This window comes from Lynx canadensis, chromosome E1, assembly GCF_007474595.2.
Source record: "Lynx canadensis isolate LIC74 chromosome E1, mLynCan4.pri.v2, whole genome shotgun sequence".
NCBI classification, from domain to species: Eukaryota; Metazoa; Chordata; class Mammalia; order Carnivora; family Felidae; genus Lynx; species Lynx canadensis.
The window spans coordinates 53720077-53858005 of NC_044316.2; the positions used below are offsets into that span (position 1 = coordinate 53720077).

At 56.1% G+C, this 137929-nt stretch overlaps 5 protein-coding genes and 1 non-coding gene across 11 annotated transcripts; 4 read left to right on the plus strand and 2 right to left on the minus strand.

Moving 5' to 3' along the window:
• The first annotated feature begins 7641 nt into the window (after positions 1-7641).
• Positions 7642-34052, plus strand: DNAI2 (dynein axonemal intermediate chain 2). Its single transcript, XM_030296837.1, has 13 exons — positions 7642-7699; positions 13118-13311; positions 15291-15452; positions 16403-16524; positions 19516-19658; positions 20624-20737; positions 23968-24107; positions 25207-25329; positions 27352-27575; positions 30504-30639; positions 31163-31309; positions 32004-32228; positions 33887-34052. Exons 2-13 carry the CDS (start codon positions 13129-13131, stop codon positions 33971-33973), a joined length of 1806 nt encoding a protein of 601 aa, XP_030152697.1. The 5' UTR covers positions 7642-7699; positions 13118-13128; the 3' UTR covers positions 33974-34052.
• A 3343-nt stretch (positions 34053-37395) lies between these two features.
• TRNAR-UCG lies at positions 37396-37480 on the minus strand. The gene has a single exon. It is a non-coding gene; the product is annotated as a tRNA-Arg (tRNA).
• A 3082-nt stretch (positions 37481-40562) lies between these two features.
• Positions 40563-66384, plus strand: KIF19 (kinesin family member 19). Its single transcript, XM_030296636.1, has 20 exons — positions 40563-40649; positions 42327-42407; positions 53266-53376; positions 54016-54103; positions 54390-54526; positions 55806-55931; positions 56279-56473; positions 57681-57827; positions 59032-59154; positions 60581-60746; positions 61468-61642; positions 61777-61975; positions 62591-62861; positions 62959-63080; positions 63557-63690; positions 63932-64037; positions 64192-64288; positions 64780-65174; positions 65359-65518; positions 65755-66384. The coding sequence occupies exons 1-20, from the start codon at positions 40611-40613 to the stop codon at positions 65883-65885; spliced, it is 3003 nt and encodes a 1000-aa protein (XP_030152496.1). The 5' UTR covers positions 40563-40610; the 3' UTR covers positions 65886-66384.
• Positions 66385-67130: 746 nt separating this feature from the next.
• Positions 67131-71470, minus strand: BTBD17 (BTB domain containing 17). Its single transcript, XM_030296638.1, has 3 exons — positions 71350-71470; positions 69611-69887; positions 67131-68266 (listed from the first exon to the last, which is right to left on the minus strand). Exons 1-3 carry the CDS (start codon positions 71432-71434, stop codon positions 67192-67194), a joined length of 1437 nt encoding a protein of 478 aa, XP_030152498.1. The 5' UTR covers positions 71435-71470; the 3' UTR covers positions 67131-67191.
• A 1623-nt stretch (positions 71471-73093) lies between these two features.
• GPR142 (G protein-coupled receptor 142) lies at positions 73094-79665 on the plus strand. Its single transcript, XM_030296639.2, is given in 4 exon segments — positions 73094-73135; positions 76386-76536; positions 77385-77543; positions 78442-79665. Coding segments are annotated over 4 exon segments (1224 nt in total). The 3' UTR covers positions 79314-79665.
• Positions 79666-114343: 34678 nt separating this feature from the next.
• On the plus strand, positions 114344-136422 carry GPRC5C (G protein-coupled receptor class C group 5 member C). 6 transcript variants are annotated; one of them, XR_003964741.1, is made up of 6 exons: positions 119844-120654; positions 126890-127972; positions 130779-130873; positions 133389-133538; positions 134090-134178; positions 135468-135514. XR_003964741.1 is itself a non-coding variant. In XM_030296110.1 (5 exons), the coding sequence occupies exons 2-5, from the start codon at positions 126922-126924 to the stop codon at positions 135498-135500; spliced, it is 1329 nt and encodes a 442-aa protein (XP_030151970.1). In that variant the 5' UTR covers positions 114344-114415; positions 126890-126921; the 3' UTR covers positions 135501-136422. The 6 variants fall into 6 exon arrangements, 5 of the variants coding, with proteins under 5 accessions (XP_030151970.1, XP_030151971.1, XP_030151969.1 ...); XM_030296110.1 differs by lacking the exons at positions 119844-120654; positions 134090-134178 and adding an exon at positions 114344-114415 and having other exon boundaries at positions 135468-136422; XM_030296111.1 differs by lacking the exons at positions 119844-120654; positions 134090-134178 and adding an exon at positions 119290-119316 and having other exon boundaries at positions 135468-136422.
• The last annotated feature ends 1507 nt before the right edge of the window (positions 136423-137929 follow it).

A 137929-nucleotide genomic window follows, 5' to 3' on the forward strand; every position in this document is an offset into this window, starting at 1 on the left:
TGTCACAGGACCTCTCGTGTGGCCTCCAGCTACTCTTCAGGACCAAGGACAGGCCTTGTTTCCCCCACCCCAGTCTTTCTCCCAAGTTCCCCCTGAAGGTCAGTGCTCTTAATGTTGCTAGTAATAAGTAGTGGCATTTATTGAGCACCTGCAGTGTACTGAGGACTGTCCCAGATAGTTCTGTGAATTGTTAATTAAACACGATCCCTCTGGGCTGGGGCACTGAGATGCTCTGTACCCTTCATAGGGCAGACTCCGGCTCTCTGCCCGTGGCCCTGTGCTGCTGTTGACCCTTGTGTTCGGCAGCTAGGCTCCCAGAAGTGACTGCTTTGCAAGGAGCTTCCTGAAGGGAGTAGATTATGCATCCTTTGGGAGCACTTGAGGTGTGATACAGAGGGCTGTGTACCACAGAACATGCCAGACTCAGAACTCTGCATCCCTCAAACCTGAGCATCAGGACTAGGGCATTTCTCAAATGAGAATGTTTCCCCCACCCCGTGTAGAGTTACCTTTCTCCCTCGTCTCAGGAAACCAAGAGCACTGGGGAAAAGGCTTGAAGCAGTGGAGAAACCAATCTGATTTCTTTTAAATGTTTCTTTAGTTTTGAGAGAGAGAGAAGCACACAAGAGCGAGCACGGGAGGGGCAGAGAAAGGGGGAGACAGAGGATCCCAAGTAGCCTCTGTGCTGCCCGCGCAGAGCCCAATGCGGGGCTCGATCCCACGGACCTTGAGATCCTGACCTGAGCTGAAATCAAAAGTCAGACGCTCAACCGACTGAGCCACCCAGGCGCCCCCGCCCCCCATCTGATTCTTTCTTTAAAGGTAACTGCAGTTCAATGCTCAGATGAGATTCACTTTGGGGGCTTTCGTTGTCTCTGGGAGCTGCAGAGAGACCCGCGCTGCAGGCAGGGGCCTGCATGAAGTGGGAAGGAGGCCACGTGGGGATGCACAGCTGAGGGTGGTGTGGGTCCCCACGTGTGTCACCCGCTAACCCCCGCATTCCTGCCTTGGCCTGCACCAATCTCTCACCAAGGGAAAGGGGTGGGGTGAGAGGGCCTCGGTGCCCAGCATGCCCGTGTTCTGCCTGCCTGGCCCACCAGCGCAGCCTTTAGCGTTTCTAAACACCTCTGAACAGCACTGACCCCAGACCCAGGAACCTGCTCCCAGAGAGGAAGTAATGAACATCCGGCCCTCTGTAAGGGGAGCCTCTGCCGGGAACAGGTGTGCGTTTGAGTCTGTCGTTCAGGGCCAACTCCCCCGTGTGGAGCGGCGACCGCGTGGTCCTTTCTCCAAAGCTGACTCCTCTCCAGGAGCCCTGAACTGTGCTGTGCCGTGCTGTCGCCCCCTCTAACGTTTCGGGGTCTCGTGTCTCAAAGAACTGGGGGCAATATCACTGCCTCTGGGCTCTACAGTGTTGGGGGAGCCGTCAGCATTCAAGAGGCCTCGGGTGCCCCCTGACGGATGTACCCAGGTCAGGAGAACTTACTTTCCTTTCTTCTCCCTTTCAAATTTCAATTTCCCTCCTTCAAAAATGCATGGATTGCTTATCACAGGAGCCAGCAAACTACCTCCCGTGAGCTTAGTCTGACCTGTTGCCATGTATGGCCTCTGTGAGCGCAGTTTTTGTATTTTTTAATGGTTTTTTTTTTTTAAATCAAATACTTGCAACTGATTTTGACAGTAGAGAATACTAATCCTGAGTCTCAGTGAAACAAGGTGTTGTCCCCCCTCCAGAGAATTTCGTTCTCGTCAACAGTCCTGTCCTACAAAAAAAAAGTATACTCAGCATAATATTTTGAATTTCGCTAATCAACAACGGGGATGTTTTTCTCTTGTCGTATAAGTATCTACGAAATGTCTTTGGTTTTTCTCCTTAACCTGCAGCCTAAAATATTTACTCTCTCTTAAAGTAGTTTGCAGGTTGCTCGCCCCTGGCCTAAGCACATCACCTTCTCTAAATCCTGGGACTACAGAAGTCTCTAAGGCAATCGTGGCCTTGACTTCATAGAGTTTACAAATAGACAAGGCTTCCTGACTCCTAGATGGTGCCTCTTCTCTGTTCTCACATGTAGAAAGGGCTAGGGAGTTCCGTGGGGTCTCTTTTATAAGGGCAGGAATCCCATTTACGACAGTTCCACCTTCCTCATGACTAATCACTTCCCAAAGGCCTCACCTCTGAATACCATCACACTGAGCATTAGGATGTCAACATATAAATTCAGGGAGGACATAACCATTCCAACCATAGCAGGGGTGTATGGGAACTCTTTGTACCACCTTTACAACTTTTCTGTAAATCAAAACTGACAGTGGACAATCTGAAAAGGAAATTTAAAAAATAATTATGTTTACAATAGTATCCCCCCCAAAAGCCCTTAAGAATTAGCCAAAGAAATGAAAGTCTTGTATAATGAAATCTATAAAACATTGCCGAAAAAAATTAAAGGAATAAATAAATGGAAAGACATGCCATGTTCACAGATTGGAAAACAATATTGTTGAGATGTCAATACTACCCAAAGTGATCTACAGACTCAACAAAACCCCTATTGAAAAATGACATTTTTTTTTTGCAGAAATAGAAAAACCCATCCTAAAAATCCATATGGAATCTCCTCAAGCCCCAAATAGGCAAAAGATCTTGAAAAAGAACACAGCTGAAGGACTCACACTTCTGATTTCAAAACTTACTGCAAAACCACAATAATTAAGAGAGAGTAATGCTAGCATGATGTCAGACATAGAGACCAACAGAGTAAAACAGAGTCCAGAAATTAACTCTCACATGTGTGGTCAAATGATTTTCAATAAGGTCAAGGTCAAGGTAATTCAATGGGGGAGAGGACAATCTTTTCAACAAAAGGTGCTGGAAAAACTGGATATCTGGGTCACCTGGGTCGTTCAGTTGGTTGAGCAACCAACTCTTGATTTCGGCTCAGGTCATGATCTCACAGTTTACGAGATCAAGCCCCACATTGGGCTCTGTGCACTGAGGGCACCCAGCCTATTTGGGATTCTCTCTCTCTCTCTCTCTCTCTCTCTCTCTCTCTCCCTTCCTCTGTTCTCTCTCTCTCTTTCAAAATAAATAAATAAACTTAAAAAGAAAAAACTGGATATCTACATGGAAAAGAATTAGGTTGGTCTCTTAACCAAAAAGCAAATACAGCAAAAATTAGCTAAAAATGGATCAAAGACCTCAAAATAAGACCTAAAGTTATAAAACTCTTAGAAGAAAGCATAAGGTAAAAACCTCACAACGTCAGATTTGGTAGTGATTTCTGGAGCATGACCCTAAAGGCACGGACAATGAAAGAAAAAATAGACAAGTTGGATTCATGAAAAAAAAATTTTTAAATTTTTTTGTAATGTTCATTTATTTTTGAGAGAGAGAGTGCAAGCAGGGGAGGGGCAGAGAGAAGAGGGAGACACAGAACCTGAAGCAGGCTCCAGGCTCTGAGCTGTCAGCACAGACCCGGATGGGGGGTTGAAGTCACAAACCGTAAGATCATGACCTGAGCTGAAGTCAGACATTTAACCGACTGAGCCACCCAGGTGCCCCTAATTCATGAAAAAGTTTTAATTGGAGGCATCAGAAGACACTATCAACAGAGCAAAAAGGCAACCCATAAAATGGGGGAAAATATTTGCAGATCACGTACCTGATAAGGGATTAATATCCAAAATATATAAAGAGCTCCTACAATAACAAAATAAAACCTGATTCAAAACTGGACAAAGGACTTGTGTAGACATTTCTCCAAAGAAGACACACAAACAGCCAAGAAGCACATGAAAACATGCTCCCCATCACTAATCGCTGGGGAAATGCAAAGCAAAGCTATGGTAAAGTCCTGCCTCCCATCCATTAGGATGGCGACTATCAAGAAACAGGAAGGAACAACTGTTGGAAAGGACGTGGAGAAACCGGAACCCTTGTGCTCTATCAATGGGAATGCAAAATGGCACAGCTGTTGTAGAAAACAGTACGGTGGCTCTTGGAAAAATTAATAAATTCTATTAAGCAGATAAAGTTGCCATAGAATCCAGCAATTCTCCTTCCCAAAGATTTGAAAGCACCGTTTCTTTTTAAGATTTTATTTTATTTTTTAATATTTATTTATCTTTGAGAGACAGAGAGAGAGAGACAGAGCACGAGCAGGGGAGGGGCATTAAGATTTTATTTTTAAGTAATCTCTACACCTCACGTGGGGCTCAAACTCACAACCCCGAGACCAAGAATCACAAGCTCCACCGACTCAGCCAGGCAGGCACCCCAAAGCACACTTTTGAAGAGAGGTTTGTGCATCCACGTTCACAACACCATTATTCAGAGTAGTAAAAAGCGGAAGCAATCCTAGCGTCCATCTGTGGATATAAACAAAATGCAATGCATACATGCAATGGAATATCATTCAGTCTTTAAAAAGGAAGAAAATTCTTAAAAAAAATTTTTTTTAATGTTTATTTATTTTTGAGACAGAGAGAGACAGAGCATGAGTGGGGGAGGGTCAGAGAGAGGGAGACACAGAATCTGAAACAGGCTCCAGGCTCTGAGCTGTCAGCACAGAGCCCGACGTGGGGCTCGAACTCACTGACCGTGAGATCATGACCTGAGCAGAAGTCGGTCGCTTAACCGACTGAGCCACCCAGGTGCCCCTAAAAAAATTTTTTTTAATGTTTATTTATTTTTGAGAGAGAGACAGAGTGTGAGCGAGGGAGGAGCAGAGAGAGAGAGGGAGACACAGAATCTGAAGCAGGCTCCAGGCTCCGAGCTGTCAGCACAGAGCCCGACGCGGGGCTCGAACTCCCGAACCTGAGATCATGACCTGAGTTGAAGTCGGACGCTTACAGACTGAGCCGCCCAGGCACCCTGAAAATTCTTTTTTTTTTTTTTTAAGTTTATGTATTTATTTTGAGAGAGAGCACGAGTGAGGGAGAGGCAGAGAGAGAGAAAGAGAGAATTCCAAGCAGGCTCTGCGCTGTCAGCCCAATGCAGGGTTCGATCTCAAACTGTAAGATCATGACCTGAGCTGAAGTCAGATGCCTGACTGAGCCACTCAGGCACCCCAAAAGGAAGAGAATTCTGACACCGGCTACAACCTGGCTGAACCTTGAAGACATTATGCTGAATGAAATAAGCCAATCACAAAAAGACGTGTGATTCCACTTCTGAGGTGCTGAGAGTAGTCAAAATCATAGGGACGGAAGGTAGGACTGTTGGGTGGCAGGAGGTGGGGGAGGGGGAAATGGGGAGTTAGGGTTTCATGGCTACAGAGTTTCAGTTATGCAAGATGAAAAAGTTCTGGAGATGGTCGGTGGCCCAACGTTGTAAGTGCACTTAATGCTGCTGAACTGAACTCTTAAATATGGTTAAGGTGATACGTTTTGTGTTCTGCGTATTTTACCATGATAGAAAAAAATCGGAAAAAGAACAGGTGGGGGAAGACGGCAGTGCAATGGATCGTGGTCTGGTCTGGGGGGGGGGACGTGGGGGGGCGCCTTCAGCCAAGGATTCCAGGAGTCCATTGCCCTGTGATTGGGCAGAGATCAGAGAGAATTGAAAATTGTTTTTAACGGGATCCCTGTGCAAACTCCTAATGATACGACCTCATGCTGGCTTTCCCGGCCGGCGCGGCTGAGACAGACCTGCCAAGGGGTGACGGCCGTTGTGCCAGAGAACAGAGGTGCCCAAGGCTGTTGGAAGCACTGGAGGCCTTCTGAGTGCAGGGAAGGATGGGGGGAGGGAACCTGTAATAAATCACTGCGATCCCAAGAGAAAGGTGGCTGCAGGTACGCTGCTCCCACTTCCCCACCCAGGGAATAATGTGTGCACAGAGGGTCTCCTCTTTCCAGGGCTGGGGGTGGGGGAGGGGGAGGAGGATGCCTATGTTTCCAGCCCCAACCAGCCAGTGCTCCATTGTGCAGCCGCTCTGTTTCTTCTGGACGTTTTGTCTGCGTCTGATTTGCCTCCGAGCACACAAAGCCAGTTCGGTGGGGCTTTTAGACACTCCTGCACCCAGCCACCAACACCCTCAGCGCCCACCCCGAGGAAACCCTTTGCTTAGAGACGCTGGTGGGAGCAAGGGCCGGGGGGAGGGGAGGGGGGGCTGGTGGCAGCCGTCACTGTGGGGCTTGTTAGTATGTTTGGGCAAAGTGCCATCGTGCTGGGAATTCTGTTGCACCTGCCCAGTTAAAGGCAGGTGACTAGTGGCGAAGACACACTATGGAGAAGTTGGGGAGCCAGAGTCGGGGACATTTGCTTTCTTCCTGTAATCTGACAGCTCCAAAAACCCACAGGGAGCTGTCCAGATGCTTCAGCCTTCCTCTCAGGACACCCCACAAACTGGCCCCAGCTGGCCTTTGCAAATTCCTCTCTGATTTTCTCCCCTACAGGGACTGTCAACTCCTGCCACAATGATGCGTCAACCTCCCCCAAGTGTCTTTCTTCCATCACAAATGCCCCTCCCTTGCATACACCATGCCCTCCCCCCAATCTGGAATGCTCTCCCCACGCCTTCCCCTGCGACTTACCACCATTTGTCAAGACCAGTTCCAACCCCAAATCCCACTTTGGGGGCTGACACATCCCCTGTCTACCCCCGTCCGGATCTCCAGCACCCATCCCTAAACTTGGTTAGCCTGATTCCCCGAGATGGGAAGTCCAGAGCTGACAGCCATGGGCACTCTGCTGTGTTGTCTCAGTTGTGTCTCCCGGTTCTGTCACAGTCCACCCCAGGAGTCTCGGGGCGCCTGGGTGGCTCAGTTGGTTGAGCGTCCAACTTCAGCTCAGGTCACAATCTCACAGTTCTTGAGTTTGACCCCCACACAGGCTGTCTGCTGTTATCTCCCCTGTCGCCCCCCGCCCCTCCCCCGCTCGTGCACCCTCTCTCTCTTTCAAAAATAAACAAACATTAAAAAAAATTTTTTTAAAGAAGGTTGAGTCTTAGTAACTCTCCCAAGGTCATATGATCAGTAAACGGCCCAGCTAGGATTCAAACCCACGTGAGCTAGCCCCCCCCCCCACCCATACTCCCTCCCCGTTTACATTATCTAGCTTCATTGCCTTAACCCCGGGAGAAACTTCATCGTATTCATTCATGCATTCCGTGGACACTTACTGCCTGTTTACAACCAGCAGCTAAGCTGTGGAAACACCCCGCCCCACTTTCCGGGGCTTGGTTATTGCACGAGGTGCCCGGGATAGGGTAGCACAGGGGCGACTGGGGGGGTTTAATTCCCAGTGAGTGGTTGAGGGACCCCGACGGAAGGGACAGGAAGACAACCTGCCAGGCGACAGGGAAGTAAGTAGCAGAGGCCGGCATCACCCACCAGGGCGCATGACTTCCGAGGCGCTGTCTACAATAGTTTGCATCGTCTCAGGATCTTGCCCGGTGCGTTTTTTGTAGACTTGGATAAGCACCTTCGCAGAGATGACACAAACGTCTATTCTTGCCAGTGTTTGATCGGCTTGGTTAATTTTTCTCCCGACTCTGGAGACTTCCACAAGAGGGAGTGCTTCCGACGCAGCGGGATGGGCAGTCACGTGCTCTGGGGAGCCCTCCGCCCCCGCGTCCAGGCCCAGCTGGGGGTTGCTAGGCAACGGGTAAACGCCGTACCTCGGAGCCGTTGGAGAAGCCCGGTGGCGGGGGCTCAGGTGCTTCCCCTGCGGCCAGACGGCGACGCGAGCGAGCTGACGAGGGTAAGGGCGCGGGCCGGGAGGAGGCCGAGGCTGAGGAGGAGAGGAGAGTGAAGCAGGGAGCCCCCGAGGGTAATAATCAGCGACAGTGCCAGAAACTCTCCGTGGGGGCAGCCTCCTGGGACAGCTCTGCCGGAGGGTGGGGGGCCAGGTGTCCGCGCCCCATTCGTCCCGGCTGCCCTCAGTCCTCGCGACTCACCGGACCATGCAGGTTCTGGTCACCTTGCCTCCTACACCCCCTGCTCCCAGTCGGTCTGGCCCTGATCCCCGGGGTCTCTTGGAGGGAGGGAGACCTCTAAAGGGTTCACAGCTGGCTGGTGGGAAAGTAGAGTCTGGGCTGAACTGGTGGGAGGTGAGCTTTCTCATAAGAAAGGAGGGAAGGGAATTCAAAATTACTGAGCACAGGCTAGGCAGCAGGTCCCCTAAAATGCATGATTTTATTTACTCCCCAACCTGAGGGGGACATTTTTTTTTTAGTTTATTTTTATTTTGAGAGAGAGAAAACGAGCAGGGGAGGGGCAGAGAGAGAGAGGGAGACAGAATCCCAAGCAGGCCCCGTGCTGTCAGCACAGAGCTGGATGCAGGGTTCGAGTCCACAAACCGTGAGATCACGACCTGAGCCGAAATCAAGAGTCGGATGCTTTTAAAGGACTGGATCACCCAGGCGCCCCTTATGCCCATTGGGATACCACGTTCAAGGTCACACGCTTAGTTTCACCTTCCTGCAACGTGTTCGAAGTTGATCACGCTCTCTTGAACCACAGAAGTGCATTCTCGGGCGTTCAGACCCTGTGATTCCCCCTCTCACCTCTAGCTCTGCTTTGTTTTTCCAATCAGAAAAGGAAGAGGAGGGGAGAGAGAGTTCTAGGAGAGACATGCTCACAGTGGGAGTGTTGGGCTCCTTCTTGCACCAGGCACTGGGGATGACGATAGATGAAAAGACCACAGTCTGCCCTCAAGGAGACAGTGTTGTAGTGGGGAGAGCAGGTTACCACCAACACAGCACCCTTCGGTTCTGGGGACCTCCTCCCACCTCTGCCTGTCCTCCCCCTCCACCTGGAGCTCACCCCAGGTGGACCCCAGTGTGCCTAGCATTGCCCTGGTGGGATGCCCTGGTGAGGGAGGGCAGGGTGGATTCCTAGCGAGGTCTGTCTCATTTGAAGGACCCCGTATTCCAGAAGGTGCACAAGGACATAAGAAAGAGGGAAGGAAGCTCTCCACCTGTGTTCCTCTGCCCAGCCAGGGGCACATAGAGGCCACATAGAGGCCACATAGAGGCCATCAGTCCCAGGCACAAAGACTAAGGGCTGCCCCAGGGACCACAAGGAAGGGGAAAATGTTCTCGCGTCTATACCACGTGGAGTCCAGCGCGGAGGGAAGGCCAGCCACCTTCCTCTTGCCTCTACACTAAGCTCCCAAATGGAGCCCCTCCGCCCCGCGGCTCCCTCAGCCCCACCCAAGCTTGGAAAACACACTTTCTCTTAAGTCGAGGGAAGTTCTTTCCAGGAATCACGGTGCGCCTTATCATTACGCGAGAGGAGTTTTTGTTAACTGCTGGAGGTCCCAGTCTGACCGTCCTGGCACGCGGGAGACGGTTGCAGTTTTGATGTTCACGCCAGCACATCCCCAGCCAGACGTGTTCTTATGTTTGGGACTCGCTGCAGAGTCCCGCTTGCCCCTGGGTCTCTAGGTTCCCACGGGTGGGGGACCCCCCTCCCCAAACTCCCAAAGAGCAGCAGTACTGCCCCCGCCTCCCTTGGAAGCCCCCCCTGCCATCCCCCCCCCCCAGGCAGACAACTCTGCAGCCGGCGGCCTCTGCCTCCCAGGGCGGGGAGAGACCTCCTGAGACCCCCGCTCTGACCTCGCTATTCATCTTCGGGCCCTGCCGGCTTGGGAGAAAGAGCTCACTCTGGGTCCCTGAATGAGCTGTCTTCCCGTCACCGGGCCAGCCTTTAAATGTCCCCTCTGTCTGCCACCAGATAGAAAACAATGCCTCCGTTCTCGCCCCTGGCTTGGCCTTGGGAGGAACCAAGGAGGAAAGCGAAGCTGTTTCACATATGATCTGGGCTAAAGAGGCTATTTTTGCGCCCCTAGAGTTTCCTCACGTTCTTAAGCCTCCTTGTGTCCCCAGAGAACTGGCTTTTGCAGCAAGTGTCTTTTACCAGAAGGAGAGACAGGCAGCCCGTCGTCACTGTGGGGGCCCAGGAGCAGCGCTGTGGCCCCTCCGCAGGGCGCTGGTGAAGGCGAGAACTGACCGTCGTCTTCACAAGGCCCTACCCTTGCCCATGTAGAATGGACACACTGGGGCAACTTCTGCCACTTGTGTTTCTGTTCCCATCCTCTGCTGTCCGAGCCATGGCCTCTACCTTTCCCGGGTTACAAGAGAGTTTCCAGACCAGGAGAAAGAGCAGGAGATCCTGTTTCCTGTGAGGCTGACTCAGGTCAAGCAGTTCTGGGGCTGGAAGCAGGCTGGGATGACGCTGCCTTCGAGGAACATCGTACGTGGATGCAAAGGGGCCTAGGATAACCCTCACTCCCTCACTCCTACCCCAGCGGCTCCAAGGCCCAAGGCCACTCCAAGCAAGTGCTTCTGGGCTGTCACAATAACTCTTGGCCTTGCATCTCAGGCGCCAGTGGCCATGGCCCACTGGTCTGGCACCTTGCAGCCTTGGAGGTAAGAGGAGGCAGCTTAGACACACGTCTGGTCGTAACATTCACCCAGATTGTGAAAAGCACAAATTGCCAGGCCCCCCCCCCCGCCAGACATACAGTCCACATTTGCAAGAGGGGCCTGGGAACCTCCGTAGTTTGAATGAACATCCCAGGTTTGGAGCATGCTGGCTGAGAAATTAAGAACCCTCACTTTAAATCGGTGCTCCTCAACCTTGGCTGTACGCTAGGATTCATTCACCCAGGAGTTTAACACCTACTGCCGAGAGATTCTGATTTCGTTTGTCTGCAGTTTAACCTGAGGGTTGTGATTTTGTAAAGCCCTCTGGGAGTTTCTGTGTAGCCAAGGCTAAGAATCACTCTGCCGTAGAGCCAGACGTGTCTGGGCCCCAGCTCTGCCTCAACTTAAGACCCACCACCTTTGACAAGGTGTTTGAACTCTCTGGGTATTGTTTCTTCATATGTAGAATGAGAATTGTGAGTTTGGGGGGTTGTGGGGAGCATGCAATGAGGGAACCTCTAAACTGAAGTCCACGGCGCCCGGGACCCCGCAAGTCTCTGTGTATCCTGGATGCAAGTCCTTTATCAGACCCAATACGCCGATATTTTCTCCAAGTCTGTGGCTTGTCTTTTCGTTTTCTTGATGTTATCTTTTGAGGTGCAGAGCTTTTAATTCAAAAGAAGTCCAATCTATCATTGTTTTTGCTTTTATGGACCATATTTCTGGTGCCATCTCTAAAGAATCTGCCCTATCAGCGTCACGGAGATTTCCCTCTACGTTTCTCTCCTTAGTTTTCGCTCTTACGCTGGTGCCTGAGATCCATTTTGCGTTAATTTGTGTGTGTGGCATGAGGTAGGGGGTCCACGGTCATTCTTTCGCGTGGGAACATCCGGTTGGCCCAGCACCATTTGTTGAAGAGACCGTCATTTCTCTGATAAGGTGCCTTAGTGCCTTTTTCAAAAGTCAGTTGGCCATAAGTATCAAAGTCTATTTCTAAACTCTCAATGCCATTCAATCGATACATATGTCTATTCTGATGCCAGTACCACGCTTTCTTGATTATTCAGCTTTGAGTGAATGTTTGCCAAATGAGTAGGTGAAATAAGGGAAACTATGAGAACAAATGTAAAGCATGAAGTCTGGCATTCACAAAACCTATGCATGCCTAGAAAAGTCTATGCAATTCGGGGCGCCTGGGTGGCTCAGTCGGTTAAGCATCTGACTTTAGCTCAGGTCATGATCTCGCAGTTCGTGGGTTCGAGCCCCACGTCGGGCTCTGTGCTGACAGCTCAGAGCCTGGAGCCTGCTTCGGATTCAGTCTCCCTCTCTCTGCCCCTCCCCGGCTCTCACTCTGTCTCTCTCTCTCTCTCTCTCTCTCTCTCACACACACACACACAAATAAACATCAAAAAAAATTTTTTAAAGAGAAGTCTATGTAATTAGTTTTTTTAAAGTTTATTTATTTTGAGAGAGAGAGAGAGCACAAGCCAGAGAGGGGCAGAGAGAGTGGCCTAGCCATGGTCAAGCAGCTGGCAAGTGGCAGGGCCAGAACTTGAAGTCAGTGCCCAGCCCAGCCCGCTTCCAGTTCCACACTGTGCCCTGCCCAACCAGTCTTTCAAAGGCCCACTATTCTGCCTGTGGAGGAAGTGGTCTGGCAGTCTCTCCCCTTCTCAGGCAGACTCCCAGCCCCATCGCGGTCAGAGTGATGTAGAGGGGAGTCTCCGGAAGGGCCCCCCAGGAGCGGTGAAGGGTAGCGCCCAGTAACCTAGAACTCTGGGAAGGGGTGGGTGGCCTTTTGGACAATCGGGTGGTTGGGTGGGAGAGTTTCCAGAGAGGCCTGGGGCTCTTCGATGTGTGTGCTGTAGGGTCAGACCCAGGGCGTGGCCGGAGATTTAGTTCAACATAATCACCATGAGTGTTTCTCCCTGCCTCCCAGTAAACATGTTAGCTCGGTAAAAACTGCATCATTTGGTGAGTAAGAGCTTTGGAGTCAGGCAGAGCAGCTGAACCGCTTACTAACTACGTATGTGGCCCTGGGCAAGACACCCAGGGTATCGCTAAGTATGAGATTCCTGAAAGGTAGAATGGTGATTTTATTGTCTACCTCAAAGGGCAGTTGCAAGAACTGAACACGATAATGCTTATCAGGTACTCGGTACTCAATAAATGATCTTTTATTATTTAAGTTTATTTGTGTATTATGAGAGAGAGAGAGCATGAGCAAGGACGGGTCAGAGAGGAGAGACAAGATCCCAAGCAGCCTCCATACCATCAGCACACGGCCCCATGCGGGGCTTGAACTCACGAACCGTGAGATCATGACCTGGGCAGAGATCAAGAGTCGGATGCTTAACCGACTGTGCCACCCAGGCGCCCTTCCGTAAATGATTTTTTAAGTTTATTTATTTTGAGAGAGAGTGCACCCAGTAGGGGCAGAGAGAAAAGGAGAGAGAGAAAATCCTAAGCAGTCTCCGCACTGTCGGCACGGAGCCCGATGCGGGGCTTGAACTCACAAAACTGTGAGATCATGACCAGCTCAAATCAAGAGTCGGATGCTCAACCGAATGAGCCACCCGAGCGCCCCAATAAATGATTTTTTAAAAGTGCAGACGCAGCTTCTGAACAAATCTCCTAGGACCCTTCCCCCCAACCAGACTAGGAACCTGGAAGCCGCCCCCGGTGAGGCCCGGGGGGACAGGGAAGCAGCCAGGTGGGGCCCCTTCCCTCACACCCTTCCTCTGCCCCTGTAGCAGCCGGGACCATGGAGATCGTGTACGTGTATGTCAAGAAGCGAAGCGAGTTCGGGAAGCAATGCAACTTCTCCGACCGCCAGGCCGAGCTGAACATCAACATCCCGCCCAACCCGGAGCTGGCCGAGCAGTTCGTGGAGCGGAACCCCGTGGATACGGGCATCCAGTGCTCCACCAGCATGTCAGAACATGAGGTGGGTCCCTGGCCCCGGGGCCTGGGCCAGCGAAGGTGGGGTCTGGCAGGGTGGCCAGTCAGGGTGGTCAGTGGGACTGGGTGGCTCCATCTGGGTGACTGGAAGCCAGTTAGAATGGCCCAGGGCGGATGCTGGAAGTATGAGGACAGAGACACCCCCACGACCCACCACGGTGCCTGGGGCGGGAAAAGACCCAGCACCAGCCACTCCCTGGGCCAGGTGAATGGGAATCAAGATGTTCTCTCTCCCATGGGCTCTGGTCTCACCTCTAAGTCATCTTAGGCATGTGGTACAGCTGGGAGAGGTATCCTGAGGGGGCAAGGATTCAGATCGGCAGGCGCCTGCCCAGCTGGTGGAAAGGAAAGGGTGCCGTGGAAAGTTCCGGTCAGAGGGGCTGGTGATGTGATGAGAGAACTGGGCGTCACACTGCAGTCGGAGCTCCCTGCCTGTCTAGAGCCCGCGATCTGCCTTGGACTATGCCAGGCACTGCGGAGACAAAACTAGTTTGGAGGAGAGAAGAACCCGCTTTGTCATGTCCAAATCATCTGGGTGAAAATCACACTTGATTCGGCCAAAACACGTTGCGGGAGGTTCCAATAACTCACGGTTCAAACACACTGAGTCTCTTGCTCTCCCAGGGCTAATTGCTGTCACGGGGACCGGGGCGATTTTGTCCACAGCGTGGCTGACTCAACAGGATGGCCACCGCGAAGGCCACACGCGCTGGGGTCTCTTGCCACATCTCCATCCCGGGACGACTTAGAGCTTTCGTGAGCTCTGGCTTAGAAAGGAAAAGGGGGGGGGGTGACCGCTTAATGGCTTTGGGGGCTCCACTTAGGGTGATGAAAAAGTTATGGAACTAGACAGTGTTGGTGGTCGCCTAACAGTATGAATTGTCCTTCATGCCACAGAATCATACATTTTTAAATGGTTAAAATTGGGGGGCACCTGGGTGGCTCTGTCGGTTAAGCGTCCGACTTCGGCTCAGGTCATGATCTCACAGCTCGTGAGTTCAAGCCCCACGTCGGGCTCTGTGCTGACAGCTCAGAGCCTGGAGCCTGCTTGGGATTCTGTGTCTCCCTCTCTCTCTGCCCCTCCTCTGCTCATGCTCTGTCTCTGTCTCAAAAATAAATAAACATTAAAAAAAAATTTTAATGGTTAAAATGGGAGGTTTTATATTGTATGTCTTTTACCACAATCTTTTATTTTATTTATTTTAATTTTTTTAACGTTTATTTATTTTTGAGATAGAGAGAGAGACAGAGCATGAACAGGGGAGGAGCAGAAAGAGAGGGAGACACAGAATCCGAAGCAGGCTCCAGGCTCTGAGATGTCGGCACAGAGCCCGACGCGGGGCTTGAACTCACGGACCGGACCGCGAGGTCATGACCTGAGCCGAAGTCGGACGCTGAACCGACTGAGCCACCCAGGCGCCCCTACCACAATCTTTTAAATGGGGGAACAAATGGAAAGGAAGCAAAGTGGCAAGTTTAAGGGGTAAAAGTCCATCTGCACATACTGTCCTCCCTACTACCGAGAACGGGCAAAGTAATCCCCAACTTTTCATCATTTCCGTGTTTCGAATCCTATGACATTGCACATGGTAAGGCAGAGCGGGACTAATCACTTCTTTTTCTTTGGGATCGCACAGAATGGCCCACGGGGGTGGGGGTGGGGGGCTCCTCTGGTGCATTAGGGTTTCGATAAAAGTCAGAACTGGATTTTCCACGGCCAGAGGCATCAGCTTCGAAGCTGCTAGCTCCATAGGGTGGCACTTCCGTGGCTACCCGGGACCCCCCCGAGGACCACAAAGTTCCTCGCCGGAACCTGAAAGTGGCTTTGGCCAGGGGCACCTCGCTGATCCCTCCCTGTGTGCTCAGGGCCCATGAGCAGGCGGCCCCAGGATCCTGGTTTGCGGACATGGCCTAACGTTTACACCCGGGGCAGGCAGATATCTTCTCACCTGGGGCTTTGTGTAGGTCAACACGGAGCGGTTTGAGATGGAGTCCCGGGGGATTAACCACGTGGAGGGGGGCTGGCCCAAGGATGTGAACCCCCTGGAGCTGGAGCAGACGATCCGGTTCCGGAAGAAGGTGGAGAAGGACGAGAACTACATCAACGCCATCACGCAGCTTGGCTCGGTAAGGCTTGCATCACTGCGGTGCCCCACCTGCCTGGCCCCGGGGTTCCGCTCCTGCCGCTACCCGGACGAACATCGCTGGGTACCTTAAGGAACCTTCTGTCTGGGGGCAGGCAGACCAGTCCACAACAACAGACCAGAGGGGAAGATGGGAAGGTACCAGGGCTGAACAGGCTTGAGGAGGAGTCTGACAGGTGCTCCCCTTGAGCAAGAAGGACTCCAAAGAACCCCACCCAGGAGCTGCGTGCCAGCAGGGATCATTCATTCATTCGGCACATTTGGACTGAGCCTGTAGTCTCCGCCAGGCACAGGAGAGATGGCAAAAAATAAAATTCACATGCACCCTGCCCCAAAGAGTTTATCATAATCCATTGGAGGTCAGAGACAAATACAGAGATATCACCGTGTAATGTAGAAAGACATGCTATGAGGGATGACTCTTGCCATTTTGCTCCGTAAAGAGGGAGATTCAATTTCCCGCTGAAGGGATCAGGGAAGGCTTCCTGGAAGAGGAGACACCTGAGCTTGAGGTTTTTCCTTGGTGGACATCTGGAAAAATGGAGAGGGCCTTCTGGGTGGCGGAAGCAGAAGATTGGTGCTGTATATGGAGCGATTACCAGTTCTGTGCGACTGGAGGCGTGTTTCTTCACCTTTTTTTCATTGTTGTCCCCCAACGAGTCTTTTCATGTTTTTCCTAACTGCCTCCCCCATGAAATTTTAATACCATTGGCATATTTCTTTATGTGCTATATGTATATCTGTGCTTTGTGCATGAAAAGTAATATTTCACCCTCCAAGACCAACTTTCCCTTGGAAGCAATGCTGCCCCCACTGAAAATGCAACGGGCTGGAAGGTTGGGAAAGACCGTTAGATATTTCTTGCCATCTCAGCCTGGTCAGGCTGCAGGTACCTCTCTTTCCTGCTAAGAACTCCTGATGTTTTCTCCTCAGATCATGGAGCACTGCATCAAGCAGAATAATGCCATTGACATCTACCAGGAGTATTTTGATGACGAGGATGCGGTGGAGGTGACAGATGAGGCCCCTTCAGCTAAAACCATCAATGTTTTAAGGTACCTCCCTAGCTAGGCAGGTGTCGGGACGCTCTCTGCCACCCCTGTGGCTGTGTGCTTCCCAAGGTCACTCTTTGCCGATCACTCCATGCCGTGGGTGCAATGCCCTCTGTGCTCTGAGCTTTGTAGGGAGCAGAGCAACAGAGCACCCAGCAACCAACTGGTCCCCACCCTGGGGGCGGGTCTGGTTGATGGAAAGAGAGGACAGAGTCCAGGGAAAGACTAAGCGAATTTGCAAAGCCGTGTGCAAGCCGGGTTGAGTCACGCAGGGCACAATGAGTCCAAAGTATGGACCATCAGTGACCCAGCAGCACTGTGGGCACACAGGACCCTCATCCCACACTCGTGGGAGTGTACCTGGTGATGACCTCCAAGGACAGAAGCTTGACAACAGGACTCGATCCCACAGATACATGTGTGTGAAGTCACCGTGTGTGTGGACGCTCACTGCAGCAGAAGGCACTCTAGCCAGAGGCTGGAACCAAGCTAAGCCCATCGGTAGGGGAGTGCTTCTAGCAATTCTGACACGCCTACCCGGGGGATAGCACGCACATGTCAGGATGAAGGAGGCAGCATGCTGGGGAGTGTTTCCAAGATTTACTTTGTGAAGCAAAACAAGCAAGGTGCAGAACAGCGTGTAGCGTAGCACTATTTTTTTTTGTTTGTTTGTTTAAAATACGTTTATATACCTGTGATTTTGGAAGGGACTAGTCTCAAATGCCAACTCTGGGGGGATTCCTTTTGCTACCATGGCTCACTGAGGGTCCTGGGAAGTACTTGACCCAGTCCCAGCACAACTAGGAAGGACTCTTTTGTGATCCAGGGCTGAGTTGTGGTGTGCAGAGTAGGAGCAAGCACTTCTGGGAGAGGGGCCAGGGGGGAGGGGCGAGGGCTGTCCTCCCTGCTGCCCCAGCCCTACTGGGGTCTGACCTCACATATGGATACCTTAGCAGGATGATGGATTAGAAATCATCTCACAGGGGTGCCTGGGTGGCTCGGTCGGTTAAGCGTCTCTTGATTTCAGCTCAGGTCATGATCTCATGGTGGTGAGATCTGGCCCAACGTTGGGCTCTGTGCTGAGCCTGGAGCCTGCTTGGGATTCTCTCTCCCCCTCTCTCTGCCCCTCCCCTGCGTGTGTGCATGTGCTCTCTCAAAATAAATAAACACTTAAAAAAGAAAAAGAAATTATCCCATTCAACCTGTATGTTTGACAGATGAGGGGACTGACTTCAGGGAGGGGCGGGTGCCCAGGGCACACGGGAGGGGGAAGGGGTGACCCAACCAAGGACGGAACTAAGGTCTCCTGGATCCCAGCCTTCTAACCGTGCTCCTGGGGAGGAGTGAAGTGGAGAAATCACAGGGCAAGAAGGTTATCTTGCTTTCCACTTTCCTTCATCCCTTCTGATTACTTCATGGGCAAAGTCTCAGTTTGGGCCATTAAGTGCTTAATTCTTTTTTACTTCTTGCTCATTCTCCTTCCTCCCCTCTTTTTTTGAAGTAAGAGTTGATGTTTCAGAGCAGTTTTAGGCCCACAGCGAAACTGATCAGAAAGTACAGAGAGTTCCCACACGCCCCCTCCGCCCCCAGCCCACACAGCCTTCCTGACCATCAACACCCTGCCCCAGGGTGGGGCCTTTGTCACCATCAGGAACCAGCATTCTGGTACTGTCTTAGTACCATAACTTGGGTAGCTTATAATCAACAGAAGCTTACTGCTCACAGTTCTGGAGGCTGGAAGTCCCAGATCAAGGTGGTTCGGTTCTGTGTCTGGTGAAGACCAACTTCCTGGTTTATAGGCGGCCATTTTTTCACTGCCGGAAGTCACATGGCAGAAGGGGTGAGAGGGCTCTCTGGAGCCCCTTTATCGAGGACTAATCACTTCCCACAGCCACCCCCCTAACACCATCACATTGGACATTAGGTTTCAACATATGAATCTGGGGGACACAACAGTCAACCTGTGGCACCCCAAAGTCCATTGTTTCCATTAGGGCTCACTCTTTGTGTTGCATACTCTGTGGGGTGTTTTTTTTTAATTTTTTCAATATTTGTTTATTTTTGAGACAGAGAGAGAAACAGAGCACAGCCGGGGAGGGACAGAGAGAGAGGGAGACATAGAATCTGAAGTAGGCTCCGTGCTGTCAACCCAGAGCCGACGCGGGGCTCGAACCCACGAACCGTGAGATCATGACCTGAGCCAAAGTCGAACGCTTAACCGACTGAGCCACTCAGGCGCCCCACTCAGTCGGTTTTGCATCATATAGAATAGTTTCACTGCTCTAAAATCCCATGTTCCTTTTAGTCATCCCTCCCTACCCCCAAGCCCTTGGCTAATGCTTGATCTTTTTACTGTCTCCACGCCTTTTCCAGAATGTCACATAGTTGGAATCATACAGTATGTAGCCTTTTACCGACTGGTTGCCTTCACTTAGTGACGTGCATTATGTTTCCACTGTGTCTTTTCATGGCTTGATAGCTTGTTTCTTTTTAATGCTGAATAATATTCCCCTGTCTGGATGGACCACAGCTTATCTATCCATCCACCTCCTGAAAGATGGCTTCGTTGGTTCCAAGTCTGGGCAGCTATGAACAAAGCTGCTGGAAACATTCACCTGCAATGTTTTGTTAGACAAAAGTTGTCAACTCTTTTGGGCAAATACCAAGGAGGAGGATTGCTGGATTCTCCTCTTCCCCTTTCGTTGTAATAGCAATGGGAAATCAGGCCTCAGGCTCAAAACTTTCAGCAAGTGGAAATATCGGACTGGAATTTGATATTTTGTTCCCACTGGTTTAGTTTTTATTATTACCTTCTATTTATGGCTGGTGAGATCCGGGTTTGGATTAAGGGCTCTTCTAAACTTTGTTCTTAAAAATAAATTTCTCCGAGTGAATGTGATTGCTTAAATACGTTTGAATTTTTTAGACATATAACTGAGTAAATAAGAGGTGTGGGGAGCCTTCCATGCCAGTGTTCTGCCCTCTCCTGTAAAGGGATCCCCAGGAAATCAAGCGGTCAGCCACGCACCTCTCCTGGCACCCTGATGGCAACAGAAAGTTGGCAGTGGCATATTCTTGCTTGAATTTTCAACGTGCGCCCGAGGGCATGAGCCATGAATCGTACATCTGGGACCTGGGTGAGAAGCAGAAGGGTCCGGGGGTCCAGGAAAACTGAGGGGGCAGGGCAGAGGCCAGCAAAGCACAAGAGTGGAAGGTAGAAGCCACAGGCAGGGGACTCTCACAGGGCCGGTCCCTTCTAGGGAGGGACCAGGGGCCCCAGGAAGCTGCCCATCCCTTCCTTGTCTGCGTTCAGGAGCAGCCAAACCAGAGCCATATTAGAAGCAGGAAACTCCCTTCATTTCCAGATCCTTGATCAGGGCATTCAAGACCAAACCCCATGGAATCCCAGTCCCAGACTCCACAGACTCAGATAGAGTCCCCAGCGGACTGAGAAGGGGACTCACCTCTGTCCCACTTTCCTGGCATTGGTCCTTAATTCATGGCCAGTAGGGGCAATGCGTCCACTTGGGAGCAGGGACCGTTGTTGACAGAAGCACTCACTCTAAGGGCACGAGCCTTGTCAGGTGGCCAGCGATGGTGGACGATACACTTTAGGACATCCCGTCACTGTGGCCATTGTGAAAATAAACGTTAGCCGTTATTAGTAGGTGTGAGTGCCAAGCTCAGAACTGAGCACATTATGCTTTTGAACAGCCCTAGGGGGCAGGGGGGGGGGGGTGGACTCCTTCATTAGCCCCACTATACAGACAAAGAAACTGGTTTGGAGAAGTCAGGGAGAGTTGGATTTATGGAAAAACCTTGGGGTCAAAACCCGGTTTCCTACCGAATCTCCAAAATGGGTGCGCGTGCACACGCACACACACACGCTGCTGATTACCAAAAATAAAACCACTAAAAGAGCCCCTAGGGCCAAGAGTGCCAGATTCTGGCCCCCAGGACCTAGAGGTTGCAGCCTGGAGAAAGACAGGAGGGACTTCCAGACATCCCCCTACCATCACCCATCTCAGGAAGGGTTAAACTGTTTGACCCCGTTCTTTTCTTTCCAGACTTGGCGGGATCAATTTGTTTGTTTGTTTCATAGAAAATCCCAACAAGCCTGAAATCGTCCTGAAACCATCATCACCTCTTGTCACCTTGGAGTACAACCCCAAAGATTCCCACGTGCTTCTGGGAGGCTGCTACAACGGGCAGCTGGGTAAGGAGGGACCCAGGTGCTTAACCGGGAGCAAGCCCAGCCCCCCGCTACTGTCTGCCAGGGCCCAAGTACCTGGCCGGGCTTCCCAGGGAGCACTGAGTGAGGTGGGGACTTCCCACAGAAGATGAACTCCAGACATCTGGGTAGTCAGGCTTTGCTGATAGCTCAGCAGTGTCTCCAATTGTAACAGTTCAAGTAAGTCTAAGACCAGTTCAGAATAACAAGTTTTAAGAAAACTACAGGTCAAGGGACGCCTGGGTGGCTCAGTCGGTTAAGGGTCCGACTTCAGCTCAGGTCATGATTTTGTGACCGACTTCAGCTCAGGTCACAAGTTTGTGATTTCAAGCCCCGCATCGGGCTCTGTGCTGACAGTTCGGAGCCTGGAGCTTGCTTCCGATTCTGTGTCTCCCTCTCTCTCTGCCCCTCCCCCACTCATGCTCTGTCTTTGTCTCTCTCAAAAATAAACATTAAAAAAATTAAAAAAAAAAAGAGATCCTGATGTAATAAGAAAAGAATGAAAAAAAACCCACAATGATTTAAAGTCTTTGTCTAGTAAGTCCAACAGCTGGGCTCCCTTGGAGACAGTCTCTATTTATTGCCTTTTTTCCTGTGTATAGGCCACACTTCCTCATTTCGTTGTATATCTTGTAACTTTTTTGTTGAAAATTTCTCTCTTTACACAATATAAAGTGACAGTTTTGGAAATCAGGTACTTGTACCACTGTAGGCTTTGTGTTCGTTGCTATTTGCTGCTGTTTGTTTCTTCAGTGAATTGTCTGATCTAATTCTGTGAAGTCTGCATTCTATCATGCGTGCCCGCCATGCTCTCTGCTTGGTTAGCTTAGTGGCGGGACAGAGATTTCCTCAAGCACCTGCAGGCAACCAGTGTTTGCCAAGTGCCTCTGTGTGCTTGTTTGAGCATGGCCGCGACACTCCGCGGGGCAGCTGCCGGCCCCACCCGTGCCTCTGCACAAAGCCTCAGGGTCAGCAGAGGTGACAGCTTAGGGCCTCCTCAGTTCTTTCCTGAGCGAGTGCACAGCTCTGGGCATGCACACAGCCCTACCCGGGCATGTGGCCTTCCAGATCTCCAGGCAAATGGTGGAGCTTTTCAAAGCCCCAGTGGACATCCCAATGGACACCTTGTTCTCCAAGCCTGTCCTTTTTTTTTTTTTTAGTTTACTTATTTGTTTTGAAAGAGAGAGAGTGAGTACAGGGGAGGGGCAGAGAGAGAGGGAGAATCCCAAGCAGGCTCCACATTGCCAGTACGGAGCTTGACACAGGGCTCAAACCCACGAACCGTAAGATCATGACCTGAGCTGAAGCTAAGAGTCAGACGCTCAACCAACCAGCCACCCAGGTGCCCCTCCGGGCTTGCCTTTTAAGCCTTTTGGATAGTTTGCTGTTACCTACCACTTCAGGAAACTGCAAAGTTAATCAATTGCCTACAATTATTATTTTCAACAGTTGCCTCTTTTTTTCCCACGGAGCAAGCTCTAAGTCAGGTTAAATACAGATAACTTGCAGGGGGTGGGGAGGGACATGGTCATCCAGGGATCCACCAGACAGTTCATAGAGTCACCGTTCTTTGGTTGGAAGACTGTGAATGAACCTCAGCCGGATTACCCCTCCTGCTGCTGTGAGGCAGCTGGTTCTCGCCGGGAAGGCAGAATGTTATTTTTCAAGGCTACCGTGGGACTCAGAGAGTGTGGGGTCTTAACTAGGGCAAGTTAAAAACACCACAAAACTCAGTGTCCTTACTGACGTTCAGCCACATTGGCCCCCAAGCAGTGGACGCTCAGCCTAACTGCATCCCAGGCCTGACTTGACCTTGGGCATGAAAAGAGCCCCCTCCCATCTTACCCTCACATGTTGTTTTATTTACCTTTATTCCTCCCAGAGTAGGAGCTGGATGGCTGGGAAACTTCTTAGACACTCTTCTGAAGCCTCTGACCACCCTCTCAGACCTGCCATCTCCTCCCTGGGAATAGATGTGGGCTCCCACACATCTCCCTGCCAAATTACCTGGGTGCCAGGGCTCTAGAAGACTGGAGCCGAGCCACTGTGCCATGATTTATTCAGGAGGCTTGCCTCGCTCATTATTCATAACCCCTTTCAGGGTTCTTCGTGCCAGCTCAGAGCAGCTGGGGCTCCGCGGCTGTGCCACCTTTGAGAGGGGCTGCCAGGGGGCCCACCCCCGAGTGCTGCTCTGTCCCTAGCCGAGCAAACTTGGCCAAGAAAGCTCATCTCTGGGCCAGTCTTGTCCAGGGGCAAAGATCTCGGACTTGGAGTCCATAAATCAAAACTTATGGATTGAGTTATTTTGTTGCTCTCTTTCAAAACTAGCTTCTCCGGGGCGCCTGGGTGGCTCAGTTGGTTAAGCATCCAACTCTTGATTTTGGCTCAGGTCATGATCTCACAGTTGTGAGTTTGAGCCCTGCATCGGGCTCTGCACTGACAGTGCAGAGCCTGCTTGGGATTCTTTCTCCCCATCTCTGTCTGCTCCTCCCCTGCTCTCTCTCTCTCTCTCCCCACCCCCAAATAAAAAATCTGCCAGGACAAAAACGAGAGAAGCTTCAAGGCTTTCTTGGTAAAGCAGAAGAAGTGAAGCCCTTGTAACGGATCTGAATAAAGGGTCTGTGATCTGCATTCCCATCCAGGGCAGCCAAAGTGCAGAGGGTAAAAGGGAGTTTATGTAGCAGAAGAGATTTGCTGCAGTGTTTTTACCTTTTACTTTTTACTTTTTACTTTCAGGAACCTTTCTTTGGGGGTGGAGACACTCTTCTCTCTGGCCGCCCCCCCCCCAACTGCCATCCCAGGCTTCTCCTCAGTCTGTGATCCTTCTCACTCCTTCCAAGAAGCTCCCCCTGACCACCCTCATGTGTTCCCCACCAGGAAAATCACAGCAGGTCCCCTCAGGGACAGGGATGGTCGTATTTCCAGTGGCTTCCCGAGGTAGTGTGGTGCTCAACACATGGTAGGAACTCAATGGAATGAGTGAAGCTTGCACTCTGGGAGTCTTTCCATAGAGATTGTGTGAGAACTTCAGGGGTTGGGAGGAAACTCAGGCAGATTAGGACCGAGCCCTGCTTCTGAAAAAAAAAAAAGAAAACAAAAAAAAAACTACATACCTGCCAAACCAAGAGAAGCAGCATCCCTCCATCCCCTGCTTCCTGCGCAGAGGAAGAAGCCTGGGCTTCCGTTCACCTTGCCCTCACTCTTCTCCCTGCCAGCCTGTTGGGACACCCGGAAGGGCAGCCTGGTGGCGGAGCTGTCCACTATTGAGTTCAGCCATCGAGACCCCGTGTACGGCAGCATCTGGCTACAGTCGAAGACGGGCACTGAGTGCTTCTCAGCATCCACGGACGGGCAGGTAGCCAGCCGGCCACAGTGTGGGGAGCAGTGATACTTCCCCAGTTCCCCTCCAGAAGCCCCTTGGGGAGCGTTTCCTTTTGCATTTTATTTTTAAATTGAAGAGTAGGTAATACATACACATGGAACAAAGTCCAGAAGGCAAAAAGGGCAGACGGGGAAATGCCTTCCTCCCACCTCTGCCCACAAACCTCCCGGCCCCCCTCCCTGTAGGCACCCACCTTCATCTGTTTCTCATGGCCGCCTTCAGGGACTGCCGCTGGAGACAGAAGCAAATACATCTGTCTTCCTCACTCTTTCTGCACACCTCGTGCATTGGTCTGCACTTGATGTTTTTCATTTAGTGTATTTTGAAGATGATGTCATATTTCACAAAGCACTGCCTCGTGCCTGTTAGGAACTGCATTAGGTATGCCAAAATTTATTTCAGTGGATTTTAATGTCATGATTGTGTAGCAGAGTGTGTTTGTATCTAAGTTTTTGCACACATGTGAAGATACATCTCCAATGTACAGTGGGACTTCTTGATCAAAGCATATGGGCATTTATAATGTTTCTATATATTACCATATTGTGGGAGGCTTTAAGAATTCAGATTCCAGGGGGCACCTGGGTGGCTGTCTGTTAAGCATCTGACTCTTAATTTCGGCTCAGGTCATGATCTCACAGTTCATGGGGTTGAGCCCCTGCATCTGACTCCACTATGACAATGCAGAACCTGCTTGAGATTCTCTCTCTCCCTCTCTCTGTGCCCCTCCCCCACTCCCCCACTCTCTCCCTCTTTCAAAATAAGTAAATTAAAAAAAAAAAAAAGATTTCAGATTCCAGAGCCCACGTCTGGCAATTTTGAGGCAGTAGGTCTGGGGTGAGGCCCCAGCATCTGGATTTTATGAAGCTTGCCCATGACCCTGATGAGCCGCCAGGTTTGGGACTATGGGGCCAGAGCAGTGGTTCTCCAAGTGTGTTTGTCCTAAGGATCGCTGGTCATCTCTAACACACACCCCTTTGGCCCCAGTGATTGGCCCCAGGAAGGTAGGGAAGGCAAAAGCTAGGAGAATCAAGGGACTTCCGGTCTCAAAGTTGCCCCGCCCTCCCATTAGGTCATGTGGTGGGATATCCGAAAGATGAGCAAGCCCACCGAGGTGGTGATCCTGGACATTGCCAGAAAGGAGCAGTTGGAGAATGCCTTGGGGGCTATCTCCCTGGAGTTCGAGTCTACTTTGGTGAGTGTTCCCGGCTCTCCCTTCCCGGACTTCCAATGCTGGGGCAGCCAGAGCCGGGTGGAGCCAGCGTCTACCACGTGCACCCAACAGCGGCATGGAGCGCCCTCCCTCCTGTGGTTGTCGGGCTTGTGTGTGGTCTTTCCAGGAACTTTCCAGCAGGGGGCAGCAGAGCTTCTCGAGGAAGGAAGCCAGTCCTCATTCACACAAAGTCACTGCTTGGGTAGCAGCTGTGCTGAACAGAAGGCAAGCTTTCGCAGAGGACAGGATTCCAGAAGGTCCGCATTCTGTAGGAAGAGCCCCGCCCAGGACCAACATGGAGAGCCCAGGCCCTGCCCCTGCCTAGTGTGGGTCGCTTCACAGTCTGAGGGGAAGGAAGAGGTGTTGGAGAGGGAAATGAGGTCAGAAGAGGCTCCTTGGAAAACCAGAGCACAGGCACAATTAGAGCATCTAGCAATGGGAAGGAATGGTAAAGAAAGATCAAAGTTGAGCAGTAACACGAAGGTGTCAAAGGATGGAAGCTTCTAGAAGCAGCAAATGAGGATTCCCACCAAAGCAAGAAAACAACTTTCCCAGATGACTCTTGGCTTGGGCTTGTTCCTGGCTTATGTGTCACCGAAGCCCAGGTCTGGCTCCCCCTTGAGATCATCTCTTGTTTGTTTTCAGGTCATGTGACATCATTCCCAGGCTCTTGGGAGCTGGAGATGCTCTGGCCTCACCCCTGCCCTGGGAGCCCTCACCCAAGGCTGGGGAAGGAACGCTAGGGAAGTCAGGTGGAAGACAATTTAACTGACCCCCAACGCTGGGCATGAGAGTCAGTGTGGGGCGGATGCAGAAAAGCATTCTGTCCTGAAATCAGGGACTTCTAGAGCAAGTGCCTGATGTAATGACAATACCACCAGTAGTCCCCCAGCTCTCCCATGCCTGTCACTGAGCACACTCTGTGTGCTGGATACTTGTAACTCCCTCCAGTGATGAGCTTGCGTAATCGCCCACGACCGTCTTGTACCATAATGTTATTGTCCCTCCTTTCCAGACAAACAAATGAGCCTTAGTGTGGTAAATCATACGCTCTAGGACACGGTGCAACTGGGGCTCAAACCCAGGGCTCTGACTCAAGGTCCAGGCTCACCATTCCAACCCCACCAAGAAGTCCAAGGGTGGAGGCATGGCAGGCCATCTGGATCTGGGTACTTCTCTCCATCACTAGCTTGCAGGAGCCTTGTGTTTTACTTCATTACTCGCTTTTCTGGGCCTTTCGAGCTGTGTCTCTTCACATTCCATTTCTCCTCTCCTGGCCCCTCTACTTTCCATCTCTACTCTTCTGGTATTCATCCTTCCGTGACTGGTTTATTTCATTGAGCATCATGTCCTCAAGGTTCACCCACATTGTTGTGTGTGTCCGAATGTTCTTCCTTTTTAAAGCTGTGAATTTCCTTCCTTTTTATTCCACTGTAGGTATAGACCACATTTTGTCAATCCATCCATGTCACTTGGGTTGGGACACTCGAGTTGCTTTTTACCTCTTAGCTGCTGTGAATAAAGGTGGGATGAATATGGGTATGCAGTATAGCCCAGTTTCTCAGAAAGTAACTGAAGGCTGGGGAAGGGGACTTTTTAGACTCCTGTTTTACATTATTCATTCAATCATTCACGTTTTCCATAAACAGACATTCGGGATCTTTATGGCAAAATGCCTAGTGGACACAATGATGCTACGTGAAGAGGTGTGTATCACGTAGCTGCTGATGAGTTTCTCCAAGGTCTAGAAGAGTCGAGAGGGCTTCATTAAACATGGCGCCCTTGAGCAGGTTCTAACAGAGGATGGGGTCTGATGAAGCCAGGAAGGGCAAGGCCAGCTCCTTAGGAGGGGCTGGGCAACAGCCTGAGCATAAGCTTACACGAAGGTCCCTTCCAGCACCTTTAGACGCATCCAATCTGACTCCAGAAGGCTGCTAACCATGACAATAAACCCTGAGTTGACGTTTCATAGAACCTTTCACTCCTGTGTCACCCCTTCCACAGCCAACCAAGTTCATGGTGGGCACCGAGCAGGGCATTGTCATCTCCTGCAACCGCAAGGCCAAAACGTCAGCTGAGAAGATTGTGTGCACCTTCTCAGGCCACCATGGCCCCATCTATGCCCTCCAGAGAAATCCATTCTACCCTAAGAACTTCCTGACTGTGGGCGACTGGACCGCCCGCATCTGGTCAGAAGACAGCCGGGAGTCGTCCATCATGTGGACCAAGTAAGAGGGAGGTTGGGGCTGGAGGGGAATGTAGGAGGGTGGGAGGGACAGAGGGAGCCAGCCCAGGAGTGCCCTGAGCCTCTACGTGTCCACCCAGAACACCCCTCCATGCACTCCTGGGAAGATTTATTAAAAAAAAAAAAATATATATATATATATATATATATGCACACACATACATATTCAACCATTTTGTTGAGGTGTCATTGACACAGAAAAGGCTGTACATCCTTAATGCCTACAGCTCTGTGAGTTTGGGGCTAAGTTACACCTGTGAAACCATCACCACCATCAAAGCCATAAACATGTCCCATCACCTCTCTCCTACCTCCTTGATTGTAATTATTCTTGTGGTGGGGGGGCAGGGGTCACTTTACTTGAGATCTACTCTCTTAGCAAATTTTACTATTTGGTCTAGTATCGTTAGCTAGAGGCACTATGTTGCATGCTAGATCTCCAGAACTGACCTATGTTGCATAAATGAAAGTTTGTACCCTTCGACCATCACCTTCCCGTTTCCCCCCCTTGCCCCCGCCCCAGCCCCTGGCAACCACTGTTCCAGTCTCTGCTGCTGTGAGTTTGACTTTTTTTTTTAGATTACGCATATACGTGAGATCACGCAGGCTTTCTGTGTCTGGCTTACTTCGCTTAGCAGAATGTCCTCCTGGTCCATCCACGTTGTTGCAAATGAAAGGATTTCCTTTTTTAAGGCTGAAAAATATTTCGTTGAATATATACCCCATTTGCTTTATTTGCTCATCTGCTGATGGACGTTTAGGTTGTTTCCATATCTTGGCTGTCGTCAATAACGCTGCAGTGCGCATGAGGGTGCAGATATCTCTTTGAGATTCTGGTTTTAGTTCCTCTGGATAAAGACCCAGAAATGGCATGACTGGACCAGATGGTAGTTCTAGTTTTAATTTTTTGAGGATCCTCCTTACTGTTTCCCACAGTGGCTGCACCAGCTTACAATCCCACCAACAGTGCACAATGGCTCGCTTTTCTCCACATCCTCGCCAACATTTATTATCTTTTGTCTTTTTAAGAATAGCCGCTCTAGGGGCACCTGGGTGGCTCAGTTGGTTGAGCCTCCTACTTTGGCTCGGGTCATGATCTCAATGGTTCGTGAGTTCGAGCCCCATGTCTGGCTCTCTGCTGTCAGAGCCTGCTTCAGATTCTCTGTCTCCTTCTGTCTTCTTTACCCCCGCTTGCACTCTCTTTCTCTCTCTCAAAAATAAAATAAACATAAAAAAAAAAAGAATAGCCACTCTAACAGGTGTGAGAACCTATCTCCTTGGGTTCTTGATTTGCGTTTCCCTGACGCTGAGTGATGTTGAGCACTTTTTCATGTACCTGTTGGTCATTGGTAGGTTTTCTTTGGAGAAACACCTGTTCAAGTCCATTGCCCATTTAAAAAAAAATTTTTAATGCCTATTTATTTTTGAGAGAGCAACAGTGTGAGCCAGGGAGGGTCGGAGAGAGAGAGAGAGGGAGACACAGAATCCGAAACAGGCTCCGGGCTCTGAACTGCCAGCATAGATTTTTTTTTTATTTTTTTAATGTTTTTTATTTATTTTTGAGACAGAGAGAGACAGAGCATGAACAGGGGAGGGGCAGAGAGAGAGGGAGACACAGAATCCAAAGGAGGCTCCAGGCTCCGAGCCGTCAGCACAGAGCCCGACTCGGGGCTCGAACTCACGAACTGTGAGATCTTGACCTGAGCCGAAGTCGGTCACTTAACCGACTGAGCCACCCAGGCGCCCCTTAAAAAATTTTTTAATCCTTCTTTATTTTTGAGAAAGAGACAGTGTGAGCCTGGGAGGGACAGAGAAAGAGAGGGAGTCGATCACCCATTTTTTAATCGGGTTATTTGTTTTCTCACTATTGAGTTTTTTGGAATGAATCCCTTATATACTTTGTATATCTTGGATACTAACCCTTCATCACACATATGATTTGCAAATATTTTCTCCCATCCCATGGGTTGCTTTTTCTTTTGTCTTCTTTTTGTATTTTTTTTGCTTTTTCAGTTTTTGACTTTGCTGTGCAGAAGCTTTTGATGTCAATGTACCCCGCTTGTTCATTTTTGCTTTTTCTCTTGTGTTTCTGGCATTATGTCTACAAAACGGCCACCAAAACCAAGGTCAAGGAGCTTTTCCCATAAAATTTCCAGGAATTTTATGTTTCGGGTCTTATGTTTAAGTCTTTCATCCATTTCAAGTTGACTTTCGTATATGGTATAAGGGTCCAATTTCATTCCTCACCACAGAAGTCTTCGAAAATCTAGATCCCCCACCGAGTAGGAAGCATAACATTCTTCTAATGTCGATATTAGGAACTTCTAATATTCTTCCTCTGGGCATATTCTTGGGGCATATGCTTCCTTGGGCATATTCTTCCTCTGACTCCTTTCTGTGAGTCCCATTGCTGGGAGACTGGGCCCAGATCCAGCAACATGTGCCTGTCCCCTGGAGTTAGCTGTAGAGAAACTCTAGTGGCTCAGCCCCTGGGAAGGACCAGAGCCTTTAAAGTGCATATTATTAGGGCGCCTGGGTGGCTCAGTCGGTTGAGCATCCGACTTCAGCTCAGGTCATGACCTTGTGGTTCGTGAGTTCAGGCCCCGTGTCGGGCTGTGTGCTGACAGCCTGGAGCCTGCTTCCGATTCTGTGTCTCACTCCCCCTCCCCCTCTCTCACTCTCTTTCAAAAGTAAATTAACATTAAAAAAATTTTTTTAAATAAAGTGCATACTGCCCACGGCTGGTGGGCGAGGCTGGCATGGCTAGAAGTCAGACACAAGGAAGAACTTCCTGCCCAGCGACGAGACCCTAGAGCCCAGGGGGCCTTGATGAGCAGAGCGGCGGCTCAGCAGCCTCTCTGTGCCTCCCGACCACAGTGGGCCTTGACTGCTGGCACCCGGCTCCCCACAGGTACCACATGGCTTACCTCACCGATGGCGCCTGGAGCCCAGTGAGGCCGGCGGTTTTCTTCACCACCAGAATGGACGGGACCCTGGACATCTGGGACTTCGTGTTCAAGCAGTGTGACCCTGCCCTCAGCCTCAAGGTCACGTGTATCCCACTCCCCATGCATCCAGGCCCTTGGGCCCTGGTGGCCCAGCAGAATTACCTGGGGGAAATTGAGAAAGAAAAGAAAAGCGGAAAGCCTGGCCTCTCCTCCCACCAGACCTATTCCTTCGGCAGCCCCGGCATGGGCTCCTGGCAGCTGACCCTTCCAGCCTACGCTCAGGCCACATCGGCATAGCTACACCCGAACCCCGCTGGCGTGGGCCATGGAAGGGCGTGGCGTTTGGGAAGCTGCAGGATGGACGTGGGCTGGACTGAAGGGGTGAGGCGTGGCGGGTGGGGTCAGGTGTGGCGGAAGGTGAGGCCGGAGGGGGGCAAAGGGTCTTGACGGCCGATCTCAGAGCGTGAACTTCTGAACTTCGTCTTGTGAGTCAGGGGAGTCCCCGAGGGTATTCGAACACGGAGCCGGGCCAAGCGCCCCTCTCCCCAGGGGCCGGGGACTCAAGACAAGCTGCTTGGCTCCTCTCTCCAACCCAACCGCATCTGCCTGGCCCCTCCGACAGGTGTGCGACGAGGCCCTCTTCTGCCTCCGGGTGCAGGACAACGGATGCTTCATCGCCTGTGGCTCCCAGTTGGGGACGACCACGCTGCTGGAGGTCTCGAATGGGCTGTGCACCCTCCAGAAGAATGAGAAGAACACGGCTTCTTTGGTAAGTGCCCGGCGCTGACCCCGGCCCCGTGGCAGAGCAGGCCAGGCAGAGAGAGAGAAACGCATGGGCCTTTGGGGAGGTGGCGTGGGGTCCCGAAATGAGCGCATAAGTGGGGTCAGGAGTGTCTGACTCAGCCCTGGCTTCGCCACTCGGGAGCCAAGCCGGCCTGGGCAAGTCCTGTCACCTCCGCAGGCTTCAGCTTCCCCGCTGCCCGAGTGGTTTGACTAGGTCAGTTTGTTTGGTCCCAGAGGTCACCAAGCAGGGGGCTAGGGGGGCTGGGAGGCTGAGAGCCATCGTGACGCCCCCCCACCCCACCCCAGCACTGTGGGCACACCGTGGCACTGAACCCCCCAGTGCCGAGGCCCTGGGCGAGCCCCCCGGCTCTGCCCAAGGTTGTGGGCCCACCACCGAGCGGGTGCTCCCCTGGCCCAGGGCCCCACGGTGCACGGCTGTGTGGCTGTTCTGTTCCACGTCTTCTCCGTTCTGGGGACCTCTCAGGACTGGGTGACGTGGTGGCTCTGCTCCTGCCTCCTGATCTCGATGTCCAGCCCTCCTTTCTTGCCCTTGGCGCTGAGAACAGGCCCCTGCCTTGTGCTGTGAGTGAAGCAAGAGCGCTAAACCTGGCCCCGTGCTGGGAGCCGGCCGCCGGCTGCCACCCTCTCCCCACGGGCCTCCCTGTCCCCGTGTACCCCAGATATTTGAGCGGGAGACCCGGCGGGAGAAGATTCTGGAGGCGAGGCACCGGGAGATGCGGCTGAAGGAGAAAGGCAAGGCGGAAGGCAGGGATGACTCCCTGAGAGAGGAGGAGCCCACCTTCCACCTGGAGGAGCTGGTCACCAAGGCCGAGGATGAGTTCTTCAACATCATCTACTCGGAGCTGAAGAAGAAAGAGACGGAAGCCATGAAGAAGACAAAGCCTGTAGGGTCCCGAACGGGGGCTCGGGTGGCCCGGGTGGGAGCCCTGGCGCCTGGGTTCCGCCTGCTCGCTGCCCTCCTGGGTGACCTTGGGCAAGTGGCCTCAGCAGATGGACCTTAACTTGTCCATCTGGCCAATGGGAGCAATTACTCCCTTCCTCCTGAGAAATCCTGAGTCTCCACGTGGACTGTAGGCTGCTTGAGGGCAGGGGCCACGCTCCACGCTTCTTGTGGCCCTCCTCCCCGCCGACACGGCCGGCACTGGGACACACGCGTGGCCACTGCCACAAAGACCCGGGGCTGCATGAGCTGGCAGCTCAGAGTGAGCCCTGAGGCCCAGGGAGGGGGGTTGGGCTGGGAGGTCCGAGGCACGGAGGCCGCCTGCTGACCCCACCTGGTGTCGCGGGGGTATGGTTTGTGCGGAGCTCACCCATCCGTGCTCTGCTCACCCATCCGTGCTCTCTGGCTCTAGAGCACTTTCTAGGGGTATCGCCTGGGCCGGTCGCTTCACTTCTTGGCTCCTTCATTTGCATCTGGAAAAGAAGGAGGTTGAGCTATAAAGGGGGTGCCCGGTCACCTTCCGGGCCCTCTTCTGTACCCAGGGATAGAGGAAGAAGAAGGCATTGTTGGCGTGGGTCATGGCCTTCAGGGGCCTCCAGATGAGAGGCCAAGGGTGGCAAAGAACACCACAGCGGGGGACCTACCCCGGGAGCAAGGGCGTCAACACGATTCAAGGGCGTGGGCTGGGGCGGAATGAAAACGTAAGTGCAGGGCACCTGCCCGCAAAGCCAGGCCCGCTGGCCTCCTGGGTGCCCACCTCGCAGACAGGCTGGCGGAAGACGGGCGAGCACGCGGACGGGGTGACTGGTTCCATCCCAAGACCTCTTCCCCCTCTGCCTCCCCCCTCTGGAGCCGGCCACAGGCTGTGACATTTGCCCCTCGTGTTGCATTTGGAAGCACCTGGATAGGAGGGGCCTTGTTCTCACACCATCGTCGGTGTGGCAAGGTGGGGCAGAGACCTCCCTCCGCTTACGGCAGAGACGGGACTGGAGTCCCAGCTTCCCAACCCCCCCACCCTTGCCCTCCAGAAGGCAGTGCTGGTAGTGGCCACCTCCCACAGCGCAGTGCACCTGACAGACACCCGGCCTGGGGCTGCAAGTCCCGAAAAGCACTCCTTCCCGCTGCTTGAACACTCCAGGCGGAGAAGCTGGGCCTCAGGAGGGAGTAAGGTGCACAGAACAACCCGCTTAGCCTTAGTTTTCTGCAGTTGGCCAGAACCTCTGGGGTCAGAGCTGAGAAAGCAGTGCTGAGCCCTTACACCTGTATCTCTAACCTGGGCCACAGCCCTGAGAGGAATCGTGTCCACTTAACGGGCGAGGGGACCAGGGAGACTCAGGAGGAGCGTTAGCCCGAGGTCACCCAGGCAGCAAAGTGACCGAAGCAGGACTTGGACCCCAGCCTGCGAGATGCCCGAGGCCGTGCCCGCCGTCCACGCTCGCTGGCTCGCTCTGAGCACCCACTAGGGCCTCAAGGCCACAGAGCCAGAAGCACAGTCTCCTGGGCCTCCACCAGTTGGCTGGTTTGGGCCTCAGGGGATCAACTTCCCAGGGTGCAGGGCGGGCCCGGCCCCACCAACGGTTCTGCACTGTCTTTCTTTGGCAGAAACAGCCGGGTCTGGAGGCAGATGAAGAGGTGGAAGGAGAGGACCTTGGTGAGGAAGAAGGAGACGGTGCCCAGGCTCCCACCTAGAAGGGGCAGGCCAGCCTTGCCCGCGGCCCCTCTCGCGCCGCACCTCCGTCTCCCATCCCCTGGCACCGCCTTGGCTTTGCACGTGGGCGCTGAGCTCAGGAGGGAGGGAGGGAGGGCTGGGGGAGCAGAGGGGTCCTGACCCGACCCGACGCCCCACCGAGTGCTGGCCCCCACTACTCACTGAGCCCAGTCCCAGGGGACCTCTTGGAGGGAGGGAAGGGACAGGGCTCGTGCCCGAGCTGGGTACCCGTCCTCTCAGCCGCCCGAGCACACCCCGACGGGCTCCACACTGCCTTTCAGCCTGGCCCTGCCTCTTCCCGTGGGTTCTGCTTCCCCGGGGTTTTTCCCGGCAGTCATTTTCCCTCAAAGCTTGCAGAGCCCCCGACGGGCTGGCCTCAGCCTCAGAAAGACCTGTGGGCGGGGAGAGGGGCTTCTCCTCCCTTCCTGACCCTCCCCTCCACACACAGCTCGGAAGGGCGGTCTGTCCACTTCTAACATGTCTCTGAGCACCGCCCCCCCCCCAACTCTGAGGGCAGATGGACGAATGAGTTTGCTCCTTCCTGTACGCCTGTGAGCTTTCTACTGGCTTAATTCTTAGATTAAATTAACGATAATGGTGCTATAACAGTGCTTATTGGATACCTGTGCCGAGCGCTTTCCGTGTTAGCCTCGTCCAATTCTTTTTATAAAATCCCTAGAAGGGTCTGCACTCTGATGACCCTTACTCTGCAGAGGAACAGCCTGATTCTGGGGTAAGCGTGGGGACTTGGCCGGGTCACAGAGCTAGCGCAGGGCAGAGCAGGGACAGGAATCCGGGCGGCTCAGTCCCCACCCTGCACAGCCATCGATGGTAAGCCAGGCACTTGCAGGGCCCACTGGGGGCTCCAGGAAAGGCAGTGCTCTGGAACCTTTAGGGACCATTGCCGGAAACGTCTGTAGGCAAGAGGGCACCTGCGAAGTCCCTCGACCACCGTTCCTTCTGTGCGTGTTGGATGGTCCTAACAGGGACCCAAAGTCCCCTTTTAAAAATTGCCTGTGTTAAGAATTTTATCGGGGCGGGGAGGGCGCCTGGGTGGCTCAGTCGGTTAGGCGTCCGACTTCGGCTCAGGTCATGATCTCACGGTTTGTGGGTTCGAGCCCCACGTCGGGCTCTGTGCTGACAGCTCAGAGCCTGGAGCCTGCTTTGGATTCTGTGTCTCCCTCTCTCTCTCTCTCTCTGTCCTCCTCTGATTTGTGCTCTGTCTCTCTCTCTCTCTCTCTCAAAAAAAAAAAAAAAGAAAAGAAAATTAAGAAAAAAGAAAAGAAAAGAATCTTATTGGGGAGGGGCCAGCTATCCTTTGTGACTAAAGGAAAAACATGAAGTTGCCACTGTGGCTAGACTGATAAAATAATCATCGAGGAACATATTTATTGGTGCTTGACCTGCACAAGAGCCCCAGAGGGAGTGCTGTCCCCATCCTCGATCCCCAAGTCACTGATGTGCCACAAGAGACGGAGAGAGAGGGAGGGATGCCTGAGTCCCAGGAAGTGGGGTGAGCCGGCCATGTTTCTGCTCCTTGCCCAGCACTGACCTCTGAGCAGAGGGTCCCCACACATCACGTGCCTCGTTCTGTACAGTCCTGTGATAGGTGCCTCTCTGTGTGGGGACATGGGGAGCCCCGGAGCTGTCTGTAGAGCAGTGGTTTCAGCTGGGGGAGATTTTTCTCCCAATGAGACATTGGGCAATGTCTGGGCACATTTTGGATTGACGTGAGTGGTTGGGGGTGCTCCTGGCATCCAGAGGGTAGACGCCAGGCATGCTTCCCAACATCCTACAGTGCACAGGACAGGCCTCACGGCAAAGAGCGGTCCAGCCCAAATGTCAATAGTGCCGAGTTTGAGAAAAAAAAAAACCTATACAAATGAAATGCCCCAGGAGGAAGTCACAGCTCCCTGTTGCATCAATCCCCGGGCACACTGACGGACCTCTTGATGAGTGACTGGGACCATCAGTTCCAAGGGAGAACATTCTTTTGCTCTAGTAGGATTTGGGCCTTTGACGTGGGCTTGCAAAGGTCTGCTGGGACCTGCTGTGGGTACAGAGAGCGCCCCCAGGCAGGGATGGGGAGTGGGCGTGGCAGAGGGGAGGAGGGCTCCCGACATCGCTGTGGGCAAAGGGCAGTGAGAGTCCCGTGGATGTGATGCCCAGCACTGCCCGGCCTTACAGCCATGACCTTCACCTCCTCATAAACCAGCCTCCTCTGTTGTTCAGTCTCTAACAAGTGGAGCAAAACAAAACCACGAAGCATCACTGGAAAACCAGAAGCTGCTGCAAAAACCGACCCCGCCGTGGGCGCAGAATGTGAAATGTAGATAGCGGGGCCTGGGTACAGGAATACATCTGAGCAGGGTCCAAAAGTGGCAGAAGCAGCGGCTGGACCCCAGGGACCACAGGACAGGTCCCCCCGTCAGCGCACACCTGTAGGAGAATGTCGTTCCCCCGGTTCTGTTCTGTCCAGCTGACTTGACTGATCGCTTCATCGGCCACTTGCTGATGAAACTTCAGCCTGTGGCTACAACAGCCCAGGGGGGTCACCGTCCCACATTCTCTTCTGGCTACTGTGGGGTACTGTCGGCCCCCTGGCCCTTTGTTAGAGGCCCCAGGGCCAGACCACCACCCCTTTAGCTCTGGGAGCCAGAGACCCAGGAGCCAGCACCTCTGAGTGCTAAGGGCCTGCGGGATGGAAACGGAACGATGGACAGAGGCCGTGTTTTATGGCGCTTCCGGGAAGGCGGGGCGGGCTGGGCTCTGAAGTGTGCACTCAGCTCAGGCACTTGCCCTGAGCTCAGCCCCGTGCCAGCCACTGACCACAGAGCAGTGTGCAAGCCGGACACGGACTGTGCTGTCCTGGAGCTTGCACGCTAATGGGAGAGACAAGAGCTGACAAATGCACACAGAATGACAGTTGCACAAAGTGACATCTTACGGGAAGTACAGGGGGCTCGGAGAGGGGTCTTAGCGGGAAGGGCTTCTGAAGAGGAAAATCTTCCGTGGATGTCCTGTTTCCTAGTGGCTCATTCATTTCCACGCACCGCCCCCCCCCCCAAGCTATAAGTAGCCACATCCCCGCACAAGCAGGGGCGGACTTCGGTCCCGCGGGCCCTAGAGTGTCACAGGGCTTCAGAAAGCGCTCGGGGCCCATGGAAGCCAGTGGATTCCACCTGCAGACGGGTTTGGAGAGAGGTGGAGAATGTCACCTATCTCTGATAGAAATTAGCATGGAAATCATGGAAACAATGGTCACTGATGACATCAGCACTCAGGAGAGCAGCAGCGGCCTGTTTATTCTATTTATTTTTTAAATTTTTTAGTGTTTATTTTTGAGAGAGAGAGGGAGACACAGAATCCGAGGCAGGCTCCAGGCTCTGAGCTGTCAGCACAGAGCCCGACGCGGGGCTCGAACCCACGAACCGCGAGGTCGTGACCTGAGCCGAAGTCAGACGCTTAACCGACTGAGCCAGCCAGGCGCCCCGGCAGCGGGGCTTTTTAAAAGGGAGCTTTTGCGCACTGGAAGCTCCAAGTATGTGAATGAAGATCTCAAGAGCTCAGAAAAGCCAGAAAAGGGGGAAAGGACACGTAAGATGAGTTTTGAAGAAGCCATCTATCTGTGTGTGCTAGCCAGACAAGCGGAGGATAGACCTCCAGGACAGGCAGGCCGGAACGAAGCCAGGGACAACCGAAGGGGGCGGCCCATCCGGAATGCTGCCCGTGGTGGAGCACGGCCAGAGCAGGGGTGAGATGAGGGGACGGACCAAAGATGAGGCAGGGAAGGCTGGGACTCCGGGCTCAGGGGTGCGCTCTGTGTGGAAGACAGTGGGGATCCACGGCAGGATCTCAAGTGGGGTAACGATGCTGACCTGGCTTTTCACGGCGGAGGTGGATTGGAAGGCAGAGAGGCCAGACAGGCTGCTGTGGCCACCCAGATGGGACATGGTGAGGTCCCAGCCTGTGGGCAGTGGGGGGGGCGGGAGAGTGTGATCAATTTCTGGGGTGGTACTAACGTGTGCAGGGTGTGAATTGAGCGCTCACCAGATGCCTGGTCCCTACCCTCCTGGAGCTTACTCTGATGGGTCTTTAAGGGCACACGTCAGGGTTTTATAGAGGAGAGGAGGGATCTGATACGCAGGAGGAAGGGAAATTTGGCCGAAGCTGGAAAGGGTGCAGCGGGCAGAGGGACCTGAGTGTGCCAAGGCCTGAGAGTAGGACCCAGCACCAGCGTGCCTTTGGGAGCAAACAAGCAGCCAGCGTGGGTAGGCACCTGAGTCCGTGTCGGGGACCTGGGAGATGAAGCCGGGCAGGAGGGGGGAGGAGGTGTGGAGAGAGAGGAACCTGCATTTACTTATGCGTTAGAGCTGCGCCCCCTGAAAGCGGGGGGTGGGGGGGAACCGTGGGCAGCGGGCACAGCGAGAGGCCATGTGTCGCCCAGGTGAGAAGACGTAAAAGCTGGAGCCAGGCCTGCGGGCGAAGAGGAGAGACCCTTGCAGGGTCAAAGCCCCAGGGTTTGAACAGAGAGGATGAGGGGGAAGGGGGAGTGAATGATGGCTTAGCAGTGTCCTTGACAGGAACACGGAAGGTAAGCAGAGGCCTCAGTTTGAGAACAGGGACGACCTTGGGATGAGTTTCTAAGTAAGATGAGCTGTGGCCTCCTGCTCAGAAGCTTCTCTTATCTTGAGCCCCATGGGCCATCCTGGGTGGGATTTTTGCACGTGGAGGAACAGAAAAGAAAAAGAAAACCAGGGGCGCCTGGGTGGCGCAGTCGGTTAAAGCGTCCGACTTCAGCCAGGTCACGATCTCGCGGTCCGTGAGTTCGAGCCCCGCGTCAGGCTCTGGGCTGATGGCTCAGAGCCTGGAGCCTGTTTCCGATTCTGTGTCTCCCTCTCTCTCTGCCCCTCCCCCGTTCATGCTCTGTCTCTCTCTGTCCCAAAAATAAATAAACGTTGAAAAAAAAATTAAAAAAAAAAAAAAAAAAGAAAACCAGCTATAAGAAAAGGGGGGGGGGGGGGGGGGGGTCCCCTGTGGCTGATTCCAATAGATCAAATTCAGGGTCTGATATGCAAGCTCGGAGGGTGTTTTCTATGGGAAACTTAACATACCTTCAAACTTAACCTGATTCTCATTTGCAAACCAGCCAGCCTTGGTGTGCAAAAGCCTCGGGGAGGCAGCCTGGACGGGAGAACAGAACTAAACCTGGGGGCCCTCCCCCCTGCCCCCCCGCAGGAGTGTTTGGTTTCCACGAGGCTTCACTCCGTTTGTCTCTGTAGCGAATCCAAGGCCACGGGTGGCTTCCTGCCGCTGTTTATTAATAACTACACCTGGCACAAGCCCCTCGGGGGCAGCCGGGGAAGCCAGTCCCAGGGCACAGGCTGGCATCATGCTCTGCCCCTGGATGTGCGCCAGGCTGTCTGGGACAGCCCCGGGGGGATGAGCGGCTCTTCCTCACCCAGCTCCTTCCATGGGAAGAGATCCCCAGTGTGCTTCCCTCACCCCTGTCCTTGCAGGGGGTGGGCCGCCGGCCTCTGCTTCACTAGGGGGAGGAGACAGGGAAGGAGACAGGGAAGATGGACCACCAGGACCCGGAGGCGGGCGCTCCACCATCACCATCAGGAGAGTAAGGCCCAGAGCCGGGAGGGGAAACACTGGCTCCAGGTGGTTCAGCAAGTGGGATGCAGACCTGGGACCGGAGCCCTGTTTGCCTAGGGCCTCCCGAGGCCAGGAGTCTATCGGCGGTGCTCCTCCCGGCGTGTAAATTGTTCACCAACAGTGGAGACAGCAGCGTCCCCCTTAACGCTTTCTTGGCTAGGATTGCGGCTCTTTCCGCGGGCCGGGAGTCAGAGGGGCACACAGACGCGACTGTCTTGACCTGGATTCTGGTTTGCCCCCAAGGCCTTGGTTGCTAGTGGGGTACACGGAGGCGGGCTCTAATGTGAAACATCCCGAGTCGTATACGGGTGCTCCCCTGCACCACTCGGGCGGGCAGCCCGGGCGGAGAGACAACTCTGCACCCCCTCTGCCTTTGGACAGCGGGTGAGGACACGGCGCCAGAGACCCCAGCCGCAGCCACGATGCACGCTGTGCCCTTGGAAACACCAGGCAGCCAGCCGCCGCCCCGAGACGCCCAGACAGAGAGACACCGGCGGCAGAGGCCGCCACGGATGTGCGCGGCTGCCAGCGGGAGCCCGCCGGGCGCCCCCTGGAGGCAGCGGGAGAGGGGCCCTGGGCGCGAGCCGGGGGCCGCAGGAGGAGCCGAGGGGCTACCAAACGGACGCGGCGGCGCCGGGAGGACGCAGGGCCGCCCTGCAGGGGCTGGAGGGACGCACGGGCGGGCGGTCGCCCGCGGAAAGCGGCGCAGGTTCGGGCGCCTCCCCGGCGGAGGCGGCCAGCTCTCGCCAGCAGCGCGGAAGGGGCGGGGGCGCAGAGGCCCTCCCCTTGCCCCGCCTCCGGGTCAGCGCCCTTGGCCGCGGGCGCGTTGTTGGTTTCGGGTTGTCAGGCAGCGGCAGCGGCAGCGGCGCAGGGAGCCTGCGAGAGACCCGGCGGCGGTGGGGGTGCGGCTCGGCCATGCCCGCTGTCGCGGCCTGAGCCCCTCCACCCGCCGCAAGCATGAAGGACAGCAGGGACTCCAAGGACCAGCAACTCATGGTGAGACCCCGACACCCTCCTCCTCCTCGCCCCCGACACCCAGACCCTGACTCGGCGTCACCACCTGTACCCTCACCACCACTAAGAGGACACTGAGGACAAGGGATGGGACTGTCCAGGGCAACTTTCCCCAAGTCCTGGACGGCAGAAGGAAGGCACCGTGGCCATCCCGCCGGGGCCTGAAAAGTCAGCCTAGCTTCAACCCCACCCTCCCTTTACACCGTCCCGCCAGGGGACCCACCCCATCCCCAAAGCTTGTGCATATGTCTCTGGGGCAACACTGCTCTCTGATCTAGAAAAGTCAGGTCTTGAATCCACCTGCCCAGAGAAGGGAAAGTGGGGGTTTCCTCGGGAACCAGAGCTGTCCCCTGACCTCGTGGGGTTGGGAGTTTAAAGGGATTGGGAGTCACAGGTAGACAAAGAGCCCCCACATACGTGAGGAGCTGGCATGGGGTTGAGAGTGGCTGGTCACTGGCTTGCCACACAGATACCGTCCAGTATTTCCTAAAAGTGCTGGAAGCAGCCAGCCCTCTTCCCTGAGCCCTGGGGTCTGGGGCAGATCAAGAGCAGGCATCCCGGAGGCAGGTAGAGACTGAAGACAGACCCCTGGTTATCAACGATGTCGTGTTGACACGATGAGGGGGAGGCTCAGTGACCCCAAGGCCACCACCCCTCCCACCTCTCTCCCCATCCCCTAACTTCTGAGGCCTGGGAAGGGAGGCTTTCGTCGCCAGCAGGTGGGTGGTTATGGAACCGGAGGATAATGTCACCCCCAGACACCCCGCCTCTGCAGAGTGAGCTTGTGGCTCCAGAGAGGAGCTGGACCCCAGCCCCAAGAAAGCCCCAGGCTCTGGAATATTCTCTCTGGCGGTTTAGAATGTGTCTCTTTGAAAATGGCTGCCTTGGCCCACATGGGTGACGTGCCCCCAGGGCAGCGATGGAGAGCCTCCTGCTTCCCCCCTCCCCACAGAGGCTGAGGGGGCCGGTAGAGATGATCTGGCAGACAGCAGAGGTCCCTCGGAGGGTCTTATTAGCAATATGTACGCATTCAGCAGGCATTTCCCCTTGGTCAGAAGAAATGCACCCCCTTGTACTTTGGGGGAGACCCATGCACAGGATGAAGACCCATCGTCTCTCCCTGGCTGTGCTCTCTCGGTGCCCTGTGCTCTCTCACTCTCACAGCGCTGTGCTCAGTGGGAATGTGGCCGCGGTTGTCGGGATGTCACAGTGAAGTTCCCTGGGCCCAGCCCCAACCTGCCCACCAGCCAGCCCCGCGTCTTTAGCTGCGGTGCATCATTCACAGACGCACAGACGGGCTGCTCCAGTGCCGAGGCTCCAAGTTCAAAGCCTTGGGGAGCTGCAGGTGCCTAATTTGGGCGTGGGACTGATGCAGCTGGAGAAGCAGACTGCTGTCTCCCCTGGGGCTCTCCCTGAGGCCCGGGCTCCCCGGGGAAATTCGCAGACTCAGATGCAACCTGCATGCTGTGGTCCTTCTCCCCTCCATGCAGGTGGTGGCCTTGAACCCCTGAGTTTTCCTTAAGACCAAGGAGGCCTGGGATGCCTGCAGAGAGGAGAACCCAGGGGGCTCGCCCAGGGGAGCCCTGGGGTCCTTTCATCTTCCTGTCTGTCCAGCCAGCTCCCTCCATCTAATCTCAGGCGTCTGGCCTTCCCTCCTAGGTGGCGCTCCGGGTCCGGCCCATCAGCGTGGCAGAGCTGGAGGAAGGAGCCACCCTCATCGCCCATAAAGTGGATGAGCAGGTACCTGGGGCTGTGGCCAGGAGCTGCAGGGCAGGGCAGGGCAGGGGTCTGCTGATACCTGGTGGGACAGGTACCTGCTCACCGGAGGGGAGGCGGGGGAGGAAGGGTCCGCGTGGCTTGAGGCATCATCCTTCCCCCATCCACTGAACTCTCAGTTGTTCATGGGTGACATCGTCAAGCAAACCAGGGTTCTTCTTCCAAGAAGCCTTTTCAGATTGATCCAAACGCAGCTGAAAGCTTCCCTAGCCTGGATGGGCCCTGAACTCCTCAGTCCGGCCATAAAATTTTCACACACTTTTCCATGTGCCCATGACGTGGCTTCCCCACCTCGACATGCCTGCTACCCACAGAGCACATATTTACGTGGTCTAGGGCTAAAGCCTACCTCTGGTTCATGTTTTGCAAAGTCCTTGGATGCCTGCTTGTTCTCCTGGTCCTCATGTTATTGTGATGAGGTAGGTGAGCGGGGCAGGCCCCACGTCGTCTGCACAGGAGGCAGTAAATATTTATCATGTACCCACGACACATGGGGGGCAGTGCTCGGAGCTGGAAACCCTGCCCTCACTCCGTTACTTTACAGTCCGGTACAGGGAGACAAAATCAAAGAATTAACCCCAACAGGGGCTTCAAGGAAACGCATAGTGCTGTGAGGGGGACTTGACCCAGCACAGGGGTCGGGGAGGGCTCCCGTAGGAGACGGTGCTTGAGGTGGAAAAGGGAACTTAAGTTGTGCATGAAGGGAGACATTTCAATCAGAGGGCCTTGCCTGTGCAAAGGCCCTGTGGTGGGAGGGATTGTGATGCCCTTGGGTAGCAGGAGAAGCCCGTGTGGCTCAAGCAGGAGAGAGAGGGCGAGAGGTGTGAGGTGAGGCAGAGGATGTGGCAGGGGCCAGACCACACTCTCTTAGACCATGGCCCAGGATGTCTGTTTGGGGAGGCAGGGGAGGGCTCGGGAAGCCCGAGGGCCATGAGAAGTGAGCTGGAGGCAGACCGTAGGGGCCTCTGGGCTCCCCTGGGGACAGGCACCCGCTCCAGCCTCTTCCTTCAGCTCTGATGGGCACAGCAGGGGGTGACTGGAAGGACCCCATCCGTCTGGGGAGGCCCGGTGGGAGTAGGATGAATACACCCAACAGTCATGCTGAGTAGGCTCTGCCGTTTGCTGACTGTGTGGCCTCGGGCGGGTTGCTTCTAGAAGCCTCAGTTGTCTCATCTGTAAGTGGGGGGCAGCAACCATGATGTCCTCTCTAGAGGGTCGTTGTGGGTTCAAGTATGCTCATTGCTTCCCGGGTGCCTGGTAGGGGCACACAGTAGGGGCTTAATAGCTGTAAGCTAACATCATCGATCAGCGACTGACAATTCCCCAGAGCTGTCGGACCGGCCGAGTGAGAGGGGCCATCCTGATGAGCCAGAAGCCTCCTTCCAGGCAGGGGCCACTCCCTGTTTGTCCAACTTGTCCCCAAGAATATCAGGTCCTCGGGGCTGGGACAATGATGGCTCTCTTTCTCTGCCGCTCCTGGCTCCTGGCCGGAGTGGAGGCTGACAGATATTAACTGTTGCTGATGGAAAGGCTCTGGTCTAGGGAACAGCCCATTGTGTGCCCACACACGGCAAACACTGGCTCCTTTCTGTCCCTGCAAGTGGAGAGGGAGGGTCCGGCCCGATCTGGCCAAACCATGTCTCTGAGAAGGTTCTGGGCCTGGGCCATCCTAACAGGGCTGCCCCTTTGTCAGCTTACAGATGCAGGGAGGGTCGTCTGAGTGGCGTGGGCTCGGGGCTATCCACATAGACACTGGGTCCTGCAGGGAGAGCGCTGGGCCTCTGGCCTCGAGTTCCTTCTATCCGCACTGGGTTCAAAGGTGGCCCGCCTGGCCTGCGGTTTGGGTATAGCCACAGCAATCGGCAGGCCGGGGACATCCTAAAACCCAGCCATCCCTCCGCTGACAGCGAAGGCCCTCGCAAGTAGGAGGTGAAGCCACGGGGTCCAAGAGACAAAACAGACAGCCCTCTTCCCTTGCCTCCTACTCTGACCTGTCTCCCATCTCCAGACCTTTGTCCCTGTCCAGTGACCCCCACGATCTGTCTGCCAGGCCCCGAGGGAGGTTCGGGGACGCAGCTCCAGCGGCGTCACTGATGGGCCAGCGGGTGGGTTTAGCGCTGTCCATTCCTCCTGAGTTCTGAAGCCTGGCGGGCCAGTGGGGTGACTTTGGGAGCGCCCCCAGGCCACCATGGTGGGGAGCAAAGATGCACGCGGGTCCAGGCGGCCTCCCAGTGTCCTGCCTCCTCGAAAGCAGATGTGTAGTTGGGATGCAGAGTCTCCCTGTACCCACTGCTTTCCGTCGCTCCCCTGCTTGTGGCCGTCATGACCTGGGTGGCCTGGCCCCACAGAAGAGCTCCCCAGCTCAGCTTCCTCTGGCCTGGGGTTCCGGGCTCTGCCTTTTCTCTGTGTCGGGTGGGCGGCTTTTCCCCTGCTGGTGCGGTCACAGGCTTGGGGGTGGGGAGCCCAGAGGTCACTGTTGAGGGCCCAGCCTCCTGAGCCTCAGCAAGGAGGCCATGCGGCAGGGAGGTCCTGAGTTGGGAGAGGTGGTCTGAGAACTCCGTCACCCATGGGCTTGGGCCACTGTGAGGGGTCCGAGGACAGCCTCCCTTAGAGCTAGGCATTGTCCTCCTGGAGACGCGGGAAGTTATAGCAACAAGAATCTGCAAGGGGGACCCTCCCACAGGCAAAGTGTCCTTGGGGATCAGAGGCCCGCGTGCCCGGATTCTGGGGAAGCTAGGCTGAGGGTGTAGATTTGTAAAGGGGACGGTCTGGGTACCCTGGCAGGTTTGTGGTCTTAAGGCCCCCTTTTTAATCCAGGACCCAAATCGTAACACCTTCTTTGAAGGATTTTGTGGGCTGATGGACGCACGGCGCTTCCCCAGCGCCTGGCACACAGTAGGGGTTTAACACGTGTTAGTCTGTGTAAGGGCTGAAATGCAGGATGGTTTCCAGCCTAGAGGTGACTCCTGGCCCACTTCCTGCGTCCCTGCCTCCGGTGCCAGACAGAGTCTCAGCCCAGGGGTCTCCAGATGGTCACCTCCCCACATATGTGTTCCTGGAAGGCTTTTTGGAGGAGCTTGGTCTCCTAGTAGCACGGGGGTGGGACCGGACCCTGACACCAGACCCCTTGGGGATGCTATGGATGAACACAGACGGAGAGCAGGTGCAGGCTGAGAGGCTGCGGGCGTTGGGGGGGGGGGGGGAAGGGCGGAAGCTCCACCTCCTCCCTCCCACTCCCCACCCCCAACCAAGCCCACAGACTGCTGACCCTCCTCCAAGCCTTCCAGGCTGTTTACCTACAGGATTTAAGTCACCTGACAATATGTGTAATCCCATAATTAGCCTTTATCTGCTCCAAGCCGCGTGTCACCCCTGCCCTCCCAGGGTCCTGTCTGAGGGGCCACGCCCGGGGCCCTCAGGTCCTGGTGGGGGGCCTCTGTCCTCATCAGAAGACAGGGAATTAACAACCTGCCCCACCCCGCCTCAGAGCTGTTGAGATGCTTGTAGGAGATGGAGTAAGGGAGAGCCCCAGCCACACACACAGCTGCTGTGCCGGAGAAAGTCCAGGGTGACAGGTGCCAAGGGCCACTGAGTGCTGTGGGGGCAGCTGGCCTTCCACCCACTTCCCTACACACACACCTTCCAGATGCTTCTCGGCCCCGTTGCCCCAAAGAGCTGAGCCTGGTGGGGGGTGACTGGGAGGGGGTCTGGGGGCTCCCCAACCCCCCCCACCCCGCCCTGTGCCAAGCTATCTCCCCGCCCATCTTTCCACCCCCTCCCTGCCCCAGCCAACTACCAATCTACTTTCCATCTCTATGGATCCACCTGTTCTGGACATTTCGTATACATGGAATCTTGTACTCTGTGGTCCTTCGTGTCTGGCTTCTGTCGCTGAGCACTGTGTTTTCAAGGGTGGTCCCCACGGCAGCAGGCGTCGGCACCTCCTTCGTTTCTGTGGCCGAGTCCTCGTCCATGGGATAGATGCGGCACATTTTGTTGGCCCCACATCAGTTGATGGGCGTTTGGGTTGTTTCCCACCTCTTGGTGAATGGGGACAAGGCTGCCCTCACGTAAGGGTGCCCACACTTAGCGGCTGTGTGGGTGCCGGGCAGGTGTGCTAGTTCAAAAGGCACAGACGTGGGCCCCATCTCCCCAGAGATGCTGCTTCAGCGAACCGGGGGCGTGCCTGGGAATCCACCTCCCACACGGCCCCTGAGGGACTCTGCGGAGGGTGTTTGCAGACCCGTGAGAGGTGCAGCCCTATCTGCGCCCTGTGGGTCATGGTTCCCTTCATCCTTGCCCTCAGGGCCCCCAGAGGCCCGTAGGCAGGTGGCGGCCTGGCCTAAGCAGCCAGCTGAGCCTTGGTGGATTTCTGAGCTCCGCAGGCTCCTTTCTGGTCTTTTCTGTCTAGCCTGAAGGGGACACCCTTCTTGGGAGCAAAGTCTCCCTTCTTGGGCCCTCACAGGATGGTACATTTACCACTAGAAATATGACCAGCAACAAATCCTCCTTCTTAAAGGAAAAGCAAACACAAATCCAGAAACAGCCTGACAGGGGTGATACCCACCTGGCATCAGGCTTCTGTTTTGCTCTGCCTTGTTTGTGCCCCGAGAATAAAGGGGCTGCACGCCGGGATCTGGGGGCCTTCCCAGATTCTGCTTCTCTGCTGGGCCTTCCCGAAGAGGCTGGCAGTTATTGGTATGGTTTTCTCTTTCAAGGCGATGGCCCTGTTGGCCCTCCCCGACTTCCAACTAGGAGGAACTTGAGGCCCAGAGAGGTGATGCAGCTTCCTCAACGTCACACAGCAGGGTCGCCCCTAAACCCGATTTGTGGCACCCCTTCCCTTGGAGATCTTCATTGCCAGCCTTGGAGGCTTGAGAAGGAATGGTCTGGGTCAGAGGTTTTCAACTGGGGGCGATTTTGCCCTCCAGGGGACAAACTGGCAATGTCACAACCGGGAGAAGGTCATGTTACTGGCATCTAATGGCCAGTGATACTGCTAAGCAGCCTGCAGGGCACAGGACAGGTCCTGTCATCGCGATCCAGCCGAGAGTGTCAATAGTACCGAGACTGAGGAGCTCTGGTCTGGGATGCGCCATTTAAAGTCCAGAAAGGAGCCAGTTAAAACTGCAAAGCTGGGCGCCTGGGGGGGCTCAGTCGGTTAAGCAGCTGACTTCGGCTCAGGACATGATTTCAGGGTTCGTGAGTTCGAGTCCCGCATTAAGTAAACTTGAGCCCCACTTCGGGTAAGCCCCACTTCTCTCTCTCTCTCAAAAAAAATAATAATAGTAATAAAATAAAAAATAAAACTGCAAAGCGGATCCGAGCAGCTTAGTGGTTTGTAGCAGCAGGAATTTCTGTTATGCTTTGTTCGAGGTATTTCTCACCTAGGAGATGCTGGGGAGGAGCCTGGTTCTTCATGGGACATAGTTTACAGATTAGACAACCCTCCGCCCAGCCTGGGGCCCCCTACGTCCCCATGGGTCTTGGGTTTCTGGGCTCACGGTCTGGGACAATGGAAAGGTCAAAATCTGCACTGAATTAAGAGTACGTCTGGGAGGGAGGCAGTGGGGGCCTCTGATGAGTTAGTGGGGGAACTTCCCCCAGGCCACTTCCCCCACTCCTGGCCTGGCCTCCTGCCTCCCCCCAGCGTTGGGAGGCCCCCATGTGCACTGTATGATCAATGTCCCCGTTGATGCCTCCCAGAGGCAGGTGCCCAGCGTGCCGTAGGTGTGAACATTTATGACCCGGGGATTATGAAGGGGAGTGCCCGTGCCGAGCCCGCCACTTTGGGGCTGCGGGAGGGGTTGGCTGAGGTCCCAAGTGGGTTCTAGAAACCCGCACCACCACCACCACCACCCCCCCCCCCCCGCCCCCACCTGCACCAGGTGAGGCCGGTTGGCTGGTCTATGGTTCGCAAGGCTGCTGTAATGAAGTTCCACAGACCGGGAGAATTTAACCACAGAAATGGATCTTTCCACAGCCCTGGAGGCCAGAAGTCCAAAGGGTTGGCTCCTACTGAGGCCCCGAGGGAGGGATCCGTCCAGGCCTCTCTCCCCGGCTTGCAGATGGCCGTCTTGTCCCTGTGTCTCTTCACGTCGTCTGTTTCCATGTGTGTCTGTGTCCAAACCTCCCCTTTTCAGGACGCCAGTCCCCCTGGATGTAGGGCCCACCCTACTCCAGAGGCACCTCATCTGAACCAATGACATCTGCAATGAGCCTATTTCCAAATAAAGCCACAATCGGAGTCTCGGGGGAGTTAGGACTTCAGCATTTGAATTTGGGGAGGACACAGTTCAACCCGTACGAGGCGGGCATTCGCTCAGCCAGGCTGCTTCTGGCCGGCCCATTCCCCGGGAGGCAGCGCTAGGCGGCCTGGTGGTTGGGACCCTGGATTCTGACACCCAGCAGCTCTCCGTCAAACCAGCTCTGTCCTTGTCAGGTGCAGCTTTGGCACCTTACCTATCTGATTCCTTGTTATGACAAAAGGATCACGGGAGTGTCTGAGAAAATATGTGCAAGGCACTCGGCACTGATCCTGGAACACACGGGGGTCCTCGGAAAGGCAGCTTTATTCAGCAAACGTTCCTTGGGCGGATGCTGGGTGCCGGCCAGGATGACATTTAGGGGGCACGTTGGAGGCCGCACAGGGGCCTCTCACAGCCGGGGACAGACAGCGTGTGCTCACGGAGGGGGCCCAGATGGCTCGCCTTGTGGCCATCTCAGGCCTGTGCTCTGGAGATTCCAGGAGGTGAAGACAGGAGGGAAAATTCTTGAGCTCTCTTCCCAACCCTGCCATTCTCACAAGAACCCCCCACCCCCAGGGCTTCTGAGCTGAGAACCACTACCCACAGCTCGCCTCTCACCCCACATAGCCTTGTTCACGCTTTTCTCTAGAATGTTCGCCTCACCTCCCATCTCTCTGCCAACTCCTACTCGTCCCTTCTCTCTTTTTTCTAAGTTTATTGGTTTATTTTGAGAGAGACACTGAGAGTGAACGGGGGAGGGGCAGAGAGAGAGAATCCCAAGCAGCCTCCGCCCTGTCAGCGCAGAGCCCAACGCGGGGCTGGAACTCACGAACCAGGAAATCATGACCTGAGCTGAAACCGAGAGCCCGACGCTTAACAGACTGAGCCACTCAGGCGCCCCGCCTGCTCGTCCTTTAAAACTCGATTCCGGCACCACCTCTTCCAGGAAGCCTTCCGGTAGTGGCAAGGCTGGATCAGTGCCCCTCCTTGTGCTCCGACTGCCTCCTGTAAAGTCAGACATGGGGAAACCACGTGTCACTTTCTCTCTCCCCAGTTTACTGCCTGGTACATAGAAGCTTCCCTTGACCTGCACTCCCCGTGCTGCTCTCTGGGGCGGCAGCCACGAGGGCCCGTCCCCAGCCCTCCCCGTGGCTCAGCTCACCTGGCCGAGGGGCACAAGGGCTCCATTGTGTGCCGGAGCGGAGAGGGATAGGGGGCGATGCTCGGGAGCGTGGGGCGTGGGCCGGGGCCCGGGCAGATGGAGACCCAGACAAAGGCCTCTTTAAGAGGGGTCACGGCAGCTGTGCTGACAATGTACTGATTCAGGAGCCTGGATATCAAAGGAACCAAATGTCCAGGGTGCCGTGAACTTGTGGTGCCCGGAGATTGTTTGAAGGTGATCGGTGGGCGATGAGCCTCGGTGCGTGCGGCCCGCTGTGGGGGGGGGGGGGGGGGAGGGGGGGGGGGGCGCCCCTCAGGCAGCCGGCCCTGCCCGCATCAGCAGGAGGGCTGGCGCCCGAGGGGGGAGACCTCCTTCAGGTTCCTGTCGCATCCCCCTGGGACCCGTGCCAGGGGACTCAGAGGCAGCTTTATCTTCATTTGGATCTGCAACTTGATCAGGGCTCATGCTGCTGGCTTTAGGGCCTCACACAGGAACTGGATCCTGGAGGAGGCTGATAGCCCCGAGGGGGTGGCTGGGGACAGGTGGGCACCCCAGTAACAGCGCAGGCCCAGGCACCCCGCACTCAGCTTGCTGTGCCCACCTCGGCTTTGGCAAGCTATGAGGGGGCCGAGTCAGCGACCCCATTCCTACCCCGCACTAAGCCCCCGCCCAGCCTGTCTGGAGCTGTTCCAGCCTCCGTCCCCGCCCCCCACCCCCCACTGGCTTACCTGAAATTACCTGGTTGGATGAGACTCCCGGGTGAGACTCCTGCAGCCTGGCCTCCTCCCGGGGACCTGCGCTATCTTCCCTGTTCTCTCTCTTCCGTGAGACTCCCAGGAGAGGGCCCTGCTGGGACCCCAAGGGTCTTAGACCAGTCTGCACGCAGTGAGCACGGGTGTGGACCTACCGCAGGGGTCCAGGTGGTGAAGCATCATACACCTAAGTGATGACAGGAGTGTGGCAGGAGTCCGAAGCTGTGGCCTTCCCAGGACTGGGCCTCCTAAATCCTGGTGTTCAAAGGGGGTGCACCCAGAGGGACCCACTGTGGATCTCCCAAATCCACGGAGCTGGGCTGGGCTCCGGGGCGTGCCCCTGCTGCCTTGCCCTCAGCTCCCTCTGTCCCTCAGAGTGACCGCCCTCCCCCCTTCCCGGCCCCCCCCCCCCCCCCCCCCACCGCCGCCTTGTCTGTTCTCCAGCCCTTTTCAGGGCTGGCGGTGGCCCTGGCTCTCCCGCTGACCCAGGAAGGGAACGCAGTCACTGTACAACCTGGGATGGTCCTAGGACAGCCCGTCCTCCTCAGTGCCTTGTCCTGTGTTAGGCCTCAGTTTACCTCCTCGGTGAGCATCTCATCTCCAGAGTCTGGTTAGGTAGGGCTGATGTGCGCAGTGGGGGTGCTGGGGCCTCACTGGTGGGGAGAGGCCCTCCCACTGCCACACCCCACCCGGCACGGCCCCCGAACGAGCAGGTAGCGTGTGTCAGAGCAGGTTCACAAAGGTGCCCAGGAGCACAGACCACCAGGGCCCCACCGTTCCTTAGCTACACGACTTTGGGCCTCGATGTCCCCATCTGGGAGCAATAATTATGAATTCATGGGAAAGGGCTCAGTGGAGATGAGCCGATGTTACTACATACCGGGAGGAGGGGCTGGGTGTAAAGGCGCCCACGCCGTCCCTCATTACCACCTGCCCTCCCCCTGTAAGTAAAAGTTGCCGTGGGACTGTCATGCTGGCTATAACCACAGTCCGGCCCTGGAGCGCAGCTGAGACTCGTTTTCCCCTGGATGTCCCTCCCAAGCCAAGGCGCTCCCCAACACAGAGTCGCCTCGCAGGGGGCACCTCGATGGAGCGGCCGGGGCGGGGGACAGGGACCTGACCTGGAGGCTCCGCTCCTGGGGGGACTCAGGCAGGCGCAGAGTCGGTGGCACCCTGGTGGCCCCCTCCATGGTGAGGGTGGGGTGGCCCATTACCTGCGTCACCCACGCTGTCCCTTGAGCACTTAGTCTGTGTCTGGTGCGGTGCCCATACCCGCCACACACATTATCGCCTGGGCTCTTCACAGTCCTGCAGGCGGGTGATATACCTGTCCCATCTGGTAGAGGAGGTGACCGAGGCCCAGGCGGGTTAAAGTGTTCACACAAGGCCATGCTGCTAACAAGACGTAGGATGGGCATCTAGACCTTGCCCTGCCTCGTCCTAAATCCACCCCCGACTCCAGCCCTCCCACACATCTTTGAATGTCTTCTGGTATTTCCGTGAGTCTGGGAACCGTCTCTTCCCGCTCCTACCCTAGGCCAAGAGCCTCTGGCCAAGACCCAGTTTTCTTCCTCTGCACCTGTCCTCAGACTTTGGGACCAGGCTTAGCACACCCAGGACACTTGGGCCGAAGGAGGGGCAGAGTGGAGCTGGGTGTGGAGTGGGCTTGGAGATTGTTCTGGAAAATGGGCCCCTTGATCACCCTTGGAGCAGAGGAAGAACCTGGTGAGGTCCTTGTGTATCCCCCAGCCACCCCACCTTCCCCCACACACAGAGCACAGATGCCCCTACCCTGCAGGGAGGGAGCCCGGAATGGCCAACCTGTACCCTCATCCTCACCTCCAACCCTGGGTCCCTCCATCCACCCCCAGCTCAGGGTCAAGGCTGCAGGCACCATTGATAAGTCACCCCCAACCCCCCCTCTCTGACACACGTGGGCAGTCCCCAAGCCTAGCCCACTTCCCTCACCTCTGTCACCCAGCAGCCAGCGGCCCTGTGCTCCACCCCTGGGTGTCCCCACTGGCTGGGGGCAGGGCGCAGAGGGGTGAGGCAGGCAGGGTCTCAGGTACCACGCAGAGGCAGTGAGGGGGCTGCAGGCTTTGAACCCAGATCCCAGGTTTTGAGTCCAGGGATCCCCCTCCTGCTTCTGGTAGCTGAGCTTGGACAAGTTACTCCTCTGGGCCTCGGTTTCCTCGTCTGTAGAGTGGGAATAATTATGGGCCTTACCGCCCGGCCTTGGAGTGGGGGTTAAGCAAGTCCCTGCACCTAAAGGGCATAAAGTTGGTCCTGACCCAGAATAAATGTACAGCAAATGTACCAGTTGTTACTGGTCCTACTTCTCTGGTAGAGGGGCCTGGGGCACCCAGGTCTGGGGCCTGGCTGGCTTGGGGCACCATGACGCCATCAGCTCCTTTGACACATTGTCAGTTGTTAGGGAGGCTTCCCCTTTGGGCATTCAGAGCCCAGCGCCCAGATCGGACGCCCGAGGGGCTGAGCCTGGGGTTCAGGAGCCTGGGGCTGCGCAGCTCCAGGACCTCCAGCAGGACCCCTCCCACTGCTCAGCCCGTGTGCTGGCCCAGGAGAGCTGAGGTCAGTGTTGCCATTGGTGTGGGCCTGGGGCTCCCGGGTGACTGCCAGAGCCCCCTCGGGGACCTTTGCAGATGGTGGTTCTCATGGACCCAATGGAGGACCCCGATGATATCCTTCGAGCACACCGTTCCCGGGAGAAGTCCTACCTGTTTGACGTGGCCTTTGACTTCACCGCCACCCAGGTGAGGGAGGGCCCGGGCCTAGGGACATGCAGGAGCCCCTCTCCAACCTTTGCCCCACCCGGGAGGGAGCCCTCAGGCGACCCGGCCGTGGACCCTCAGCCCTCCCTCCACCACTTCCTCCCTGGCCTCCATGGTACCGCGTCCCCGTGCGTGCAAATGTGTGTGCGCCTTCGTGGCTTGTGCCCAGCCTCAACGCATAGACAGACCTGAGTCAGTGCGCGGACGCCACCCTCCGCAGGCACCCACACGGCACACCCCTAGGCTGGCCCCGCCCCCAGGAGCTGGAGGAAGGTGCTTGGAGCCCATCTGGCGCCGGGAGGAGAGTCTCGGGGAAGCCGACACCCTCCCAGATACCCCTCTTCTTGTCCATCTGGGGGATGCTCCCAGGAGCAGATGTAATGCGTCCTCGGGGCGGGGGGCCAGGAGCCAGCAGTGGGGGCAGGTGTCTCAGGTGTCCCGAGCTCTGTTTCAGGCTGGTGAAAGCAGAGACACCCACCCCCCACTCCCCGCCCTTACTTCTTGGGCTGAGAGCCCCAGAAACAGAACCTGCTCCTGCCCCGGGGCCAGGACATGCCTGTGGCTGTGTGAGCTCTGTCCTGCCTGTACACCAGGCCCCTGACAATCTCCTCTTCCCTGCAGGAGATGGTGTATCAGGCCACCACCAAGAGCCTCATCGAAGGCGTCATCTCAGGCTACAACGCCACTGTCTTTGCTTACGGCCCCACAGGTGAGGCGAGACCCTGAGACAGGACCGTATGCCCCTTCTGACCCCCTGGCCTCAGCTGAAGCAGGAGTCAAGGATGTGGCTTGATCCAAATGCCCGCAGGGCCCTCTGGCCGCAGAGGCCCCATCCCCAGCCGAGAATGCCATCCTCCTCGCCCCCCGCCACCTCCCTGGCCATTTGCGGGGTCCGGCCTTGGGGACAGACTCAGGTGTGGCAGGGAGAGCCCTGGTCCGGCTGAGCCGTGCTTCCGGCCCCCAACCAGCTTAACCACCACCTTGTTCTGCCCCAGGCTGTGGGAAAACCTACACTATGCTAGGCACGGACCGTGAGCCTGGCATCTACGTTCGGACCCTCAACGACCTCTTCCGTGCCATTGAGGAGACCAGCAATGACATGGAATATGAGGTGTCCATGTCCTACCTGGAGGTGAGCCCTCCCCTGGCCCTAGCTTCAGCGAGAGGCCCGTAGGGCAGCCACACACATTCCGTTGGCCCCATTTTGCCAAAACCCCGAGGTTCAGAGAGGTTACACAACCAGGCCAACACCACACAGTAAGTGAGGGAGCAGGGAGTCAAACTCAGGATCCTAGAGCTTTAAAGCCAAGCCCTGCCCCTTTTGCCACAATCCAAAGTAGCCTTGTCCCTGAGCAAAGACCTCAGCCACCCTCCCAGACGATGCCACACCTCAGCACCTCGCCATCATCAAGGGCCCCTGCCTTAAAGCGGTATCTGCCCTGCCAGGCCACCTCCAGGAACCCTGTGTGCGTGGGTACAGGTAAGACCCGAGTACCTGGACAGGCTTGAGCCCACTGGCCTGGGTTCCCCGGCCACAGCCCCTCCCGTGCCCACCCCGCGGGAGTGCGACTGCCAGGCACCGATGGGACAGCCGTGGTGGGAGCGTGCAGAGGCCAGAAGAGCCAGCGGGCCGCACTCCACCTGGCTCCGGGCCACCCTGGCTCCCTCCAGGAGCTGCTAATCTCCTGGGTGACAGCTCAGGAAGGGCAGTGATTGCTCCCAGCCACTGCTCCAGGGGCATGGTGTTGACTCAGCCAGCAAGATGCACTTGGGGGGGGAGGGGAGGTTGCAGGGAGAAGTAGCATAAGGGTCGCCTAGCAACAGGCAGGGCTGGCCATCGGTCAGGTCCCCATCTTCTGCCCGGTGCCCAGCCCACCTGCACAGGGGATCCCACTTGTTTCTGAGGGTTTCTCTATCCGAGGTTCTGGCAGCCGAATGTTTCCCTGTGGACGCTGAAGTTGCCTTATCCCCACCCCATAGAAAGGAAGGGGTCTTTCTCCTTTTTAAAAAAAAAAAAAAATATTTATTTTGAGAGAGAGAGAGTGAGCATAAGCAGGGGAGGGGCAGAGAGGGAGAGAGAGAGAGAGAGAGAGAGAGAGAGAGAGAGAGAGAGAGAGAATCCCAAGCAAGCTCCCCACTCAGCACAGAGCCTGACGCGGGGCTCCAACTCAGAGCCGGGAGATCACGATCTGAGCCGAAATCAGGAGTCAGATGCTCAACTGACTGAGCCACCCAGGCGCCCCAGGGGTCTTTCTCCTTAACCAGTTTCCCTGAAAGGAGCCTGGGGCTCCCAGGCTGGGGCTAAGAATGTGTGAGCTCCTGTCCCCTTCTTGCTCAGGAGGGATGGGGAACCTGGTCCTTGCCTGGACCACCTGCCGTTAGTCTCCATTAACACCCCCCCCACACATCAGATCTACAATGAGATGATCCGGGACCTGCTGAACCCCGCCCTGGGGTACCTAGAGCTGAGGGAGGACTCCAAAGGGGTGATCCAGGTGGCTGGAATCACTGAGGTCTCCACCATCAATGCCAAAGAGGCGAGTCTCGTGCAACCCTTGGGGCAGTGGAGAGGGACATTCACCCGTGTGGGCAGGAGGGGACGGGGGACTGCAGCCAGGGAGCCACTAGGGGCTCAGCTGGGGCCGGGGTCAGGACAGACGCAGAGAATCCTGTATGACTGCGCAAGCAGGGGGCGCTTGCCCCCGACTTCATGCCCTTCCTGGCTGCGCTGCCCCTGGGGACTAACCAGATAAGCAACCTCCCAGCCCGCCCACCCGCCCTGGGCCCCTTCGCATCCCCACCCTGGGCCCCTTTGCAACCTCTAAGAGGAAGGACGTCCTTCCCAGATCCCCAGGAGTGGCGTCCTTCCCACCTCTCCACGCAGATCATGCAGCTGCTGATGAAGGGGAACCGGCAGAGGACCCAGGAGCCCACGGCGGCCAACCAGACGTCCTCCCGCTCCCACGCCGTGCTCCAGGTGGCCGTGCGCCAGCGCAGCCGGGTCAAAAACGTCCTGCAGGAAGTGCGGCAGGGCCGCCTGTTCATGGTTGACCTGGCTGGCTCTGAGCGTGCCTCCCAGGTGAGGTCAGCTCCCCCAGGACTGGGGAGAATGTTTGGGGGGACCTGGGGGGAGGGCAGGGATGCTGAGCTCCTGGCTTCCCAGGAGATCAGGTTGGGGAAGCCATCTAGGGAGGGTAGGCGTGAGGGCTCCCCCTCGGTAAGGGACTGAGGAATGTCACAGAGGTGCACGAGGGGAAGGGGTGGGGTGGGGTGGGGTATCCTGGCTATTTGTGGGAAAGATCCTGGGATGAGGAGGGTTTCCCCAGGCAAGGAGACCAGCTGCCCAGGAGGAGGGGCGCTGGGAATGAGCGAGTCCACATAAGGAGCTGGGGCAGGGGAGACACACATCCCCGGACTCAGGGGGCCCTGCCGACCACGCTGGGGAGAGAGGAGGGTCCATTACCCTTTCTCAGAACACCTATCCTCACCCTGCCAGCCTGGCACTGCGGCCTCGGCCCAACAGCACCCAGTACCCAGTAGGTAGGCCAGGCCCCCGTCCTTCAGGCAAACCGGGAGGTTTCACGGTCACCCAAGTGATGAGGCCAGGTGATGTCACTGCCAGCAGATGCAAGGGACAGGATATCGGGCCGGGGAGAATTCAGAGGGTTTCATGTTTGAACTTGTGGAATTGGGTTGAAACAGGGGGGGCGGTTCAAGAAACACACCCCTCTCTGCTAGGAAGGCCTGAGGGCTTCCTGGAGGGACCCAGGGGAGGGAAGCAGCCAGGGAGAGGAGGTGCGCCAGCTTTGGGGGGCCGGGCAGCTTTGAGCAGGGCTTCTTCAGCATTGACAGTGTCCCTGCAGGCCCAGGGACAGGAGGGGGACCCCCCCCACACACACACACACCTCCTCCTACCCCCACCCCCACCGCACCCCCGAAGCCCGGGGCGCCCTCTAGAGCCACGTGCCTGTGGTCTTGCCAGCTCTCAGCCTCCCTCCACGTCTTCCTTGGTGACATGGGGCCAGTCTTTGGGGGGGGACAAAGAGCCAGGCTCTCGGCCCTCCCCTGAAGCCTCCAGTCTGTCACTCTCCCCTGAGGCCTTCCTATTCTCTCACCTTCTTGAACCCTGAAGAGACCAGGCCCTGGGGCACCTCCACATTCCAGGCCCCTGGTGGGGGTAGGGGGGAGGGGCTTGTGGCCCACCCAAGACCACCCAGGGCGCAGGTGAAGCCCCTCCCCTTGCCCCACAAGGGCCCTGGTTCTGCCCACTTGCTCACCGCCCCCAGACACAGAACCGTGGGCAGCGCATGAAGGAGGGGGCCCACATCAACCGCTCCCTGCTGGCCCTGGGCAACTGCATCAACGCGCTGAGCGACAAGAGCAGCAACAAGTACATCAATTACCGCGACAGCAAGCTCACGCGGCTCCTGAAGGTACCAGCTGCGGCCCCGCCTGGGCACTGGGCCCCCAGAGCAGGGCTGCCCGATTCAGCAACTAAAAATACAAGACGCCCGGTGACATTGGAATTTCAGACAAACGACGAAATTTGTGTGAGTAGAAGTACATCCCGTGCAGCGTTTGGGATATACTTGTACTAAAAAAAAAAAAAAAAAAATCGTTCATCGTTTATCTGAAATTCAGATTTAACCAGGTGTCGTGTATTTTCCCTGGTGACCCTAACCAAAGAGTGGGCAACGGGGAGGGAAAGGCCATGCACTGGACACCCCCCTTCCCCCGCACTGGGCTGCAGGCCTGAGGGAGCCAAGAGCTGTCTGGGTTGGGGGGTTCAGGTGTCTGCTATTTGGGGGCCCGCCCCTGGCTGGGCCGTGTTCGGTGCTTCATTCCACTGGTTTCTTTCTTCCTGAAGCAACCTCGTCATTGGGGAAAAACTATTTCCATTTGCAGATGAGGAAACTGAGGCACAGAGGGGTTAAGTAACCTTCCGAAAGGCCCAGGATAATACAGGCTGGAAGGAGGAACCAGACAGAGTCTGTGGCCTAATATCGCAACTGCGGCGTTAGCCAAGCCCCGTGTCAGCCCGCCCCCATTACTGTGCCCACAGGCCACCGGGAGGTGGGGATGGTGACACAATCGAGCCTCAGCTTTCTCCCCACTCCCCCCGCCCGTCCCCAGGGCTGTTCACACGGAGCAAGGGAGGGGGTGGCCACAGGCCACATTCAGCCTTCATACAGGGGTCCCCATCCCCCGTCTCGCACTCCAGCTGAAACAACAGTGCCATCAGCAGTCAGAAATGGGGGGCCGGGGGGCCCCTTGAAAGGCCAGAGGTGATGGGAAGAGGGGGGCACTTCTCGCTGCCTTTCCTCATGAGGGGAGGGAAAGGGAAAGCCGGGAGGCCCTGACCTGGATCAGATACTTGAAATCTGCAAATGGGAATGTGGAGAAGAATCTGGAAGTGGGGAGGAGAGACAGCAGGGGGACGGGAAACATCTGGACCCAGGGGAGACCATGTGAGGCCCAACACCAGCACTTGTGGGTGAGTGCGAGCATCTGTGAGTGTGCGTGTGACAGAGCGAAGGAGAGCACACCTCGTGGAGGGCATCGTGGACAGCCCGGCAGGAGCAGGGTCCCAGGGAGGTGCTCCCCGGCTGACAGCAGCCCGCCCTCCCTGCCATCCAGGATTCCCTGGGCGGGAACAGCCGCACCGTGATGATCGCCCACATCAGTCCCGCGAGCAGCGCCTTTGAGGAGTCCCGGAACACCCTGACCTACGCTGGCCGGGCCAAGAACATCAAGACCAGGGTGAGGGCCCTGCCAGGAGGGATTCCTGCCACCCCACCCCATTCTCTGGCACCAGCCACCGTGGCACTGGCCTCCTTCCCTAGTCCAATGTCACCCCACGCCATTCCCCACACGCTCAACACCTGCGTGCCTGCCGGGAAGCGCACCGCTCCCGAGGGCCCCCTTCTCCTTGTTCAAGGTCATGTGCCCCCTGCCCCTATCCCCTTCCATCTCCATTTTCGTCTTCAGATACCCGTTCAGACGTTTACATTTTCAAAGCCCGTAACCTAACAGGCCAGCAGAGGCAGCCGATCTGAGCGCTTTCACATGTCACCTCATTTGTTGCTCAAGTGAGGCCAGATTTACTATGCTCCCATCTCATGGTTTAGGGAAATGAGGCTGAAGGAAGTTAAGTGACTCCCCAGCTGGGCACTGAGAGTAGAAGTAGCCCTGCCTGGTTTCGGAGTCACCCTCAGGCAAATGCATTAGAATCCCCACCACCTGCTATAGGAAGTGTCTTTTTTTAACATATATAAAGTTTACTTATTTTTGAGAGAGCGCGAGTGGGGGGAGGGGCAGAGAGCGAGGGAAAGAGAACTTGAGACTCTGAGCTGTCAGCGCAGAGCCTGATTCAGGGCTCGAACTCATGAACCACGAGATCATGACCTGAGCCAAAATCAAGAGTTGGACGCTCAACCGACTGAGCCCCCCGCCAGGCATCCTGGAAGTCTCTCTCCATCCGCGTGGGTGGAAGGGTGGGAATGTGTGCCGCCTGAGAGCTAGAACTTAGCGAACGCTCCCCCGACCCCGCACTTTGTCAGCTACTGTCCAGGGGCTTTCAGTTTTATTCCAGTCCTCAAGGAACTTAATGGGAGGAGGAGGCATGTCCTTGAAAAAGCTCACTGATAATTCAGAATGTTACTAAGACAACAGTACCTGCTGAGGCCACTAGGGAACAGGGAGGTGGGGGTGAGCTGGCAGAACTCGGTGGGGCACTTTGGGGACTGAGAGTGGGACTCTGAAGGATGAGGAGGACAGTCCAGAAGGGCCAGCAGCAGTAAGAGGAGAGGTGTCAAGGGCAGGAAGGAAACGGTGTCTGTGGTAGTGGTGGGGACAGTAGGACAGTTCCTCAACCAGAGCAGAACATTCATGGAACAGTGCTTTAAAAAAAAAAAAAATCGAGATAGCGGAGGGCCCCAGTGAAGGAACCAGAGCATTTCTCCGGAGCAGTAGGGAGCCAGTGAAAGTTGATGAGCAGAAGCAGCATTTTAGGAGCACGGGTCTGGCAGAGGCAGGGGGTGGGATAGGTTGGGGGGCTGGAAGCAAGGGTGGGGCCATTATCATCATCCAGGAAGACTAGGGAAAGAAGAGAAAGGAAGGCCCTGCAGGCAGGCCCCAGTGTCTGGGGTGACTGTACCCGCTCTGCCCTGTTCCGTGCTCTCTGCAGGTGAAACAGAATCTGCTCAACGTCTCCTACCACATCGCCCAGTACACCAGCATCATCGCGGACCTGCGGGGCGAGATCCAGAGGCTCAAGTGCAAGATCGATGAGCAGGGTGGGCGGGGCCAGGCCCGGGGCCGGCCGGAGCGGGGTGACATCCGCCACATCCAAGGTGTGTGCTGGGAGCCCAGCTCAGGCAGCCCTCGGGGAGGGGAAGGGGGGGGGGGATCAGGCGGTGCTGGGTCTCAAATTCCTCGGGGAGGGGAAGGGGGAGGGTCAGGCGGTGCTGGGTTCAAATCCAGACTCGGGCATTTTCTGGCTGGGTGCCTTGGGCTACTCACTCAACTGCTCTGAGCCTTCCGTCCTGCAACTGTCAGGTGGAATCCTCATCTCCGTTTCAGAGACTTGACAGTAATTAAGACTGGGTGAGATCACACAAGTGACAGATGTGTGAGCATTTAGCTGCGGGGGGCACCACTCTGGGGCTACAGCATAGGGCTGTGAGGCCGCGCCCAGCATCACTGGACCGAGTACCATCCTCTGGTAGATTTGTGGGTTGGCTCTGATGGCTGTCCAACAGATGGCAGTAAAGTGTCTAAGGGGCACCTCTTTATAGTTGACATGAAGGTTCTGGAAGGACGAGCGGAAGCCCGGTTCACACAGAGGAGCTGAGAATCACCTTTGGGTCACAGCCTGAAGCCTCGATGTGGGGGTGGGATGAGGGAGGAGGCAGCAATCTAGGAGGTCTTTTGGGAGGAGGTGGTGGGACAGGAAATGGTTTGGGAAGAAAGTGATGAAGGGGGGGGGGGCGACCCAGGCCCAGACTTCCCCACCTGACCGTCCCTCCTCCACTCACTTCCTCTGCCCCCCCCCCCATCCCATCCTCTGGGCAGCGGAGGTCCAGCTTCACAGTGAGCAGGGCGAGCAGGCCGAGATGGGACAGCTGCGGGAGCAGCTCATCAGCGCCTTCCAGGAGCAGATGGACGTTCGGAGGCAGCTGCTGGAGCTGGAGAACCGCGCCATGGAGGTCCAGATCGACACCTCCCGCCACCTGCTCACCATTGCCGGGTGAGCACCGCCTGCCCGGGCGCCGTCCAGGTCCCAGCCGGGGCCTGGGACAGAGGGGGCTGCGGCTGTGGGCTGTCCCCCCACCCCCTCCCGTGGTCTGACTCCCCCGTTGCCGGGGGTGGCGGCTGCGGCAGCTGGGAGCACGAGAAGTCACGCAGGGCGCTCAAATGGCGGGAGGAGCAGCGGAAGGAATCCTACACCAAGGACGACAGCGAGAAGGACTCAGACACGGGCGATGACCAGCCAGACACCCTGGAGCCCCCGGAAGTGGCCTCGGCCCGGGAGAGCATTGCTGCCCTGGTGGGCGAGCAGAAGAAGCTGCGGAAGCAGAAGGTGTCTGGGGCTGGGGGCGGGGCAGGGAGAGTCCAGAAGGGGCTGGGGGGTGGGGGAAGGGGGGGAAGGAGGGGGGGAGCTCAGGCCTTTGCCCCTCTGTGACCTCGCTGAATTTCTTCTTTGTGCCTCACTTACTCCTCTGTAAAAGGGGAGTAGTCACGCTGCAGTCTTAGTGGGGTTGTTGGAAAGACGAAATCAATGCCTTTCGCATACCCACGAAGTGGTCGTCCCGTTTTAATTAGGGTTTTCCAGATAACAGATCTTTTCCTTCTGTTCTGGCGCACACCCTAACCAGGGGCTTCACGGTGCCATGAGCCCCGAGGGCATCGGACGGGCCGGGGTTGGGGCAGATATCCACGGGGCTGGCCCCAGGCGCAGGCCGCGGTCAGGGTGGCAAGGAGGTGGGCGCGGAGGGGCCATTTAGGACCAGCCCCTGGTCGCCAGGCCCAAGACGCGGCTTCGAGGGTTGGCCTCAGAATGGAGCTTCGGCCCAGGGGGGAGCCCGGGGGTTTGGAGGGGCGCCGACGGGCTCAGCGTGGGGGCAGCGGCGGCTCGCGGGCCCGGCCGCCTGGCGCCGACCCCCCCCCCCCCCCCCCCCCCCCCGGCCGCCCCTAGCTGGCGCTGGAGCAGCGCTGCCGCGAGCTGCGGGCGCGGGGCCGGCGCCTGGAGGAGACGCTGCCGCGGCGCATCGGCTCCGAGGAGCAGCGCGAGGTGCTCAGCCTGCTGTGCCGCGTGCACGAGCTGGAGGTGGAGAACACGGAGATGCAGTCGCACGCGCTGCTCCGGGACGGCGCGCTCCGCCACCGCCGCGAGGCCGTGCGCCGCCTGGAGCAGCACCGCAGCCTCTGCGACGAGATCATCCAAGGCCAGCGGCAGATCATCGACGGTAGGCCCCGCGCGCCCGAGCCACCCAGGTCCCACGCCCCGGACGCGCGGCGGGCCCGAGGGCGCGCGCTGAGCCCCGCTCCTCCCCCCCCCGGCAGACTACAACCTGGCCGTCCCGCAACGCCTGGAGGACCTGTATGAAGTGTACCTGCGGGAGCTGGAGGAGGGCAGCCTGGAGCGGGCCACCATCATGGACCGGGTGGCCTCTAGGGCCCTCCAGGTGGGCGCGTGGGCAGGCCTGCGCGTGCGCGCGAGCACAGGTGCTGGCGGAGGGGCTCGTGCCCAAGGCAGTGCCCGCAGGTAGCTGGGGTGCCAATGGGACCAGGCTGGCGGGGACCCCAGGGAGTTCACTCCCCTTCCTTCTTACCCCAACCCCAGCCTTGCCCAGCCTGAGTCAGGTCCCCGTCCCGGGGCATTCTTCTCTAGCGCTTGTCCCTACCCAGGGTGTGAGGGTCAGGGCTGGCTATCTGAGGTATCACAAGTGGCCCCAGACGCCCTCCCAAGAGACCAGGACATCAGGCAGTGCCCCCGGAAGTGACCAGAAGACCACCGTTTATCCCTTGTGAGCCAGAACACGAACCGACTGCTCTCCCCAAACTCCTGGGCACCTTGTGTGCCCTTGTCACCCTGTGCTGTCACCTGGTCCAGGACCAAGTCTTCCGACTGCCCTCCTCCGCCTCCACCTTCCCTCCCCAGGACAGTTCCTTGCCCAGAATTGCCCCAGCAGGAACCGCGCTGACTCCGGAGTCTGACCCGGAGAGTGTGAAGACTCTGAGCTCTGAGGTCCAACGCCTGCAGAACAGCATCCTCCCGCCCCTCAGCACGGAGAGGTGAGGCCAGAGACCACGTCCAGACCGTCCTGCCGGCCTGAGCCACCACCTGCTGAGCCGTAGCCCGGGGATGCCAACCCAGACTAGAGCTAATTGGGGGAGAAGGAGCAGGAACGAAAGGGAGGGGGAGGCACACGTCTGGAGCCCGAACTCCTGGGTTCTCTCTCCCCTCGGGGTGGGGGTGGGACCTCAATGGGACCAGCCTGGCCAAGAGCCACTCGTCCGCCTCTGCCAACCTCAGTGAAGCCAACCGCGTGTTCAAAGCCAGTCCCCAGGCCTGGCACGTGAAGAGCTCTTCTGTGCCCACCCCACCCCCCATCCAGATCGGCGGCCTGGTGACCCAGGAGGTGAGCACTGAGCACCACTGGCCCCGGGATCCTCTGCTGGGGGGAGGGAGCACAGGGCCATCACTGCCCCCCCCCCGCCCCCCACCGAGGCCGCACTGTCTCTGCTGAGTGGGGCGTCTTAATGCCTTTCTCTTCTCAATCACTTCACCTGCAGGTGCCCCCTGAGGATGGCCCGGTCAGCCTCAGCAGCCGGATCAACTCTTCCCCCGACAGCAGTGAGAACCTATCAGAGATCCCCTTGTCCTACAAAGGTGTGCCCCCTGCCAGCCTGAGCCTGGCACCATTGAAACTTTGGTGCTACCCATTCTGTAAAGAGAGGCACCAATGCCCAGAGAGGATTATCCACCGGCTCAAGGACACACAGAGAGCTGACAGCACAATCAGAAGTTAGAACGGGGAGTACATGGCACCTAGGATCATGCCCCCCCCCCGCCCCCTCCCCCGATAATAACTATAATAGCAAATATAGATGGAATCCCTACCCTCTGACTGCAGGCTAAGCCCATCTTCTCAGTTAATCCTCACACTGACCCTGTGGGGTTAATGTCACCATCCCCACTTTACAGATGAAAGTAAGGCTTGGAAACTTGCCCCCCGGTTTCTTAAACAGCAAGCAAGTGGGAGAGCTGGCCTTCCGGCTCTACTCATTTCCTGTCTCAGCAGAGGAGGGGCGTTGGAGGTGAGGGAGGGGGAGGAATATGTGATCCTGACCCCAGGTTGGGTGCTCCTTTCCCCGCTGCAGAGAAGAAGGAGATCCTGACGGGCACCAAGTGCATCTCAGTGAAGGCGGCCAGGCGGCGCTCGCGGGCTTTGGGCGCCGAGGGGCGCCACCTGCTGGCACCTGCGATGGAGTGCAGCAGCCTGTCTCTGCCCTCGCTGAGTGAGGCCGATTCGCAGCCCCCCGGCCCTCTGGCCTGCAAGCGGCCACCCAGCCCCACGCTGCAGCACGCTGCCAGTGAGGACAACCTGTCTAGCAGCACAGGCGAGGCCCCATCCCAGGCAGTCGGGCCTGTCGGCGACGGCCCCGGGCCCTGGATGCGTGGCCAGAAGAAAAGCCCGGGCAAGAGACGGGAGGAGTCCCTGGAGGCCAAGAAGAGGAAACGGAGGTCCCGGTCCTTTGAGGTCACGGGGCAAGGGGTGAGGCAAAAGACAGGGCATGGGGTGTCTGTGCCCCTTCATTGTGGATGAGAGCCTGGACTCCTCCAGAGGCCCCAGGGCACCTCCAGCCCTGCGCCACCCTCCATGCCTCTGTCCCCCGGGCTGGCATGGGGGCATACACCATATGGCTCCAACTCACCCCACTGTTCTCCAACCACCGCAGCTCTCCCGCCCCAAGACACACCTCCTGGGGCCCCGTCCCACAGAGAGCATCTCGGACCACAGGGTGCCCGTGTGTGGACACCCAGCACCTGGTATCCGGCATCTGGGAAAGGTCACGCTGCCTTTGGCCAAGGTCAAACTCCCTCCAAGCCAGAGCACGGGTCAGTACCAGCGAGGGACGGAATGGGGAAGGGGAGCCCTTGGCCAGCCCAGGAAGGAGGCGTGTTGATTTCCCTGTACCTATGGCTGTCCACGGTTGGAAACCGGGCTCTCACAGAACGTCTATGGGACTGGCCTCTTGGGCTTGTGCCCCTGAGGAGTTCAAGGCCACTGGATGACCAGAGAGGGAGTGGGAGGAATTCCTAACCCCCTGCTCCCGGCCCTTTCTCTGTTGCAGGCCCTGGGGACTCCTCACCCCTCGCTGTTCCCTCCAACCCAGCTGGTATTGCCCGACGGGCTGCCCGTGGGACCCACCTGCCTCATGGCGCAAGCACCCATGGCAAAGACGGACGCTTCTGGCATACCTGAGGGGACTGGAACCTGCCCTCCTGCCCCCGAGGCTGGATGGGGTGTAGCAGAAAATAGGAGGTGGAGGCTGGGCGGATGGGGGTGACCTGCGAACAGGCGCTCAGGATCTCAGAAGGCTGGGGCTCCTGAGGCCCAGGAATCATGAGGGTGCCCGCCCAACACCTCCATGCTTTCGGTGCCACTGGGGAAGGGAGGTGAGCCCAGGAAGCATGGCCAGGATGACAGGACTTCCTGGCCTCCCTGCCCTGAATAGAACCCCGTTGCCAAAACCCTGTAGAGACGTGCGGCCAGACTCGGCCTTGGACGTGGAAGGGTGGTGAGGTGAAGGGAGCTGTTAGTGGGGACAGGGCCCCTGGGCTCGAGTCTGGGGCAAGGCCATCCTGGATGGTTGGGGAGGTCACTTCAGTCACCTCACATACTATGGTTGGGGCAGAGAAGGATATCTGGTTTTGTTACTTGGCAGTATAATAATAAAATCCCATTTGGGTCTTGATGGTTATTCTGGAATCTAGACCTTGTCTGGAATGTGGGGTGCTCGTGACTGATACAGAGGCAATCCGACTCCCTTCCTCCCTCCCTCCCCAACACCCCATCTCCACCTGGCCGGTTCCACTGCATCAACCTACAAATACCTGGGAGAAAGGAGTTTTTCTCTAGACCCTCCCAGGGAAGGGTGGGGCTAGCAAGGTCCATTCATGCCCCCTCCCACCAGCCTTCACACCTGCTCAGGGTGGGTCCCATGAAAGATCAGAGTCTTTTGGTGGACAGGACCATACAAAGCCTAATTAGCCAAATTGAGGGGAGGGGGGCACCCTCTGGAAGTCAGGGTTCAGAAATTGCCCAGCTAAGCCTCTTGAAAAAAAGTCCAGCAAGGGGTCCTGGAGGCCCCCAGATTTCCCAGGCTGGCCCATTTGGTCGCCCTTACCTGCCCTGTTCCGTGTGGGGGTGGGGACCTTCGAGAAAACCTAATGAAAGGTGGGGGAACCCCGCACCTCTGGGACCATCCTTGGGCTGTTTTTCCCCGGGGGGCTGGGTAGTTCAATCATCCCCTCGGCTCGCTGAGCATCGGTTTATTCAACCAAGAGCACTGCCTTCGAGGCAGCTGTGAAATCAGCTCCTGAAACCAAGCATCTGGTCTACCACCTCTCCCCTAGACGCCACCCCAGCTCCAAGGTCACCGCACCTGGCCGCCCAGGGGACCAACGGAGGCACCTCCATTCGTGGCACGCCTCCCACATGCCGAAGGCCATCAATGCCAGGCCTCTATTTCCCACTCCAGAGGCGCCCCCACCCCCGGCCCACTTGGCTACTTGGGGGTCCGGATGAGGGTGTGGTAGACCGGCTTGACGATGAGGTGCAGGTGCAGAGCGTTCTCCACCAGGTACTCGGAGTTGCGCCGCTGCAGGTCTGCGTGCGCCAAGAAGTCACCGGCCTCCTCGCTGCTCTGGTGGAAACTGTAGGCGTGGCGCACCAGCAGGCGGCCGTGCTGGCGCGCCCCCACCAGCACGGTCTTCTGGAAGCTCACACCCGCCGCGTCACCGCCGCTGCTGGCCGGCGTGACCACCAGGCGCGGCCGGCCGTCCTCTGGACGCGCGGCCGGCAGCGCGGTGCCCGCGGCGTCCGCGTAGACGGGCCGCAGGCTGACGGGCAGCCAGCGCGGCGAGAAGAGCACGTTCCACGTGACCCGGCGGCCGGCGTCGTGGCCGCTCGGGCCCAGCTGCGTCTGGAAGCTGGTGCTGCGGTCGTCGCGGGCCGGGTTGTTGATGACCCACGGGGCGCCCCAGGCGGGCGCGAGGTAGTTGCGGGGCAGGAAGGCGCTGCCGTTGACGTCGAAGAACTTGGCGAAGTGCAGCGGCGAGGCGGCGTGGAACTGGTAGGCCTGCAGCAGGAGGTCGGCCACCGCGTCGCCGTGGCGCGCCAGGGCGGCCGAGCGCGCCTGCAGCTGGAACAGTTGCGCGGGCGGGATCATGGGGTAGCGGATGGCCCGCAGCGCGCGCTCGGCCACGGCGGGGGGCGGCCGGGCGCGGCCCAGCCACGTCTCCAGCGCGTGGAACAGCTCCAGCTCGTCCTGCAGCACCAGGTCCGAGCGCGGCAGGAGCTGCCCCAGCAGCTCGGGGCTCACGGCGCCCCACTCTGCGCTCCCCGCCACGGCCGACAGGTTCCAGGCCAGGAACTGCAGGCAGCTCTGGCGCAGGGCCTCGTCCCCGGTGCTCACAGCGTAGTGGTACCAGCCCACCGCCGGGCCCGCGCCGCCCGCCAGGTGCGCGCGCATGTAGTCGGCCACGCCGCGCTGCAGGGACGCCACGCCGTACTTGGTGGCCAGCCTGTGCAGGGGGATGGCCTGGGCCAGCAGCACGGTCAGCTCGCCGCAGTAGAGGTACCTGCGGGAGAGGCGTAGAGATGCGGCACGGGCAGGGCAGGGCCGGCTCTGCCCCACGCGCGCAGGGGACCCGGCCTTGGGTGTGGGCAAGGTGCAAGCCGAGCAGTGGACCCTGAGGCTTCCTGTCTTCCTCTCAAGGACCCTCCTCGCCCATCCTGCTTCACCCCTCTTCTTTACGCTTCTCTGGGGACATGGAAACAGCATGTCGTTACTGAGCATCTATCAGGTGCCCTGCTCTAGGCCACAAGACAGTCGAGGCTCCTGCCATTGTGGGGTTTACAAGCCGGGTGCAGATCCATATCCTACGAGCAAGTGGGCAAATCATTCAACTTCCCTGAACCTTATGCTGATCAGCTGGGAAAGCGGGTAACAGGGCCGCTGTGACAGCTGTGGGGAGAAGGAACGAGGCGCGGGGGGCAGGGGGGCGCTGGTTGCAGGGAAGGCCATCAACAAGGGTTAATTCCCTCTACCCTCCCCCTTTGCTTGCAAGCTCCTCTTTCTCACTGCATCTTTCCTGTCTTCCGGCTGGCGCACTCACTCCCTGTCGCTGTCTGCTCCCATCCCCCTGGCCACCCTTCCTGCCAGGTCCCCACTGGCACGCGCTCTGCCCGGCTGTGGTGACAACTGCCCACAGCTGTCTCTTCTTTCCGCTGCATTTTAGTCTCACATGTTTGCCTCTGGGAATAAAAGATGGTTTCTCAGCCTCCCTTCCAGCGGGCGTGGCCATGTGACTGAATTCTAGCCAATCAGAGGTCCGCAGAGGGGCTGTATGGGATTGGGGGCGGGGTTTGCCCTTCTGTGTTACCCCTCTTCCTATTGCCTGGAATTCTGCCGCCGTCTTGTCTGAACTATTAAAAAAGGGGTTACTTTCTCTGACTCTAGTGTGAATGGCGCCCTTGTGCAGCGCACCGGAAGGGAGCAGGAGATAGGAGAGAGAGCTGGCTTACTCTCCCTGGCCCTGAACTTCAAACCCTGACCAGACACAAAAACCACATGGAGGCTCTAAAACAAACAAACAAAAATGATAGCTGGGCCCAACCCCAGACCTGAAGCCGGTGATCCAGAGCCGGGTCCGGGAATCTGCAGTTTCTAAAAGCTCCCAAGGCCAGGTTTGGAAACAGCTCTGCCAGCATTGGTAATTGACATGAAACGCACAGAGCTTGCAGGCAAGGGCAGGGGGGGTCACGCTGCATTTTGCAAGAGGGCAGAGGGAGAAGGGATGCATGGGGTGGCTGCACTGTCATCCCCATGACCTCCGGGGGACGGGTGGACATCGTGTCCGCTAAGGGGCCGAGACGCCAGGGCCTTGGAAAGGGGTGAAGTCTCCCCCCTAACCCTTCCGCACCTGATGAACTTGTCAAAGACCGCAGCACAGTCCCGGGGCTCCTGAAGCACCGCCTCACTCTGGTTTCTCAGCAGCTCCCGGAACAGCTCACTGTGCAAGCCCAGCAGCAAGCGGTGGGCGTGGAAGACCCGGACCTCGTCGGTGCCCGCAGCCTGCACCCGCAGGACCACATCGCTGGCATTGCCCTGCCGCAGAAGCTCTTGCAGGCGTTGGAGAAGCAGCTGGGAGTGGTTGATGGAGGTGCCCGTGGATTCCCCGCCGACATCGGCTCTCTGAGCTGCAGCGGGAAGGAACACGGCGCGGCTGAGAAGGCACCTGGGCCCCGGGGTGCGATCTAGGGGCGCAGAGGGACCAGCTGGAGACGCGTGTGCTTGGGTGTGGGCAGAGGGCAGGCAGGCCTGGGGAGGCCGTGCGCCTACCCGTTTGTGCCCACGGAGCTTGTGGACGCGTGTATGCACACACAGGCACATCCTAGGTGAGGAAGATTGTGAACCTGACCCTGAGCAGACCCTGAGATGATGCTCTTGCAACGGGGGTTGTTGATTCCCGGCGAGGAGAGATCATGGACCAGTGGGGGACAAAAATGCTCAGAACTGATCTCCAGGATGCCAGACCCCCAGGCAAGGGTTGAGGAACCACTGGGTCCCCACCCCTCTCACCTCCTGATAAAAGCACAAACCAGCTGATTAGACAGGCATTCCGTACACAAATAAGCACTGTAGTCTGGGACTCTTGATACATGAGGGAAGTGACAGGAGTCAGGGTAAGGCTACTTGAGGTGCAGAAATCAGGGATGGCTCCCTGAGGAAGTGACAAGAAGGAGCCAGCCTTGCAAAGGCCCTTGAGAAGGATGGGCTCGGGGTGCTGGGAACAGAGGGAGGGTTGGGTGTGGGGGGGGGGGGTGTGGGCAGAGCACTGAGCGGGAGGGGCAGCGTGAGAGGAGGGCTGTGGGCAGGAGGAGAAGCTCTTTCCAGGCCCAGCTGCCCTCTTGGGTGCTGACCTCTGAGACTGAAGTCCACTTGCAGGAGGTGGCTTGTGGGGGACCAGAGAAAATACAGAGGTCGGGCTGCAGCTGGAAAGGGGCTCTCACGGTCCCATCCGGCCCTTCTGCCATGTTTCTGGGGATGCCGTGAGGGTCAGATGGGGACATGCACTCAGTTACAGAAAACCCAGTGATAGAAAATGCAGCCAGCGGCTTCCCCAAGCAGAGAACAGTGTGAGGAGACTCAGAGGGAGACAAGGTGGGTGCCTGAGAGCAGCAGATGAGCACCTGCCCCAACACACACATACACACACACACACACACACACACACACACACACACAGGTCCATGGCCCATGTGGACTATGGCAGAGAAGGCTCACACGACAGCAGAGCATCTGTGTGTCAGAGAAAGGGGAACAGAGGGAGAAGGGGAGGGTGAGAGGTGGGTGGGCTGTTAATTTCCCAACCCCACCTCCCCAAGCTGTCACTATGAAGGCCCCGAATGCTGATGGCATTACACTCGGCCGCTGCCTGGGCCCGCTTGTCTGGGGGAAAAGGTCTTCTTGCCGTTAAGACCCCTGCCTGCCCGCCCTGCCCTTTTTCCCTCTGAGGCCGGCCTCCTCCACGGAGTCTGTGGTGATCAAATCGCCCTGGCCTGCTGGACACCGCCCCCTCCCGGCCTCGTGGCGCTAGGGCCCAGCAGTCCTGCCTCTCTTCCCTGCCCTCCACCCTCACCCCACCCACTGCCCACTCACCTGCTCGAGTGGCCAGACCCACCAAGGTCAGGATGGCCCAGAAGCTGGCCCAGGACCCGGGCTTGGCATAGCCCAGCCGAAGCATCTTTGTGCCCCGCCCCTGAGCTCGCTGGAGGGACCTCGAAGCCCAGACCACTGTGCTCACATCCCTCCTCCTTATATAGGATTCAGCACAAGGGGATGGCACCCCCCTTCCGGGCCAGCTTCCCTCCCCCCACCCAGCCTCTGCTTCGGATTGGTGGAAACTGGCCCCAGCTGTTGCCCAGGCAACCACTTAAGCCAGAGAGCTGCGGCCTGGGGCTATTGTGCTGCCCGCGGGCCCCCGAGGGGGACAGATCCGGCACCCTCCCCCACATCTTCTACCACCCAGCGGCGCTGGTCCTTTCTCTCCTGGGAGGTTTTAGGCTCTCCAGAGGGCAGGCAAGGGGCTCCAGGACCTCTGGCAGCTGCTGGCCCAGAGGGTCCCAGTCCCCTCCCCCAATCCCCAGGCACAGTCTCCGTCCTGGCCCAGAATGCGCTTGGCAGCATCTTGGCTAAAGTGCCATGGTGAGCGGGCTGCAAAGAAGGCCCCGGAAGAGAAGAGGGAAGAGCTGCTTGGGCCCCCATCCCTCCCCCTCTTCCATTTTGGGGTGGGCTAGGTCTTCAGAGAGGAGAGCAAGGGTCTCGAATAGGGGCCCGTGGGGTAACTCGTATCACTTTCGTGTTCCTTGTCGAAGCCTGTTCCCTGCATGCTCTGGGAATGGTGATGGGCCTTTCGAGAGGCCCCCTGGGGACTGGGACCATCATCCTCCAGGATCAAGGTGAGCTAAGGTGGCAGGGCTGGGCACAGCAGAAGCACCCTGGGCTGGGCACCACTGCACGGGAGGCCCTCTGTCCATCTGTCCAGAGCAGGGCTGGCCCTCGGCCCAACTGGCACAAAGCTGAGCATAGGGACTGGAGATGCTGAGGTGGCCACCTGTCTGCCCTGTCACTTCCTTTAATTCACCTTCCCTGAGTGCCTCGGTCTCTAGGCTCATCTCTTGGAAGGCTTCTTTTACCAGCTTCTAACTTCCAAATGTAATTTTTCCCTTCCCAGAGTTCCAAGGAGACACACGGCAGACCCGTGTGTAGGAGAAACTGAGGCAGAGAGCTGGGTGGGTTGGTGCACAGGAGCGCTCTTCTAAATCCAAAGGAACAGGGAGCGGAGGGTGGGGCCTAGAACTCAAGGGCAGTGGGTGTGTCCGTGTGTCCTGTGGAGGCCTCACCTTTCCGGGAACCGGGTGGGGCCCGGCCCAGCTCTTCCGGGGAGGGACTCCTTCAGGGTTGATGAACTGAAGTGGGGGGGCTCCAGATAGATCCAGCTCAGTTTCCCCCAAGGCTGAGTCCTTGACTGGGGGGTGGAGCCTGCCCTCGCTCGCGGTCTGGATCCCAGGCACCAGCTCTGTGCATTGATTTCTGCTCCCGGCTGGCACAGCACAGAGACTCCTACAGCCCCACCCCCTCTCCAGCGCCGCAGAGAGAGCAAGAATTGGGTCTGGCACCTGCCTCGTCCGGGTTGGCAGAGATGGAACCATCCAGCCTAGCGGAAACCCCTCCCGGCTGCCCTGACCTTCACGCCTGGCTCCCCTCATCCAGATCCACCAACCCTTGGCTGCCTGCCTGCCCTTCCCATGGACTGTACCACCTCCCCGGCCCGACCCAGCAAGACAGATCCTCAGTGCGACGGGGTTCTGGGCCTCTGAGAGCATCCCTGCTTCCACGGGCAATGCTTTTCGGCAGGAATGTTATTGGTGATAAGGAGATGAGGGTAAGAGAACCCACTACTCAGAAAACCAGCTTTCCATAAACACGTTTCTTAACTCCAGACTCACCGAGGCTGCATCTGTCTTTCTGGAAGCATAGCCCACGTTCGTGGGAATCTCCCATGCTCTACTTAGAAGCCAGGACACCTGTATTTTCTAACCATGCTGGGTAATTGTCACGCACACCCCTAAGCTAAGATTTATCTCCCAGAGTTAGACGGATGCCATTTCAAGGGTACAGGGATCGCGAGGCCCCAGATTACCAAGAACACTCAGAACACTCAGAAAAGTCACCTCCGACCCACCCCCGACCTCTGAGAGGCCCCACCTCCTACAATTACTGACTTCATTGCCCCTAAACCTCCTTGAATGGTTTAGAAACTGGCTTTCCAGGGGCACCTGGGTGGCTCAGTCAATTAAGGGTCTGAGTTCAGCTCAGGTCATGATCGCACAGCTCATGGGTTCAAGCCCCAACGTCAGGTTCTGTGCTGACAGCTCGGAGCCTGGAGCCTGCTTGGGATTCTGTGTCTCCCTCTCTCTCTGCCCCTCCCCCCCCCCCCCCCCCCCCGCTCACACTCTGTCTCTGTCTCTCTCAGAAAATAAATAAACATTTAAAAATTTTTAAAGGAAGGAAGGAAGATGAAAGAAAGAAAGAAAGAAAGAGAAAGAAAGAAAGGAACTGACTTTCCAGAAACAGCCATTCTCTGTCCTCAGTTTCTTAGTCTGACACTTGCTGGGCCGTGTGCATGCGTGTGTATGTGTGGTGTGTGTGCATACACATGCACGCATGTGCGTAGCGTGTGAGATCTGGGAGCAGGAGAGAGAAAGGAGGGCATTTGCCCTGCACAGCTATCGAGATAGAGGATCTGAGACACTCCACTTTCTTTCCATGGGGTTTCTGTGAATCTGGAAACTCCTTAATGTCTTGAGAGCAAGTGTGATGAGCTCACAGGCTACAACAATTCCCAGACAAGTGCTACTTCCTGCCCGAGACAAAAAGTGTTTATAACCTAAGTGACTTGTCTGAGATCTCACGGTCAGCCAGGATGCCAATGCCACTCTTCTGCTTGATTTTTCCTCCCATGACCCTATGATGTCTTTTCTGGGAAGCTGTTTCAGACAGAAATGATACCTGTTGGGTAAGGAATCTCTAGGGCTGTAAAAGCAACCGAAAATTCTTGCAAGCTTGGGGCAGGATGATTTTTCTGAATCTGCAGAGTGGGTGATCAGACACTGGATGCGGGTAATACCCAACCCCGGAGCGATGAGCCCCCAGACCCAACTCTACCTACAGTGCAGACTCCTTTCCATCTATGACATCTCCCTTCCGGAGCCAGGATGCCTTTAAACACTTAGACTGGGGAGCAGGGGATCATGAGTATAGGTTCCAGAACCCCCCCCCCCCCAGTGTACTCAGAGGGGCACACTAATAATAAACAAGAAGGAATCTTTCCCTAAAGCTACTGAAAACTTCCCGGAAGCCAGGCGCTCCCGTCATGGTGGCAGATTGTTTTCCTGCCCCCAGCACGTGCTACCTCGCCGTTCCCCTGAACTGCAATGCCCTTCCCTGTCTGAGTGCTCTGTCTGAACCACATCCCCCTCTCCGCAAAGTCTGAGCTCACAGTGGCCTCTTGCTGCCCCAGCGCCATTTCTTCTCGGTGAGGGAGTGACAGGTGAACAGCTCTGGGGGAGGAACAAACCTGAGTTCGAATTCCACCGGCCACCTTGTGGCTCTGTGGTCCTAGCCTAGTTGCCTAACGTCTCTGAGCCTCGGGCCCCTCTTGTGTCAAACGGAGGTCACCAGAGTTAGCCTGTGGGGCTGCCATGAGGGTGAAAAGTGTAGGAACAAGAGTAAGGGCTCAGGGGCGCCCGGGGGGGCTCAGTCAGTTGAGCGGCTGACTTCAGCTCAGGTCATGGGCTCGCGGTTCGTGAGTTCGAGCCCCGCTTCAGGCTCCGTGCTGACAGCTCAGAGCCTGGAGCCTGCTCTGGATTCTGTATCTCCCTCTCTCTCTCTCTCTGCTCCTCCCCTACTTGCGCTCTGTCTCTTTCTCAAAAATAAGCAAACATTAAAAAAAAATAAATGAAAGGCCCTCACACATGTTGGTCTTTGGTCTTTTCAACTTGACTGTAAGCAGCTCCTTGTTCACCCATAGCCTCGTGGGGCAGGGAGGTGGTGGCTTGGGGAACATCTGTGCTTCTGGCATTCTCTGGAGCTAGGGGCTGGGACACGGCCTCGGGACCTGAGTGGGCAGCACATGCTCTGGTCCTGCTTTGCCCCCCAGAGATCCCGGCGGAAGCCAGTGGACTCTCTGGAGGCCTGCAGGGTCAGGACACGGCCACCAGGGGGCAGCAAGTCCCCTGTGATAGCCCAGGGTGGATGTGAAGGTAGAAGTGGGGACAAGGGTCCAGGTGGCGTCTCAGCCCCAGATGTGGGAGCTAACTTAGGGAGCCCAGAAGCCAGCACCGCTGCATTCCCGGAGGCGGGCAGGGGAGGTGATTCCAGGCTGGGCCTCAGCTCCCCTCTCTGTCAATGCACACGTTTGTCCCTGGTGCCCACCCAGGGCTGCACTGGTCACTACCCGAAGGGGGTGGCGGGGGGGAGCCCGTGGGCACAGATTCCAGCCTCTCCAGAGCGCTCGCTGCACCTTCTGGTGTTTGTTTGCCAGTGACTGATATTCCTGGGGCGGGGGTGGGGCGGGATGATCTGTTTCACCGAGGCTGGAAAAACAACAGCTTGTGGGGGCCACTGGGTCTGGGTTTCCCTGAGTGGCCACTGTCATCACTGCACACGGCTTCCTGCCATCCTTCCAGGCCAGCGGCCCCCAGACAGCCTCTTCCTCGTCCCACTGCCTGCTGTCGCTGCTGGACTGACCCCTTCAAACGGGGCCCATAAGGCCCCTCTCTAGATCTGGGCCCTGCCCATGGTGGCCTCACCCCTTCCTGCCCTGTAGCAGTCCCCCCAACCCTGAAGATGGAATCCTTCCTTCTGCCCTGAAATCCTTACCGCCCCCCTCCCCCGGCCCCAGAGTGCCGCGGACCATGAGGCAGCCTATCTAGAGCCCCAATCCGGCCCCCTCCTCAAGGCCTCCCTCCCAGCCTGACCCCTTCCCTGCCTGCACCCTGGGGGTTCCCAGTTTGCTCTCAGAGGCATCCACTGTATAGACTCATTCCCTCCCCCCGCCCCCAGAGCCTCAGCCCCACCCTTTCCTTCCTCCTCCTCCCTCCTCCCACCACCGACCTCTCTGTATTGACCAGCTAGGTCTCAGTGCCGCAGGAAGAATCGTGGGACAAACCACCCCTTGGAGAGCTGGCGATGCCGGAAGCTGCGGGGATCCCCCCGCCAAAATCCACGAGGTGACATAGGACTCAGGACCCAGGAGCATGACGCTTGAGGGGCGAGAGGCAGGTAAAGTATCCAGAACAGGCCGGGAAGGGAGAGGACAGTGGCCAGCAGGTGAAGAACAGGTGAGGAATCTAGAAGCTTGAAGCTGATCCCCGACGAGCTGAGTGCGGTAGGCGGGGAAACTAGGTTTAGCTGCAGGGGAGGGGTAATGGGAGGAGAGGCGGGGGTTGTGGGGGGGGGATCCACTGGAGGGGTGCCTCCATAGGAAATCAAAAGCTGGACCGTGAAACCTAAAGACCTACAGTGTGGGCTGAGGGGAGCAAGGACCAGACTATGTGGTCACCTTACTCCCTCTGGACTCAGTTTCCCCATCTGGAAACTAGGGCCGCCCCAGCTCCAATAGTGCCAGCCTATGATGGGGGCTGCTCCTTCCAGTAATGTCACTCCTTGGTGGTGGGAGGGGTGTGGCTGTTGAGTCATCGTCAATGAGAATCACCCAGGGTGCTCACTAGAATTACAGCTGCCTGAGCCCCGCTCCGGATCCCCTGGCTCAGACCCCCAGCATCAAGGCCCTGGAACGTGTATTTTCAAAAGGTGCCCCACCCCCACCCTTCTGTGCCGCACAGCCTGTTCCTGGGCCCTGCCTTCCAGGCAGAAAATGCACCTTGAGACATGCAATCGCGAAACAGCATCCATGGGAGCAAGAAACGCCATGGAGGACTTCTTCCCTCTAATGGGGGAGCCAGGCCACCAAGGGGTGGGGTGGGATGGGCCTGGCAATTGGGATTGCCATTCGGCTGGGCCTAGCTGGGGGCGTCTGCACAGAGTAGGGGTGAATAAAGATCTCAGGGTCGGGGTCAGGCTGCAGAGAGAAATCTAAGGCTCTAACTTCATCCTTCCACCCTCCCTAGCTGGCCAGCCTCAAGCCACCCTGGCGCCCCCGGCCAATGGCAGTGGGCCAAGCCAGGAGTTGGAAGGCCATTGGCCAGAAATCCCGGAGAGGTCCCCATGTGTGGCTGGTGTCATCCCTGTCATCTACTACAGCATCCTGCTGGGCTTGGGGCTGCCTGGTGAGTGGGAAGCTGGGGTCTGGAAGTTGGGGGTGGGCAGAAATGGGGGTCCTCCTTCGATGAGTACCCATCCTCTGTGCTGACCCCTGAGACCCAGGATCATAGACTCTCAGGATACCCTTTGACTTTACACGGTGATCTGGCTCATTGGGGAGCAAAGCACAGTGGGGACTAAAAAATGAAGGGCCAGGATTTGGGGTGCTTAATGGCTAAAGCCAAGGTTTCACCAGAAGGGACAGTCTTTTCTCTACCCAGGAGTGGGCACTGCTGTAGGATGACTAAGTTCATGTAGGACTGCCCTCAACTCAGTCAAAAGCTTCCCGTGCCTTCCACCGCTTCTGAGAGCAGCAAAGCGGGGGGGCAGGTAGGGAAGTGGATGTAAGAAAGAACAGGAGGTCTCCACCTTGGGGAATTACCCACCCCTGCCCGTGTGGAAGGCAGAGGCCTTGCCCTGGGGTGAAGTCAATGGCCCGTGGTATATGGATGGATAGGGCAGGACTGATCTGGTTAGCCTCTCTGATAAAGTGAGGTTTTACTTTGTTTTGTTTTTAGTTTATGTATTTTGAGAGAGACCTAGAGCACAAGCACAGGAGGGACAGAAAGAGAGAGGGAGAGAGAGAATCCCAGGCAGACTCTGCTATCAGCACACAGCCCGATGTGGGGCTCGAACTCATGAACGATGAGATCATGACCCGAGCCAAGATCAAGGGTCGGACGCTTAACCGACTGAGCCACCCAGGTGCCCTAAAGTGAGTTTTAAGAAGGACTGGAAAGAGGAAAAAGGAAGTCTGGACAAGCAGGCAGGTGGAGAGGGAGATAATAACACCTTGGAAACATGGTCTGAGTAGCCCTTCTAACACCTCTGTCCTCTGCCCCCTGTGACCTCTGTCGCCATCAGTCAACCTCCTGACCACAGTGGCCTTGGCCCGGCTGGCCGCCAGGACCAGGAAGCCCTCCTACTACTACCTTCTGGCGCTCACAGTCTCGGATATCGTCACCCAGGTGGTCATCGTGTTCGTGGGTTTCCTCCTGCAGGGCGCCGTGCTGGCCCGGGAGGTTCCCCGGGCTGTGGTGCGCACGGCCAACATCCTGGAGTTTGCTGCCAACCATGCCTCTGTCTGGATTGCTGTCCTGCTCACCGTCGACCGGTACAGCGCCCTGTGCCATCCCCTGCACCACCGGGCCGCCTCATCCCCAGGCCGGACCCGCCGAGCCATCGTCGCTGTCCTCGGTGCTGCCCTCCTGACCGGAATCCCCTTCTACTGGTGGCTGGATGTGTGGAGGGACGCGGACCCCCCCAGCATGATGGATGAGGCCCTCAAGTGGGCTCACTGTCTCATCGTCTACTTCATCCCATGTGGCGTTTTCCTGGTCACCAACTCGGCCATCGTCTGCCGGCTGCGGAGGAGGAGCCAGAGTGGGCTGCGGCCCCGGGTGGGCAAGGGTACAGCTATCCTCCTGGGTGTCACCACGCTCTTCACCCTCCTTTGGGCACCCCGGATCTTTGTCATGCTCTACCACCTGTATGTGGCCCCTGTCCACCGGGACTGGAGGGTCCACCTGGCCTTGGACGTGGCCAACATGGCGGCCATGCTCAACACAGCAGTCAACTTCAGCCTCTACTGCTTTGTCAGCAAGACTTTCCGGGCCACCATCCGAGAGGTCATCCATGATGCCCACCTGCCCTGCATCCTGGGGTCACAGCCAGAGGGCATGGTGGTGGAACCTGTGCTAAAGCCCCCGGGAATTCCCAAAGGGGCAGAATTGTAGAGGAGGGGCCCAGCCAGGGTGCTCGGGTGTGGCTCAGGGCCAGATATACTGCTGCCTTTGTGGTGTGACCACAAAACTGTGACACCCTACTTTGCAACTAGGGGTCGGGGAAAGGCTCCTTCCTGTGAGGGCAGCTCCCCGGGTGCAGGAGGGTACAATTTTTCCAGCTCTCCCATTAGCTTCACCAGCAACTCCCACTTCTTGGGACAAGGAGAGGGCTCTGCCAGGCACAGGCTGATAGTGTCAGCTGCCTTGGCATTCCTTTGTAAAGGACATTTCACCTGGCACGTTATGAAGGCTAGATTGACATTGATTGGATGAGTGAATGAAAGGCAAGATGGATGGATGGATGGATGGATGGATGGACGGATGGACAGACAGGTATGAATGGTTTCCAGCCACCACCACCCCCACCCCTCTCCCCCAGAGCCTATATCTCCCTCCCCGAGTCAATCACTTCTCTGGCTTCCAGTGGCCAGGGTGGAAGGAAGTTATCTGCAGGATTCCAGCATATTCTGGCTGGGGGAACCAAACGTTTTGCTTGGGAAAGGGGATGATCTTAAAGCAGATTAGATGTCCCAGCCCTGGGGCGACAGAACCCCTTGAGTCTCAAGCATCCTGGTTGGATTCCACTTAACTCCCTGCCCTGGAGCCAGAATAGGTTCAGGGGCCCAGAATAGCCTAGGGTTTTCATTGTTCCTGATGAGAAAGGAAGTGCCCTCTCAGCCCAGGGGCAGGGGGATGGGAAGGGAGGACCTAACCCATTCCACTTGGAGGAAGGCCTCTTTCTCCATTATGGGGAGGGAGGAGATGGCCCAGCGGATTGGGTCCCTGGGGCTCTGCCCGCCCCTCCCAGCCTCTCCTGGGCTCTGGGAAAGGCAGCTGGGAGAGATTAGCAGATGCACCTCCCACCTGCTCCAGGCTTTGGGTAAACACATTAGCGGCTGCTTTCTGCTTTCTCGTCAGTCTGGCTGAGCTGACCTTTCCCCTGAATGGGAGGTCCAGGCTGGGGCCCGCCAGCACTCAACCCCTTAGTGGCGTGGCCGAGGCGAAAGAGCCAGAAATGCATGCCATCAGTGCAGAATAAATGCTCAACTTTCCCTCTTTCCTCTTCTCCCCAGAACAAGTGTCCAGGAGGGGACTCTCAGCCACACCCAAAGGGGAAAAAGGCAGGCTCTTCAGCTCTTATCCCTAATTCTAAACTTTATCCGTAATTCTATTTTTTTAAGTTTATTTATCTACTTTTGAGAGAGAGAGAGAGAGAGCACACACGGGGCAGGGACAGAGAGAGAGGGAGACACAGAATCCGAAGCAGGCTCCAGGCTCTGAGCTGTCAACACAGAGCCGGACGTGGGGCTCGAACTCACGAACCGCGAGATCATGACCTGAGCCGAAGTTGGACGCTCCACCAGCCGAGCCCCCCCAGGCGCCCCAGACACATTTGGTGGCAAAACCTGACCTGACCTGACCTGGCGCAGGGTGACGGGGTGTTGATGCCGGGGTTCCCTGCAGACTCTCTGGGGGTGTGGTTACACCCAACACAGAGGACAGGCCATGCGTGATCTTTCTCTGTTCTGAAAAGTTCTGAATTCTGGTCCCTCTGAATTCTGACACCTCTGGTCCCACGAGAGATGAGTGGTCCTTCAGAGAGATGAGTGGGGACCCACAAGCTCCACCACTGCTGGCACAGCACGGTCCGGGCTGCTCCTGGGTGCCCATGGGGCACCGAGGGCTCCCCCGCAAGCGCACAGACTGGGGCCTCCTGTCTTGCTTAAGGAGGGGGGTGCAAGTGCGGGTACCTCAGGGAAGAGCCGGTTCTGAAGGACGAGACAACGCCTCCCCAGCCCACTGGAGAGGTCACGTCTGCCCTACAGAACGAGGCACTGGGGGGAAAGGTGGCTTTTTGATGCATGGGGAGGCTCCGTGCAGGCAGGTGGAGCTTTGCACAGGTGGGGACTTGGAGCCACCAGAACCGGGGTGTTAATATATTGTTTTTAATGTTCATTTATGTTTTTTGAGAGAGAGAGAGAGAGAGAACATGAGCAAGGGAGGGGCCAAGAGAGAGAGACACAGAATCCGGAGCAGGCTCCAGGCTCCGAGCTGTCAGCACAGAGCCCGATGCGGGGCTCGAACCCACGGGCTGTGAGATTATGACCTGAGCCGAAGTCGGACGCTGAACCGACTGAGCCACCCAGGCGCCCCACCAGGGTGTTAATATTCACACGACCCCAGGTGGACCCACAGGGAGGGGGGCCACATCAGTTTTTCCGAATGGCCCCTGAGTGGTAACCATCTTATAGACTGAGGGAAGCGGGGAGCGCAGGGAGGTTAAAGGATGCGGCTCAGGGCCCTCGGCTGGTGACTAGAGCGGCTGCGGGTTCCTGGTCTTGTTCCTGCTCCTCCCGGGTGCAGCAGATTAGGAGAAGGGCAGCGTCGGGGATGCTTTGCATCACATAACTTCTTGGTCCCGGACTTACCAGATTTGGGACCCGCTGTCATATTTTCCGAATAAGATGTATTAGACAACAGTCCCTTTTAACCACGTTTGTAACCTTTAACAAAACCCAGAGCCCTTCGCCGAAATGTAAATGGAAGTATTATTACGCAGCTTCCTTTGTGCATCTTTATTATCAACTCTCACCGGCTCCTGGCAGGAGAACAAGACGGCAGTGGTGCGGTGCCCCCCCTTCTCTTCTTCGCCAACCCGGCCGCGGAAATACCTTCGTCTCCCGGAGTCAGGAGAGCACATGTGCTGTGGCCCAGGTTTCCTGGGTCCCCTTTGTCGCTTCTGTGGCCAACGAAGCTTCCTGTCCTGTCTCCAAGGGCTCAGATGCTTGCACAGCCTTCCAGCGTAGCCCACCATTCCCTGCTACCTGCACTCGCTCGCCGGGTTCTCCCACCTGCGTGTCAGCACCCGGGGCTCCCGGGCACGCTCGCTCCCCCAGCCCCTGCGCTGCCTCTGCGGATTCATTTCCCGCACCCTGGAGCTTTCCCCTTGAGGGGTTCGACTGCCCTTTCCCCTTTTTCCTTTCATCCAAAAAAGGAGACCCGCTGGTTGGGTAGATGGGGCGCACGGCTGTCCCCGTCCTCCCGGGGTGGGGATTGGGAGCAAGGAGAGAGGCTTCTTGGAGGACCTGCTGTTTTCGGCAACCAGGCTGGGGAGAAGCCCCCCCAGAGAGCAAGACTTACTGAATTAAGCCTTGAGCCCTTTGGTCGGCCAGGTTGTAGACGTGCCGGCAGGAACAAGGGATGGTCTGGGACACGGGAGTCTTGGGGGCGGGGGCTTTCCCCAGGCCTGCCTCCGTTGTCAATGGTGAAGCTAGAGTTCCGGGGAGGAACATTTGCCTGTCGTTACGGACTTAGACAGCAGGGGGCGCTGCAGGACCGGCTGGATGGAAACCCTCAGGCAGGGCTTGAAGTCAGATTTATAGGAAGAGCCAAGATACTGCAAGGAAAGCGCGCCTGCCTTGGGGCCCAGAGCCAGCAAGGAGTGGCGGGGTGGGAGGGACCAGCTGTTCCCCTTGTCACTCTCCTCCACCCTGAAGCCACGCCAGCTGCCACGCTGGGGTTGGTTAGCCCAGGCAGCCCACGGGTCACTGTAGTTTTCTCAGATCATTCTGGAGGCTGGGATGGCTTCCTGTGCGTGGCACCGTGTGAAGGGCCCTTTCATTGGCCTCCTCCCTCCACCCTCCATGGCAGGGTCCAGCCAGCCCCTCCCGCTGTCCTCAGATTCAGCAGAACTGCCTTCTCCACTGGGGGGAAGGGGGTGGGGCAGGGAGAGCTTGTCTGAGTTCAGAGCCCCAGGGCCTTGATCAGTGCCTCTGGGGTCCCACCCACCCCACCCTAGTCCAGTTCCACCTGGACCCACCCCCTGGCCAGTGGGTCCTGGCTGGTGGCAGCCCCTTGGGCACCCAAGGGAGTTTGAGCCTTGGCAGTGGCCCCACATGACAAGGATGGAGGGAAAGGGGCCGGGGAGGTGAGGAGGGAAGGAGACTGCCAAACCCCCACCATGAGTCATGAGCAGAGGTGGGACCCGGGGTGGTTCCATCCATGGCTGGAACCTTCCCTCGAGCGGCTCCAGAGCTCCTCCTCTGGCCACAAAGCAGGAGGGAGAGTCTATGGCCGGCCCACCTTAGTTCCCACCCCACTGAGCTCCCCAGCCTGCAGTCCCCCATTCCTACCTAGGACGGCCTGGTGAGGCTCAGGGGCAGGTGGAAAGGCAGACCTAGGCTGAGGGTGCCATGCTGGGGTGCTTGCCCACCATTGAGGGAAGAAGGGAAGGTAGAGGTTGATCCAGGGTCAGCCTTCCACGGGACTCCCACTGCCTCCTGTCTGGAGCCACTCCCAGGCCTTCACACCTCTCTGTTCAAGTAGCCTGGAAGGGGGACCCCTAGCCCCCGTGCTGGGGGAAGGTGGGCTTCCTGCCATGCACTCCCTCATCTTCTCTGTGAAAGGAGAGCTGAGTGGGTTAGGGCCTGACTTAGCCCCAAGCCACCATGAGATTTAAGCAAAGGAGCCCCCCATCCCCGCCCTCCTTTGGGCAGGAGCGTGAGGGGGCAGTGAAGGCACGGGTGGTCTCCTTCCTATAGGTCCCCCTGGAGCCTGGCTCTAAGATTCCATCCCTCTGGCTGCTGTGAGGGGACGTTCTCCTGCCCTCCAGCTAAGCCTGGGCAGAGGCTCCTTGGGCACCACCCCATCTCTGCCCTCTCATGGCTGCTGTAGGTGAAAGAGTTAACTGGTCTGTGGTGTTTCCTTCCGGGACTTGCCTAGATGTATATTTAGCAGGCAGGGCTAGGAATGCCAAGATGCCCCAGGGGAACTGCAGCCCCTGATTCCCTCAGCACCTCACGAAGGCTGGGGGTGGGCGGGTGGGTGCTGTGGGGATGGGATGGTGGAAGGGGAGAGGGTCCTCTAGTTGAAGGGGGCAGGGATGTGTGAGCTGGTTTGGAATGGAGGCTGTGGTCTCACGGAGGGCATTCGAGGCCCCGGTGGGGAGGGCGTTGCTCTTTTTCTGTGGGAGGACAGAGTGACCCAGTCTCCCAGGGACATGGGAGGATTGTTGGGGAACAAGGCTGGGATCGATGGGCAGGGCTGCTGGGAGAGCTCCTTCGACCACCTGCTGAAGTGGCCCTGGGGCCTGGGGATGCAGGAACCGTGTATCTGTGCCAAGGTGTCCCTGCTGGTCCGAGCGCCCACCCGGCTGACTGCGGGTGGCAAGATGGCCACGAGCATCGTGCTGGTGCTGCATTCGGCAGACCCGCAGACCTCATGAGGCCGGGGCTGGGGCACAAGAGCGCCTCCAAGGGCTCCCCACCCAGAGGGAGAGTGAAGTCAAGGAGGGAATACGGCGGGGGGGGGGGGGGCGCGGGGGTAGGGATGCTGATTCCCGAGTATCCACACTCCACGTGTGCACCAAGGGGATCCGGTCTTCCAAATCTCTGGACCTCTGGGATGATTGGTCATGGGGACCATGTTTTGTTGGTTCATTTGTTAGTTTCTCAGTGGGGTGTCTGCACCATCCTGGGACCCATGGGGAATTTGGCAGATCTCAGGGTCCCAGCCCCAGGATCATCATGTCACGGAACAGGACAGAGGGTAACCCTGTCATCTTCCCCCATGAATGGAGCCACTCAGCCAGATCCCAGAGGGCCCCCAACTTGTCCTAGAACTGACCACTGACGCTCGCCTGGGGCACCTGCACCTGCCGCTGGCCCTTCCCCACCCGGCAGAGGGATGGGCTCTCGGTTCGCCAGAGCGAGCGACAGGCCCTTCCAGAAAGATCCAGGGATTGCCTGCCACCAAGACATGCCAGTCGTTACTGGCATGTCTGTCTTGGTTCTCCTGACCAGGGGGCACCACCTTTCTAGAATTTTCGGTGCCACAAACTCACATGGAGGCAACTAACCCAAATTCCTTCCCCAGAGTGCCCTCTCTACAAACAATGAAGACAGCTGGCCCTTCTCTGACACCAGTGCCCTGCATGACCTTGGGAAAGTCATTTCCAACCTCAGGGTATTACTTGCAGCACCTTGTACAACATGTAGCATTTTCTGAGCATTTCCCACATTCCAGGCTCCAGGCTTAGTGTTTCGCAGGCACCGTCTTGTAGAATCCTCATGGTAACACTACGAGGCAGGAATTATGATGTCCATTTTATAGATGGGCACACTGAGGGTCAAAGAGGTCAAGCAGTTTGCCCAAAGAACACACAACTAGTCAGTGGGGGAGGCAGAGCTCAGATCGGGCCTGTTTATCACTGGGTTCTGTACCTCGAACCACTGGGCAAGGCTTCGGGAGATGCTGGAGGGGGCCCCGAGCCCAGATCCAGAAGGCAGGTGTGAGGGGCAGTCTACACATCCAAGCACACATGAGGCACACGCTCCTTCGTCTAGCTCCCGGAGTCAGGTGAAAACAGTGAGTAGTTGGGTGTAAAGTTGGAAAGGCCTCTCTGTATGGCCGGCTGAGCTTCTGAAGGGGCTTGTTAGGACTGTGCTGTAGGAAGATCCGTCTGGTGGGGGGGGGGGGCTACGGAGAGTGGATTGACTCAGGAAGCTGGAGACCCTTTAGGCCAGCGACATAGTCTAGACGAGAGAGGGTGAGAGGCCGGGATGGAGGGGAAGAGAGAGATGCTCCTGCGGGGCCTGCTGAGTTTGGAGGAGACCTGGGGACAGAGGGAGGGAACGCTCACCCGCTCTGTGGCCCCTGGAGCACTGCTGGGGAGAGAGAAGGTTGTGGAAGGAGCTGTACAAGAGAGAGAAAAGGACCCGTTCCTCCTGTGTTATGACGTAATCCCCTGTCATAATCCCTGACGTAATCCCTCCATCACAGGCGCGTGTCCACTACCGCATGAACTGGGGTCTTCAGCTCTCCCTGCCCTACTGATCATGCTGTGCCTGTGGGGGCTTAGCCTGGGTGCAGGCACTCAGACGCTGAAACGTCCCCAGAGGTACCCTGAAGGGAAGGGATAGCTGGGGGATGGGCGCAGAAAGCCACGTACCCTGGTGGCCCTTGGTAGCCGGGCCTCACCCCTCTTATTTCTTGCTTCCTCTTTTTGCACTGGGGACCGTCCTTATGGCGCTTACGTGGCTGCACGTGAGGAGAACAGGCCTAGAGGAGGCTGCCCCAGATACTGCCCACCTCAGAGCTCAGATCAATGGCCTGGAGCAGGTTCAGATGGCTGAGGTCAAGAGGCTCGCGCCATTACCCTTCTCCGAATACCTCCTCTGGTCCTAGCCGGAAACCTTTCTACCTGGAATCTTTCCACCTTGCATTTCTAGAGTTCTGGGCAATTAACCAACTCCCATATCCCCTAACTACTTCTTCTTCTTCTTCTTCTTCTTCTTCTTCTTCTTCTTCTTTTTAAGTGTTTATTTTAAGAGGAGAGGTGGGGGGAGAGAGAGAGGGAGAGAGAGAAAATCCCATGCAGGTACAGAGCCCAACACAGGGTTCAAACTCAGGAACCGTGAGATCATGCCCTGTCGGATGGATGCTTAACCAACTGAGCCACCCAGGCGCCCCTCCCCTAACTTCTTTGACCCCAGTATGGGAGTAAATGAAAGCCACCCCACAGGAGAACAAGCAAAGGCTAGCGCTTCAGAGCTTGCTACAAGAAGTCAGCCACCATCGCCCAAGTTTGACAGGGACTCAAGGGGGACAGGAGGTGGGAAAGCTCATAGTGGAATAAATAGTAGACCCCAGATGTGCCTTGATGGGCGGTCAGCGTCCAGGGAACCTGCAGGGGCTTCACTAGGTACAGGGCATCCTGTGTGGTTGAGGGATTAGGTGCAGATTTGGTTTTCTCCAGTTGATCCTACGCGGGGACAAGAATTCGGGAAGCTGTCACCCATCCATCACACCCAGGCCATTTGGGGGCGATTGATACGGGGTTATTGTTTGGCTTCTGGGAGCAGTCCCTGGAGATAGTGGTCTGATTTCCTGCACGCCTGACTCACGGCTAACAGGCTGGCTTCCTGGGCCGGTTCTTGCAAGTCACGATTGGATTCTGGAGCTGCTTGCTGCAGATTGTGGGTCACACAGTTCTATTTTTATGGATGGTCTGGCCATTGTCCATCTGTATAGTCAGTCTGTCACCAACAACCTGTGAGTGCCATCCCAGTTTTTCAGGCAAGCAAACCAGAAATCGGAAAGGTTAGGTGACGGCTTAGTCACAGATACAGTAGGTTTCAGAAGTTGGACAAGAACCTGCAGATTTTGTGCACAACCTCTTCCTTCCGGTCTTCTTGTTTTTATTAAAAAAAATTTTTTTTTTAACGTTTATTCATTTTTGAGAGACAGAGAGAGACAGCATGAACAGGGAAGGGGCAGAGAGAAGGAGACACGGATGCTCTCTATCTCTCAAAAATAAAATAAACATTGAAAAAAAGAAAGAAATGCAAAAAGACAGTGGCATGTCCTGGCTGGGAGGCACCTACACTAAGAACGGGCTGGTTCCGGGCTGTCTCCCCTCTGGCGTCCTGCAGGCCTCTGCGAACTCCTGGGGTGAGAGCTGAAACCACAGCCTGAAACTCCTGGATTCGCGCCAGTTGCCCCTGGGAGGCGAGAGTGGGCTGCCTGCGGCTCTGTCCACCGCCCCCCTCCCCGCCCCCGCTCTGCCACCGTTCTAATCAATGTACTGGGGATTCTGGAACATCTCATGGATTGACAGGGGCGGCCGATGGTGGAGGAGGGCTACTTCCTCCCAGGAGCTGGCCTGGCGGTGAGGCCAGGTGGGGGCGGATGGGACCCTCAGGCCCTGCGGATGGCAGCATTCTAAGGTGACCCCTTGGTCCCCGTCCCTATCCTCAAGAGTGACTCCTTGACTATTGCAGAGGCCACTTTTAGGCTCGAGCATTGGAAACTTAAGCAAGGTAAAAGGGTTCACATCCACCACGGAGCTGATGTTAACAGGCTAGTTAAGTCATTGGCCCTAACCGACCGATGGGCTGACAGCCAGTCGCAGTTCCTAAGGTTACCAAAAAAGGGAAGATTCCACGTGTCCCCATCCTCCCTCCCTCCGCCCCATAACTGTAGCCCCTCACTACTGCCTTGTGGCAGACATTCTCTTCTCTGTCCTGCCCGCCGCTCCCTTGCAGCGTATTCGATAAACTTCTATGTCTTTTGTTCTGCCTTGGGGGGGATTCTTTCAGGGCCCATGCCCCGCCCCCAATTGGGACGCCCCACAATTATTTTATGTTACACACTAGAAGGGATTTTCCATGTAGGGAGAACCTCACTGCAGGGGAAGGGCTGCAGCCTGAGAGGTCAGGTGACCTGGAGAGTGGGGGTCGGACATCCTGGGAGGCCAGGCGACCTAAGGGTCAGGGGACCTGGCTGCCAGTGTGTATCCTGTTCTGGCCCCAGAGCCCTGGGGCCTCTGCAAACCCCAGTTTCTACATCTGTGAAGTGAGTTGCCTGCCCAAGTAATCTAACCCTACCTATTGTGATCTCGAGATTCTTTTGAGCCCGAGAAAGGCCAGGATTAAGGCCGACTCCCCTGGGCTGTGCTGGTCAGGTGGGTCTAGGTGGCTCCTTGGTTCTGTGGAAAGAGGCAGAAGAAATCACTCCTGAACGCGGACTTCCTGCCGGTCGTGGCCCCACCCCCTCCGGCCTCAGGTCCTCTCTGACCTCAAGGTGGGATGGGCCACGCCTATGAAGGAGAGATTCTGGGTGAACAACAGGTGTGGCTGTTGATTTTTCCAAGGGTTTGGTTCTGCTTCCTGATGTCTGCGCGCGCGCGCGCGCACACACACACACACACACACACACACGGGAGGGGTATGCTCACAACTTGACAGTGACTTCTGAGTCCCAGAGCCTGGGCACCATGGAGTCAGTCCACCTGTTCATGTCACACAAGATTTGCGTGGGGAGGCCGAGCCCGGGGGAAAGGGGAGGGGACTGGCCCCTTGCTGCCACCAGCCACGGTCCTTCTGACTCTGGAGGGGCTCACTGCAGGAGAGGGCAGTGGGCAGGGACGCTCCATGCGGCCGGTGGACATTCCAGGGGCTCTGCGCCTAGATTTTGCCGCCTCTCTCCTTTCTTCCAGAAGGCCGTCTGGTGCAGGGTTTGGTCCCTGAAAAGCTGAGGGAAGAGGCAGACGTCAGGTGGGCTGGGCAGAAAGAGGAGAGGCAGGAAACAAGCAGGGTTTTGAGGATGCAGAGGGGATGGTGTCCTGGAGAAAAGGGAGCAGCATCTGGTGCAGAAGCCACAGGGGACCCGAGGCGACCAGAGGAGAAAAATGCGGAGACGGGGCTTGAAGACAAAAGTCTCCTTTGGCAGAGCTGCTTGGTGCCAGATCAGATTTGACATCGTTTTCGTGGCGGACTCAGTCGTAGATTGTTGGTGCTTCTGGAGAGGAGGCACTTGGCCCAAGGCGGGTCCCCTGACCTGCATCCTTGTCCCCTCCTTCCCCATAGGCGGACCCCTCCCTCTCTATGCAGTCCTGACCCTGTCCCGGTGCAAAGCTCTCCGGTGGCTTCCCAGTGCCCCACGATGACGTCCTGACCCCTCAACCAGCCAGCCCTCCGGGTCTTGACTTTCAGCCTCGCACCCATCTTCTCCCCGCCCCGCCCCCCGCCCCAGCCAAGCGGTTGGTCCGGTCAGGTTGACTGCGGGACTCCCAGTAGCTCCTCAGCAACGTGGACGGACAGTACTCTCCATGCTTCCGTGAATGCACACCGGCTGCAGGAATGATAACCATCTGGCCGAGCGGATACTTTCCCTACAGCTTTGAAGTTCCGAGCAGGGCAGACATCACATCCCCGCACACCACTCGGCACCCTTGCGGAGCGGATCTGTCCAGCGGGCTGCAGCCCCGTGGAATCGAGAGGGCTCCCAGGGCCCTTTACCCCCCACACCCCTTGTTGCCTGCAGAGAACCCTGCCAGGCCTCCTGCTGCCTTACATGGGGTTCCAGGGAAAGGGAAAGGCTGCAAGTCCCGGCAGATGGTTTTCCATGGAACTTTGGGCTAAGGTGACCAAAAGGGACGCCTTCTTCAAGTCCTCCAGGCCCCAGAACTTGCCAACAAGAAGGGAGACCAGGGTCTGGTCGGGTGGGGTGGAGACTCCAGGTCCTGGCGGGAAGCAGGGGGCCACACAAAGGGCTCTTCTGTTCCACGGCCACAGGAGACGGGCCTTCGGCTAAGAAAACATTTTCAGTGGTTTCTGCTGCAGGTGCCTCCACTCCTGAATAGCTGGAAGGCAGCAGGCCCCACCTGTCTTTGCTCCCAGGAAAAGGCATCGGAAGGATGTAGACACGTGTTACAGAAAGTGCTGGGAGCGTGTTAAGGGCAGACCCTTGGGGAAGCTGGGAGCCATCAGAGGGGCCAGAGGCGGGGCTGGGAAGTGAGGGGGTGGGGCTGGGTTGAGAGGCAGCAGCAAGCGGCCCAGGGGGCGGGACCTCCCCACTCCTCTCACCCCTGCTCTCCCTCATGGCAGACCATCTGTGGGGAACAAACCGGGAGCTGCCTCTCCAGGCTGGGCACCATCTGGGTGGCCAGGAAGTGGGCCAGGAAATGCCAGGGGAGCTGCCAAGTCCTGAAGTCACTGTGCCCAGGCCTGCCCTTCTCTGAGAGGGGGTGTGAGGAAGGCTGGAGAACTGTGGGGCTCTCTTCAGGGCGTGAGACCTGAGTGGGGGGGGGGGGAGGGCGGAGGGGCAGGGGTGTTGGGGAGGCAAGTCAGGGCCATTAGCAAGCACCCTGATGGCGGCCCCAGCTTCCTTTCTCTCGGGTGCAGAGTGCTCTGTGTAGTGTTGAGCTGCTCCTTAGGGGCGGCCCAGTCTCTGTAAAGCTTTGAGAAAAAGGAACTTGCAGGGGCGGCAGAGGGGGGCATTCCTCTCTGTTCTTAGACCTGCACCTGTAAGTCAACCTGCCACCTGCCGAGGCTGGGTGGACCAAGCGGGGCAGCTTTCTGACCAGAAAACAAAAGTCTCTTTAGCTCCAAAGGACCCCGCTCTAAGTCTCAGATGCAAAGCCTCAGGTCCCATGGAGGTCAGAATTCTAAGATGTCCCCACGACCTCCTTCCCTGGGTTTCACTCCTGTGGTTATATTACATTATGTGGCAAAAGGGATTCGCAGCGGAATGAAGGTGACTCACCAGCTGACCCTCAAACAGGACAGGTATGTGGGTGGGCCTGACTTCATCACATGAGACCTTTAAAAGCAGATTTTCTCTGGTGGCAAAAGGAAAGTCAGACTTCCGAGCATGGGAAGGATTTGATGCGCCATCACCGGCTTTGAAGATGGGGGCTGTGCGTGGAAAAGACTGCAGAGCAGCCTCTAGGAACTGAGAAAGACCCCCAGCCAACAGCCAGCAAGAAAGTGGGGATCTTGGTGCTGCAACCCCAGGGAACTGGTTCCGCCCACAAACTAAAGGACCCCGGGCGCAGATTATTCCCCAGTCACAGCTCAGCCTGGCCAACACCTGATTTTGGCTTTGAGACCCTAAGCGGAGACCCAGTCAAGCCCACCCCAGACTTCCGACCTACAAAATTATGAGCTAATAAGTGGATGTTGCCCCGCCTGTAAGTTTTGTGGTCATTTGTTACTGTGCGATGGAGAGCAGGTGTCTGCACAGGTTGTATATGTTGAGCCCAGGTGAGAAGAAAAAGGCAGCACTCAGATTTTTTCCCAAAACCCCATCCTGCACTCTGGCTGTGCACCTCCTCCACACCGAGGCACCCAAATCTTTGTCCGCATAGCCTCTGCTAGAGGCCCCAGCTCCACTCTGCGGGCCGGAAAGTTTGGACACAAACCGTTTATAGATAGACCCACTGCAGGTGAAAAGCACACACCCCGTCTTAGGCCTAATTATCCAGGTCTCTTAGAAGTTCGCTTCTCTGCTAACTCTCTCCTATATTTCCGCCCAGTTCTGATGCTGCTGGATCTTGCGGTCCTTGGCAACAGTGAGGTGAAGTCCCTTCTGGCAAATTATCTAAGCCAGACTCCCTAGTTTCAGACCCAGATTATCCTTCCAGATAGTTCCTTCAAACTCAGAATGAACTGCTCTCTCCCCAGTCACATGACCTAACTGCCTTGATTTCATCCTGTGGCAGATAGATGGTCAGTGAGCCATCATCAAAATCCCTGCTCTGCTTTCATAGCTGTTGTCATTAAGGAGCAGAAACTACATTTCCCAGCTGCCCTGGCAACCAGGTATGGTCATGTGACTCACCCCCACCAATAGAATGTGAGCAGAAGAGAAGTCGGCGGCTTCTAAGCCAAGGCCAGAAGAAGCAGGTGTGCCCACCCCCCCCCATACTCCCCTCCCTCCTCTGGCGGCTGGATGTAGACCCTGGGGAATGGCAGGGGACCCAGATGGAAAGAGCTTGGGTCCCTGAATCACCATGTGGGGGAAAGCCATTGGCCCATCAAGAATACCTGCCTTGGGGTGTTACATGACTAAGAAATATATTTCCAAGGTATTTGAGTCATTATGCCATTATGTATAATTTGAACCATTATATAAAACGTGAATGATTGCTATATAGTTGGGGGGTCCGTTACAGCTTTCCAGCCCACACTTTACAAAGCACATACATCCCTCCGCTTGGCCCTTCCCCCGAATCAAGTTGCACAAGGTGCTGACTAACCTGGGGTGAGAGCCTCCAACTATCTCTCTGTATTTTGCTTTCCTTGGCTGCCTCCCGTTCCTGCCTTGATACTCACTGTCTGCTTACACCGAAGTCTGGCTGACTCAGCTGGCCTGGGCTGCCATCCGTCTGCTGCCAGTGAGGGCCTGGCTCCCAGAAAAAATGCACATCTATTCCCCAAAACATAGGCTTCTTATTTTTCAGCAAAGGTGGTGCAGCAATATATTTGGAGAAGCGAGCTGCTTGCTATTTGGCGCACGGCTGCTGGTTACTTTGGGACGCGGCCAGGGAGCACACAGCCCTAATTCTCTAAGCAAGAGCCTCTGGTGATGGGGGAAGAGCGGGGACCTGGAGAGGGGAGGAAACCAGAAGGAGGTGACAATTCTCTCAGAAAGCAATTAAGCATTTCTTGGTGCCCTCGGGGACAGCCTCAACTTTTGTACGTTTCCCCCAGGGAGGCTGGGGAGGGGCCGGGGGAGGGGAGGAGAGTATCTGTAACAACAGTTCTTGAAAACTCTGCTTTGTGATGTGGCCACAACTGAGAAGCTCGCTGCAGGAAGGCAGCCTCCTCTTGCCCACTGCCCCGTGATGTTCCCTCCGGCACAGAGCAGCATCTTGGTGGGGGAGGGGGTGGTGGCTGGAATGGACCAGCACCGAGGTCCAAGATACAAGGGGGCCCCTCCCTGGGTCCATCGCTGAAGAACTCTACAGCAGAGAAGACAGGCCGGACTGTGGGTGGTGGTGCAGCCTAGGACAGGCCCCAGGCTCTACTCTAGGTCACAGATGCCACGGCCCAGCTCTCCTGTGGGGTCAGATGCCCCGGAGGTCATAAACTTACACAGCAGCCCTGTGCTTCGAAGGGCTCCAGGATGACTCTGCCTCAGCGACCTCCAGTGCAAATTTGCATTTTGTTTGAGTCTGGAAATCCCGGCGGCAGACTCCCCAGGGCCCAGGAATCTAGCCACTGGCTCCTCTTGTCATCTTCTGTCCGGGAGCAAGAGGCTACCAGACGCATAGGGCGGCAGTGAGGTTAAATTACAGTGATGTGACCTGGGCTGCCCCACGGACGCTGAGCCACCTCTCAGAGAGGGCCGGCGAGGGTACCCGGCCTCCCCGCGCCCCTCGCTGGTCGTCTGAACCCTCCACGTGCAACAAGGGGTACCTCTACTTCCAACTCCAGGCCAGGATCAGCTCCAGCCCCAAACTGGTGAACAGAGCAGCCCGGGGTGGGTGCATCTCATGCAAGATGCCTTTGGAGGTTTCTGCTGAGAATCTTTCCCCAACTTTCCCAACTCCTCCACCGTGGCTCACCGCACACCCTGCCCAGAGAGCCTTTCCCAACAACGAAATCCTCCCTCCCCTACGCCTGACCGGGCCCCTCTCACTCTGTCACTTGCAGCTTAGGACTTTGCTCATGTGTTCCTTCCAAATGTCCCCTCTCCAGATCTAGCTGAGATCTTTCCATGCCTAGTTTGTAAACTTGTCTGCCCTGACCCCCACCTGTGCAGCCCATCTCTCCCAGGAGGACCAGGGAGCCCGGATTTGACAGGTGCAATGATCCGGTGTGCACGGGTGCCAGATGCCCACAGAGAATGCCAGAGACCAAGGTCTTCCCAGGACTGGCAGCTCGGATGGCTCCCAGAGCAGAAATAACCCGAGACTGCTGCCCTTTCCTTCTTGAGTGACTCAGCAAGGAGCTGGGGGACAGAAACACAAACCTGGTCCTGGATCTTGCAGAGGGGCTAGCGGGCAAGGCCATGGCCTTTGGCTGTGTGCGGAAAGGACCTAGTCCATGGCTGGGCACTAAAAAGATGCTCAACCTCACTTAGAATGCAAGAGTCGAATGAAAGTGACACTCAGGCCCCATTTTCCACCGAGCAGATTGGCAAAGATCAAAGGTTTGACAATGGCCCGAGCTGGCAAAGGTGGAGAAGGATGTTCTCGTGCTTTGCCAGAAATATCATAAACCCACACAACCTCCATGGAGGGCGATTTGGCAATACCTGCCGAATGCACAGATTCTGCGACCCAGCAATTCCATTTCTAGAAAAGTAACGCCCAGTTGTGCACGTGCATTTGTGAAATGACCTAGAGGTGTGGTTTACGGGAATGACAAGGGATCCGGGGTGCTGTCCGCAGGGGACGGACTCCACACTTACGGTATGCCCAGGTGACAGGATGCAGCAGCCAGAACAAAGAATTAGAACCACTGATGTCCGGATCTGGAGACACGTCCCAGTTACCGTGTAAAGTGGGAAAACTAAAGAAAAGAAAGGCAGGAGCAGAAGAGACTACAGATGGCTGGTTTCAATGATCAATTACGAATGAATGAATGAATGAACGAACGAATGACTCGGCATGATACCATTTGGTAAAAAGCGTAAAAGAAAAACAGTGCAGGGGCACCTGGGTGGCTCAGTGGGTTGAGCATCGACTCTTGGTTTTGGCTCAGGTCATGATCTCATGGTTCGTGAGTTCAAGCCCCGCACTGGGCTCTGTGCTGATCTTGCAGAGTCTGCTTGGGATTCTCTCTCCCTCTCTCTCTGCCCCTCCATGCACATCCTCCTATCTCTCTCAGAATAAATAAGCAAACTAAAAAAAAAAAAAAAAAAGGATAGAAAAACAATGCATATGCTTGTCCGGTTGTGGGTGCTAAAGAACATCTCTGGATGGGTACCTAAGAAATTGCTTTCATCAGTTACATGGGAGCGAACATTTTCATCATCTACCTTTTTGTAAGTTTAAATGTTTGAACTGTGACTATATTACCTATTGGAAAAGAAAATACAGTTGCCACTCTGTGGGCCCCACTCTGGAATGGAATGGAATGGAATGCTCCCAGAACTCGGGAGGCCAGCAAGTTCCAGAACAGAGGGAAGAGGTGGACGAGAGCTATCATCCCATCTTACGGTCATGTGGAGGGTTACTTTTTACAGACTGCTTCATTCATGCTGCGCACTCAGTCCTCAGGACAGTCCCTTTCTTTCTGATGAAGAAATGGAGGCCCAGAGAGGTGAAGTGATTTCTCAGAAGTCACACAGCAAGTGGTTGAGCCCAGACTTGCATCCCGGTTTTCTGCCTCCCCCTCATAAGCCTTTTCCTACCTCACCCTGTGGCCAGAGAGTACTGGGGACTCAGGTCACTGCTGTGATATTCTTTTAAATGTTTATTTTTGAAAGAGAGGCAGAGAGAGAGGGAGATTGAGGATCCAGGCTCTGTACTGACAGCACAGAGGTGGGGCTCAACTCACGAACCCCGAGACCGTGACCTGAGCTGAAGTCGGACACTTAACCGACTGAGCCACCCAGGCGCCCCTACCTAGAACATCTCCACCTAGAATATGAGCCAGGCCGCCATGCTTACTGGTTCAGGCTCCAGCTGTGATGTCAGAGGCCAGCCTCGAATTCTGGGTCCGCCGCATCCCGCCTGGGTGACTTAGGGGAAGTTGCTTATTGGGCCGACACTCGGTCACTTTATCTGTGAAGCAGGAACAAGAATGCCATCCACTTCAGAGGGTTGTCGTGAGGATTAAATGGGCTGAGTGCCAAGAGAACAGTAGCCTGGAAGTAGGAACAGTCCAGGCTTCCCGCGGCCCGGAGTTGCCCTCTGAGATGGCCCCGCTGGGAGCCATCTACTTCTCAGGAATCTTGCACAAATCAAAAGGAAAAGCATTTTGCATTCACTGTAGTGTTGGTCCTGCACTGTGGGCCTGCAGGCCCTCCTTCTGGTGTTCTGTTCTCTCTCCCTCCTTCTATCCCCACCCTGTCCTGCCCTCCTTGCTTCTGCCCAGCTCTCAGCAGCCCCGAGGGATGCACGGAGACCCGGGACAGCCTCCCTAGCAGAGAAAGGAGGCCACACGTGGCTGTCTGCCCCTTCTCCCCTCCGCCCTCCACTCCCACTTAAACATCCCAGACCTGTCTTCTTTGGAAATTATAATCAACCAGAAAAAGGCGAATAGGAAGGAAGAAGGCAACTAGAGGCCAATTTTTCCTCTCCCTTTCTCCACTAAACAGGTTTGACCCACAGCCTTTAGCTAGATAGCACCTCCATACCACGATCTTTAAAAAAATTTTTTTTTAAATATTTATTTATTTTTGAGAGAGAGAGAGAGAGAGAGAGAGACAGAGCATGAGTGGGGGAGGGGCAGAGAGAGAAGGAGACACAGGATCCGAAGCAGGCTCCAGGCTCCGAGCTGTCAGCACAGAGCCCGACGCGGGGCTCGAACCCACACACCATAAGATCATGACCTGAACTGAAGTCGGATGCTTGACTAAGCCCCCCGGGCGCCCCACCACCACCATTTTTTTTTTTTTTAAAACAAAACAAAAGTTTCTCTCTCTCATCTAATGGTCTGGAGGGGGTAGTCTCATCTGTCAGTGCCTCTCTACTCCACAGAGTCCTTCCGGGAACCAGGCACTTTCCACCTTGCGGCTCGGATGTTCGCTAAGCCACCGGCATCTGGGGGTTGAAACCGACCGACAGCCCCCGGGTCTCTGGGCCTTTCGGCCAAGTTCGCAGTTTCGCAGCCTGAGGTGCCGTTTTTGCGACGTTAAAGGGGGTCCAAGCAAGTGCAAGTACGCATCCCATGGAAGATAGCTCTGCACACAAAAAGGGGTGCCCTCTCCAGACAGACGCAGAGGCAGCAGCCCCGTGGAAGATGGGGTAGGGGAAAATGGATTTTGGGTGAAGGAAAACCTGCCCTTTCTTCTGGGCGGACAGAACCCTGGAGTGAGGACTTCACCACAATGTCTGGATTCCAGCCGTTCTGGGGGCCGGGGGGTCCATGAGCCAGGCACCCAGCGCGGTGCTGTTGTGGTGAAGCCTTCCCCCTGGCCCACAGCAGGTGCGGGTGCCTTTGGGGGTGTCCTCACGTGGGTAGAAGACTGATACCGTCCTTCAAAGGAAGAAAACATTGACAAGAAGAACCATTTCCCTCTTAATTCAGTCTCCCCTTCCCTGCTCCTACTTTATTTTTTAAATTAACCTAGAATAGGGGCTCCTGGGTGGCTCAGTCAGTTGAAAGTCCGACTTCAGCTCAGGTCACAATCTCGCGGTTCGTGCCCCGCATCCAGGCTCACTGCTGTCCCTGCAGAACCCGCTACGGAGCCTCTGTCCCCCTCTCTCTCTGCCGCTCCCCTGCTTGTGCTCTCTCAAAAATAAATATTTTTAAAAAGAAATTATTTAACCTAGAATAAAGCCGACTTTTATCTGTTTTTGGTTTTGTGGCATTTAGATTTGTGTAGCTGCCCACCGCCATCAGGGCAGGACAGTCCCTCCGTCCCGACAACCCCCCCCACACACACACACACCCTTTCCAGCTTCCCCTTGGGGAGTGGGACCCCCTCCCCACTCCCGGCCCCTGCCTGGCAACCACCGACGTGTTCCTGGAGGTTGTCTTTTTGAATTTTCCGGAGCGACTTCCCCATTCTGCATTCCCACCGACAATGCCTGAGAGTTTCAGGTACATCACGTCTCCACCCATGCGTGATATATCAATTTTTAAAATGTCAGCCAATATACTAGACGTCTAGAGGCATCTTGTTATGCTTTTAATTTACACTGCCCTAACGGCTAATGATGCGGAACATCTTTTCATGTGCTTATTCACCATCTGTATGTCCTCTGAAGTGAAGTGTCTGTTCAAGCCTTTTGCACTATCCTCCTGGCACTAGCCCAGAGGCTCATCAGATCTTGTTTTCAAGAGTTTTTGTAGAACTCGGTCCTCAGCCGCCATCACCATTGGTGGAAGGGGCCAGAAGCTGTAACCTGCTAATGACTCACATCCAGCCCCACCCAGAGGCTATGTAGGGACCCCACAGTAAGTCCCCTCTTTCACACGAACTCAGGCGTGATCCAAAACCCCTCCTCTCACCTGGGAAACTGCAAGGGTACATTAGGAGCGCTGTGCCTGGAACAGAGGACAAAGACCAAATGTATTTCTTATTACACCCTGGTACAGACTTTTGATGATGTCCCAACTTCCTTTGTCCTAGCTACGACTTTCACCCTCAGACCAGACTTTGTGTCACTTCTAAGGGAGGAAGAAACGCTGATTTTATAGGAAAGTCAAAAACAGCCATTCATTTGCTTCCTGGGAGAACAGATTGTATTTTGCCTGAGGAATATGACAAACTCAAATTTGCTTTCTTTTACTCACTATGGAGTTGGTAAGGGTTTGTAAAAAGATTCACAGGCAAATGAATGCTCTCCACTAGCTCCCAAGGCCAACTCGTATTCACTCTGACAGCAAAACGGTCTGACTTAGCCTGCAAGATATTACTTATCCATTTGAAGCCTGTTTTTTTAAAGGGTCAGAGAACTTGCCAGAACGCGCACACACATCATTTCTTCTCAAGTGGAGTGGGAATTCATCTTGTCTCGTTCTGTGATTGTTGGGTCTGGATACACTCCCTGCCTCCCAAATCTCTGGATTCTAGAACGGGCGAGGTGACTCAATCCCATACTAAGAGCAACGAAGAAGGTGGAAGGGGGGTCCCTGGTTGCACGGATCTGACCAGCGCCAGGAGTTGGAACGCCTTCTCCCCACTGGCCTCCCTCCTGGGACTGGAGACCTCACTGTCCTTCTGCCCCTCCGCTCCCAGGGTCTCTAGCCTTGCAGCTAGACCCTCAGCCGAGAATTTGACTTCCTCCCGCCCCACTTTGCCGCCTGTTAACCGGCAACTTCGCTATCTGACCTGCCCATCTCGTGGAATGATTTCCAGACACAAATGAGCAAGCACAGAAAATATCTGGAAAGCTACTGCCCAAACTGGCTCCTCTAGGGAATGGAATGGGGTTAAGTGGAGAAGGGGGGGCGGGCATCAGGGTGTCTTTCGTGTTCAAACAACTCTGGTCTTGTTTCAAAATTTTTGAAAGTATGAATTCCTCTTGTGATAAAAAGAAAAGTTTGTGGATGTTCACAGTGATTAAATGCACTAACATAATAATGCGTCTCTCCGTCTGGGGGTGTCCTTGAGATCAGACAGGATGGGGATCTGGGTTCCAGGGCAGGTGGCAGAAAGAGAGGGCGTGGCTCCACGGTGGCTATGAGTCGGCCCCTCCCTCCTTCCTCTGAACCCCAGATACAAGACATATGTTCCTCCCTGGGTATCTGGCCAGACCAGGCTGCAGGCAAGAGCCGTGGTGCCGATGCTGCAGGACAGAATGGAGTCAGCACAGAGCACATTAAAAGAAAATCAATCGCTGGGGCAGCAGCCCACCCGAATGGGGGGCCGGGTGCCGCCACTGTCCTCCTAAAGAGCCAGCTTGTGGAGCTGGGGTTCTGGGAATGCTGGTGGCTCAGCAGGCGGAGGCCGGCCTGGGCCAACTGTATTCGGTGGCCAAGGGCACAGCCAGGGCCTGGCACACCTTCACCGGACAGCGAGGAGGAATGGGGCCGTGTGCATTTGTGCTTGTTTATTTATGTTTGGAGCTCCTCGCCCGTGGGTGTGGGTGCTGGCTTCCCCGTGTGCTTAGAACCCACCCAGGAGAAGCCCTCCCTGGCTCACGGCCCCTCCCAGGTCTGGGAAGGTGGCTGGGGGCGGGGGTGGGGGGTGGGGAGCGCATAATCCATGGGGAACCTAGGATATTCAGGGAAAAGGGACCACATAAGGAGACCGCCACTGTGGTGGGAGGGGAAGAGAGGAAGGAATGGCCCAGAGCCCAAGTCGCTCCAGCTAGCTGCATAAACCGGGTCACTTTAACAGCTGAGCTCAAGTTACAGAGGCTCGCAGCCCCCTCTGCCTGGGACACGAGGGACCAATGGTTCTCTGCTTGAGGCTGTAGCTGCTCAGTGGCCAATGGTGGACTCAGGGTGGGGGTGAGGAACGACCTAGGCCCTGAGTCAGCCCTACCTCAGACCCCAGCCCCGCTCTTGTCCTGAACAAGCCCCACCTGTCAAGTTGGGAGAGACACCAACACATCTCCTCCAACGGACTGTCTCTTACTCAGAAGAAGAATCTCTTCTCTCCTCCAAGAGCCCAAATAGAAGCCCAGACAGAAACCACCTCATACAGAGAGCGGCCCAAGGCCCTCCCTCATTCAGGGCCTGGCAGTCTTCTGTAAAAGGCCAGACGGCCACGTCTTCTACTTCGTGGCCAGGGTCTCCATCACAACCACTCAGCTCCGCCAGGGTAGGATGAAAGCAGACCACAAATATGTCACCAAATGGGCGTGACTTGTGCTTCAATAAAACTTTATTCATAAAAACAGACGGCGGGCCAGATCTGGCCTGTGGAGTGTTTGCCATTTGTCGACCCCAGCTGTAATTCACCAGACCCTTACCAGGGCAGGTCTGAGCAGCCTTTAGGGTTAGCTGTCTTTCCTAAACTCTCTAAACCTGCAGTGGGGTAGCCAAGGTTCCCGGAGCCTGGCTGTCACCACTGAAAAGAACAGGAGGAATTTGGCGGAGGTGGGGGGGGGGGCCGAGCGGGGGGGAAGCAGATGTTTGCTGATCGGACTTCCACCCCCATCCCCTGTAAATGACTTCACCTTTGCCCAATTTTTTTTAAATTACATTTATTTATTTTTGAGAGAGGAGCGAGACAGAGTGTGAGCTGGGGAGGGGCAGAGAGAGAGAGAGGGAGACACAGAATCCGAAGCAGGCTCCAGGCTCTGAGCTGTCAGCACAGAGCCCGACGCGGGGCTCTGGGCTCCGATCCACAAACCATGAGATCATGACCTGAGCTGAAGTCAGACATTCAACCGACTGAGCCCCCCCCCACCCCGGGCGCCCCACCTTTGCCCAATTTTTAAGTTAAACATGAACAGATATCTCCCCAGTGAGCATAGTTGTGGCTCCATAAATCACCGAGGTAGGTATGATGCAGAGAGGAACAAGGAGTGATGTGTTTCCAGGGGTATGTGAGTCTAGAGAACTTGCTGGAAGCCTAGGGAGGGGCGGGCCCAGGAGCCAGATATGTCCACCTCGCCCGGGGCTCAGGGTCAGGCTACAGTGGGAGAAACAGGGTTCCGGCTCAGAGCTGCTGCCACTTACTCACGAATGACCTTGGGCAAGTTACTTAATCTCTCTAAACTTTAGTTTCCTTGTTTTATAAAATGGAGATAAAAATAGTACCTGGTTCCTGGAGCCCCTGAGGTTTAGCTCAGATAACACGCGGAAAGCACTGAACACAACACTTAACGTGTAAGGGCAGGGCCGGACCTGCTGCTTGGGTTGCTGGCGGACTCACTGGCACCTTCCACGGGTCAGGCCTGTGCTAGGAACCGCTAAGTGAAACCTTACTTAATACTCAAGACGACCCTTTGAGGAGGCTCCTATTACCCTGTTAGAGGAGAGGCAACTGAAACTCAGAGGAGCAATGCCTTGCCCAAGGCGCACAGATTTAGCCACAGCCACAAGGAAAACGTGAAAGCACACATCCAAGAAGACAAGGGTGGAAGTGGGCCAAGAAACTCGGGAATCTCCTCGGATTCGGTTGGGATAATCGCCGTTTTCACTTTCTAGAGGAAGGGAGGGGGGCTGTGGCCCCTGCGTCACCATCTCAGCGGGAGGCCTGTCTCTCCTGCACCTGCCCTCCTTGCCCAGCAGCGGAACCAAGTGTCCTGGTGGGAAGGTTCTTTGGGGGTTGCTGGGTGAACATGCCATGTGGCCGTGTCCCGACTTAGCTGGTATCTCTCCAAAACTCACATTCGCCTCAACCTCCGAACGTGATCTTATTTGGAAATAGGGTCTTTACAGATATAATTAAGGTCAGGATTGAGATGAGATCATACTGCATGGAATCGAATGACAGAGTCCTTATAAGGACTGAAAAAGGAGACGTGGGGACTTCGGTGGGAGGCCACTTGAAGACAGAGGCAGAGATAGGAGTGATGCGTCCTCAAGCCAACAGTTGCCCGCAGCCAGCAGAGGCTGGGACAGGCATGGAATGGGTTCTCCCTCAGAAGAACTCAACCCTGTCGACACCTCGATCTTGGACTTCTGGCCTCCTGAGCTGGGAGAGAATCAGTTTCTGTTCTTTGAAGCCCCCGAGTGCGTGGTGATCGGTTGCCGCAGTCTTGGGGAATTAACACACCACAGGCGAACTTTTGCGGATGGCTCCCAGTCACACTGGTGCCACCCCGAGTCCCCAGGGACGCTAGTAGGATGGGACAAGGGGCAGGGAGAGGATACGGGAAGGGGGAAGCTGGTGGGCAGCGCTTGGTTTGGAAAGCCAGGGAGTGTGCTGGCTTTAAGGGGGAGTTTTAGAGGAGCGGTTGCCCGAGCCAGGGAGAGGGGCGAGGTCAGAGAATAAGCAGGAGAGGCGAGGCTGGCGGGGGGCAAGGCTCCATGTCCTCGGTGCCTGAGACAGCGCTGGTGACAAGGTCTCTGTTAAAGAGCTAGAGCCGAGGCAATGAGAGGACCCTCTGGTCGGCTCCCTGTACCACTTCCAGTGGCCCTCCCGCCCCCACGTCGAGGCCTGGGCCCGCCCAGCTGTCCACCGGGCCATCCGAAACCGCCCCGCTGAAGCCATCCACCTGCTTGGTCAGAGCTGTGTCAGGATGTGGGAGGGAGGCCAGGCTGGATGCTGGCCACGTATAGGCCTCTATATCACAGCCCTGACCTTGGTGCCCAGGGCCTGGTCCACATTCCTGTTGCCCAGAGCAAACCAGCAGCACCTGGGTGACCGGGGGAGGGCACGAAGGCTGCCTAGTGGCTTTTCAGTGGAGGGGCTTTTCCTGTCCCTGCACTCCAGTCAAAGCTGGGCCCTCTGTGCTGTCACAACCACAGCCCATCTAAACTGGGCAGCTCGGGAGCTGCCGCGCCCCTCCTCCCCGCCTCTCTCGTATCTGGGCTGCTTTGCCACGCTCTTGACCGTCAGAATATGGCAGAAGAGACGCTGAGCCAGACCTCACCCAGCCCTCGACAGGCCTGGCATTGCCACCAGCCCTTGGGATCACGAATTGCCACTTGAGAAGCTGGGGCCCTACGGCTGGCGAGAGAGGCCCCACAGGGGAGCCCTGCCGAACTGCCATCTGGGACTGTCAGCGGGTGGGGCCTTCACACAACCACAGCCCCAGCTGCTGCCTGAGAGACTAGAAGAGACTTAGAGACGACCTCCACCACCAGCGGGGAACCGACCAGTTGAACCCTGTTGACCCACAAAACCATGAGAGATAAAAATAAATTGTTTTAAGCCACTAAATTTAGAGGTGGCTCATTGACAGAGCCCTTAATGATAGGTGTACTCGGAAAGATTCGTCCCCTCATCCCCGTCCCCAGGCTTATTCGTGGGTGACCTTTGGCACTAGCACCTCCCCACTCCCAAGCCCGCAGTCCCTCCTTGATGATTTGACCCCACGGTCTCCGTGCTCCTCGGTGGTGCTGCTCTTGCTGGGATTGGGAGGAAATTTTTACATCAAAATCAACGAATATGGGGCACCTGGGTGGCTCAGTCGGTTGAGCGTCCAACTTGGGCTCAGGTCACGATCTCATGGTCTGTGAGTTCGAGCCCTGCGTCGGGCTCTTGGGATTATCTTAGCAAGCAGTCCAGCACGTTGAGCCTCGTTTCACCCATGAAAGTAGCAGGCGGGCCTTATTCCTTTTGTTCTAGAACACGAAGCTACATAAGATCACACAAATATGAGTGACAGAGCCAGGGTTCTGCATCTGTAAAGGGAGAGCTGGTGTGAACCTAGGGGGGGCTTTTGTGACTGCCTCCAGGGACGAGCGCAGTGGATGTGACCCTCGGTGATGTTGGAAGCCGGATCACAAAACGAGAGCTCTCTGCCTCGGTCTCCACGAAGCAGTCAGACCTCCCCACGGCTGCCATGCTGTGAGGAAGCCAAAACCAGCCCACATAAGGAGGCCACACGGGGAGGCCTTGAGGCCACAGCGAGAAAGATGCCTGCTTGCCCCCCCCCACCCCCCCACCGGCTGCCTCAGCTCCACACTGTTCCAGCACCGTCGCTATTCAAGCCAGAACAGTGCAGCCAAGCCCTTCCCGAATTCCTGACCCAAAGAAACCAAGACAGAAGAAAATGGTGGTTGCTGTTTGAAGTCACTAAATGTCGGGGTTATTTGTCGGACGGCAATAGCAGAGTTGGTTGGGGGGCTGGTCTCCCCTCTTTGTCCTAAAAACCCCTCAGAATATGACCCTATTTGGAACAAGGGCTTGTGGGTATAATGAAGATAAGGATCCTGAGATGGGACCATCTTGGATTAAGGTGAGCCCTACATCCAATGGTGAGCGTCCTTACAAGAGACGGGAAAGAAGTCAGAGGCAGAGGCTCGAGTGATGCGGCCACAAGCCAAGGGACGCCGGAGCCACCAGAAGCTGGAAGAGTTAGGGAAGGATCGTCCCCCTTGAGGCTTCAGAGGGAGTGTGGCCCTGCTGACATGTTGATTTGGGACTTCCAGCCTCCTGAGCTGTGAGTGTTCATTCCTGTCATCTGTAGACATCTGCAGGGTTAGGCAGCCCTAGGGGACTGATGGGACCATACATGCTGTGCAGAATGTGCTGCTCTCCTGACCTTGTTTTTGATGGCTCCTGAATCAGGTGCAGAACTGATGACAGAAGTGCTCCCTGGGGCGGGGGGGAGGGGGACAAGAAGAACAGGAATTTTCTGATCAGGACTCCTCAGATGATGCACCGTGCCCACCCGTGGGCCCCAGCTCGGGGGAGGCTCAGAGCAGATGGCAAGAGGGTGGAGGCAGGAAGTGAAGGAGCCCCCGGCCATCAGGCATGCTGTCTCTCCACCCCAGCTCTTTACAGAAAGGTCTGCCTTTTGGAGGACAGAGGCACCTGGATACTCAGCTGGTTAAGAGTCCGACTTCAGCTCAACTCAGGTCATGATCTCACGATTCGTGAGTTCGAGCCCCGCCTCAGGGTCTGTGCTGACAGCTCAGAGTCTGGAGCCTGATTCAGACTCTGCGTTTCCCTCTCTCTCTCTCTCTCTACCCCTCCCCTGCTTGTGCTCTGTCTCTCTGTCTCTTAAAGATAAATAAACATTGAAAAAATTGTAAATAAATAAACACTGAAAGGGAGAAAGAAAGAAAGAAAGAAAGAAAGAAAGAAAGAAAGAAAGAAAAGGCAGGCTCCCATAAGACAAACCGAAGCAGGAATGTCTTGTCGGGGGTCTCAAGTTTTTGATCCTAGAGTTCGGGTTACCTCCCTACAATCCTCAGATTTCAACTTTTTGGCAGTGTGTGCCCACAAAGCTTTCCCTCAAAATCTTGTGTGGCTTTGGGACTAAATCACCAGTTGGCATGCGATGCTTTACAAAGGCAGGGACACCACAGCGGCCTCGGGTCTTGTAAAAGGGACTACAAACTTCAGGGCTGGCAAGGGTCAGGCAGGCAGCATCAGCGAGGGAAGGAGGCTGAGCGTGCGGGGCAAGAGGGACTGGTGGGGAGTGGGGCAAACCGAGTGCTCTTGCTGATGATCGCTGTGGAGGAACGTGGACCCTGAGCTGCCACATCTTCCAGTTTTCTTTTTTTTCCTTCTAATATTTATGTATTTATTGAGAGACAGAGACAGAGCGTGAGTGGGGGGAAGGGCAGAGAGAGAGGGAGTCACAGATTCAGAAGCAGGCTCCAGGCTCCCAGCTGTCAGCACAGAGCCCGATGCGAGGCTTGAACTCAGCAACCATGAGATCATGACCTGAGCCGAAGCAGGACGCTTAACCGACTGAGCCACCCAGGCGCCCCCGTCTTCCAGTCTTCTAAGAGAAGCTGGAAATCCAGATTTTCATGTAAAATCTGATTGAAAAAAAATTTTTTTTACGTTTATTTATTTTACGTTGGGGGATGGAGGGGAAGAGAGAGGGAGAGAAAGAGAGAGAATCCCAAGCAGGCTATGTATGCACTGTCAACGCAGAGCCTGATGCAGGACTTGAACTCACAAACTGTGGAAATCGTGACCTGAACCAAAGTCAGACGCTTAACCGACTGAGCCACAGGGGCGCCCCTAAAATCTGATCTTTATTTTTTTTTTTTTTTTTTTTTTTTTTTTTAAATTTTTTTTTTCAACGTTTATTTATTTTTGGACAGAGAGAGACAGAGCATGAATGGGGGAGGGGCAGAGAGAGAGGGAGACACAGAACCGGAAACAGGCTCCAGGCTCTGAGCCATCAGCCCAGAGCCCGACGCGGGGCTCGAACTCACAGACTGTGAGATCGTGACCTGGCTGAAGTCGGACGCTTAACCGACTGCGCCACCCAGGCGCCCCTAAAATCTGATCTTTAAATTGTAGTAATCAATTCAAATTTAAAGCATCCGGTGGCTAAAACAACATTTCTGTGGGCCAAACTGGGCGTGAGAGCTGCTGTTGTGACTTCTGCCTTTGTGACCGTCCAGCTCAGCTGGGCACTGAGCTTAAATCCTATCTCTGCTCCTTCTCTCCTGGATGCCCTCCCACCCTGGTTCCTGGCTGGTGTGGAGTCCTTCCTCCCTTGTCTTTGTTCCCATGGCACCTCGTGCACTTCTGTAACTCCTATCAAGCTGTATCTCAGTGACTGGTTGGCATTATTCTTGCTGACTCAATTATAAATGCTTGGGGGCAGGGACCGTGATTCAGTTGCCTTTGTACCCCGTGCCTGGCACTCTGGGAATATCCAGTAAGGATTCACTGGAATGCATCTGGCAAATTCAGAGGCTGTGGTGGGAAGAGGAGGAGAGACTTGCTGGAGGTCACCTAGCTCACGGGAGGCAGAGCTGGGACTCGAAACCGCTTCCTAGCTCCATTTTCCTGACACACAACGCCGGGTGCCTGGCTTGGCCAAGGAGTCAGTGGGTGCCAGGAACAAGGGGGCTGAATGGTGTTTCTTGGCAGGGTCCCAGGACTCCACCAAGAAACAACCGTTAGAGCAACAGTGGCTTCAGGAACAGGGAGGGAGACGTGGGCCGCAGAGATGTTTGGGGCAGTCAGGTGAAAAGGGTGTGGGACAGAATCAGCCTCGGGGGCATGGCGTGTGCAAGAGAGAATCTGATAGAGACAAATACGGTGGCTAGAATCCAGAATCCGCTGGGAAGTATGAGGAAGTTCCAGTGAGAGACAGCAGCCTGGGCTTGGGAAAGTGGCCAGGACACCAGGACTTTCAAAGTGAACTAAAGGCTGCCATGACGATGACAATGGCCTCCAGCAGGAGAGCCAGTCGAACATCAGCTTCCATTATCACCATTTCGGCTGCGATTGAAGACAATATGGACTGACCATACGACACGTGGCACAGGGCATGTTGTGTGATGGATCGCACCCCCTCACCTGCCTGAAGAGGTGTTGATGTCCCAATTCCCATACCTGCGAATGTGACCTTCTTTGGAATTAGGGTCTTTGCAGATGTAATCAAGTTAAGATAAGGTCCTACTGGAGTAGGGTGGGCCCTAAATCCAATGTGACTACTCTCCTTATAAGGAGGCCATGTAAAGACACACACTGGGAGGGCGCCTGGGTGGCTCAGTCAGTTGAGCATCCAACTTCGCGCAAGTCATGGTCTCACAGTTTGTGAGTTCAAGCCCCGCATCAGGCTCTCTGCCATCAGCACAGAGCCTGCTTCAGATCCTCTGTCCCCCTCTCTCCCTGCCCCTGCCCAGCCCACGCACATGCTCTCTCTCAAAGAAAGAAAGAAAGAAAGAAAGAAAGAAAGAAAGAAAGAAAAAAGACACACTGGGAGAGACCGTGTGACAACAAAGCAGCGATTGGAGTGAGGAAACCCTAAGCCCAAGATTGCCACCAGGAGCTGGAAGAGACAAAGAAAGATTCTTCCCTGGAGTCTTCAAAGGGAATGTGGCCCAGCGGATATCTTGATTTGGGGCCCCTGGCCTCCCGACTGGTGAGAGGATATATTTCTCTTGTTTAAAGACACCCAGTCTGTGGTACAATAGCCTTAGCAAACTCCTACAGCATGCTTACATCTATTCTCTGACTTGATTCTCCCGACCACCCTGTTAGCTGCTCTCTGTCACTATCTGTGATAGCCAACCTCCAAGATGGCTCCACTGGCCCCACCAACTTGGTATCTATTTCTTTGTGTATTTCTCTTCCACGCGGAAGAGGGCAGACCTGTGTAACCAATAGGATACTGTGGAAACGACTGTGTGTGCCTTCCATGGCTAAGTTCAGTTTCTGCTTTGACTTCTCTTAGAGTAACCGCACTGGGCAAAGCCTACAACCGTGTCCTGAAGCCACTCAAACAGCCTGTGGAGAGAGGTCTACGTGGAGAGGAACTGAGACGTCCAGCCAACAACCAGCAATGTGTGAGGGCGCCATCATGGAAGTGGATCCTCCAGCCCGGTCCAGCCTCCTGATGAGTGCAGCCCCGTCAACCCTTTGGTGGCAGCCTCATGAGAGACTCTGAGCCAGACACCGCCATCGGCTTCTTGATTCCTGTGTGGGAATTTGTTACACAGCACTGGATAGCTGATACATTTTTTCCTATCCCAACGGCGGCAGTATGCGTCGGAATTAAGAGGCCACGTTCTGGAGTCAACTATCGTTTACTAGCTCTTGGCCTTGAACAGACTACATCAGTCTCTCTGAGCTTCCTCATTTACAAGCAGGTAGCATCATTGTAATCCGTATTAGAGACTGTTGGAGGCTCAAAAGACTTAATACATAACTTATAACAGTCCCTGGCACATAGTAAACATTGTTGTTATCATATGGGTGAGAAGCAGCCCGAGACAGGTGGACAGATGTCTCCATGGCTACACAGCCAGGTACCCAGAAGTTAGGTTGAGTCTGAACCCAGTCTCTTGACTCCTCGCACAGCGCTTATGGTTTAACTGGGTGACCGAATGTGTACCCTGGGGGAGTCTATAAGGTCTCCAACCCCCTCCCCTGCAGCAGACCATTGCCACCATGAAGCACTGTCCCCAGCTGGCCACACATGTTGTGCTGGGGGTGGAGGGCAGCCAGTCAGGTCAGACTGTGGCTCTGGCATTGGCCCTGGGAGAACCCCTCAGTCCCTGCAGGAGGGGTGCTGGAAGGGCATGAGAGACCAGGTAGCGGCAGGCGGGCACCCTCTGAGGGGCCTTTTCTGGACCACTCTTCATTGCCAGAGCAGGTCCCAGGACAGCGAATGAGCCACTGCTTTCAGCCCGGGTTGGGACATGGCCGGGAGGGCCGGACAACTCTTTTTGAAATGCAATAGGGTATTAGAGAGACAAAGCTGTCGGGAATCAATGTCCACCACGCGGGCTGCTTTCATTCGAGCTGATCGAAGTGACCTTGGACAGCGAAGGCTCAGGAGCCACCAGCTTCCATAGAACAAGTACTCACTCCTCTTTTTTCTCTACGTCTGTGGCTCCCACCCCACATATGACAGCAGGACACCATGAATGGCAAATGAGGCAACGGGGAGAAGGGGCAGAAATATGAAAAAGCCAGCGGCACTTGAAATGTACCTTTGAATGGGCAAGTTCACCTATGGAAACTGGATGCAAAGAACCTCCAGGTGTGCATGTGGCTAATGACCGGCCAGGTGTGTAGCTCTTTGGAAAACATCAGAGAAGCTTACTGGGTGTGGTTCTTCCCAAACTGTCACTGAAGAGTGGCAGAGCGGGGCCGCCTCAAAATACGCCTCTATGGCATAAGGATTATGTTGAGCTGATAATTTTGAGAAACAGCAGACGCCTGGAGAAGCTCTGGAAACTGTCAGAGTCACCCTTTTGTAAGGGAAAATTTACATTTATAAAGGAAATCTCCATCTGTAAGGGTGTCGCCCTCTCTGTACCGGGAAGAGAAAGACTAGACTCTAAATTCCCGGGAATCTTATCTCGGGAGAGACACCTGCACAATCTGCATAACAAACCTTAATTCCTATTTACTTGACTTTTCCTGGTCACCTCCCCACCACTGGCCTCCCCCCACACCTTTCTCTCTTTGGCCTTTAGCTGAAGATAGTATTTAAGGCCTGAATTCTAGGCCACCTCTTGGAGTTACTCATTTCCCATGTATACATGTTTGTTTTCCTCTTATTAATGCGTCTTTTGTCACAGAGTTCCTGGCAGAGGACCTAGAAGGATAGAGGGAAAATCGTTCTTCCCTCCCCTACTTCATCGTGACCCCAAATGCCCCATAGGAGCAGCCAAAGACTCTTCAGCTGATTTGCTTTTTCTCTGGAGCCTTACCATTTCTAGAAAGAGAAAGTTGGGTGCGAAGGGGAAAGACCAGACACCAACAGAAAATGACTCAATGATCGCTGCCATTGACCTCCAGGAAGAGGAAACCTACAAGGGGTCAGCTCCAGATAAAGGGTTTGTGAGGGCTTGTTGTGGGGGCTGGCTCACATTGAGCCCCCTTCCCGCCTCCGGGATCCTCACCTTCCAACAGACAAGAGTCCAGCGACCTGAGGAGCTCCTCACTGTAGCGCTGCCCCCACTGGGGACCCCATGCCCTGCACTCTCGCTGCTTGTCTCTCCATCGAGACCCAGTTCCCAGGGATGCGTCCACTTAACCAGACTGTTGTGTGACCACATGCCCTCGGTGGCGCCCGCCTCTCGGCCCCCAGTCCTTCTCGTCACATTACCCTCCAGTGAATGTGTGCTTGTATTCAAGATAGATTTGCATTTTGGGGCGCCTGGATGACTCAGTCGGTTAAGTCCCTTGACCACCATTCATTCTGTGCATGTTGGATGGTCCTAACAGGGACCAAAAGTGCCCTTTTAAAAATTGCCCGTGTTAAGAATCGTATTGGCGGGGCGCCTGGGTGGCTCCGTTGGTTAAGTGTCCGACTTCGGCTCAGGTCACAATCTCGCAGTTCATGAGTTTGAGCCCCGCGTTGGGCTCTGTGCTGACAGCTCAGAGCCTGCAGTCTGCTTTGGATTCTGTGTCTCCCTCTCTCTCCGCCCCTTCCCTGCTCGCACTCTGTCTCTCTCTTTCTCTCAAAAATAAATAAACTAAAAAAAAAAAGATAGATTTGTATTTTGGTGGCTCTTAAACTTTATTAGCACAACCATCGTCTGGAGTACTAGTTAAAAGAGAATCGGAATGAGCCTTAAACACTGAGGAACGTCACCCTAATTGGAATGACTTCAGACAGGGCTGGAAAATATCAGGGGAAAGGGCAGGAGGGCAAGACAAAGGAGGCAAAGCCTCATAGTAACTTCCTTTTTTTTTTAAGTTTATTTATTATTTATTTTAAGTTTATTTATTATTTATTTATTATTTATTAAGAGAGAGAGAGAGAGAGAGAGAGAAGAGGGGCAGAGAGAGGGAGAGACAAATCCCAAGCAGGTTCCATGCTGTCAGCTCAGCTCGAACCCAAGAACCCCAAGATCATGACCTGAGCCAAAACCAAGAGTCGGATGCTTAATCGACTGAGCCACCCAGGCCCCCCCCCCCCCACCCCAGCCATAGTAACTTTCTGACCCTTAATCCGGCTTTAACACAGGAAGGGCCAAGGGTGGGTGTGGGGAGGAATAGAGAAAACCACAAGGTGCTTGTTTCCTGGAACACTTCCCCTGGGGATCTGATCTGTGCTTCCCTATCACCCCCCCACACCCGCCCCTTCCAAGTTTCATCCTCCTAAGTCCCTCATTCCCCAGCAGCAGTGAACCCAATCCTTCATGGGGCATGCAGGCCTTCTGTGTTTTGCCTGTATTTCACCTTCCTTTCCTCATAGCTGACTTGAACACTTCTCGGTTTAACCTTGCCTCACTGGTTCTTAAGGTCAGCGTGCGCTTGGGGGGTGTGCACCTTGGACAACCACTCTTAGGCATCTTGGCTTAGAGACTTAGGTTCGATATGCAGAGTGGGACCCAGAAATCTGCTTTCAATAAGTTTGTTAATTGTTTTTATTTATGTTTTTTGAATTTTAATTTTTTAAAATTTGCATTCAAATTAGTTGGCATATCGTGCAACAATGATTTCAGGAGTAGATTCCCTAGTGTCCCTTACCCATTTAGCCCCTCCCCCCTCCCACAACCCCTCCCATAACCCTCAGTTTGTTCTCCGTATTTATGAGTCTCTTCTGTTTTGTCCCCCTCCCTGTTTTTATATTATTTTTGTTTCCCTTCCCTTATGTTCATTTGTTTTGTATCTTAAAGTCCTCATATGAGCGAAGTCATATATTTGTCTTTCTCTGACTAATTTTGCTTAGCATAATACCCTCTAGTCCCATCCACATAGTTGCAAAGGCAAGATTTCATTCTTTCTGATTGCCGAGTAATACTCCATTGTATATATATATACCACATCTTTATCCGTTCATCCATCGATGGACATTTGAGCTCTTTCCATACTTTGGCTATTGCTGATAGGGCTGCTATAAACATGGGGGTGCATGCGTCCCTTCGAAACAGCACACCTGTATCCCTTGGATAAATGCCTAATAGTGCAATTGCTGGGTCGTAGGGTAGTTCTATTTTTAGTTTTTTGAGGAACCTCCATACTGTTTTCCAGAGTGGCTGCACCAGCTTGCATTCCCACAGAAACCTGCTTTTTCAACGAACAGTGCAACACAAGGTTGGAGAAAGTCTAAGAACCAGCCTCACCACTGTTTTTGTAAGATGCTCTCTCCCTACGTGATCGGGGAGTGGAGGGAGATGAGCCTGGGGCCAGAGCGTCCCAAATCATGGGCATTCCAGCCGAGGGCTCTCTCAGATGTGTGGTTTAGCATAATCTTTACAGCAATCCCACGGGGCAGGGATGACCACCCCACATCACAGGTGAGCAAGTTCTGTGCTCTCTGGACAACTCTGCGGCTCTTTCTAGTTCTAAAAGTACAGTTTCATGACAGGAGGTCAAATGCCACACATAAGCCTTCTGTCCCTCACCACGTGACCTTGGGTGGGCTGTGTTCCTATCCCGGCCTCCAGCTTCCACACGAGGATAATAAAGCCGGCCCCATCATCTCCGGGGGCTTCTACAGGGGCTATCGAGACACAGGTTAATCACAGGGGGCTTAACTTTGTTGTAACTGGGTTTGATTATGACTCTAACCTTCTGTCACCCAAACTCACTCTTCATACTTTTTTGCTTACATTGCAGAATCAAATCCCACAGTGTCGATTTTAAAAGAAAAGAAAAAAGGAAGGAAACAGGCTCTCGGAGGGATTCCACGACTGGCTTTCATCGGGAGGGACTGTGTCCGAAAGCCTGAGCAGGGGGGGTTGATGCAGCAGGGTGGGTATGAGGCCGATTGTAAAAGTGAACGAGCAGGGCCACGGTCTGGATGACTGATCGCGAAAACACAGGCCGTTGCATCAGCGGACTGGAGTACGGCGGTTTATGGCCAGGTCCCACTTTAGCACAACCACAGCTGCTCTTAAGACCCTCAAATGCACCATCAGTGGTTCTGAACTTGGCATAATGACCGAACTCTGCCTTATCATCAGAGGGGAGGAGAAGAACAGTGTGGAAACCAAAGGGGCTGAAATTTCAGCTGCTGCCAGGCGGCCCGGAGCCCCATCACACTCCCAGAATAGCCGGGCTGGGTTCCCGGCAGCCTCCGGCCGCACCGCAGCGGGGCTTCCGGCAAGGGAGACAGAGTCAAGGCCCCAGCAGCGCGGGGCAGATCAGCGGGGACTGGACGCTGCCCAGAAGCCAGCTTGGCTGGAGCGCCATCCGTGGTGAGTGCGGCGTGTGTGACGCTCCCGTGGTACCCTGGCTTTCTCCCTCACCTCCGGGTCCTGGCTGAGTTCGAGAGTCAGGGTGCCCTCAAATCCCAGGCGGGTTGGGGGGGGGGATCGGCGGGGGTTTGGGGGCTGCGACTGGGTCTTTTGAATGCCATTGAATGAATTGTGTTGGTGGCTGGCGGGGGCTGGTGAAGGGCTGAGTGGCTCCGAAGGCAGGCTGCCCTGTGTGCAGAGGGGATGTGAGTGACTGTAGGGGCCAGCAGCCACCCGGAGAACAGGGTTGGAGAAGGAAGAAAGGCCTCGAGAGGGAGACACGTGGCCCTGCCATAGGCCAGGCAACTGCTCAGCACTGCTCAGCACAGCATTGCCATGAGGCTGGCTTCTGAAGCGAAGGGACTGTCCGGAGAAGAAAGGGTAGCTGAGAAGAGGCTGGCCGTGCACTCGATGCCAGGTGCTCTGTGGCCAGTGTCCTTCTCCTGTGCAGGCCTGTCCAGATCCTTCGTCTATTTATTTCCTCCCAAAGATTTATTGAAGCCCTACTATGGGCAAGGCACCAAGGGAACAGAGATGGGTCAGATACCCATCTTTCCTTCAAAGAGCTTCTACCTGTAAGATGCGTTCATGACTAAGGCAGAAGAGGGAAGAGCCGTATGAGAGGTGACAAAGGCGCTCTGCAGCATGGCCCGGAGACGGGCAATCCAGTGGCGTTCCAACAAATGGGTTTTAATCCAGGGCTTGGCCTCAGTCTTTAAATCTGTAAAATGGGGGTAATGATATCGGCTCTATTGAACTCATCAAGCTGTAAGGATCCAATATATAGAGAAGACACTTAAAAGTGGTACAGTGTTCTACAGGAGCAAGCCATTATGAGTACTGCGATATCAGACCACCTAGCTTTTCTCTGAACTTCCTGGCCTGGATTTCTGGCCCAGAGGGAGGCGGGGATCTGAGTACATGGTTCACAACAGCGGCAAGGCCAAGGCTAAACCCTGAGCCTGACCTCTCTCTTCAAGAAGGCAGCCTCACTGAGTTGCTGGCCAGTCAATCCAATATTCTGCTGATATTTACTGCCTTTTTGAATTGTGTGTATAAAGCACTATCCTGGAGCTTTGAATGAAATCAGAAGCCATTCCCCATCAAGCCTATCGAGGGTTAGAGAGGCAAGATGTTTATGCAGAAGATATAATGAACAACGCAGAGCAGTGCCAGATTAGCAAATTCAAGTTAGATGGGGAGCTCTAGGGGAGCCATGGGGTGGGGTCACCAGCAAAACATTCTGCGAGGAGCACAGGACTTTGAAGGGGGACTGGTTCAGAGAGACCCAGAGGGGGCATCCCGGACAGAGAATGGGGGGCAGCCTGAGTAAAGCCACAGGAAGGCAAGTCCGGAGCTGACCGGACTTGGGAGCTGACCTCTCGGGCCGGAGTGGCCATTTCCTATGGGGGAATGGAAGGGGATGAGGCTGGTGTCTGGGTTGAGTGCAGGTTGCAGAGGCCTTGAATGCCGAGCGAGCAAGTTTAGTCTTTCACTTCAAGGCAGTGGGAACCAGGGAAGGTGTCAGCAGAGTGCCGGGATGAAGGCAAGGAATGTCCCCCAAAGGACAGGGGTTTGCAGGGTGACCGGAGGTGTTGGGGAGTGGTAGGAAGGCTGCAAGTGAGGTCACCAGTTTGGGGCCATTTAGCTGCTAGTAAGTGAAGGATATCCTGTCCCTGAAATGTTCTCAGATGTGGGGGGCGGGAGACCCTTCCTGAAGGTAAGAGGGAGCTAGATGGGGCACCGCGTATACGTTTCTTTTTTGGTTTCGGAAGGGATTAGTGGGCTGAGGGGCCTGAATCCTTGGGCCTTCTGCTTTGACCCTGGTTCCTAGAGTTACTGCCTGTTGACAGCTACTGTCCAGACCTGGGCACTCAGAAAATCCAGTTCTCTGGGATTTGGTTAGTGGCCACTGAGCCATGGCCGGAGGGGGGGTGGGGGTGGTGGCGGTTGGCAGAAGCAGATTTGTGGCCAGTGTGGATGGGCCTGGCGTCAGGTGACATTCCAGCAGGCTCTGCCCAAAGCCCACTTCCGGGTACAATTCCAGAGGGATCATCCATGGGCAGCCAGTTGTGGTGAATTAGTGTTTAGCTTGCCTGCTCCCAGGACCCTGGCTTCCTACTTCTTAAGGTGCTACCTTGGTACCTGGGTCCTTAAAAACAAACAAACAAACAAAAAAACCCAGGGGGCACCCACTATTTCAAGCACCGTTCCTATAAGCCTAAGAGAAAAGGAGACTTGGCCAGACAGAGTAGCCTGGGCAGTAACCAGTTAATATGGAGCCTGGGAGCAAGGAGAAGTCAAACGCACAATATGTTTATCAGCCAGTTGTGGGGCACCCAGCCGCCTGGCACAAGAATCCGGGTCCCTACCTGTCAGGGATCCAAGCGCCCCACCCCCAGCTCAGTGAGAAACTGTTCTCGCTTCACTGGGGCCAGGCCACAAGACCAAGGGCACTCGACCCCCAGGGACGGGGAGGAGGAAATGACTGCTGAAAGTGATTCCGCCAGCTGAAGCTGCATCCAGGACTCGTGCTAGCGGGAGAGACTCGTGCAAGCGGGTCTCTCTAGGAAGCACAGCTGACCTCTAGCCTCCCCTGACCACCCGGTGCCCCAAGCCAGGACATGGAATGTAGGGCATTGCTGGCCCCGGGGCGGGGGTTGGGGGGAGACGGACTTTTCCAGAAGGCACTGGGGCTTGCCTGCTTCCCAAGGCCTCCGGCTCTGGGCAAGGAAGGTGCACACTGTTTGCAAGGCCCCTGCTGTGAGGAGAAGGTCTGCAGGGAACCACCCTCCAGGGGCTGCATCTCCACTCTTGCTGCTACTGTCCTGACCTTGAAACAATGGAGCCACCACCACGTGACAGGCTCTGGGCCAGACCCTGGGGACCCAAGATGAGTGAGACATGCCTCCCTCTTGTGAAAGGCACAGTCTAGTGGGGGGGGGGGGCGGACAACGGTTAACAAGCTTGATGAAGGTACATTAGGGTCATGATACATCAACCATGCATGATGGGCTGTGCGTAAAGGGGCAAGGCCCAGGGTTCTTTCTGGGGAAGGTGAGGAAAGCTTCACAGAGGGAGCCTGGAGCTGAGCTCTGAGGCAGGGTTGATTTTGTAAAAATTTTGGTCACAGGAAGGACAGGATGTTGGAGGAAGAAGGAAAAGCAGAGGTGAAGGCCCAGAGCATAAGGTTATTCTGATAACCGTAAAACAGAATTGAAAGGTCAGAGATGCAGCTTCTAGAAGAGTTTGGGCCCTTTTAGCTGACAGGACTAAGGTTCAGAGGGGGTGCATCAGGAAAGGAGAGGCTGACCTCTGGACACCTGTGAGAGGCAGGCTGTGCGAGGAACATTCTAGATTGGGCTTCATCTGGATGTTACAGCGAGATGTGGGGGAGGGGTTATCATGCCCATGGAGAGGAAAGTGCAGGCAGGGTGCCAGGGAGATATGGTGACTTGCCCAGGTCACACAGCTGGCAGGTGGCAAAGCTGCTTCTGACCCCCGGGCCTTGTCAGTCCCTCAGACAATTGCGGCCATGGATAAAAGGGGTTCTGATGGCCCAGCAGGAACTCAAGCACTGTATTAGGGGAGGCGGGGAGCTAGACACTCCCCCACAATCCATCAATCCCGGATCTCTTTGAACAGCGGGTGGGCAGTATCCACCAGGGATGGCTTCCCAAAGTGTTATTTTTTGGTGAAAACCGGGAGTTCATAAAGGCTTAGATGCCTGTGGGTCATTAAACTGGGTGAAGGGCATATGGGGGGTGGGGTGCAGAGGACCCTGTACCTGGAGTCTTGGAAAGCAAAACTTCCCTTCTAGCCAATGCTGGCTGGTCCTGTCCGGAAGCACCCACCCCCGACCACGTGACTCACGGGGTGGGCAGTGATGGCGGTGGGGGCGGTGCTCAAGATCTGGACCTCCCATCTAGCCACCCCACATCCAGCTAGGCCCTGCTCAAGGGACTCAAGCTGAGGGCCCCAGGGATGCTAGAGGCTGAAAGGGCCAGGTCATCTGCCCCAAGGGCCTTGCCTTGTTTTGAAGGCAGATCCTGTTCCAGAGTGAGATGGGGTGAAAAGGGACCCAGCAAACCGCTCTCAGAAAACTGCGCTACATTTCCACGGCTATCCACTGCTCAAGGCTGGCAGGCCTCTTCCCAAACTCCCATCGGGTGGCCAGGCACCCCATACCCCAACCTTACCCCTGCCTGGGCAGGGAATGAGGTGGGGGTAGACTTGCCTCTCGGGAGAGGCCTCCGTCCCGGAAGGAGTTCCAGAAGCTTGAAAGCAAACTGAGATGTTGGGTTGGATCCACAGCTCACCGGCTTCCAGCCCATTTCCCCAGCCCCGCCCCCCGACTCGCGCTCAGAATTGGCTTTTCACATATGCTAATGAGCAACCCTCCCAGCAAACTGATTTGGGCATTAGCTGTCCTGTTAATGAAAGCTACTGGTCAGAGGCCAGAAGAACTTGCTGGGTCACTCTGGGCTCGCCCTCAGACACTGGAGGGTCGGGGAGACGTGGGGCAGGGGTGGAGTCACGGGAGGGAGACACGGAGTAGGGTACAACTGTGCAGCCGAACGCGCTCTTCCTCTTAATATTTAAAAGGAACGGAAACAATCCAGTGATCACCACACTCCCCAGACCTGCAAGCGAGGGCAAGGCACAGGGACGGAGGCAGGTTCTAGAAAACCAGGGCCCCACCGCCAGCCCCGGCCGCTAAGCAAACATTCCCTCCTGGAGTCGCAAAAGCCGGTGCGCGAGGGGAGGGGCAGGCCTGAGGTTTATCGCTCGGGCAGCTCCCGGTGATTCATGGAGTTTGACTCCTGCTGGTCGTAGACTGAGGCACCCAAACAGCCCCAGAGGTACCCCCTCACCTTTCCCCGCGCCCTACCCCCCCCCACCTGGCCACCGCCGGACACCCGCTGCCTCCCCTCCCCCCGCTACCCCTCCTCCCGGGCGCTCCAGGCTGTGCAAACACACCCCGCCGCCCGCCCCGCCACCGGCTGGCTCCGACCGCGCGCTGCTGGCTATCCCCCAGGCAACTCGGCGTCACGAGAACAGCACCCCGGAGGCCCGGCGCCCTGCCCTCCCTCCGCGTCCCCTGGGCCCTAGCCAGGTCCAACAACCTCTCCCTTCCCGGTGCGCCGCGGCCCCTCCGGGCCTTCCGTGCCGGCTAACTAGGCCCCTCTGGGCGCCCGCGGAGCCCGCAGCCCCAGGGGAAGGCGGCCGGAAAATCTCCTCCTGTTTACTGGGCCAGGGACGTCCCAGACTGGCTTCGCTTCCCCATTTCTGCAGTTCCCTTTCTGCTGATTCCTGGGGCCGGAGGGGAAAGGGTGGCAACCCGCCGATCCACCCCGAGGCAGGGAGTGGGGGGTGGGGCGCGGAGAGGGGCGGAGGGTATTTGAACTCGTGGAAAAGTCCCGAGGGGTGGACTCGGAGTCAGGGCCGAGGTGTCCCGGAGCGCAGGGACCGCGGGGGCCGGGTTAAACACTGTACCTCGGGGAACACGACCGTGAAGGCTAATTAGGACAAGTCGGAACAGGGAACGGGGACGCGGGGAGGGGAGCGCGCGCTCAGAGTTGGACTGAGTCTGGGGCGATCGCAGGAAATCCAGGCGCAGGGGAGTCGGGCCCAGGGCGACGTTTGCTCACTGTCCCGAGTGGACCTGGGCCGGGCCCACGCAGCAGGGACGCTCGCGGTTGGCCCTCCCACGCACATTTGGTGACCCCGGGGCCGGGGAAGGGCCGCGCGTGGAGGAGGCGGACAGTGGGTGTGCGGTGTGTCCACGTGTTCAAGCTCGGGGAGGGGAGGGGGCGCAGAAGGCGTGACAAAGACGGACTTTGTGTCTGAGTGTGCGCCTCCCTCCAGCCGCGAGCAGCGCGCTGTGCCCGGCGCGTGTGCCTCTCGGGCGAGCCAGGACGAAGGTGACGGCTAGGTGAGACGCACCAAGGTGGCCCCCGCGCCTGGCCGTGTGTGCGCGCTGGGACATGCGGGGCGGGAAAGCCCGCCTGCGAGGTGTGCTGGGCTGCCCCCCAAACCGCTTTCCGGAGGCAGAGCCGAGCCCGGAAAGTGAGTGCGCGTGAGTGCGCGCGCCCGCGGGCGGGGGCGTGGCAGTAAACAGCAACAACACTCACTCCAGCTCCGCCAGAAACTCGGTGCTCCCTCCTCGGCCGGAAAGTGCGCCTCGCCGGAGCCTGGAGGTGAGTCGGCTGGGGGAGGGCCGGACGGGCTTTGTTACTGTGCAAACGGATTGCACATACCTGGAGCGCTGCGGCCGCCCGATAAGCGCTTGAATGGAGGTGATGTCACGGTGATGCCGGCGCCAGCCCACCCTCGCCCGGAGAAAGGAGCCGAGTGCGGGGAGAGGCCAGGGCTAGAAGGAGACACCGAGCGCGGCCAGCTCAGCCCAGGTCCCGGGGAGAGGCAGGCCCTGCGCCCCGAGCCCCGAGCCCCCCGCCCGGGCCCCGCCACCCCAGGCCAGGACTGCGCCTGGCTCCGCGCCCCACGCCGAGTCCCTCTCCCCCCCACCCGCGCCCGGCTTGGCGCCGGAGGTGGCAGAGTCGGGCGGGCGGTGCGTCCCAGGTAAGGACTCCTGCCTTCCCGCTCCGCCCTCCCCTCCGCCGCCTGGGTCGGGCTGGCTGGCGGTGGGTGCGGGCAGAAGCCCGAGGGTGGAGGACCGGGGGCGGAGGACAGCGCCAACTCCGCTCGGTCGCAGAAACTTTCCAAACCGGAGCCGGCTGGGGGACGGGGGTGGGGGGAAGCCCGGCGCTGTCCCGAACCCCACAATCGGTGCCCCCTCCACTCCGGCCGCCTCTCTGCGTGAGGCCACCGTCAGCAGTGACTTACGGGCCGGCGCCCTCTCCGGTGCCCGTGGATGGGGAGGGCAGGTTTCTGTGGCCAGAGGGAGTCGGTGAGAGAGGCTGGGTCCCTGCTCATTCTGTTCCGAAGGCCGGGGGAGCGCCGGTGTAGACCCCAGGAAGCGGGGAGGGAAATTCTCCGAATCTTCCTGTAGGACGTTTGCAATCAGACCATCAAAGAGCCTCTACTGGCAGCTTGGCTTCTAGATCCCCGCTCCACTCCCCACCCCCATGGCTTTTCCAGGGCCCTTTGCAGCCGCAGGGGTTGGGTAGCGCCCCTCCATCCACCCGCCAACAGTTCTACACCCCCAGAGAAGCCAGTCATCTCAAAGGTCGCGATCTTGATCCTAAAGCGCAGGGACCAGAATGTGTCACAATAGGGTTTTGTGCTTCTGGAGGTCCCCACCTTGTGTCTTTCTATGTTTGGGGGGGGGGTGGGGGATGTTGGGAAGTAGGGCACATTCCAGAGTGGCATTCCAGAGCAGACCCTTGGATTGAAGACTTCCACGTTTCAGAATACTCAGGAAATTTTGGCCCAAAGGCCCACTTGATGTGGAGTCAAGGATGAGCTTCCCAGAAGCCCCTCCCTCCCCAACCTGGAGACCCCTGGACCTGAGTAAGATGCTATGGCCTAAGTACCTAAGTACCGAACTCCAGAAAGGGGGGGGAGGGGAGTGGGGAGAAGGGAAGGAGGTGGGAGCACTGTAGGTAGGTCCTAGCGGTTCTCCTGCTGGTCTTCTCAGTGCTGGCAGACGGGGAGGGAGAGTTAGGAGGATGTTCTGTAGTATCCCTGGGTGAGCTTAGGTGCCTTTGAGGGGGCTATCAAAGGTCATGGCATCCTGGGGCGCCTGGGTGGCGCAGTCGGTTAAGTGTCCGACTTCAGCCAGGTCACGATCTTGCGGTCCGTGAGTTCGAGCCCCGCGTCGGGCTCTGGGCTGATGGCTCAGAGCCTGGAGCCTGTTTCCGATTCTGTGTCTCCCTCTCTCTCTGCCCCTCCCCCGTTCATGCTCTGTCTCTCTCTGTCCCAAAAATAAATAAACGTTGAAAAAAAAAAAAAAATTAAAAAAAAAAAAAAAAAAAAGGTCATGGCATCCTGAAATGTAACCACTGGCTGTGTGTCTTTATCTTACTCGGTATCCTTGAGCCTAGGAGATTCAGACCGGGGCAGTGAGAAGCCCATGGTGCCCTCTTCAGGATGGTCTCCCAGGCCCTAGGGGTTCTCAGATTCTGATGTGAATGGTAGGGGGTGAGAGGGCCTGACCGCCTCTGATCAAGCCAGTCAGGGCCAGCTGGGCCTCTGAACCCACCGGTGCCTTGGAGGCCTCTCTGCTTCCCCCTGGAGAGGGAAAGAGGGAGGAAGGGGATTCTGGAACTGGATTGGGCTGACTCAGACCAGAGCTGGGGGCTGAGTAGCTCAGCTGGGGAAAGGGCGATTTCAGAGGTGATTAAAAATATTTGTATGACTGATTCCAGGGAGGTGAAGCAAAAGGGCCCCTTTGTCCAGAAAATAATCTGAGACTGGGCTATGCCGCAGCGGTGGTGTAGGAGAAATTCATGGGGCAGAAAGAAGTCCCCCTCCCCCTCCCGTCCTTGGTCCCACTGAGAATCTTGAAGCAAGGAGATGTGACTCCAGAATGAAGGAGGCAGGGGAGAAATGGGCACCGAGTCTGTTCAGCGAATGTTTTTTAAATGCCTCCTGTGTTCAAGGCACAGCGCCAGGTGTTGCAAGGATGCTAAGATAAACAGGTCTTGTCCAGTGCCCTCCCAAACCTTCCAGCCTCGTAGGGGAGACATACACACAGAATTTTAACCATCAAGGCTCAGAAGACAGCTGGGAAGTGCAGGGCTTAGGGACCCGGTGGAGGGAGAGTCTCTAGGCAGAGCTGGGTCCATTTCTAAAAAGTCCTTCCCCCTTCTCCACCATCTAAAAGATGGCATGGGTCGACTGGCTGAATCTGCGCTCCTGGAGGTCAAAGGACCAGTGCTGAACTCTTTTGAGCTTCCTGCTCTAAATCTGCTGGCTTCCAGGGATCGCTGCCCTAGGCCTGAGTTGCTGTATTCCTATGTCTACCTTCACCCTTGAATTTCCAGGGGAATCAGAGAAATGGATTGTATCAGGGTGGGAATGGTTTGTTTCATCTGGGGCTGGTAAGTTTCAGGGCACCTGGGCAGTTTGGTCCCGGGATGGGGAGGAGGAGAGGAAACAAGTTCCTGTTTCCTTCTTTGGAAGTTCCCACACTGGCAGTGCTGAGAAGCTAGGAGGCTGCTGGATGCCATCAGGGTAAAGGCATGTACTCCAAAAGCAAGATGGACCCAGAAGAATAAGTGACAGAGGGGTTGCAGAGCTAAATGGGACCGGGCTTGGGGTTTTTTCTGTAACGATATGGCTGTTATCAGATATGAACTTGTAGCGAATTGGTATCCTTTCCCCTCACCTCCAACCAGTCCTTAGATGTTATTTTGGAAACGATCTCCCAGACCTGTCCATTATGGCTTGTTACCTTTGGCCTTGATCTTTCAACAGGGGTGAACGTGTCCTCAACAAATCGATTGCCTGTGCTTTTTGCCAGATTGAAATTGTAAAGCACAGCCCTGGTTATGCCGCCTTGGTGCAAAAAACCAACCTTCCGTGGCTCCTCATTGCCTTCAGAAAAATGCCCCAAACTCCTTCCCTGTAGCATTTCTAGTCTGTCGCTAGCCACCTGCAGTCTCCCTTTACAAACTCAGTTCATACTTGAAGTTGATTAAATACTGAATAAAACACTGTTGAAAGATCTTCTCCATTCTGTCTTTTCTGACCCCTCAGTGCAAGGCTTCCTCCTCTGTGCCTTGTGGCACACCTTTTTCTCCCCAGAGGCAAATTCTGTTGTGGGGCACTTATTTTCTCATACCTTATTATGGCTCATATTTTCTCATACCTTATCTCTCATACTGGATTTTAAAAACCATCAAGTCAGGGACTGTATTTGTTCATCTTTGTAGTTTCCAGAGCTTGGGCTTTGTTCCCCTTCCCTCCCCTGGCCCCTCCCCCCTCAGATGCACAGTAAATATTTTCTGATGGAATAATCACCTGTTCTAAATGGGGACCCAGCGCAAGGTGGTGGAGGGGGGAGAAGTGCTTGAAGATGTGCAAATACCTGGGGGCCAAATCGGAGTGGCTTTTCTCAGGGCTCACTTCCACATCTCCAACTTTACCACAAGTTCTGGCTGCTTTGCTGTGAGCCCCAGACGCCCAAGATGGGGTTAAATGCTTAGGAACCCATAGCATGTAATCTGCAAATTATATCCCCTGGAGTGGTTCGACGTTCCTCCTTACCCATGAATCCTCTGCTCTTTCTTTCCGGCACTTGTAAATATGGTTTATGCGTTATTGATTTACGATTACACAAAGTCTCCTACAAAAGCTTATTTAAATGTCGATGCAGGGGAAGGCACGGTGCTTTTGCGTTACAAGTTAAGAGAAACTGAGCTCTGTGACCGTGCAGTTTTTTAGGAACACAGTAAAGATGTTAGTTTATGAAGAGTTAACGATAGGTGGTATCTGGGGGAAGGAAATAGCAAGCTTAACTGAAAAATGAAGTAGCTCAGAAGGTCAAGATATCGACGGTAATTTCAAGGGGCTTGTAGGATATGTATTAAAGGACTTTGAAAATTGATGCGCTTTTATTATGTCAATTTCACTTTCTCCATGAGTTTCTATTTTCCCTGATCCAGTAACAATACTCTTCCACTTCTCAATTATGGAGAGACGACGTTTCTACTGACTGGGATACAGGACTTTTGTTCACCTGTTAGAATTGGGTAACGGGGTGGGGGGGGGCACCTGGGTGCTCAGTTGGTTAAGCATCTGACTCTTGGTTTTGGCTCGGGTCATGGTCTCATGGTTCGTGGGATCGAACCCCACGTCGGACTCTGCTGACAGTGCACAGCCGGCTTGGATATTCTCTCTCCTGCTCTCTCTGACCCTTCCCTGCTCGCTCGCCCGCTCGCTCTCTCTCTAAATAAATACATAAATACATAAATACATAAATAAATGAGAGAGCAGGTTAACCAGGGATGGTGAAAACATACGGGGGTAGGTATCACCACCTCCAAAGGAGGAAGAAAGGAAGTGGGAAGAGGTGGATCATGTCATTCCCCCACGAGCCACTAGCAGTCACTATCAGCCCAGGAAAGCTTGGTTGCTGTCTTTCTGGAGGGTTCTAGGACCCCAGAAGTGAGAGAGGAAGAGGCAGGGTTACAACTAGTTCCTTGAACATAACGGGTGATATGATGTGCAGTACCTACGTTTCATAGTATTTTTGAACTTGGCTTTTTTTTTTTATAAAGTTTATTTATTTTGAGAGAGAGAGGGAGAGAGAGAATCCCAAGCAGGCTCAGCGGTGTCAGTGTGGAGTCTGATGCGGGGCTCGATCCCACGGACCGCGAGATCATGACCTGAGCTGAAATCAAGAGTCAGAGGCTTGACTGACCGAGCCACCCAGGCCCTTGAACTTGGCTTTTTAGAACATTTAGATTCTCTGTTCTCCAGGTAAATGTAAAGTCTCTCTTTGGACAGCTCACTGATTGGATGTTTCATTTCTCAAGAACCTGACACGTTCTTGACCTCCACTTCACACAGGGAACATCAGCTGTTCTTGAGAGCGGGGGTTTCATTTTCTTTGCTGCTTAGCACTTGGTAGAGCCGCTGTTGGGACTGGTCCGATGCGGAGTACATAGAGTAATCAGTTACCTTCCTGGTATGAATGAAAGATCTCTTTTTTGCCTTCTAGCTACTGCGCCTTAAAGTCTTCCATGATAGATGAGTTCTTGCATTGCCCTTGTCTGGTTCTTGCTTTTAAAATGTTAATGCCTCATAGGAGGATTTTTGCATGAAGTCATTAAGTCCCTAGCTGAGAAATTCGTTTATTTTATCCTTGACTCCAGCAACTGAGCTAGACAAAGAAGTTTGGATTCTGAAGAGGAGAGCTGGCCTGAAAAGTGGGCAGATGAAGGGCAGAAAAGGGAGGTGACAGGGAGGAATCCAAGGGAACTGTCTTCTTCATCTTTTCTGGCCGCAGGCCGCACCCTGTCATGGGTGCTCGTTAAGTACGCATTGCGTGAATGAGTGCGTGGCAGATTGGCCATGGACGTGGGCGTCACAGGGGCAGAGTTGAGGGGCACGGCATCTGGCCTGTTGAACTCTGGGAGTCTCAGGGCAGAGACAAAGTGCTAAATGTGTGGTATGCTTGCTTTTGACTTGCTCACAAACCCTCACACCAGCTACCAGAGCTCAGGGAATATCCGGATGCTGGATAGGCTAAGGGAACAGGGAACCTGAAAATTCAGTGGCACTTTCCTCCTTTTCCATGACGAGGGACAGAGATGACAAATGGGCTTCATCTCACTTTCCTCTCTGGTCAGTCGATATGCCTCCCGGGAGTTCTGTGTCAAGAAGGATTCTGAAGCTCAGGGGACAGTCTCGTCATCAGCTTGCACTGGCTGTCCTGGTTCAGGAGAGGGGAAAGCAAGAGACCCGTGTGTCCGAATCTGGCCGGCCTTGGAGGACTGATCTTACCTTTTCTTGCTCTATCTCTAGGGACCCAGCTGGAGCCTGGCCTGGGAGCCAGGATGGCCATCCCTAAAGCCTTGCTGACATGCCTGGGGCTGCCCCTCTTCCTATGCTCAGGGGCCCAGGCCCAGAATCATGTGCCACCCGGCTGCAGCCCGGACCTCAACCCCCTCTACTACAACCTGTGTGACCGCTCTGGGGCTTGGGGCATTGTCTTGGAGGCAGTGGCTGGGGCGGGCGTTGTTACCACTTTTGTCCTCACCATCATCCTTGTGGCCAGCCTCCCCTTTGTGCAGGACACCAAGAAGCGGAGCCTCCTGGGGACCCAGGTATTCTTTCTGCTGGGGACCCTGGGCCTCTTCTGCCTCGTCTTTGCCTGCGTGGTGAAGCCGGACTTCTCCACCTGTGCCTCTCGCCGGTTCCTCTTTGGAGTTCTGTTCGCCATCTGCTTCTCCTGCCTGGTGGCTCACGTCTTTGCCCTCAACTTCCTGGCCCGGAAGAACCATGGGCCCCGGGGCTGGGTGATCTTCACCGTGGCCGTGCTGCTGACCCTCGTGGAGGTCATCATCAACACCGAGTGGCTGATTATCACGCTGGTCCGGGGCGGTGGCGAGGGCGGCCCTCCGGGCAATGGCAGCGCTGCCTGGACCACGGCCTCCCCGTGTGCCATCGCCAACATGGACTTTGTCATGGCGCTCATCTACGTCATGCTGTTGCTGCTGTGCGCCTTCACGGGGGCCTGGCCAGCCCTGTGTGGCCGCTTCAAGCGCTGGCGCAAGCACGGGGTTTTCGTGCTGCTCACCACGGCCACCTCCATCGCCATCTGGGTGGTGTGGATTGTCATGTACACTTACGGCAACGAGCAGCACAACAGTCCCACCTGGGACGATCCCACGCTGGCCATTGCTCTTGCCGCCAATGCCTGGGCCTTTGTCCTCTTCTACATCATCCCTGAAGTCTCCCAGGTGACCAAGGCCAGCCCAGAGCAAAGCTACCAGGGGGACATGTACCCGACCCGGGGCGTAGGCTACGAGACCATCTTGAAGGAGCAGAAGGGCCAGAGCATGTTTGTGGAGAACAAGGCCTTTTCCATGGATGAGCCAGCCTCAGGTAAGTGGAGGAATCCCCTCCCCACCTGCCCATCTTTCCTTCTGCGCTGTTTGTGGCAGGACACGGGGCTGGTCTCCTGGGCAGAATGGAAGGTTCTCGGGTTTATCTATAATTTCCTGCCTGAAACTCCCTGAATTCCAGATTTGAAAAGTTTTTTTTTTTTTTTCCCCTGTACTCCTGTAGTTCATGAATGTATTTTCACTCTAAAATTGCAAACACCACGGATAAAACTCCCCTCCCCCACCCAGCTGTCTTCCCAGTTCTACTCCATTCTCTCCTGTTCCATCTTTAGAACGATAACCACCGATCGTGTACCTCCACAGGCCTCAGTTTCCCCATTTGCAAAATGGGGCTGATAATGGTTCCTGTTAAATAGGATTCTTGCGAGGAGTAAATTCATGCATGTGCTCGGCACTAGGAAAGTACTCTAGAAGTATTAGCTATTAGCTGTGTGTATTGCCATTAATTTACTATTGTTAGTACCCTTCCAGGACTTGTTTTTCTCTTAGGTATACATTCATAGTCTTGGTTTCTGTTAAAAGTCTTCCCAGCTAAGATTTTCTTCTTCTTTTTTTTTTTTTAATCTTTATTTATTTTTGAGAGAGGGAGAGAGAGACAGAGCGTGAGCAGGGGAGGGGCAGAGACAGAGGGAGACACAGAATCCGAAGCAGGCTCCGGGCTCTGAGCTGTCAACACAGAGCCTGATGAGGGTCTCGAACTCACGGACCGCGAGATCATGACCTGAACTGAAGTCAGATGCTCAACTGACTGAGCCACCCAGACGCCCCTCTTCTTTTTTTTTTTCATGTTTATTTATTTTGAGAGAGAGAGAACGAGAGAGAAACCCAAGCAGACTCCAAGCTGACATCATCGAGCCGGACGCGGGGCTGGAACTCACAAATCGTGAGATCATGACCTGCGCCGAAATCAGGAGTCGGACGCTTAAGCGCTTGAGCCACCCAGGCACCCCAGGATTCTGTTCATTTTAATAAAAGCTCTGTGCCACATACCAATCTAAGCAGCACCCGCTGTCCAGCTGGCTTGTCCCCAAGCTCCTGTCACGGCTCTTTGTTAATGGGATGGGGCTGTCCTGTTGGAGCCCAGCACTGGGGGTGCCGGCCAGCCATACAGCCTTGGAGGGGTCGGGCTGAGGGGGTTCTGCAATTGGAAGAGGCAGGGGTGGGTGAGGTTTCTGCAGCCTGTGCCAAGCCCCCTCTGGGAGTAGCTGGAGAAGCAGGCAGTAGGGGTGGGGTGGGGGATGATTCTCTGGGACCCTTGGCCAGTTGAGTTCCCAGTTTCCCAAGGGAAGAGTATTTCTCTGGCATTTGTTGGTCTAGCCTTTACTGAGCACCTACTGTGTGCCAAGAGCCGCGCCTTTCCTGATGTGTCCTGTGGCGTGCGGTCTCGCGTGATTTCTTAGCCAGCTGGCTACAGCCCCTTCACCCGACATGACCAGGAACTGGAGGTACAGAGCCCTGACCCCCAAGCCCAGACTGGGCTGATTAAGATGTTTGGGGGCTTAAGGCTTTAATGCCTGACTGTCAGTCACCAGCTCTGGGGTCTCTGCTAGAGGTGCGAGCCAGAGGCAGGGAAAGCTCTAGAATCAGAACTCCCTGCGCCTTTACAAACTGAGATGCCCATAATCTCGATCTGGGGGAAAGGAGTGATCCTTGTCCTGCCTGGCACTTGATCTTTGATCTGCCCACTGGGGCGGCCCCGGGCACAGGTGCACATACCCGAGCAGGACCGATTGAGCGCTTTGCGGGGGAGGGGGATGGGGCAGGGGGCAATTGGGAGGCTGGTGGGGGGGGCGGGGCTTGTGTGCACACTTGGGCAGGACCTTCCCTGCTCACCTCTGCTGCCTGGCCCGGAGGCCCCAGCAGTACTCAGCCTTTGTCCTCTCAAGGCAAACACTTCTGGGGCTGTGAGGGTTTTTCTTTTTCTTTCTTTTTTTTTTTTCTAAATGGAAAAATCAATGGAGCCGGCCCAGCACTTAGGAAGCCAGCCCTGTATAGTTGTGGTCCCTCAGAGCCGCGGGCCATCAGTCTGCAGGAGACAGACAGCCGCCCGCCTCTCCTTGAGGCACAGCCTGCCCTCGGGCCCCAGGGGTTGGTCAGCAGCTTTCCTCCGACACCCTGGGAACCCCAGCAGGGGAGAACAGATCGGGATGCCAGCCGGGCCGAGGCCCGGGGAGGTATTCCTGGAACTGAAAATCATTCTGGAAACTTGCCAGCGGGCCACAGGACAGGAGGTACACTCAGTCCTCCCGGTGGGGCTCTGGGCCGTGGGGTCCTGGAGGGTCAGCATCCAGTTCTGCTTTGTGATGACGTGAGGAGTCTCAGGCTGTGGGGTCTCTGCTGTGCCTACCCTAGTGTCTAGCAGCTGGCCTGCAGTGATAGAGGCCAGCGCTGGAGCCTGGCCATCTTGGAAGGCGGCCGAACGAAGGCCCATGTGCCCCTCTTGGCCTCTGGCCCCGCAGGGCGGATGGGGATGTGGAGGTTGCTGACAGGAGCAGTTTTCTTTGCTGAAGTGGGGGGAGGGGGTGGTCCTCACACGGCAGGGAAGCCTGAGGGGAAGGCAGGCAACGTCCTGCTTGCCTTGATTCCCGACAGAGGCATGCTGGGCTCTTGAGGGGCCCCCACACCTGCAGCCTTGCCTCCAAGCTGGCCAACCCCGGCCAGGCTTCCTCCCTGGGTTCGATGTCATCCCTGGGCAGGTGAGACCCCCCCTCTTCCCTCTGTGTGCTCCCCTTGGGGAGCCCTGCCTGAGAGTCCAGCCTCCAAACGGCTCCTGTGTTTCTTTGCAGCTAAGAGACCGGTGTCCCCATACAGCGGCTACAACGGGCAGCTGCTGACCAGTGTGTACCAGCCCACCGAGATGGCCCTGATGCACAAAGGCCCGGTGAGTGGGGTCCCAGGGTCTCTGTGACCCTGCTGGGGTCACGGAGCCCAGCCTGAGCGGGCAGGTGCAGAGGCCGTGTGGCCAGCGCAGGGTGGGGTGGGGTATGGATGGAGAAGGCTGGCTTCTCCCTCTGATGCATCAGGCTCAGGGAACCAAGCGGGGCTCCTGATGCCCTTTCTCCGGAGTTGTATACACCGCCCTCAGCTTCACCGCAGTGGGACCTGCCCCGTGTCATGGAGCGTCGCACGGTGACTGAGGTCCCTTGCTGTGGAGAATGCAGAATAGGCCCTCTTTGAGCTGGTGGAGGTGCCAGCTTTACCCTAAGCAGCTTAGGGAAGGACAGAGGAAGGTCTCAGCCAGGTAGGTAGGTAGGTGTCATTCTTTGGTGCCCCCAAAGGCACAGAGGACCCCAAAGCAGATCCAGGTTAGTATTAACTCCTCAACCACAGCTGTCCCAAGAGGGCCCAGGCTCCCTTCCCCCCACAGGCAGAAGGAGGCAGCTCTCAACCTCACCACCACCCCCCCCCCCACCCCCCGCCCAACAGTGGGTTCTGGAAACCAGATGCTCCATTAGCCAGTGGGGGGTGGGAACAGGAAGACAGGGGTTTAGATTCTCACTCACTCCATATATGTTCCTTCTCCCGGGCTGGCAGTCACTGTGGGGAGAGGTCAGTGACCCGCCTTGGCAGGATGCTGGGAACCGGAAACGAGGGAGGTCAGCGGGGTGGTGTTCTCATCCCGCCCCCCTTCCCTGCCGTGAGCCCTTGGGGTGGGGGGCAGGGTGCAGTGAGCATCTGAAACTTACAGTCCCAGACCCTTCCTTCTCCCGAAGCTGAACCTGCAGCCGGGCGCTGGGAGGGGCAGGGAGTCTCTGAAGGACACCGAGTCTGCTGGTTACAGCCTCCGCGGCTGTGGAACCCCTCCCTCTCCCCCACCCCTGGATCCTTCCTTCAGCGGATGCCCCAACCTTGCCACCCTTCACTCACCTGTGCACCTGAGTCCTGCTTCCCTGAGTTGGGGGTAGGATCTGGACGGACAGGGATATTTTCTCTGATGTGGTGATTCTCAAAACGTGGTCTCCAGATTCCTCAACCCCCCCCCCCCCCACCGCCCCCAGCATTACCATCACTGGGGAACTTGCTATAAATGCAAACTGGATGGGGCTGGTGGTTAGCATCTCTTCAGTGGTATCATCTTGATAACTTGGAATCTGCCACATGGGGAGTACCCGCCCACAGAAATCAGTGGAAGGTTCCCTCCCTCCTCACCCCAGGTAAACATTTACCAGGCCACCACTGGGTTGGATCCTGACTAGGTGTCGGCTGTGGCTTAAACTGCCCAGGTGATTCTGTTGCACACCCAGGTTGGAGAACCACCCATCTAGATGTCCCTGGAGCTAGATGTCCCCCTAGGGCATCTGGGGGTTGCAAACCAGTGGGAGGAGCACCCGGGGCCCGAACCTGGGTGCAAACGAGTGGAAGGACCAGCCGGGTCTGATGAGACAGAAGGCGGCTTGGGACCCTGAAGCGGCAGGGGTTTCGTGGCGGGTCTTTCTGTAGCGATAAGGCAGGTGGGGCAAGGAGTTCACCTTCCCTCCAGGGTGAGAGCTGGGCCGGGTGCCTCTGGGCCCTTCTCACCCCACAGTTGTCTCCCCCCCACAGGAATAGGGCCATCACAGCTCTAGCCAGATTCCGGGCAGAGAATTTGTTGTGTGTGTGTGTGTGTGTGTGTGTGTGTGTGTGTGGTTTTTTGTTTTTGTTGTTTTGCTTTTTTGTTCTTCAGTTTATTTTGAGAAAGAAAGAGAGAGAGATGTGGGAGGTGCAGAGAGAGGGAGAGAATCCCAAGCAGGCTCTGTGCCAACAGTGCAGAGCCCGATGTGGGGCTTGAACTCACGAATCCAGAGATCCTGAAGATCCTGATCTGAGCTGAAACCCAGAGTCAGACGCTTTCACCGACTGAGCCTCCCAGGCGCCCCGAGAATTTGGGTTTTAAGTCTCCACATCTGACTAGCCGGCCCAGGCTTCAAGATGAGAAACGTGGGCTAACCGAAGGCCGTCCTCGGCCAGGCAGACAGCAGCTGTGAGACTGCCGGGTGGTGTAGTGCCATTTGGAGGCCTCCGGGAAGAGTCTGGGGAGACGGGCGCCTGGGAGCGTTACCAGGCAGGCAGTTGCACTCAGTATGTGGTTCACCCTCCACTGGGCCCCAGGATTTCCCTAAGGCATTGGGAGCAGGAGGGAGGGGGCTTGAGCAAAGGGTCCTTCAGAGAACAGTGAAGCCCCAGGACCGTCTGAGGTGACAGGCGCCTCCTCTGTGTCTAGAGGCCTGGAGCTCTGCAGGGTGAGGCTTGAGGTCAGAAGCCAGCCCCTCCGCTTCCAGAAGTGGGGACACTGCTGGGGGAGGCGGTGGGGGGAGCAGGGAGGGGGCAGCTGGCAGGCACGGCCCCGCAGGAAGCAGAGTGTTTGTGCGTCCGCCCTGGCGGAACCTGGCTGTGAGACCTCCTGTCCTTCCTTCCAGTCTGAAGGAGCTTACGACGTCATCCTCCCACGAGCCACCGCCAACAGCCAGGTGATGGGCAGTGCCAATTCCACCCTGAGGGCCGAAGACATGTATGCGGCCCAGAGCCACCAGGCAGCCACATCGCCGAAAGACGGCAAGAACTCCCAGGTCTTTAGAAACCCCTACGTGTGGGACTGAGTCGGCGGCCAGGAGAAGGCAGGCAGATTTGGGGAGGGCCCTGCGGGGACCTGGCCCGGGAGAAGAGCCCACTGCTCTCCTACTTCCCTGACCCCTCAGTGGCTCCAGGCGACTGTGCCCCAGAGCCAGGAAAGCCCTCCCTGTCTGCCAGTGTTTGGGCGGGTGCAGGAGGGGTGTCCCAGGGCCCCCCTCTCCCCCCCGACTCCTCGGTGTTTGTGGAGTTGAGAAGCTCACCCTAGCTTCACTCTCCAGCCAAATAGTGTTCTTCTTGGGGGTGGTGGCCAGTCCGTGCCAACACTTTCTGGAATCTTCCAAGAGATTCCTGCAACCTCAAGAGGTTTCTCAGGAGCGTCTGTCCTGGGTCTTGCTCCTCTGTGAGGAGCAAGGGTGCCTAATAAACACGTTTTTGCTTTATTAGCCCTTCCTCTGGGAATGTCGTTTCTGACCTGGGCTCTTGGTCACCGAACGGGCCTCCTCCTTTACGGGCTGTGGGTGGTTCCTCTTTCTCCCTCCAAATCCAGTTCGTGTGAAAGCTGCTGCCGATGTTTCCTTCCATGCAAGCAAGTAGCTGACGCCTGTACCCAGGGAAGGAGTCTGCAGCTGAGCCGGGGTAACCCTGTCGCGTGCAGTTAGAACGAATTCGGGGCCCAGCTCCTGTGTGGGGTCTAGTCCAGCATCTGGGTTTATCTGAAATCAGGCAGTTTTCCTCCGGGACCTCCTCCACCTGCCATACGTGAGGCCAGAGCAGGGAAGGCAGGGGCCCGCCATCAGGCAGCTCTGTGGGTAAGGTGTGGGTAAGGGAAGCTAGGCCGACTTCAGACCCTCTTCGGGGCAATGGCCGTCAAGGTCCTTTAGGGGACGAGGTGGAGAATCACCGCCCCATGCCATTAGAGCACGCTGTGCACTGGGACTTGTTTACAAAGTGGGTTTCCAAAGGTGGAAAGGGTCGGCCGGTTCTGGTTGGTTTCATCCCTGGGCAGTTATTAACACATTCACTCGCTCAGTCCTTTACCGTAAACACAGCCTTTCCACATCAGCTCATTTTATTTTTTATTTAAAAAAAAAAAAGTTTTTTAGCGTTTATTCATTTTTGAGAGACAGAGAGAGACAGAGCGCGAGCTGGGGAGGGGCAGAAAGGGAGGGAGACGCAGAATCTGAAGGAGGCTCCAGGCTCCGAGCTGTCAGCACAGAGCCCGACGGGCGGCTCGAACCCACGAACCGCGAGATCTTGACCTGAGCCAAAGTCGGACGCTTAGCCGACTGAGCCACCCAGGCGCCCCCACATCAGGTCATTTTAAACCTCGTAGCTGTCCAGAAAGATGGACAGGACAGTATTCTGTCCTCTTTGTGGAGTCAGCATCCCAGAATCATGCCATTGTAGGGTTGGACAGGGCCTTAGAGGCAAGTTAGGGGTTTCGAGGTCCTGGGCCCTCTCACAGGTAAACAGACTGAGCCAGAGAGGCCACACAGCCTCTAGAAGTGGCCACCCCAAGACCGGCCAGGTTGTCTTTGAGACCCACCTTCCTAGGCCTACCCTGGGATGGCCAGTGGGCCCCAGTGGCCGGGGCCTGGATGAGCGCAGTGCTTTGACCCTTGAACACCGGCTCAGGGCTTTGCAAAGGGGCTGCCAAACCCGCCCCTCCCAAGCTTGGGAATGTTTCTCCCCAGCTGGTCAGAAGCTATTTTCTGACACCGGTTGCAGGGAAAAAACAAATGTCTCTATTGGAAGGGAGAGAAAGGTTGCCGGAAGAAAAACAAACTTCTCCCAGAGTTTCCCTTCTATGTCAGATTGCACCAGCCCCCCCGGGGCCTCAGACACTTTTTTTAGTAAAAGTCAGTGCTTGGGCCCCGAGCGGTAGGGGGGTCCCCTTTGACTCTTGTTCTTTCTGGTTGCTTTAGGCTCAGTCCCCGCAAAATAAAACAAGATGGTAGAAGCCCTCCTCCCTGAACCACACGCCGTCCTGATGTCCTCAGGCCTCTTTCCAGGCTGGGCAGGGCCCAGCACCTCTCCCGCCCTTGTCATTGGAGCTGGGAGGGACCGGAGGCCACCACCCTGAAGCAGTGGACTGAGTGGGTACCTGTGAAGCCCCGAGGTGTGTGGCTGGGGCCCCGGGGCCAGCCCAGCCTTTCCTGGTCCCCAAGTGACTGAGGCCACAAGGATCTGCAGAACTGCCAGGCCTGCCTCCGTCCCCCGTCAACGCCCTTCCCCCCCCCCAGTCACAGCCCGCGTGTCCCCGTGCTGTGGTTCTCCAGATGGCCATCCTCAGATGCCCCGTCTTCATGCCCTGGGCCTTCCGGCTGTTTTGGTGTCCAACATCAGCTTGCCCCGCCTGCGCCTGGGTGAATCTCCTCCGTGAGTGTTGGGAGCAGAGCCCTGGCGGAACTTGGCTCCTGTCTTTCTCATCAGGGCCTCCTGCTGCCACCTGGACCGTGGAAGGCCCCTGAGCTGGGACAGAGCTCAGCCCGAGGCCTACGCAGACACCGCTCTTCTTCGCGGCTTGTGGGTGCTGGGTCTCAGCCCCTTTGGTGCTTCCCTCACATGCCCCTTTACGCCACAACCCCATGCCTTCCCCACCTGCGACCGACCGGGGTGCATCGAGACACAAGGTGGGGTCTGGGGCCGCATTCTCAGGGGCCGGTTGAGAGTCCCAGGCCACGTGGGTTGGGGTCTCAGCTGCTCACAGAACTGGGACTTGGCTGAGGTACAGATCTCTGCTGGCAGTGTTCTCTCCCATGACATGCTCCAGAGGGTCCTGATGGCCACGGAGGGAATGGAGGGGGGGCATCCTTTAGGACCTGATGACGGTGGCACCGAGGACGGAGATGTGTACAGCTGGAGACTCGTGGGGTGGGGACGAGGTCTTCTGACTTGGTCCTGCCCCTCAGGCAAGAGTTGCCTCTGGGGGCCCAGGGTGAGGGCTAGCTAGAACCAGAGCAGGACCCGACCTTGCCCTGTAGTCCTCCCACAGCTCTCCAGCGCCACCCTCCTGCCCCTAAGCAGGCTGTGCCTTTGTTAACTGGAATATTTTTTCGGAGCTAAATTGGGCTAACAGGTCCTGCAGAGAGAGTAGGGCCACAGACTGTGTGTGACAGCACGCCCCCCCCCCCCCATTACCGATCCCTGTACTGGGTTACTTACCTCCATGAATGGAGCATTACGTCCCTCTGATGGAGGGGAAGGGGGAGCCCTGTGCACCTCAGGCTTCTCTTGATCTAGGTTAGCGGCCCCAAGATCCCTCACAGTGAATAAAGGCACTGTCTTTGCTTTTCAAAGTGATAGTCTCCTGTGAGTCCTGGCCCCGCCAGGCAGTCCCGCAGCCTGCGGTGAATGTGGGTTTGTTCATAGCCTGAGTCCTCCAGGGATCCATGCGTAGGCTTGGGAAGATGGGCTCCTGAAAGATACAGGCCACCCTGGCTTAGTTAGGGACACCCAGTGGCCCTGCTCCCTCCAGTCCTTGGCCAAGTGGAGACAATAGGTGTGTTTTTAGGAGAAAGGTGCCTTCCCCCAAGTGGTCCAGCTACATCACAAACAAGCCTGGAATGGAAAAAAACTAGAAGAGTCTAGAACCTGTTGCCGGTGACATCAGACCTTGGTAAATTTCACACCGACCAGCCAGTCAGCTGGAAGCATAGTTTGGACCCTCACTGCTCAGAATCAGATGACCTCATCCTCTGTGAGGAATTACAACCACAGAAACCCGGTGTGTTCCTTGAGAATTTTTCTGGGATTTCATAATACATATTTGTAACCTAGTCTCTTTGCCTTCTAGACCAATCGAGGCTGTTTGATTCCAACGAACTTTTTCTTGGCTAGGGGTTTATTCTAAGGGAGGAAACTGAGCCTCCCAAAACAGCCAAAATGCATGGCCCCGCCCGCACCCCCACAAGGTCTGGGAATGTAGGGATGGGGCAACAGAGGAGGACAGCCCCTCTCATAGTCCTGCGGCAGCCTGGTATGCTGGAGGCCATCACTGAAATACAAGAGCTCCTGGGAAGGCAGACAGGGCCGGGGGATGATCAGTACCTCCCCTGAAGACCTGCCAAGGGCCGTGCCCGGCACACTGCAGTTTTGGCTCCCTGTAATTGTTTACAACTCACATAAGAGAGCAAGAAACAAACAGGCGAAGTGACTTGCCTGGGGTCATGTCCTCCAACCCGTTCTCACCAAACCTAGCCCTTTTCTCTAGCTCCATGGGGTCTGCAGAGATCAGACTCAAGTTCAAGTGACCAGATTTTGTTTCCGGTCTGCCGTGAGCCTCCTGGGCCCTCCCGGAAGCTGCAGCCCCCGCCTCACAGCAGCCACATGAATTATTTAGTACCTGCGCCTAGCAGGGTAATGCTGACCTCACCCTCACCCTTGG

Bases quoted from the DNA above. Each gene is read 5' to 3' on its own strand.
- DNAI2 (XM_030296837.1), top strand. From the start codon at position 13,129: ATGGAGATCGTGTACGTGTATGTCAAGAAGCGAAGCGAGTTCGGGAAG. The intron at 15,453-16,402 runs GTAAGGCTTGCA...TTTTCTCCTCAG, and splicing joins CCATCACGCAGCTTGGCTCG to ATCATGGAGCACTGCATCAA. The intron at 25,330-27,351 runs GTGAGTGTTCCC...CCCCTTCCACAG, and splicing joins TGGAGTTCGAGTCTACTTTG to CCAACCAAGTTCATGGTGGG.
- KIF19 (XM_030296636.1), top strand. From the start codon at position 40,611: ATGAAGGACAGCAGGGACTCCAAGGACCAGCAACTCATG. The intron at 56,474-57,680 runs GTGAGGTCAGCT...CACCGCCCCCAG, and splicing joins GCTCTGAGCGTGCCTCCCAG to ACACAGAACCGTGGGCAGCG. The intron at 59,155-60,580 runs GTGAGGGCCCTG...TGCTCTCTGCAG, and splicing joins CCAAGAACATCAAGACCAGG to GTGAAACAGAATCTGCTCAA.
- BTBD17 (XM_030296638.1), bottom strand. From the start codon at position 71,434: ATGCTTCGGCTGGGCTATGCCAAGCCCGGGTCCTGGGCCAGCTTCTGG. The intron at 69,888-71,349 runs GTGAGTGGGCAG...TTCCCGCTGCAG, and splicing joins GGGTCTGGCCACTCGAGCAG to CTCAGAGAGCCGATGTCGGC. The intron at 68,267-69,610 runs GTGCGGAAGGGT...CCTCTCCCGCAG, and splicing joins GTCTTTGACAAGTTCATCAG to GTACCTCTACTGCGGCGAGC.
- GPRC5C (XM_030296110.1), top strand. From the start codon at position 126,922: ATGGCCATCCCTAAAGCCTTGCTGACATGCCTGGGGCTGCCCCTCTTC. The intron at 130,874-133,388 runs GTGAGTGGGGTC...CCTTCCTTCCAG, and splicing joins CCCTGATGCACAAAGGCCCG to TCTGAAGGAGCTTACGACGT. The intron at 133,539-135,467 runs GTCTTTAGAAAC...TGGTTGCTTTAG, and splicing joins AAGACGGCAAGAACTCCCAG to GCTCAGTCCCCGCAAAATAA.